The sequence below is a fragment of the Lontra canadensis genome, unplaced genomic scaffold (genome assembly GCF_010015895.1).
Source record: "Lontra canadensis isolate GAN:19392208 unplaced genomic scaffold, GSC_riverotter_1.0 scaffold2, whole genome shotgun sequence".
Taxonomy (NCBI): Eukaryota; Metazoa; Chordata; class Mammalia; order Carnivora; family Mustelidae; genus Lontra; species Lontra canadensis.
Window position 1 is genome coordinate 39,120,315 of NW_022630996.1, and position 144,179 is coordinate 39,264,493.

A 144,179-nucleotide genomic window follows, 5' to 3' on the forward strand; every position below is an offset into this window, starting at 1 on the left:
AAGGCCCAAAGGCAACCCCACTTCTAACCTGTATTGCCATCATTAGCTTTACCTAAAGTTACAAAAATAAACAAAAACCAACTCAGGGAAGGTTGGGGTCCCAGTGATGACTACTATGGCTGACCATAAGAAATGTATTTCCAACCCTCCTTCTGAATGGATAAAAGATTTTGGAAATAAGGACAGGGGCATGAACTAAATCACACAGGTCATGTAGAACAAGGGCCTCATTTTGTAGCTAATGACACTCCGGGAGGCGAAGTGACAGCCCAACTTCCTGCTACAGAGTAACTCTGCTTCCAAACACAAAAACATCCCGAATATGAGGGATGCTGCCGGGGCATCCCAGCGAGCTGGGAACAGCTCTCGGGGGCCTCTCCAGGTAGAACTTTCCAGGGAGCAGCGTACACTCGGTCCCCACGCGGCTCCAGCTCCCGCTGCAGGCACACCCACGCGGCTGGCACGCCACGCTCAGAAGGCATTGTTCCTGCGAGGCTGTGCCTGCCTGCCCACAGGGCAGGGCTTGTCCCTCACACCCGCTGTCCAAATGCCCGCTCCCGCAACCCTGCTCCACTCCGCCTCCGGGGCCTGGGGGGAGGGGCAGTCTCTGCCACCTTCTCTGACTCCTTCAGGGGACTTTAAAGCCCACGTGGGGCCAATTCTAAAGCTCTGGAGCACAGCCAGCTTAGTGATCTTGGGGGCCTGGAGATGAGCACTGGGAGGGTAGTCCTGAGACCTTCTTTCAGGTCCCAGCTAGGTCGCCACGCATGAGCTGTGTGACCTTGGGCAAGTCACTTCACACCTCCGGGACAGGCTTCTGTATCCCCAAAGCCATCTCCAGTCCTGCCATGAGTCTGCCCCCTCCTCACCGAGACCCCAGCCTTTTGTTCGGGGGTGGGGCAGGCGGGGAAGAGAGAAAGGGAGAGCTCGGTGAAGCCCAGGCCAGGCACGCCAGGGGCCGCTCACTGGACAGTCGGGTCAAGAGAAGTCACCAGGCAACCCCACGGTGACCTCGTTCCCTCCGCCGTCCCGTTACCGCCGGGCTCGGAGGGCGCTACGCGGCGGGCGGCGGACGGCGGGGGGCGGGGATTCCCGGGCACACGCGCGCGCGCGCGGCAACACTATCCGCGCCGCGGTCCACTCCGTCCCGGGACCCGCTCGAGCGGCCGCTGCCCCAGCACGTCACCCCCTCCTCCCCAGCCCGGTACGGACCCGGACGCGGTCGCGCACCGCTACCTGCAGCTAGGTAGGACTCAGGCTCCGGACGACGTCCCCGCCGCCGCCTCCAGGCTCGGGGCTCCGTCCCGCAGCCCGAGTGCTCCAGGCGCCGCCGCCGCCACGGCCACGCTGCGCTCGGTGCTGCTGCGCTCCGTGCCACTGCGCTCGGTGCGCCCAGCTCCCTTGCTGCCGCCGGCTGTGGGGCTGCCGGGACGCGGAGGCGGGGCCCTCGCCCCACCTGCTCCTCGGGCTCCTGCCCCTGTCGCCGCCGCCCAGCGCGCAAGGACGCGGCCGGGCGGGCGGGGCGGCTCTGGAGCCCGGGGGCGGGTCCCAGCGGCAGGGGCGCGCCTCTCCCGGTGCGCGTCCCGAGTCCCAGCCGCGGAGAGAGGGGGCCTGAGGCCCCGCCACGCGGGGGACACGCCACTGCTCCACCAGTTCACTCCAAGACATCTGGAACCCTTCTTATGCTCCAGGAGGCATCATAAGCTGTGGTGACAAAAGAGAGAACAAAAATCACCTTTTGCCCTCTCAGAGTTCACGGTCTAGAAAGGGAAACTAATGGGCAAGTACAGTCCAGAACAAAGAGGGTGTGGTCGTGGAGGTGGCGCTGATCCAAGTTTGGGGGAGGTCAGGGAAAGCTTCTTCAGGAGGTGATGCCCAAGAGACATCACCTAACTGAAAAATGAGCATGAATTAGCCAGGTGAAGGAGGGCCTGGGGAGGTAGACTGTCCCAGGAGGAGCCTAAAGGGAAAGGAAGTGGACTGTGTTTGAAAACTGAAATGTGTGAGGCGGAAGAACTTGGTGTGGCCAATACACGCCCGTCATACTTCATGTTCAGGCCCCCTGGAACATGCAGAAAGTTTGTGTCTAAGCCTGGGTGTATCCCTTTAGGTGCAGTACTCCTTTGGTGAGGAACTCCTACCTCCCAATGTCCTGGACCTTCCTACTGGTGGAGGAGCAAAGAGGATACTCACAGACTCTTCCTCTCAGCCCTGCAGTGTTTGAACATCTGTTAGAAGCCAGCCCTCTGCAGGGTCTTTGAGGTATGCTGGTGAGGGAGGCAGGGTCTCTAACACTAAGGGAACTACTGGGCTGGAGCAGAGGAGAGACCTGTGCGCAGGGTTGTGCCAAGGCCATGTATGAAGTGCATGGGAACACAGGGAAAGAAGCAGTTAATACCAGCAGGAAGGATCTCACACATGGGTTGCAACCCATCTTCAGGTTCAGATTGTGTAGGAGCTGCTGTCAAAGTATGTTCCCACGCAGCCCTTAGCTGGTTTCTTAATTACCCATGTTCATAGCAAGGATAAATAATTCACTCCGGATGTCTTTCACTCCTGGGTTGTCAAGAACATGGATTTCCGTTGGATTTAGGTGAATAAGGGCATATGTGTAGTCAGTGGAAAACAGTGACGTACTTGCTTCCTGCCTATTTGTGCTGTGTTCCTCCTGCCTTTCTTCCTTTTGAAGCCATAAAATGATCATGGATATGAAATGTGAAAAACTTTGCTCAACCTAAAATTCAAAAACAATTTTGTTCAGGTGAACACTACTTAAAAAAATCCCTGAAACATAACCAGACAAGACACTCTCCTCTGAATCCCTAATGCTTATTCTCATTAAACACATAACAACTAGAATTCTAATCTTTCAAAAAAGGAAGAAAAGATAAATTACCAGAGAAGACATTTCCATAAGGCCAGAGAGCTCCCATCAGGGCTTCAGCTGAGCGGCCCAAGCAGGAGCTAGTTGAATGGATAGGCTGCTGGCTCTGTCATTCCATTTTCCATGTTCTTCATGGCTGAACACAAATGGGATGTCTAGGGATGCTGTAACCAGGTGACAACAAAGGGACAGTGAACATGAAGCCACAAGACCAATATGACTAGGATGACTGAGTGAAAAAGAGCCTGGCATTGTTGGGCATTCAAAGCAATGCCAGCAACAGCCCCTCACTGAACATCTTGCCATGTGAGAAAAATAGTCCCCATTTGTTTAAGCCACTAGGCTGGGTTTTCTGTTCCTTGCAGCCAAACGGACTCCTAATGGTTATAGTGACCTGGTGACAGGCAAATGTCTCTTCTCCTCCCACAGCTCGCAAATGCCTGAAAAAGCTCACCTTTCATACCCTCTACTTGTAAACGTGTATTTCCAGCTGCTATGACTTCCTGAGCTCGTCAGGAGAAAGGCGTTAGAGAAATTGTAAATGTTTTATACATGTATCCACATCAATTCTTCAAGTGTTTATGAGCAGCTATTAGATGGTGATAATGTATTGGTTCTTGGGGTGCAAAGATGAATTCACAGCTTTGCCTCCAGGGAGCAAACAGCTTAGAGGAGGACATGAGCTTGCAAATAGAGTTTTACAGTTCCTTACAAGAGAGGAGATTGCCTTGAACAGAGAGGTAATACAGGAGAAGAAATGATGAGCTCTGTGTGGTGTGGGGAAGGAGGGAGACAGCAGTACCTGGGCTGGGCTTCCATGGAGGGACTGGAGTTTTCCCTGTCAGAAATTGGGGAAGGGAGGCCACTTCAGAGAGAGAATGTCTGACAGAGCTTGGCAGTTCAGGAGCCTCAAATTCCACATGTCTGAGACCACACTCAGGGTCTTCCTCCCAAACCTATCCTGTTCTCCGTGTTGCCCATCTGCCCACATGTCCACCTGGCCCACCCAGCAACTTCCTCAGCTGCCTTTCCCTCGTTACTCCTTCCCAAGATGGATTTCGTCTCTTGGGTCTGGCTGGTATTTCCCGTGGGCACTGGTTCCTCCTCTCCCCAGTGCTCCCATAAGCAGCTTCCCAGCTGATCACTGTGCAACACTCTGTTTCTCTCTTCCAGACCTTTTCCATGGTGTGGCCAGAGAGATCGTATTGAAACCCAAAGCTGATCTTATTAACCCCCATGATCTGTAGTTTAGTGACTTCCCTTTGCTCAGATCATAACAACAAAGATCCTGAGCTTTTTCGGAAAGCCCTCACTGTCTCCAGCATGACTTACTCAGGCCTCTCCCCCGACCTCTTTTCTCCAGGCATCCAGGCCTGCTTTCAGATCCTTGAGCAGGGAACATTCTTTCTTGTCACAGGCCCTATACACATGCTATTTATTCTTTGTAGAGAACATCACCTAAATGAACTCCTCTTCATTTTTCAGATCTCAACTAAACTTCTCCGAAGTCTTGACTAGGTCAACTTCTCCTATTATAAGCTCTCATAATCCTGTGTAACTTTCTTTTGCAGCATTTATTACAGTTTTAACGATGCCATTAAACAGCCACACCATCCCAAAAGGCGACAAGGAGATAGTTCACTCTCTTGGGTGCAGTTAAATTCCTTCCTACTGCCTCCACAAACTCTGCTGCTCCAGAGGGTGCTGCAGACACAAAAAGGCTGAGATATACCATCCTCATCTGTGGAGTGAGAAGAAAGGAAGGTCAAGGTGTATGGAGAATATAGGGCTTTACTGAGCAGGCAGAGAAAGAGGAGCCAGCCCACAAAGGAGATGGGGGGAGAAGGGAGAGGGCCAGGAAGGAGCCCAGAGCAAGAGGCCACAGAAACCAGGCAGAGAGAAGACATGGTCAGAAGTACATACTGCATGGAAGTCACATTCAAGGGCCAAAACATGTGACAAGGGGGGGGGGTCATGAGTTACCCTCGTAAATACAAGTTCAGTGCACTGGTCCTAGAGGGAGGCCTGATTTAGTGGGCTGAAATACAGAAAAAACTGGGGGAGTGTAGACCACACTTCCAGTTTTTTTCAGAAATCTTGAGCAAGAAGAGGAAGAGAGAGATGAGATCATACCTACAAGAGGAGAAAGAGTCAGGGAGGGTAGAGACCCTACCATGTTGTAGGTTAAAAGAACCAGTAGAGAAAAGAGTCTTGAGATTTAGGAAAGAGAGGGAATTGGAAATGGAGCCAGGAATTCTCTGAAATACTTTCTCAGACCTAATCTTTGAGAAACTGAGAAGGGATTTGCTGAACAATATTTCACAAAGTTTTCAAAACTATTGATCCCTCTAAGTAAATATATAAAATAACATAAAAAGTCTTCATCTCAGAGAGATGGATGTGGATTCAAGGTTGCATCAACTATCTGTATGATGTTCACTAGCTTGTCAGATACCCCAAATATTAATTCTTATTAATTAATTAAATCTTACTAATTAATACTGCAAAATGAGTATAATAATTTCTGCCATGCTTCAGAGTCATTATCAGAATACCAAGAGATGAAGTCTATGAAATTCATAAAATTGAAAGCAATTTGTTTCACTACTAAGGACCACAGGAATGGAAAGAACTTTGCCTGTTTACCTTTACCACATCTGAAATTAATCTGTACTTATTGGAAACACCAACAAGAAGAAATTATTATTTAAAATGAACGATGTTACTGATAACTCTTCTTAGTTTTACAAACTCGCCCATGGTATTTCAGAGTAGTTCCCTCTATCCCAGCTTACATCCCTGTACACTGTGGGTGAAGGGGGCAGTCACTGTGTAGGAGGGGCGTGATGGAGTCCCTGTGAGTCCCCTCCTTACTTCCATCTGGGTCTGTCACACTGCTAAGAAGATTAGTTTTTCTTTACCTCTTGTTTCTTGACTCTTCCATAGCCAGGATGGTCCATTATCTACAAGGCAAACTCCACTTCCAGCTTCTTTGTTGAAATTGTCATTCAGGTTCTAGTGGTTACAGTGTACCAAGGGCTTTCCCCAGTGTTATCACTATGCTCATCCAAAGAAGCTGAGGGTGTGGTCGCCATATTTGAGATGTTGACACGGAAACGCAGTAGGTAATGGGATTGTGAGAGTCTCTGGGTTGGTAAGGAGTAGAACTGTGAAAGGAAGTGAATCCTGCGCCACAGGACTCTTGTGTCATTGCCCAGCCCAGTGCCTGGTGTAGAGCAGATTCGGTGAACGCATGACTATAGCAATGACTCATCACCATCTCTGCGTGGTTGTGCCAGTGCAACCTCCATCCTGATAAGAGCTATCCTGTCATACTAGAAGCCCTGTAAAGTGGAATTTATCCTCCTTCTGGATCACTGGTTTCTGTTAATGGCACTATCACTCACCAGTTCTCTCAAGCCAAAACCCTGGTTCATCCTAACCTTCTCCTTGACTTCCACCACCACCCCCTGATCCATCACAAAACCCTGTCCATGCTGCCTCCCAGACACCTTCTTTGGTGCAGGCCTGGTCTACTGCCATCATCTCCAAACTGGTGTCTCTGGCTCCAGTGTTCTTCCCATTCCTCCCAACTGTTCTCTACCCTGTATCCATAGTGATTTTTCTAAAGGGAAATTTAATCACCTAATTCGCCTGCTCAAAATCCCTCAATTGCTCTTGTTTGATCTCAAGAGAAGGCCTACATAACTTAGTGTTGCCTGCAAAGCCTCCAAGATTTGTCCCTGCCATATGATCTTCCACTTCTCGTCTTCCCTTGTATATTACGCTGTGCCCTGGCTATCCCAAAGGACTTGGGACCCCTTGGATTCACCATATGTGTTCCTGACTCTGCCTTCACCAAGCCATTTCTTTGTCTTGGAATACCTTTTCCCACTTTGCTACATGGAGAACTCTTCGTTCTTCAATATCAGTGCTCAGTTACTTTAGAAAAGCTTTCTGAACCTTCAGTGTAGGGGCCCCACTTCTGAATATCTAGCACTTTCTTTCTCCATCTGCACTCCAGCACTGAGATCATGGTGTCATAGAGTTTGGTTACATCTTTAAGGGCAGAAATAGTCTCCAATACCACCAGCACCTAACACATTAAGCGTCATATAATATGTCAGTACTCAATAAATTTGTCATTGATTAATTAGTTTTCAAAAAATATCTAGCCTTCTTTTTCTCATATGTCCAGGGAATTTTCTGCACCAGAAAGATAAGAGCTTAGAGGTGATAAGTCAGCTGAAGTGGATGCTTTATTTCTGTCCTGATGAGAAAGGACTCTGTCTGGCCCTCATGGTGTGACAGTATGGAGCAGGTTGGAACAGAGTGAAAGGATAAGAAAAACAGTTTCAGAGCAATTCCTGAGTCAGAGCTCAACTCTGTAGCTTTGTTATTTTGTTGGAAATGGTGCAAACTTCTGAACAACAGCCGCACATTTCAAATGTTCAAGCAAAAAAGTAGTCCAAGATGAAATAAACATGCTATAATTTTCCTGCCATTTTGGGCTGACTGCATTCATATTGTCTAAATAGAGACACCCTGTTCTCAAGGATGATTAAGAATCAACTGTTCTCCAAAGTCCTGGAATTCTGCATGTTCAGATGGTAACAAGAGGCTGACATGTGACATAGTATTAAACTGTCACTTAATGGCAACAAAGGAGAGGGACCGCTTCTCTAACTGAAAAGTCAGTCACCCAGTTGACACAGCCAGGCCTTGGCAGGTCAGTTCTCCAAAAAAGAAACCTTAGTCTTCCTCCTTCTGCATCTATAAGGTAACAAGTTCAGATATCGGATTAGCTGTGTTTCCCTGTCATTAAAAAGACTGATATTCCTGTTTTTTTTTCCCGGTGCTGGTAAATTTGATCTGAGATAACATAAGGCCGAAGGAAGATATAATGTCACGCAGAAAGAGAGAATAGCTCACTTTTCTAAGGGCCTTCCTTGCCTATCAGCTCTCTACTGCTTAGTAAGAATAAAACTCTACATTCTGAAAATTTTTGAAAAGAGATGCTTCTTCAAATCCAAGTTCATCTTAATCAGCCTGAAATATTTATCCTTCTTGGCTATTCAAGCAAATAGTCAGGAACCCCTTGGTGAAGGTGGAGGAAGGCACTTTGCTGGAGAAGTCTGCCAAAGAACAGAACCCCAGCAGGGAAGCCAGATTATGATATCCAAGGCCATGTGGTCCAGCCCAGAAAAAGTCCATAGGAACTTCAGGGTGTAACTACCAGTACTTCTCCACACATCCAACCAGGTGACATTATAATATAGAAGATGCAAGCAGGTGGGAAATATGCTAGAAGTTCCTTTTGCCTTAAACAGAAAAAAAACAATTCCTATTCAAGTTTCATTTTATTTTTAATGATAAAGTAATGTATGCTCTTGGTTTCATATGTTGAAAATTTAGAAAACATAGGCAATCACAATCGCAAATAACCCATAATCTATAACACAGATAAGAGAGGTAATATTTGTATGTATTTCTCTGAAACACACATACCCATTCATATAATATAGCATACGTACACACAAATGTTCTGCTTTTTTCACTTAGTATTACCTCATGGGTGAATTTCCTTGTCATTACATACACGGTCCAGTGCAGGGACCCAGGCATCTGAAGCTTGGTTGAGGTTCACTTCTCATTTGATGGGTCAGCCTGGAAGTGACATGACTCGTGTGGGCAGCTGGGTTTCAAAATCCAGTGTTTATCTGGAGTGAGATTAAGGGCTAGCTGCCATTAATGTATGAAAGTCTGCATCTGTAAAATAAAAAGACACATCCCGAGGAGTGAAATCACAAGGGAGCCAAGAGAGAAAAGGCACAGAATTCAGGTATGGCAGAATCAAACCATCCTTTCTCCTGCTTGTGGGCAGCTCAGAATCAAGAAGAGAGGCTTGACATGACTTTCATTTTGCTCACCCCATCAAACACACTTTAAAGGCCCATTAATAGTCTTCCAGTTTTTTATCTCCAAGGAGAGAAAAACCTCCCGGGACCCTTCAACCAACTTTTCTTTCCAAGAGAATGAAAGGGAACATCCCGGTCCTTGGGCGGTGTAAACACAGCACACACACATTCTTTTGTCCTGATCAGCTCAAGAAAATGCTTTAGCTGGAGTTCTCAGTGAAAAATTTGCACAGTGAGTTTTCAAATAATACTCATCTTTGCAGAGATGTTATGTTAGCTGTCTCCTTTCTCCATTCAGTTTGACACATTCTTTCCCTCCACAGTTTATCTCATTAACATTTCTTGGCTTTTTTTTTTTTTTTAAATCAATAAACAGTTAAGCTAAGGACGTAGGAATTTAACAGTTTGGTATTTGAGAAACCATTCCTGAGAATCTTTTGTTCTAAAGCCTTCAAATTGAATCAATGAAACATGGACAGAAATGCTGTGTGTGTGTGTGTGTGTGTGTGTGTGTGTGTGTGCAGTGTTGACCTTCCTGAACAACATGGCACTTTGATTTTTAGAATCCTTAGGATCAGTTGATAGAGGTATTGAGTTCCTAGTAAATATAAATAAATTCAGATTAATCTATTTGTTATTTCATTTAATATTTTATTTCTCAATAATTCCAATGAAGGATACCACTGAAGTAGTTTGGATAATTTAGCAAAAGGACAATGACTTCGTTAGTTGTTTTCATATTTTGAAAACTTATTTTATTAAATCAAAGTGATAAAGCAGATAAGTTTAAAAATAGTGCTGCAAAGCTTATGAAAAAGAATTTCCTTACTCCAATTTCCTTCTTCTACAGAAGCAACTACTCCCAACTCTTTTAGATTTTTCTTTTTTTAATCTGTGTCCATATTTTAGTAATACGCATTATGCGTTCTTAATCAATCTGTTTTAGACATGACCATCTCACTTCTGTAACGGTGGATAAGGATTTAGCTTTTTATAATTGCTTCTTTTTTTGGATTTGTTTTTAGTTTTCTTCGAATCTATTGCTAAGTTTTCTTACACCTCCCATAGGTTCTCAGTAAAAATTTCAGATAATCTATCCATTCCACTCTCTTCCTCCAAACTGGGCTGGCTGTGCCTCCCACCTGCTAACCAGCTGCCCTCCTGGGAATTTCCCGGTGCTTGGAATCCACATTTTTTTCCTCGCTCAGCTTCTTGTCTGGCACACGCTTTAGTGGTTGAGACTTTCCACACTCGATTGTTAGTTGTGGCAGGTATGGAACTCTAGGATGAACACTGTGTTCCTGAAAATGATGGCATTTCTCCACGGTCTTCCAGCTCCAGTGGTATGGTTGACAAGTCCATTGCAGTTGCTAGCCCCAATCCTTTGATGTTGAATTTACCTTAGATCTTCTCTTTATCCAGTAATCTGAAATCTTATGATGGGCCTTGGTGGGGTCTTTTATCACTCATTATGCTTGGTAATTGCTAGTTCATCAATATGGAGAGATCTCTTTGTACTAGTCTTGAGTAATTCCTCCTTAAAAAAAAAAAAGAGATTTGTTTATTTATTTGAGAGAGAAACAGAGGAGGGGGAGAGGAACAGAGAGAGGGAGAGAGATAATCCTCAAGCAGATTCCCCACTGAGCATGAGCCTGATGCATGGCTCCATCCCAGGACCCTGAGATCACGAGGTGAGCTGAAACCAAGAGTTGGGTGCTTAACCGACTGTGCCACCCAGGCACCCCTGAATAATTTCCTCCTGTCCATTTTCTCTATTTATTCTTGATAGATTTCCTATTAATCAGAAGCTGGACCCTGTACTAAGGACTGCCAGTTGCCTACCTAAATATTTGTATCCTCTCTTTCCTTAGTAGGACAACACTTACTGGTTGGCTGTGGTAAAGTACCTAGATAAAAGAACACATTTCCTAGATTCCTTTATAGCTAGATGAGACCAAGTTAATAAATTCTGGCCAATGATATACCAGTGAAAAGCGTCAGTATAGAATTTATTGGAACACTGCTTTTGGAGCTGACTTAGACGAGAAGAGTACCCTTTGTCCCTCCTGGCTTCCTCTTTCCTGATGTTGGAATGCAGATTTTATGACCAGAGCTCCAGCAGCTGTCTTGGATCATGATGTGTATTTGAGGATAGAAGCCAGATGCTGAAAGTGGCAGAGTCAGAAGATAGGAGTCTCTCTGGAGCCGTCATACCACCCGAAGAGAGAATAAATCTTTGCACATTTAAACCACTAACATTTTACGTTTTCTGTTAAATGTAGCCAAACCTAATCTTATCTGATACAGACCTTCTGGATTGATATTCTGATTTTAATATTGTTTCTCTCTCTCTCTCTCTTTTTGGTTAAACTTTCTTGGAGTCTTACTTGAAAATTTTTTTTTAATTTGGCTTTCCTTTTTTTTTAAATTTTCAATTTCTAATTTTCTTTCCTTTTCTGTGATCTTATTTCATGGATGCAACATCTTCTGTTATCTCTGCTTTTGGGAGAAGGTTTCTTCTGCTTTTGGGACTGTTTCTGCTGTCTTCAAATCCTTTTGCTGCTTGCTTGAATCTCTCTTTTTCATGGTAGAAGCTTTCCTCAAATACCAGGTGACCGTTAGTTGTCAAATCCTGTTTTAGAAGTTCACCTCTAATTAGTAGCTCCATGTTCATGGATGAGGCTTGCTGACCCATGGCTTCCCTTGCAGGAGGTCAGGAAGAAGGAAACCCATCCACTGGATGATCTCCAGCCTTTGAAGCTAGGTCTATGTGTATTGAATTCTTCCAAAGAAAGATCTTCTAACCTCCTGTGCGAGGATTATAAACCTGGCTGTGGAAATTCTGGGGTCTGAGTAGGGGAAGGGAATGTTGCTCTTCAGTATGCAGATTTACATATTATCCTACAGTTTTCAGTCCCTTACCATCTCCCCTATCCTCCACGGGGTCTGTTGTCTTAGGGCTGAAATGTCTCTGGTTGGCTTTCTTAGTTATTAAAAAAATTGAATCTTGTTACCGCCCTCCTCTCCTGATTTGCCTCTGGAAGTTAGTGAACAATGACTTAACATTAAATACCCAGAGTGTACCTGGTAGGTAAAATGCAGACAGCTTTTTTCTCCTCTTCCAGTACAAAGCCAGAAAATAAGAAGAAAGGGATGGAGACTCACAGAAAAAGGCACTTGTGCCATCCCTCCATCTGCCATTGGTACATGCTAGATGGGTTGAAGGCAGGTTGCCTTTTTTTCTTCTTCTGAATAACTATTGTCTCAACAATTCCTCTGCTCACCTGCTGGCTTTATTTATTTATATTTTATTTATTTATTTGACAGAGAGAGAGAGAGAGATCACAAGTAGGGAGAGAGGCAGGCAGAGAGAAAGGGGGAAGCAGGCTTCCTGCTGAGCAGAGAGCCTGATGTGGGGCTCGATCCCAGGACCCTGAGATCATGACCTGAGCTGACCCAGGACCCTGAGATCATGACCTGAGCTGAAGGCAAAGGCTTAACCCACTGAGCCACCCAGACACCCCTATTTATTTATTTACTGATTTGGTGAGTTGACAGTGAAGGATGGGGAAAACTAACTTCTTGTTCCACATTCCATGTGATGAATGCTGTTGACTTTTGCAGTTGCAACTAGACTGCACTGTATCTGCTGATAAAGGGGGTCATGATACAGTGATTTTCAAGCTCATGGAAACGTGAATTAGGGCAAAATGATAATAAGAATGAAAACAGTAATAAGAATAGTTAATTTAGTGCTGGACACTATCTCCATTATAGCAGTACTGTGAAGTACACATTTTTATCACCTCCATTTGTCAAGCGAGAAGAAGGAGGAATAATGGGGTTGAGTAACCTGTCCCAGGTTATACCGTGGACAGTGGAGGATCTGGAATTTATAAATAGATGTGTTTGGCTTCACACTTAACTGTAGTGCAAATATGCTGTAATGTGTTTTCTTTTTCATTCATTTTTTTCTTTATTTTTTTAGTGTCAGACATTAAATATGTGGTATATATTTTTCTTGATTATTTTCCTTATGCATTTGCTAATCCTTACATATTTTGAAATTGGGATACAATTTTTATCCTAACTTTGTTTTAAAATAAATTAGCCGTAGTTTGTAATGACTACCCAGAAATTTATTCATTGATTAAATAGTGATAGTTCACCACCTCTGTGCAGGGGAATGTACTGTCTCCAGGTGGGATAAACCTTCCAGGACCCTTCCTCTCCTTGTCTTTAAGTGTTTAATAGTTTATAGACATGCAGTGAGAGGATTCCTCCTGTTAAAGAGTAAAACTAACCATCATGCTATTGGTTTGAGCTTTTAAAAAGTCTTAAAAATACTAAAGAATCTTAAGACAAGTTTAAGACCGTATCTGGCTGATCCTCTGTAATGGATCAGCACATGTAGAATTCAATGTCAAAGCCTAAAATTTGGTCCCTGCCTTAATTTGAAGTACCTCCATGAACCTAGCTTTCCCCATTTAGACAATAAGGGTAATAATAAAAGCTAGCTCATGTATAGTTATGGTAAAGAAGTGAGAGATTATCCATGAAATATAGGGATAAAAAGGTCTTTGTGTTAATTAGGTTATTGAATTAGTGGCATGTGAAAATTCTAAGCAGGTGAGAAGGCAAAAGCTAATTCGCTGACCAAACCAATAGTCCCACTTTGCCCTTTCTAAAGTGCAAAAGGATGGAAACTTCTAGGCTTCTATCTTAATAGTACACTGGTGGTTGTTTGGGGGGATGTCGATTTGCAAATAATAATTCACACACAGTATGAGCTCAGCTGCTTTAGGAAGTTGAGATCAATGAGTCTGGGAGGTTTGTCTACTCCTCATCCCCTCCCCTTCCAGGAGGAAGGGTTTGAAGTTCACCAGCAGGCGAGGGACAGAGGAGAAATAAGGCATGCAACCCAGTAAATAGTTAGGATTACCCTATATCCCTTTTCTTAGGGAAATAGGGCATGGGAAGAGAAGGGAAAAGATGGACAGAGCAGCTGCCTCAGGGCTGTCCAGTGGGTTGGATTGTCATGACCCCAGCACAAATTGATCAGACACATTATTGAAATTGTCCACAAACTTCACCAGGTTGAAAAATCAGTGAATGCAAAAACCCTTGGATAATGTCAGGTTTGATATAACTCAAAAGGCAAAATGTTTGTGGGGGGCGGTGTTGCAAAACAAAACACTGTTCGAGCTCAGAATGTCCATTTATTGCATTCTGCTGGAGGAGTCAGATTTTTTTCTCATGGAAATTATCCGGGAGAAAAACAGAGAAAGACAGAGGTAGCAGATGAAAATCTGGATTGTGTCCTCATGGGGATTCAAGAAAGAAAACGTTCCCTGAGACTAAGCTTCAAATGTTACCCAATTTGTGTCTTCCATCCCTCAGACTGGAGCACCTGCTGTACTGTGTGGCTATAAAGTGTGTCCCGGTGTCCTTGGTCTGACCTACAAGATCACAAGAACCTGCCTGCACCCTCTTGCATGAAGATGACCGAGTCTGACCTTCCTCTTTCTTCCTGGGAGTCTTATTCTCCTCCTTCTGAGGACCTTGGCAAAGGCTCCTGCTCTGCCATCCATCTTTATTTTGCTAATATCACTGCTTGGCTGCCCTCAGAAGATGGAGTCATGGTTTATTTTCAGTTTGCGTAATGACAGGATTCACCATTTTCCACCACACAGGTTTCTGGGAGCTTTTAAAGAAATCATTATAGGTTAAATAACCAGAGGCAGAGGCCTTAATGCATTCTTGTTGGCAGCTGCCCTTTTTCTAGTCCAGAAACCAAGCAGCTCCCTCTCTCCTTCACGCCAAGTACATTTCAGTATATTTTCTGTGTGGTCCAATAATGTCAGACTTTTAAAAAGCCCTGAGAAAGGAGAGGGGGGAAAGAATCAATCTTTGCACTAAAATTGAGAACTTTTCAGATTTAATAAAGTTAGACAGAAGGTGACATCTCATTAGTCCATGAAAAATCTCTTTCCTTTCTCTTCAAGGGGGGATTGCCCAGGGAAAGAACCCTAAAAAAGCTTAGTGGCCTGGCCTAGGGAAGCCCCACCCCTAAAAAGCAGGTCCCACTCCTCTAGATCAGCACAATAGCTTCAGAAAGGGTCTTGAAAGCTCCCCGAGGGACCCTCTTGCTGGGTGAACTCAGGGGAAAAACACATGGGTCTTGGAACCACAAGCTCTGAGTTCATGGCCTGGCAGCCACCTACCCAATACTATAGGATCTTGGACAAGTAGCTTGACCTTTGGGAAAGTCTTCTTATCTGGAGTTCAGGGTTACCACAGTGGTTAACACCTATATTATAAGACTGGGTACCAAGCATGATGGCATTTACAAGGACACGTGTGCGTAGCAGCTACCTAATTAATGACCACAGTTATTGCTATGATTGTTGACATATTATTTAACTGCCCACTCAGCAAATCCATCTGGTTGTTTCTTAAGTTTCTCAAATGTGACTTGTCCAAAATAGAACTCACAAGTCCCACCCCTTCCACAGTATTCTCCCCCAAATGGTCCACCTTAGCCTTCTCTACTCCCAGCAAAGGGTAACCGCCTTCCCACAAGGGGCCTGGAATTATCTTTGACCCCTCTTTCCTTTATCCCCTACCATGAATCCAAATCAATCCCTGCTCTACCTTCAAATGTTACCCTAATTGCCATAACTTTTCCTATCTCCACTGCTACTCCCAGGGTCTGAACCACCATCATCTCCCACCTAGATGCCTGTAGCATCCTCCCAACTGGCCTTTCTGCCTCCATGCTTGGCCTTTCTACAGTCCATTCTCCAGGGAGCTGCAAAGCAGTCTTTTTTTAAAAAAGGTAGAACAGATCAGTTCACACACCTGTGTAAAACCCTCCAGTGCCCTCCATCTTCTTCCAAGGCCCACAGACCCCTACACACTCTGGCCTTCCTGTCTCTCCAACTTCATCTCCTAAATCCTGGTTCATTATGCCCAAATCACAGTCACACATCAGGTTTATTTGCATCTCAGGGCCTTTGCACATGCTGTTTCCACATGCTATCTGAAACACCCCCCGCCCATCTTTGCATAGTCACCTGACTCTTATTATTGAGGACTCTGCTCAAATATTATATCGTCAAAGAAGCTCTTCTGATGTATTTGAAATTACTAGGGTCATTCTCCATTCACTCTTTATCTGTACCTCTTTAAAAATATTTTCATGGTGTTTATCATGGAGATGATAAAAAAAGATATGGATAAAATAAATTTATCTATGTTTAAAAAAACATATATATATATATGTTCTACTACGGAAGTTCATCACCTAGAATAGTGCCTCAAATATTTGTTGAATGAATGAATGAAAGCATTATTGATGGTAGGGTGTTTTAATTCCATCATTTATCTCCTTCTTCTGTGGCCTTATGCACATGTACGTTGGTTTACTGTGACACATTCTTATTTCCTGCCCACTGTTTTTCCTTTTGGTCTCATGGCTACCAACTGAATAACCAACTGGCAATGTGTTAAGAGCAGGGGTTGGAGGTGTGGGGAGATGAAATTCCTAAAATAAGATGTGGTTCTTCTAATGGGGGTTTTTCTTGTCTTACCATTTTGTAGCATTAATGGTGAACATTTGAGACTCTCAGGCTGTAGGGAAGATGTCTGGGCTGTGAACTCCTAAATCCTACCTTCTATCTACAAGGAGTAGGTGGGGAAGGAGAGCTAGTTCTACTCCTGTTTAATAAACTAGACTCCTCCATTCCCCCAAAGAATTCCTTGAAACAATTGACAGTGACACACAATTGTGTGATTTTTTTCCTCAAGTGGAAAGCCTATGGCTTTGCCTACTTTTACTGGCACACATTCCTCTACCTGACTTTTGAACACAAAGCCAAAAGAGTGTTCCCCCTCTCTCTCTGCCTGCCTCTTTGCCTACTTGTGATCTCTCTCTCTCTGTGTCAAATAAATAAATAAAACCTTAAAAAAATAATTATTAAAAAAAAAAAGAGTGGCAGGATAGTAAACCTCTTGTAGACCAGCACTTTGTAGAGCACTGTTTTAACGGCATTAACAAAAAAGATAATAACAAATCTGAACAAACAACCAGATGCTCCTACTTCCAACTATCCAAGGGCTCATACTTCAGCTAAAACAATACAAGTTTCCATCTGCCTGACCCAATGGTTGGCAGCCTGTGTGATGGGGTGACGAGAGCCTGGACACTGGAGTTAGGTCTGGCTTTCATCCTGGATCTGTCTTTTCATAAACCTCTTTGAACTCAGTCCTCTCATCTGTAGACAGAGATGCTAAGAGCAACTTTATAGGAGCTAATGAGCTAGCTTATTTAAATAAACCCAATCCCTGATGTACGGAAGCCGCTCAAAAAGTATTACTTCCTTTTTACCTCACTGTGATAAAGGAGAGCGTTTGCTAGGAGAGCTTTTGTCTTCAAGTAACAGAAGACCAATTAGGGAGACTTAAAACTTAGAGGTTTATTTTTCTCACATAACAGGAAGTCAGAGGTGGGCAGTTGCTTGCTATTAATTCAACAGCTTAATGTCATTAAGGCCGATGTCTCTGCATTTCTCTTGGCCTTTTCTTTTTGCTCATAATGTGACTACTGCACTTCTACTATCACATTTGTGTTCCAGGAAGGAAGAAGGAAGTAGAAGGAAAAGAAAGGTAGAAGGCAAAGGGCCATGGGCCCTTTTACCAGGAAGGCAGCCATTTTTAAAAAAACTGTACCACCCAGAGGTCTGCTTACATCTCATTGGCTGAACTGTGGCAGATGGCCATCTCTAGACCAATCACAGGCTAGGGAGAATGAGATTATCATGGCTAATGTCGATCTATTGCTGAGTATTTTCTGGAGCAGAATCAGGGTTCTGCATTCAGAAAAGGAGTGGGGTGGTGATAGTGGAAAACAACTACTGAGTAGGCAGTAAGTGGTTATCTGCCACACAGAAGGAGAACCCATCCATATAATTCCAATGAGAACAAAACAAGAAACTTCCATCTTGTACTGCAAGTTCCAATTACTGATGGAGATCAGCAGCATTTATGACACTGAAAAAAATTACTGAGAACCTCAGGGATAAATTTCCTAGGAATGGTCTTGCATGCAAATCTATCCTTCCTTTGACCACTTGAATTAAACACATGAAAGCGTTTAGTGGCCCAAATATCAGGCTCCATCCAGAAAAAGGATTCCCATGAACTTTAGTGCACTATGCAGTAGATTTAAAGAAAACTGTGATTAGCCTGGATTTAAACATTCACCCTAAAACTGCATCATTAACTTCAAGCATAGAAATGTTCACAGGTTGTGAAAGAAGCCTGTGATCCAGTATTCCCCAATTGTTCTTGGAAAATGATGCCATTGGCTAAATGGGAAAATGCATGGGACTGTGAACAGTGTTAAGTTGAAAAGGCTATAGAGGGAGGACTGGATGTCAGAAGGGGGAGCAGGAATGAGGCACCAGGAACATTAACAGAGTTACTGAGCAATGGTGAGAAGAAGGATCAAGGATAATTTACTCAATAAGATGATAAACACAAGCATTCATACTTAATGAGGAATAATTATAGTAAAAGAATACATTTAGGTCTACAGTAAGCCTGAATGTCTTTTGACAAAACCTTGTCAGCATGAGAAAGGGCTATATAGGCAAGCATTTTGCAGCAATAGGAAGTGAATCTATGAAACTGCTGCTAATTTCTTTGTTTATCCCCCTGAAGTAATAAAACACTGTTGGAACTGGGGGTGGGGTGTGGGGGAGGTGGTGGTGAGAGAGGAACCACATCAACAGTCCCAGACCTAGAGATCCAAGCCCAAGGGTAAGAGAGAAAGAAACATGTAACAAGGAGAGGAGAACTACGGAAAGGCCAGCTAGAGTCCTCAAGAGCACCAACCAGGAGATAAGGGCGGCCTCAAGTGTAAGAGAGATCTGCTCTTCATCTCCCCAGGTCACACTTTCCTTATTTTTATCCCTACCACCAGGTGTCTTCCATCTCAGGAGTCCCCATCTTCATAGGGGTCACCCTTAAAGATGTTTGAAGCAATATACATTCCCACCAGGAGGATATGGGCATTCTAGTTGCTCCACTTCCTCTCCCACACTCAGTCTTTTATTCTAGCCATTCTGTAGCTGAGGAGCAGTGTATTGCTGCCATTTTAACTTCCATTTCCCTGCTGACTAACGATGTTGAACACCTCTTCACACATACACTGGACATTTGGGAATCTTCCTTTATGAAGTTCATGTTCCAGATTTTTGATCACTTAAACTTTTGGTCTTGCCTTTTAAAACTTAATTCGTAGTAGTCTTTGATCGTTGTGGGAGGAGAGTTCTTTGTCAGATACATGTACTGCAAATATCTTCTCTCACTTCACAGTTAGCCTCTTATCTCTCTCTCTGTCTTTGAAAAATTTTATTTATTCATTTGACAAAGAGAGAGCACAAGAAGGGGGATTGGCAGAGGCAGAGGGAGAAGCAGACTCTCCACTGAGCAGGGAGCCTGATGTGGGACTCAGTCCCAGGACCCTGGGATCATGAGCTGAGTCAAAGTCAGACACTTAACCAACTGAGCCACTCAGGAGCCCTTGCCTCTTATCTCTTAATGGGGTCTTTTGAGACAGAAAGGTCTTACTTCTAAAGAAAAATATTTCTATAATTTTTTCTTTTATGATTAGTTCTCTTTATGCTCTGTTCAAGAAATCTTTGCATTTGTTGAAGGTCATGAGGATGGTCTCTGATTTCTTCTAGAAGCTTCATTGGTTTTGCTTTCATTTTAAGTCTGTGGTTGGCCTCAAATTTTCTCATTTAATCATCACAAGCTCTCTTTCTAGTAATACCTGGCACATGATTTAGAGCACACTGAAATCCTTTAATTCCAAGAATTACAGTGCCTTTTTCAAGCTGAGATAGGAAGGGAGTCTATGTCTATTTATGTCATCTGGGCAGGGCTTCAGAAGTGCTCTAGACAGGTTTCAAGGCTCACACTAATGCACAGACAGCATCCTTCCTGCATTTCCACCCACAGTGTGAGGTCAGAACATGTTCACAAAAGTACCAGAAGCAGATGGGAATGGAGATAAACAGCTAGTCATTATGCATCTCGAAGCCTTGACCTTTTGATTTTAAGTATTTTAAAAACACTTTAGTGTAGAAATACAATTGTCCTGAGTTGCATTTTTTACCAAGGGCTTCAAATTGTGCTCATAAGCAAACTTCTCAGGCTCCTTGGGCTTCTTCATCTCCTTGATGCCCCAGAGGACAGTCTTACTATGGGGGTGTTTTCCTTAGGATGTGGTAGAAGGTGTGCTTTCCTGTCAGGGGAGGCAGACAACCCTTCTTGACAACTGGTCAGCATCCATGGTGACCAGGGATGAGACCTCTCTTACTTGGACACAGACACATGGATCTCTCTTATTCTGAGAAAGAACCATTCCTTTTAGAAGCCCCTTCTGCATTCCAAGGTAGAGTGGTACCTTTCTCCAACATTTATTGCATGTCTGCTTCCTGGAAGTCACCTTCACATGCTTCACTCCGTTAGGTCCTTGCTACAAGCCCGTGAGATAAGTAGTAGTACTTCAGAGAGGTTAAGTAATGTGCCCAAATTCGCAGTCCTAAAGATAGCAGAGCTGGCATGTTCTGAATGTTCTTTGTACTCCTTTGCACTAAACGATGCTACCCCTGGTTTCTGTTCAATTTCGCCAGCACTAGTCTTTCTTAATATGCTTCTCTTAGATGATGTCTTAGCTCAGGCTGCCGTAACAGAATGGCTTAAACAACAATTTCTTCTCACAGTCTTGTGTCTGGAAGTCCCATGATCAGGTTGCCCACATAGTTGGGTTCAGTATGTCTCCTCTTTTGGGTTGAAGACACTGACTTTTCTTTGTATCTTCAAATGGGTTGGGGAAAGAGAGCTCCCTTCATCCCCTTAGAAGGCCACCAACCCCATCAAGGACCCCACCGCCATGACCTCATCCAAACCTAACTACCTCCCAAAGGCCCCACCTCCAAAAACCACCACACTGAAGCTGAATTAATTTTGGGAGGACACATAACATATGGGTAGTTTTGAATCTAGGGTCCCCTTTTCAGGCCTTTGTGAAACCTTGGAATTTTAAGGAGATGGTGTTTCTTATACCATTATATGCACAAAAGCCCTCCCTTTAATCAGGTTCCAATTATCAGAAGTTCCCACAGAATAAAAAAAAGTCACAGTGTTGGAGGATCATAAAGCGGGAGCCCCTGAGGTGGCCTTGCTGGTCGTCAGGCGTGGGCAGCCCAGCTTAGTGGTGGGAGCACGTGGTGCCCTCCTTAGCTCCTCAGGCTTTGTGAACGTGACAGCCATCCTGTTTTTTGCTGTTTGTGAACTCCAAGAGGCTTCCCAGTGCTCTGTAATATCCCTAAAATGAAACAGTATGTTTTCTTTTCTCTTGTGATTATAGGGAAGAAGAATAATGTTCATAATAAATAATCAAGGCCCCTTGTAAATCATATATACAGTACAGAATGTTCTTCCAAGCTTTTTTTCCCCCTAATTCTCTTCCCACGTTTCTCCTCTTTGTGTTGTGCTCACATCCCACGGCAGTAAGCAGCCTTCAGGCTGGTTACAGATTGTTGTAGACGTTATTATCATAATCGCAGAATCTCTGGGTGGCAAGAAGCACATGCTCTGTTTGTTTAGTGAGAAGTCTCCAATAACGAGAGCTATAGTGAGGTTTACTCAGCTGAAGCTGTTATGGGTCAGAGAGAAAAGAAATACAAAGTGGAAAGGGAGAGGGGACAAGTGAGGAGAGAGGGAGGTCAGAGAGAGGGGGAATAAGCGGCGGGTGGAGAAGGATGAGGCAGCAGCTGGGATTGTAGATTGTTTTTGCAAATGCAAGGCTTTTCATAGGTCTATCAGGTAGTTCTAGGAGGGGACAGATCTGCCTTGGAGGCAGCCCCATACATGGCAGAGAGGAAAACAGAGCTGGTGTCTGTGATACCGAGTCAGGTGTTATGTTGAGTTTGCTTAGGTTAGCAGCATTGGCTGGGAAGCTTGTGAAGAATGCAGAATCACAGGCTCCACCCAAAACTACTGAAACAAAGTCTTTATGTTAACAAGATCCCTGCAGTGATCCATAAGTACATTTAAGGTTGAGAAACATTAACCCAGGGGACACTTAGGCAGGTGGCAGAGTGGCTGATAACGTGGGTTACAGTGAGACACCAAGAGTCATTCCTGGACGAAGCCAGTGACCAAAATGATTGGATGACAGGTAAACAAGGGCAGTGCAGCAGAGTGATTAGGAAGAGTTCAAATCCCAGCCCTGCCACTTACCATCTGGGTGACCTTGGACAGTGACTTTAACTCTGTTAACAAACCATAGACTCCAAATGGAGTCACTTATGCTAAGCCCCATGTCAGCAACTCAAGACTTAATACATAACCTAATTGCAATTTCAGCCCCTCCCAGGGATATGACCTTTAGCCAGTCAGTGGAGAATTACCTGATCAGCACTAGTGAGGTAATCTACATGATAAATCTCTACCCTTTCCACAAAAGGAAGGTGACCTTACCTGAAATGTTCCTTTCTTCTGTTTATGACTTCCCTGTCCCAGCTCCTTCCTACGTTTAAACCTTCCTTTTTGTACAGCTGTTCAGATCTTCCTTCTATTTGCTAGATGTGTGGCTGCTGGATTCATGAATTGATTCAAGAAAGCCAGTCAGATTTTATACTTACTTAGTTGAATTTTGTTTTTGAACAACTCTTTGGGCTGCAGGATCTTCATCTCTAAAACAGTGACAACAATTGCCTCTCTATCAGAGGGTGGTTATAAGGAAAATTGAGTTTACATATATGAAGTCTTAGAACTTTTCCTGGATGGATAGTTACAATAGTTGTTGTTATCATTATTATTATTATCCAGTTATGTACCTAGCTTCAGCAAGTACACTGAGAGTGAAGAAATTAGAAGCAGGAAATGCAGTTTCAAATTTCAGAGAGTCAGATCAAGCTGGGAAGAGAGCAGAGGCAGTCGTCTCTGGAACTTTCCCCAGTACAAAAACAGCTGATTTCATCCCTGGGTAAGCTGCTCTCCTGTTTACTAAGGGCACTAATAATAACCAGTCCTTGCATCTGTTCCACATATCACCTCCCTACCTCCCCCTTTCCTGCTCACAGAATGCTATCCATGCATATCTCCTCTTCTCCTCCTTCTTGGCTATTGGCACAGGCTCAGGTTGAGTGTGCCCTGAATAGGAGGGCAGTAGGATAAACAGGAAAACATATGATCCAAATCCAGGGGTCAAGGGAATTCCTGGTTCTGTCCTTAGACTGCAGGCATATCTGTCAAACCACCACTCACTTGCATTACTCACCTGCATTGACCATCTTTGTATTAAGAAGAGAATAACATCTGTTGTGAGCATTGGCACTCCCTGACATTGGCCTGCGTGCAGATAATCACCTGGATTCTGCTTCCTGCAGCTCTCAGTCTTGAGTTTACAAGTATGTAAAAGGATTGACAACTTTTCCAAAGTCATTGGCTCTGGGAAGTTGAATTGGCTTTGTTAGCTTGAGAATGAGGCAAGTATCTCAAAAAATTTACCTCCTTTCCTCCATTATTCTAACTATAATGGGTTAACAAGGACCTCTATTACAGTGTCAATACCAAAGTAAATGTTAAAATTTATAAATAATTTCTTCTTTATTATGAATTACTATAACTAGATAAGTTCTCATCCACTATCAATAACATTAAGGGAGGAGCAATATTCTTGGATGGAGTGGATGGGAGGAAGAACTTAGGATGGTTTTGTAGAATAGGGAACTCTCTACATGGGGAAGGTTGGGAGAGTAGCCAGGAAATCAAGAGCTTTCAGAAAAGGGAAGAATATTAGGAAGAAGGCAGGAGAAGTTGGAATACAGGTCACAAAATGAAATGGGATGACACCAGTGAAAATCTTGATGACTTTGGAACTGGCCAATTGTTGGTGGAAACAACCACCTGAAGGTACAGTTGGTCCTTGAACAATACAGAGGTTGGGGCATTGACCCCAACTTGTGCAGTTGAAAATTTATGTATAACTTCTGACTTCACCATAACTTAACTACTGTGGATCAGAAGCCTAACCAGTAACATAAACAGTTGATTAACACATATTTTGCATGTTATATGTATTATTCTGTACTTTTACAATAAAGTCAGCTATAGAAGAGAGAATATTATTAAGAAAATCCTAAGGAAGAGAAAGTATGTTTAGAGTACTGTACTGTATTTATTTTTTAAAATCCATGTATAAGTGGACCCATGCACTTCAAACCTGTGTTGTTCAATGGTCAGCTGTAATTGCAAATCATCTCCTGGGCTGCTTGGGCATTTATGGTATGAAGTGCTGATGTTTTGCTTGCAGAATAAACTCAAGGTATTTCACTAGATACCCACAGTCCTCCCCAGTTGAGAGGAACTCAACTTCATGTTCATCACCCACCACTGCCCTGTATGAGATCTCCCTTAAATTAAGTACGTTCTGCCTCCACGTGGTGAACAAGCTTCTTTCCCGGCCTGAAGTGCCTCCTCCCTTCCTCTTTGCACAGTCACACCTGCCCATGCTTTAAGGATTAGCAAAAGCTCTGTCTCCCATGAGGCCATTCCTTTCACATGGCTCACAGAGAACTCTCTTCCAATAGTCTTGCTTACTGTTGAAACTCCCCCCCAATTTGGTGGCATTTATTGCTTTGTATTAATCACCTTTTACTTAAGAAAATAGGGTGATTTTTTTTCCCATTAATATGTGCTCTGTTAATTGTAAAAAATTTGGAAGATATTAAAAAGCCAGAAAACAGAAATCATATAGAAACTGTTAAATTCTGGTATTCTTCCTCCCACCCATTTTTCTCTTTATACATTTTCTTTCACTTAGTTAATATTGTGGACATATATAAATTGTTCTGATTTTTGTAAAAGTAATGTCCACCTTCAATGAAAACAAAAAATGCTCACTCAAAAAATACAGAAAAGTAGAAAAAAAGAAAATTCAGATCTCCTGGATTCCCAATATATAGAAATTATCTCTCCTTATATTTTTATATATTTCTTTATAATCTTTTTCCTATATACTTTTACATGGCTAAGAGCATGTTGTCAAGATCATATTTATGTATTTTAAATTCCAGTTGATGCAGGAATTTTGGCAGATCCTGATGCTCTGAAGAGAGATCTAGTGAGTAGTATCTATCCCTGGAAAGTTTATTAGATTTCCTAACTAAAAAAAAAAAAAAAAAGAATTCTCAGAATCATTTAAAATAAGATTTAAGGATCCAAAGTGGCATTATTAAAATTGCTCAGCCATAAAAATGTCCATTATGTTGTTCCATGTAAGTCTAGTTTTATAAAGCGGAGGTGGCAGTGGGGAGACTTCTTGTTAAGTATTTCTTCTGGCATAGTGTTCCAACTGAGTTAAAAACTTAGCCATTGTTAGCAAGTTCTGGAAGAACAACAGCAGTTATTGTTTCCAATAGTCATCAAACAAGTCAAGAGAGTCCATCTGATTGGTTGGGTGTAGATTATGGCTCAAGAAGCATTACACTGGGGAAGGAAGAGAGGAATACAGTGACTAGTTAATTAAAAGAACACAGAGGAAACTTTATCCTGATACTGCAGGATCCACTTGGAAATACATAATTCAACTATATTCCTGAGGTTGGCATGAAAACTGAATAAGGAGAGATATTTTTATCCTTTCGAACTGCAATTTTCCCATTGTTGTTATGCTAATCTTTATTATCTCTGATTCAGTCCAGGTTTATCTTTAAATAATTATTTCCAAAAATGGTATAGAAGAGGTAGATCTTATAAGTAGTTGAACAGCTATTCATTCATTCATTTACTTATTCATTCATTCAAAATATTTGTTTAGGTCACCACATGGAAGCACTCTGCTATGCATTGGTGCTATATAAGCACGCAATTTCTGGGGCAAAGATATGGGCCAGTAACCTGCAACAAAATGCTGTGTTCTGAAAGACATACAGGGTCCTATAGAATTACATGGGGTACCGTCTAACCTGACTTATAGGCTCAAGCAAGCTTCTTCAAAGAGGGAATATCTAAGTAGAGACCAGAAGTTGAAGAGAAACTAGCCAGAAATCCTGTGCAAAGATGGGAGAGAGCACAGTGTGTTTGGACACTCAAAAAGAACAAGGGCAGAATGCAGAGTGAGCAGCAAAGAGGCAAGAGAAGTATCTAGGAAGGAAGGCAGGTGCTAGATCCTGCAGGGTTGATAGGCCAAGAAAAAGTGTTTAGATACTCCTTAAAGAATATTAGGGAGTCCTTGAAAGTTTCTGGGTGAGAAAAGAGCCTGGTGGCATTGATAGATGGATGAAGGAAAGGCAAGAGTAAGGAGGGAGACAGTCTAACCGGCAGTGCTAGTATCTAGGTGGGAATTGATTGTCACCTGAACTAAGGAGGAGGAACTGGGGATAAAGGAAAAGAAATGGGTTCATTGGAATGTAGAAGTGACACAGCTTGGTATTTGAATATGGGGCATGAGTAAGGGGAAGGAAGCAAAAAAGCTTTTCTGATGTTTGGTCTGGAAATAGTTATATGGTAATGCCATTCATGAAAGAGAAACACAGAGAAGGGTTGGGTTTTGAGGGGAAATGATAAGTTCCATTGACCAATGTTGACTTCAAAATGCTTCTGAAAAAGACTTTGTGTTGCTTGGCTATAAAATTTGACAGTTACCAAGCTTTTTCTTCACAAAATTTAATAAACATCATACCATTAGCTTCATGAATTAAAAATTGCAAATAAATTAAAGTTACCCTTCTTTAAAAAAAAAAAGTAAACCTTCTTTCCATTACTTATTTACTTATTTTTAGGATTTTTTCCCCCCTACCTGGGAACTTGTAGGACTTTAAGTCATGAGAATATGTCAAGGCAGTCAGGACCCACTATGAGCTGCTACGTGGGAACTTGAGATGAATGTGGCATAATAGCATATACATTAGACCAGCTCACAGCTGGTGAGTGAACTTCACGAAGCTGGGTGCAGGGACCAATGCAGGTGTGAAGAGCCCTCTGGGCATGTTAGAACTTTTGAGTCTCTATACCTAATCACTTTCCTCCTTTTTTCATACCCATCTTGACTCTGTTGGGTGGCCTGACAGTTGGGGATGCCTGGTTTGGGAACAGCTTCATGGATGTGAATTTGAGTGCTTTCTCCCCCTGTGAAGTCATCTCAAGGTTATTGCCACAAGGCAGACAATTCTGACAGTTTGTATTGAGTTTTCTGTACATGTCATGCTCTTCCTCTGTGATGTGGACATGGCTATGACATAAGCATATGTAGCAGATCCCTTCTTTGTAGGTCTCTGAAGGTAGCCTGATAGCAAAATGATGCCTCCCTGTTCCCATAGAGTTTTTCTTGAGGAAAAGTTCAGATGGTCTGGATCAACTGAGAGTAGATTTGGAAGTGAACATGTGTGACTCAGGAAGATGGTGGGACTGGAGGGTGAATTGTTTTTCTTCCATTCCATTCCAGATCTGGGTAGGAAATGGAGAACAGCCTTCCATGGGTGTCTCAGGCAATAGCTTATTGTGTAGGCCTATCTCTATATCATCCCTAAGTTAGACTGGATAGGAAGGATTTTATCAATATTCTACTCCCTTAGACAATGGTACAGGAGTCGATTCCACCTAACAGTTGTACAACTAGTTACCCTGGCCTTAGACAATCTTGTTCTTATCCCTAGGGTAGATGATGTTAATGTCAGATGGATCCAGGTGGTCCACCTTGAACCAGACTCAGGTTGGCACAGTATGATGTCAAGACTGGTTTCTCTTTCTCTGTGAGGTGGGTGAGCCCATTCCTGCTTTTTCCTTGAACCTAATACTGCTTGTTCCCTACGAATTAGATATGACATGTTGCAAGGCCCCAAGCCCCAATGGCAACAGCAACATCCTCAGCCTCTGATATCAGTGTCAAGAACTCTCTGGGGAGGATAAGAACATTTTTAACCATTTTGCCCAGGCTTGCCTTCCAATTACATGGTACAGCATCTTCCAGTCACCCTAGAAAGATATTGCCAATAATATAGGCATTGTTTGTTCTAGATTATTTGTTTTAGAAGCCTGTCTAGTAAATCTGTAGTACTAGAGGCAGTAAAGGAAATTTAAAGACAGACCTTAGGGCTGGAAAAGGCTCAATTCTTTACCCCATTCTTCTGAGAATTTTTTTACTATAATCAGACAATAAAATATTTCCTAGAGAAATCTTATTTCTCGTATTTACTTTCTATGTAAAGTTTGATTTTAACAATGCATCACTATAATTTCCATAACAATGCTCTACTTTTCAGTCTCTGAAAATATTCACAGATTTAATTTTCCTAACTATGCAACTCCACAACTTAGCCAAATCTTGTTCCAGAAGCCCACAGACTGTGTATAATCAGATGTGAAAGAATTTTATGACATGTCCGTTTAATGCACTGTGACTCAGTTGAACATAATCATAGGATTATATTCCATTTAGGTGGCTCATTTAAACTTTGTCAACTTTTGGAAAACTAGTTTAACTTCTGTCCCTCAGTCAGGAGCAGCTCTATGCAAAGTTATATTTCAATGTTGGTTGTTCCTGAGCTGTTAGAAAAATAGACACTTTATGGTCTAAAAATAAATATAATAAGTTTCCTTATTCAAAAATGGCAGAACAGATTTTATACAACTGTTCCACCGAAACACAGCATGTCACTGGGTTTGGAAATTTTCAACATCTAGAATAATAACATGGAAACTTCTGGGCTTGAAATCAAGGGCTAGAGTGGATATTACTTCCCTTCTTTCCCTGTGAAGAGAGAGACAACACTGGCCTTGTGTGCTGGCAGAGAGAGGAGCAAACATACAGTGTTTCTGCTTCCACATAGGACCCAAAACAAAAAGCAAAAAAGCCCTCAGGAATGCAAGAATGATTAGTTGGTAAAGTTTTCCTTGGCCACTCCCCAAGCTTATCAAGAAGGGCTTCTTTCCACCACCAGACAGGCTCTCACTTGCTATCACTCTTTGGGTTATTAGACCTGTGTTTCCTGAAGAGTGTTCCAGGAATTACTAGCTCTAAAGGATAAGTATTATTTGGACAATGGGTTTCAGGGGAAAAAAAATAAAATCCAGGAATACTGATTTAAACAAGTCTTCATTGGTTTATTTACTTGAGGACTCTGAATATGTTGGTTGACATGCAAGGTGAGTCCCCAAGAGGCAGCTTGAGAATGCAGTTTAGGACTCCATTTTCTAATAACATAGGGAACCAGACATCCTAAAAACCTTTTCTTCACAAAACACCTAGAACTTCCAGGCAAAATATATAAGTAAATTGCACAGCTGTGCAAAATTAGGGAAATTCTCAGGGACAAAAATACAAAGGAAAATCCAGGCCAGTAAGCAAGTGTTAAAGCCACAGGTAAACTGGAAGCATTTTCCAATCTTGGAAACCCAGCACTCTGAGTTTTAACAGCTGCAGAAGAGACCCAAGTTAGAACCAAGACACTTCCATTAAGCTTGGATCATCATATGTTTACTCTGCTAGATGAAAGGAAAACTAGAAAATATCCATTCAAGAAAAAGGAGATGACAAGGGTTACTTCTATCTTGGGCTATGTTATTTATGTGGGAAAAGTCTCACATTATAGTTCAGAATAACAGACTCTCTTTATCATCTGAGAAATCATAAGGTAAAAAAATTAACCTATTATAGTTTCAGATTATGATGCTCTAGTGCTCCTTGAACAGGAAAACAAATCTCCTTTCTGGAGGCACTCATTCTCCACCCAAGCCCTTTGGTATTTCCATAGATGACGTCCACAGGACATGAGTTCAAAATCCACAATTACAGAACATGTAAAGAAATAAACTATACGAGTTTGTAGAAACAATTAACATCATAATTTTATCTCCAAGGATTTCAGATATTAGAATGATTGGATATGAAAGTATTTAAATTATTTAAATAAAGGAAAGGGTGAATAAAAACACAAAGAATAAGATGTGTTTATGAAGGAACAGGTAGATTTGAAAAAGAAAAGAAATAAAAGCATCATTATTGAAATTAAAATTCAATGTTCAGATTAAGTAGAAGATAAGATATTGTTAAAAACAGAATTTGTAAACCAGAAGGTAAATCTGAAGAAATTATTCAGATAATAGCATAGTGAGATAAATATGGAGAGTTTAAAAGAAACAGAAATTGGGGTACCTGGGTGGCTCAGTGGGTTAAATTCTCTGCCTTCAGCTCAGATCATGATCCCGGGGTCCTGGGATCGAGCCCTGCATCGGGTTCTCTGCTCAGCAGGGAGCCTGCTTCCCCCTCACCCCCACCCACCCACTGCTCTCTGACTACCTCTCTGTCTACTTGTGATCTCTGTCTGTCAAATAAATAAATAAAATCTAAAAAAAAAATTAAAAAATGAAAGAAACAGAAATTGTGCAGATGTTACTATGTCTACTAGGAGTTCCAGAAGGAAAGAATAGGGAGAGAAGAGATAATATGTACATAGATAATGGCAGGAAATAGTATGGAATTTATAGAAGACATAAATTATTAGGTTTAGGAATCATAATGAATCCAAAGCATAATTAGTAAAAATAAATTCATATCTAAACCTATTGTAATAGGATAAACAATAAAATTTGTTTATCTTGTCAGTGATAAAAGACAGATTACATACAGAGGAATGTCTGTCACTGATGGCACGACAGCAGATTTCTTAGTCACAACACCACAGCTGGAAAACAGTGGAATGTTGAGTAGAATCCTGGGAGAAAGTAACCATCCAGAATTGAGGACTGTCCTCAATCAGACTATCTTCCAAGATAGAGGTAAAAGGAAGACATTTCCAAACACACAAACAGTGAGAATTTGCCACCAAAAGATTTCACTAAAGGGAACCTTAAGTTATTTTTCACAAAAAGGGTGTCGTGATCCCAGAGGAAAGGTCTCAGATTTAAGAAGGAATGGTGAGCAAGGAAATTGGTTTAAAAGGGGATAAATCTAAATAAACTTTTGTGTATATAGTTAATATTTGAAATATGCATTTATTTCATAGATAATAGTATATGTGTTGTACTCTACGTAATATTACATATAATATACCTAATAATATTATTATATAGATAATAAAAAGAACCAAAATATTAGAAAAGAATTATCTCTAAACTGGGATGGAGATGATTGGAGTTGAAGGGAATGCAGAGTTTCCCCAATGTATCTGAGCACAGATCTGCAATTTGCAAGCATCTTGTGGGTTTTTATTGCCAGGAAATGTTGTGTTTGGCTTGGCATCTATGGCTCAATAGAAGCAATCCTCTTCACATCTTGGGTCCTGTTGGGCTAGACAGGGCTGCTGTGAGGAAACCTAGCAGCACGTATGTTTACAGTGGGTAGATGTAGGGGAGCCAGATAAAACACAGGTCACCCGGTTAAGTTTGAATTCCAAATAAACAACAAGTAAAAAATAATCACCATTTATCTGAAATTCAAATTTAACTGGGTATCCTGTCTTTCCATTCGCTGAAAACAGCCACTGTCAGCCGAAGAAGAGATTGGGCAAGCAGGTGGGCTAAGCAGTGATGGAGGTGAGGACATAGTCCTCAGGGTACCTGTACTTCTAAGTCACGAAAGAACCAAGGCAAAAGAAGCTGGTCACATTAGCAGGCTCTCAGCTGGTCTTCACAGATTAAGCAGATTCTGCTGTGAACTATCATCTCCGATCACCTTTGGTGGTTTTCACGTTCTGCTGCCAAGGAAGGGGGGATGAAAAGGGTTGAAGAAGTGAGCAAATCCCCAGTCCATTCCCAGAGAGCCTCGTTATATGACCTGGGCAGAGGGCTTTCTCTGAAGCAGATCCAAATGTTATAAATGGGAATAGGCCATTCATTATAACCTTCCAGAATCTCTTTCCATGAACAAGAACTTTGAAACCATGGTGTGTTGATAATGGTGAGCGCCGATTAGTACTCACTGTGGACCAGGTTCTGAACAAAGCGCTTTGTACATATTAACTCTTAATATTTATGGTGCTCCCATGTGGTGGGTGCTGTTTTATTATTATGCCTGATTGACAGATATGGATGCTGAGATTAGAGGTTAGCATCTTCCCTAAGTTGCACCAAGTAAGTGACAGAGTCAGAATTTCACCCCTGGCAATATGGCTCCAGAGCTATGTTCTTAACTACCAGCTGTCCTGCTATCAGTATATGACTGACTGCTCAGAAACCATCTGATCTAAAACACTGGACAAGATGTTGGTAAGGGTGGCATATGCAGGAGCTAAACTTGAAGGTCCTGTCTGGCTACATCTCCTCCTTGCTGTGTTTCTGCATATCTAGTGGTAGGAAGGTCATATTGGTATTATCTCTCTGATTTCCAAGCCCATGTTTCTCAGAAAGTAGATTGTAAGAACGCATCATATATTTACAACACCCTTTTAATTTACTAAGTACTTGTTGCTAACATTAAGGAAGTAGCGGAGTCAGGATAGAGCTTTACCTGGAGTCTAGATGTCCTGCATCGACTATCTCGTAGAATGTTATGGGTGCAAAACACCTTGCCAATGGCACAGAACTAGGGTGAGTATCTACTGGTTCTGCCTGCCGGGTGTCTGCCCCCCATGCCATCTGTAACAGCTTCCTGGTTTGGCTTTGGGAAACTTTCCTATTAGAAATGGTGTTTTTGGAACTGTCTGTCAAGGTGCTAAGCTTTCGTCATAGGAACCCAAATAGGACCTCTTACAGTGGATTTGAATCTTGAGAGAAGGATCGTAGGATCTCAGAATGGTAGATGCTTACATGTCTAAGGTGGTTTCCTGAAGAGTTTCTGGGTCCTTGATCCTTACAGGTACCCTGGTTTTGTCTTTTCTGAGGCCATTGCTTTTCCTTGGGTTCTGTGACCCACTCCACGTGTTTTCAAATAGTTATTTTCTTAACCACATTGGTTTCTATTGCTTGTAAATAAACAACTAGAACAGGTACAAGTGCTATATAAATGTAGATGATGATGATGATGATGATGATACATTGATGTGAGCCACTTCATTTTTTTCCTAGTTGTCTTACACATTACAGAATATGCTAAGAACTTCTCCCAGAGCCAAGACTTGGGTGAGTCAAGGTTAATACCCTGGAGGCAGTCTTGAAGGAGGCACTCACTCTCAGGTTCAGGCAAATGCAGGACAGCCACCCAGGGAAAGTTTTTCCCTTAAGGCCCAAGGGAAGCACTTACTTCTGCATTAAAGCAGACCAGCCATATAATGCGGGCACTGTAAATGAGTGTCAAACACTTCGGAAAGCTTCCATGAGCTGTCCTCGCCTCCAGTTTGTACAGATTATTCCTTGGAGAGGGAAGAACAAACACTATACCACATAGATTTCTAATATGAGACTCCTAGGAATTTCTTTTTAAAGCTTAATATATCCATTAAGAATGTCCGTCAGGAGACTGGTTCTTAACTCTGGCTGCGCATTGGAATCATCCAGAGAAACCTTATAAAACGTCCAATGATTGGTCCTACCATCCAGAAAATTTAGTTCATTTCGCTTAGGGAGTGTCCAGTGAATCAGTTTCCAGGTGATTCTAACATGCGGTCGGAACCACAGCTCTAACTGTATTATATCATAAGGATCTACTGGAAGTGTTGACCTAGTCCCTTAAAAGAAGCCCTGGAGCCATAGGGATGAGGGCAGTTGAAGAGTTTATTTCCACACACAGAATTAAACATCTGGTTCTCTTACTTGCTGTATGACCTGGGCAAATTAATTCATTTTCCTATCTGTAAAATAAGTTTAATGTTGGTACTGAACCTGATGGTATTGGTGTGGGGAATGAGTGAGGTACCATATGTAAGGCAGTGAGCACAGTGCCCTCCGTGTCATAAGTGCTCAAAAATGTTAGCCATCCATTTCATCATGGTCACCCCTATGGTTAAGTGAGCTTGGACCACTCCCCAAAAAGACGCCGAGATTCTCGTGTATTTCTGGTCACTTGGGAAGTAAAGAGTGCCCCTTCAGACAGGTGCCTTGGAGATGTGCAGGGTTACATGGCTGCAGACAACATTTGCCTCATTTCCTGGAGCACACCATGGCTTCTCCTGGGCTAGCCATCCAGAAGCCAACCTGCTTCTTGACCTGAGTCCAGAGACCAGCCACCCAGTTCTACATAATGGGACAGGAAGTGGGGGCAAGTGGGGATATTCTTGGTCCAGTCTAGCTCCCTCTGGGCTGTGGGGCCAGCTTTCCTTCTCTGATTTTGTGTTCTTAATTTAGATCTTGAAGCTTGGGCCTTGAAACCCTGGAGGATATCAATGCGAACTCACCCCTCTAATCCCTGTCTGAAATTATGCACAGGGGAAAGGGGAAGAGGGAGTCACAAAAATTCATGGGGTGCCAGGCTTACACAGGCTTATCACTGGAATGCGTGGAATAGTCATTGCGGTTGTAAAAGCTGAGACACTTCTGCATGTACACTATTGAGTACATACTATATCCCAGGCATTGCATGTTTTGTCCCCTTTGATCTCATTTCCTTAACAACACCCTACGAATTGAAAACTATTATTATTTCCATTTCGAATATGAAAGTCTCAGGACCTCATCCAAGTCCACTCAGTTAATAAGCAGGAGAGCTGGGATGGGAACAAAGGAAGCTTCATTCTGGATCTCGTGCTATTAACCATGGGGCTCTGTCAGCTTCTAGCCCTAACGCACGTGCTGCGTCATTCCTCCTTAGGGAATGCGGTGCCTACTGGCATGCTTGATATGTGTGGTCAGGACGGGAAGAGGGAAAACCAGACCTGAATGATTCACTGCTATTGGCCCATGAGGAAAGCACCATGCTTTGTGCTCAGTGATGGGAGCTGGAGAGAGAGCAAGGAAAGATAGAGACGGAGTGTACCAAGTTTAACATGGTCCCTGTTTAAAGAAAATTACCTCATTTGAAAACATTTAGCTAGATCATTGTTCTTATATGCATCCAAAAACAAACAAAAAAACAAACAAACAAACCCACTCAACAAACACTGCAGAGAGGTCCCACTGCTGGCTCAGCATCAGGGGTGCTGGATTCTAATCTGAAACTGGACTCTTGGGGTTGAACTTCAACCTCCTTGCCAGTGCTGAGCAACTTGGGGGAAGTTGCAGAACCTCTCTGTGCCTCAGCTGCCTCCCAGATAAAAGCAAAAGGGATATATTAGTAGTACTTCCTTCAGGTTGATGTGAAGATTTCATGAGTGAATATATGCAAATACCTCAGAAGAGTGACTAGCTTACTGGAAGGGTGCGACAGTTATAAGTTGTGATCGGTTTATGTTTTTGCCGCTGAGGCTACATGGTAAGAGTGCCTGACCTCCAGAAGTTCAGTCTAGCGCTGGAGGAAAATGAGTAACTATAATGGGTGTAGTGTGTGAGAGGGTTGACAGGGTGGGGAGCACACCTAACCCATTCTGGGTGTGTGCATGCTGGAGGCAGTCAGCCTAGGTTTTCCAGAAGCATGGATATCTGGGCTGCAAGTCTTGCAGGACAGGAAGTTGGAGGGGAGGTGCAGTGATCTAGGCAGGAGCTGAGAGAAAGCATTTCACATCTGTAGGGTGGCCAGATTTAGCAACTAAAAATACAGAATGCCCCATTTAATTTGAATTTCAGATAAACAGCCAGGAGCCCTTTAGAATAAGTGTGTGCTGTGTAATATTTTTAGCATAAGTATGTCCCAAATATGGTATAACAAGAAGAAACATTCGTTGTTCATCTAAAATTCAAATTTAGCTGGGCAGTCTGTATTTTACCAGTTAATTGTGTCCACCCACATGTAGGGAGATGAAGGTGTTTCCAAGTAGCTGGCTCTGGGGGAGGGAAGAAAAAGTGGGTAAGGGTGGGAGGCAAGCAGGAGCCAGATCGCGGGAGGTCTTGTAGCCAGAGCACAGGAATACAAGAGCACCAGGCCCTGGGGTCCCAGACACACCAGGTTCAGCCACTCACTGATGACAAAATCCAAAGGCAGAGAAATGAGAGGTGGTGAAACGAAGAAGGAATAATTTCAGTGAGGCTGACATGCTCAGATAGGGGACTAGCGTCTTAAAGACTGTCTCCAAAGTGCTGAAAACATTTCCAGGTCTGTATAAGGAAAATTATTTTATATAAGGAAATATATTTTTATGTAAGGAAAATATTTCCAGGTTTATACAAGGAAAAGTTTCTTGGGTACATGCAGGTGGGCGTAGACGTCGGCAGAGCATTGTCTTGGAGTCAGTCCGGCCGAGTCTTGCTGGCTCAGGGCAGTCCTTATTGCTTGAGGGGGTAGTTTCCATTCCCCTCAAGAGATGCTTTGCCTGAAGGGTCTTTCGCCCAAGTTAAGAGATAAGCAGGGAAAGAAGAACTTAATCAGTTACAAAGTAGGGACTGAAGTCAAATTGGGGGTGATCAAAGTCCTCTCTCAATCTTGGGCCGTGTGAGGGGTTTGGATTTTACCTTGAAATGGATGAGGAGCCTGGGAGAGCATACACAGCCGGTATGTGAGATCACAAGCCCGTGGTGCTGAACACGTCATCAAGCACAGGGAGAGGAGTATTCGTATCAAGGGATGTGTAACAAACTACGCCCCAACTTAGCGTCCTAAAACAATACAACATTTACTATGTCACATTTCCTCTGGGTTAGGAATTCGGAAGTGGCTTAGGTGGCTTTGGCCCAGGGCTTCTGATGAGGCTATAGTCCAATGGCCACCAGGGTTGCACCACCCGAAGGCTTTCTTAGGGCTGGAGGATTTGCTTTCCAAGGTGGCTCACTCCCATGGCTAAGCCACTGCTGGCTGTTGGCAGGAGAGCTCAGTGTGTTGAAACAAGGACCCTCCATGGGACTACATGAGCCTGTCAGCATGGCAGCTGGCTCAGTGATCCAAGACACATCGAGGTGGAAGCCATGTGTCTTTTGTGACCTTAATTGTGCAAGTTACACACCACCATTCCCACAATATCCTAGAGGGCACACAGATCAGCCTGCTGGAGGCCAGAGGGCACTAAGGATATACAAGTAAAGCAGGCAGGGATTACTGGGGCCACCCTGGAGACCAGCTACAAGTGGGTAGCGTAGACGGTGAGGCCTATGGCTTTGCAGATGGAGGACAACGATGGAAGCATGTAATCGTGAAGAAGGGCTTGGAGGAGCAGGGCGATGGGAGGGGAGGGGAGAGAAAGGAAGGAAGGAGTATTGGAGCTCACAGCAGAGCATAACCAAAGCCATCACAGGAGAAACTAAATATGCCTCCTTTCTCTGCTGGACATGCTCCAAAAATGGCTTCTGGTTCTCCAGGGAGAACCCTAAGAAAAAGTACATAAACTGGAGGATGAGAGGGCAGTACCCCGAAGTCCAGGTTTCCTGTGCTGAAGACTGAGTTCCCAGTGTGAAACAGGAAGTTAACATGCTTAAGGAGAAAAAAGTGGTTATTACTTAAGGGAACATAATCACATATGGTTTTAGTACTAATAGATGGGGAGAAACCATAAAAGTAATCTATCTATTTATCTGTATTTGTGTATGTTACATTTATGGCTCTTTCTAAACATGTATATACATAATTTAAATAAATATATTTATTTATATATTAAATATATTTACAAATATGTATTTCTATAAACACATAAACAGCTATTATAGATACACTTATAAATAAAATTATGTGTATGTTTAGGAGGAGCCATAAACTTACTAACATACAGATATTTTAACAGTTTTCCTTTAGGAAGAAATTTCTGATAGAAACTAATCTGTAGGAAGAGCGCCCTCTGCTGCCACTTGCACAAAATAGATTTTCAGTCTGTCAATACCAAGAAAAACATGTTAAAAAGACTCCTAGGTTATCTGGCTGCTGTCTATAACAAAAAATAAAATCACAGTAAAAACATAAAAATATAGTGAAATAAATAACACATTTGTTTCTTCAAATATCTTTAAGATTTTTTTCTGTGTTTTAGAAAGCCATGCTACTACGTCTTTCAATTTGACTTTATTTTTTCAGTGGTTAACTGTAATGCAAATATAATTGGGAAACAGAGACTTGGGATAATGTTGCAATGTGCAATTAGGAGCATTTCTTCCAAACTCAACTAAATAAAGTAAATCCCTCTTTAGATGCACAAATCCGTAGGTCAGGGTCATGATTACCCCATCAAGAACTCCTCCCAGTGGCAGGAGGAAATGGCTTAATTTGTTCCAGAGCACCCAGGAAAAGTAAAGGTGCTGACCTTTACAACCAATTCTGCTGGCTATTTCTGGGGACAGTAGTCAGGGGGTGGGGTGGGGAGAGCGACCACTCTATGCCCTACAACCCTATGCCATCAGTGACTCAAGAAAATCAAGGAGACATTCGCTTGACATTCTGTATTAAGCTGTACATGAAATGGATTGGTCCCAGAACCTGACTGCCCACCCGTACCTGACCCATCTCAGCAAACTAAATATAGACATGAGTGGCAACATTCCCCTGGGTGTCAGCCTGGAAACATCTATCCCTTCCATGCATGCAACCCTGCTTGTATCTCTGTAGTTTGCAGATTCCCTGGCTCGGTTTTGTGGCTTCCAGATCCGTCTCTGAGCTCTCCCACTTTTCTGATTTATCACTGTTGGCTCACTGCTTAATTTAGGACTTTGAAGGGATTTCTTGATTTTGAAATATTCACAGCTTCACAGAGGAGACACTCTCTTGGCCAGCTTCACCCCAGCCTCCTAGCTAAGAAAAGGGGATTAGACATCACCAAATGCTTGGGAAAGTTTTTATCTCCTCTCAACCCCTTGTCATCTCTAAATTGAGAACAATAAAAGAATTCACATTTTCAAGTTTTTGTGAGAATGATAGCTGGTAGAGCACCTGGAATAAATATAAATTGTTATGTAATAAAATAATTATTATGAGTTGTGATTGAAAATTTTCAAGCAGAAAAAAACATTAGTAGATGGGCATCTGGTGGCTATGACCAGGGAGGAAGTTTAAAAATCAAGGAAAGACATTTTGTCCATGGTAAACTAATTTTGCAAATACATAAAAATAAGTCTGGAGTGGGGAAGTTATAGTTTATAGCTTACTTTTCTTCTTCCTTTATTTTTAAAAATTTCTCTAGTGAAAATATAATACTTTTATAAAGGAAAAATATGAAATTTTAATGTTAAAAAATCCACTGTCATTTCCCTTTTCATGAACTTCACTTACACAATTAACACATAATTTTATTTTCAATCTAAAATTTAAACGTTGGTGATAAGACTATAATTTGTCATGGACACAGACACAAACACTCTGCTGCCACACCAAATTCAGTCACTTCCCAGAGGTAACCACAGCTGTGAGTTTTGTGTGTGCCCTTCTAGATATCTCCCTATCCATTTACATGTGACTGGCTCATTGCTTAAGAACAATTTCTGAAATGATCCAACATCCTTTATTTTTCCTCCTATTGTCCTTTTAGAATCTGTTCAGGGGGAGTAATCATTTCTTGCTGCTGGATGGAAAACAGGGCCATTCTCAAGATGCTTCTGACCAGTCAGGTCATAGACACTTCTATATTCATGGTATTGTAAAAAAAAAAAAGGTCACTTTGGAAATTTTAAATATCCAGTGTAAAGTATACAACAAACACCTGTCAAAGAAAGGAAAATTTGAAGTTAAATAGGAGTAGAACTCTAGAGAAGTGATTTTCAGTATTGGCTGCATAGTGGGATCATCTGAGAAGTTTTTAAAAATCCCAGAGTCTTTGATGTAATTGACCTGGCACTCCCTTGGGCTTCAGGATTTTTAAAATCTCCTCCCATGGACTACTTTTGAGAACCACTGCTCTAGATCCAACTTCCAATTTACCAAAAATACAGGAGACAGAAGAACATGGTAAACAACACCATGGGGATGTGAGCAGCAATAACCAGACCACAGGAAATCCAGAGGACAAAGACCCAGTTTCTTTACAAAGTATTGTAAAGAAAAAAGAAGGCAGGGAGGAGAGAGAAACCTATAGGTTAAAAGTGACTTAGAAGAAATAACAACTCATTGCTATGTATAGATCTTTTTGGCTACTCAGGTGAATAAAGAAAGCATATGAAATTTTAATACAACAAATGGAGAAAGTTGAACATTTAGTAAATAATGGATATTATGGGATTTTTTTTTTAATTTTGAGAATATGATAATGATATTTTGGTTATAGAATAAGATAAAAATGTTTTATTTTTAAAAAAGAGTTTTTATTTTCCAGGGATACATGTTAAAATATCTCTGGGTGAAATGCTACAACGTCTGGGATTTACTTTAGAATAATCTGGGGAAGGGAGATCTGGGTAAGGTGTATATTAAAAAAATATACTGGCCATGAGTTGATAATTGTTGAATTTGGGCAATGGGTACATAGGGAATTCATTATTCTATTCTCTCTGCTTTTTGTATGCTTGAAAGTTTCCAGGATAGGAAGTTGTTTTTTTTTTTTAAATGTGTGGTCCAAGATATCAATCAACATTTTAATTCTCCTTCAAAGATAGGGCCTCTTTTTCCCACTAGAGCTTGTAGTTAGGTAGTGACTGTCTGCTTTGGGGGAATGATGTATCCTGCATCCTGCTCCTTGCTGCCCACCTCCCCCCATCCCCCTTTAGCTGTTGCCTCCCAAGGTCAAGGCAGAAGAGAGGAAGTGAGAATGGGTTGGGGGGTGGTTAGACAGTTTTCACATACTGGGGCGTCTTGGACTCTTTCCCTGGTTGATCTAAAACAGATTATTCATGGCTTGGTCAATTTCCTTGTGTTGTAGTTTAAATTCTGACCCGCCCCCCCCAATATATTGAAGTACTAACTCTCAGTCTGGGGATGCTCCTCTTCTGCTGCAGATGTGTTGTATCCCCTGGGCTGCCTGCTCCAACTGGGGTTCCCAAGAGACTATCTAACTGGGGACGTCAGTCCTCCGTGGTTGCCCTGGCCCAAAGAAGCCTTCTCCTATCCTCTACCTCTCATGTGCTGGAAAAGGTGGTCTTTCTCAGCGCAGTGGTGCTCTCTGGCTCTCACACAAAGCACTAAACCAGCCATTGTCCACCCTTTAGATTTTCTGGGGGAAGAGTCAGGCCCCATCCATTCTGTCCCCTCCTCAACAAAGTTTTCCCTTGGAGCCCCTCTTGTTAGACCTGAATGGAAGTAACAGGAATTCTCCCCTCCCCTAGAAATCTTTCCTGAAGACATCTCAAGATGTCTTTCCCATCACTCTCACCTTTTTTTAATACCCTTCATCTGTCTGAGGGGGTCATCTGCACCCAGAAATTGGTGCAGACCATTTCTTGTTCATATGGATTTGTCTCTTGGTCATTCCAGCAGCTAAATTATGCACCCAGAACAATTTCTACAGTATGTCCTCAAGATCCTTCATTGACAATACAGATCGTCCTATCTTTTTTTAAAATGTTTTGTTTAATTTTCCTAGGAAGGCTTTTCCATAGTTTGGTCAGTCATTATTCTGGTGATGAATATTATTTTACTTCTAAGTATCGCACTGCTATACACGATCTGAAATCAAATCCTCATGCATATGCCATTGTGCACATGCGCAGGTATTTCTCTGGACTAGAAAATTATAGGTGGGATTACTGAGTCATGAGCTACATGCTTGAAAATGTTTAAATGGTCATGTAGAAAGCTGTGTAATGTGGTAGCTTCACCTCCCTTCCTTCCCTCTAGCGGTGTTTTAGGGAACTCGTTTACCCTCTTTCACCAAAGTATTCTTCTTCCTCCCAGTGTAACACATCAGTGGTTGTGGATTTGTATGAATACCCATCAACCAACAGGCTTAATGAGTTCCTTCACCTGACTACACAGTCAACTGACACTCAGCAGTCCATCCCTCCTCATTTACCCCATCTTCCAGTAGAGTGGAAATTGGAAAGCTTTTAAAACAAATTACATTTTGGGGCATCTGGATGGCTTAGTTGGTTAAGCATCCTATTCTTGATTTCAGCTCAGGTCATGAGCTCAGGGTGGTGAGGTCAAACCCTGCGTCAAGCTCTGTGCTCAGCAGAGAGTCTGCTTGAGGATTCACCCTCTGTCTTCCTCTGCCCCTCCCCCTGCTCTCTCTCTCAAATAAATAAGTAAATCTTAAAAAAAAAAAAACCTGCATTTTTATACTTCCCTATGAGTAAGGTTCCGGGTGCAAGTCAGGTCTTGAGATGCATTCATTAGAAATTTAAAGATGGAAAAGATGGAAATGAGGTTGAGGCACCTTCTTGTTGCTTTTGGGGCTGTTGGTGATGTCCCATGTGGTTCTAGAATGTAGTGTTTTCTTCCTTCCGGAAGTGGTCCAGTCCAATCTCCAGATTTGTGGATGGTGAGAGTACCAGTGACTTCTGGATACGAGCTACTTGATTCTGGATCTCAGCCACAATGACAGTTTCTTGGACTCAAAAGTTCCAGCAGCAGCCTCTTGATTTTCCACCTTCCTGGTTGGGACAGACGTGAAAGCTTCCCTGGATGGTCAGTTCCACATGGTTCTGGGCATCGTTCTTGGAGAACTAGCCTACAGCACAGTCTTCCAGTCCTTCCACCAATTTCCAAAGCACCTGATTCCTTGTATTAAATCACGTTCTGCGTAAAATCCTTAGGGTGGTCTCTACTTCTTGCAGTTGGGTTCTTGCTGAAACGTGCTTGCTACACGACATCTGAGTTTACTTCTCAGTTATAAGCAATGGTCCTGGTAACCACGTCGACGGCCTCACCTTCCTTGTTGGTAGGCCAGGTCGTGAAACTCTGGGTATTCAGTACAATGGAATCCCCAAAAAAGTATTTAGCTGAGCCTAAGCTCGTGGACTAACAAGTGAAAGACACATTATCATGTCATGCCTAAAAGAGCCTCAGACATCAGTTCTGTGTCCTGTGTTCAGCTCTTGGCTCTGCCCCTTACCAGCCAAATGACCTTCATTAAATCCCTTACACCTTTTGGGACTAAGTGTTCTGGATTCTAAAATGAAGGTTTGCAGACAGCTTTTAAGGCCATTTTAGCTCAAAGACTCTATGGTCCTATGAAAACATTACATAAACCTAAATAAATGTGGAGTGGTTATCTGTTGAATAACATCAGAGCCCATTAAGTATTAAAAGTCTTGCCAATCACACATTTACTTCCCTTGCACCTTGTTCTGTTTGTCAGTCTTTGGCACTAAGCTTTCTTTCTTCTGTGTGCTTTCTTTTGTTTCATCTTCCATTAATAATAAATTGACATAAAATGGCAGTTCCAGAGAATCAGAGGTGTTGCTATGGAAACAGCCTTGATTCATTGAAGTAAACATTGAGCTGTTGATGCTATTCTCTGAGGTGCTAGTGAAAAGGAACACAAATTAATGTTAGAGTAAGAATGACATTTTGTCTTTAGAGACAGTAGGCCACACTCTGAAGTCTTCATCTGAAGGTGTGTATAGCAAAGACTCAGATTTACCTCAGGTCTAAGGATACTTCCTGACTCAGCGGCTGACATGACGGAGGCAGACTGGCAGCGGGTGCTGGTCTTGTCCCCCCACATCCCACTTAACAAAGGAATCTCGGAACTCAGTGTGAATAGTATAAAATAAAAATACCTCTACTTCAGACTCATTGGTTGTGACTCAGACTTCTCTTTTGGGGTATGGTGGGGTAAATGAAATTTTATTTTTTCCCCTCAAACTATTTCATTTACTTTCAGAACGAAGATCTTTTATTGTTGACCTTCTCTTTCTCCCTTCCTTCCTACCTCCCCCTCCCTCCTTCCTTCCCCACTTCCTTCCTTCCTCCCTCTCTCCTTACTTCCCTCCCTTCCTCCTTCCCCCTTCCTTCCTCCATCCTTCCTTCTTTCATTCCTCCCTCCCTCCCTCCCTTTTTCTCTTTCTTTTCTTTCCTTTCCTTTTCTCTTCTTTCCTTTTTCTATCTCCTTCCTTTTTTCTTTCCTTCCCTTTTCTCTCATTTTATTGAGGTTTAATGTACATATAATAAGATTTACTCACTTTATGAATACTATTTGATAAGTTTTTATCACTGTATACAGTCATTCAAATTCCACCCAAACCGGAACAGTTCCATCATTTTGAAAAGTTCCCTCTTGTCCCTCTGCAGTGTTCCCTCCACTCTGATCCCTGGCTCCAGACAACCATGAACTTTCTTTCTCTCCCCATAGTTTTACCTTTAGTAGAATTTCACCTAAATAGAATCGTACAGTATGTCGTCTTTCATGTTTGGCTTCTTTCACCTAAAATAGTATTTGTGATAGTCATCTATGTGCTTGTATATATCAGTCCATTCCTTTTCTTTGGTGTATAATATTCTATAATATGTTTATTAATAGGTCCCCCAATAATAGGTCCGTGATCAAAGGAGCGAGACTGATACAAAGTGAAGGTCAAGCAAAGCTTTATTTCGCGCCAAGCATCAAGAATCAAACCGACTGGTCAGGGCTGTCTCTTAAAAAGAGACGACCACTCCCAGCCTCACAGACTAACTTTTATAGAGCAAAGGCCGTGTGGTTGAGCCTGGCCACACACAGGTGGCCAATGAGATTGTAAAACACAGAGAAAGCTGCACAGTCATGCTAGGTCACACACAGGAGGCCAATTGAATTTCAATTTACCCTAGTAGATATTTGAACTAGCCTATCACCTTGGTCAGAATTGGCGCCCAAAAGGCGGGGCCCACTCTCCTTGGTAGCTGGGGAGACAGTATGCGCCACCCACTGATTGGATGTCTCCACCTGGCCTGACCCGCCCTTGTATCTGGGCTTTGCTACCTGGGACTGGTTTCCCGGACTTGCTTTTAAGTTCCTCTGGGAGGGGCAGGGTCAATCTAAGTTTACTGCATAAACAACAAAATGGCTCCCTCTGGCTAAGTAGCCCCTTACATTTATACCACAGTTTGTTTATTCACTTACTAGCAGATAGAGATTTGGGCTGTTTTCAGTTTCTGGTTACTGTAAATAATGCTGTTACACACAACCTTTGTGTGGACACATGTCATTATTTCTCTTGGGTAACTACTTCACAGTACGAATGCTGGGTTGCATGGTGACTATACAGATTTTCTTTCTTTTCTTTTTTAAGATTTTTATTTATTTATTTGACAGACAGAGATCACAAGTAGGCAGAAAGGCAGGCAGAGAGAAAGGGGGGGAAGCAGGCTCCCCGCTGAGCAGAGAGCCCGACGCGGGGCTGGATCCCAGGACCCCGAGATCATGACCTGAGCCGAAGGCTGAGGCTTAACCCACTGAGCCACCCAGGTGCCCCGTGTACAGATTTTCTTAACTTTATAAGAAACTGCCGTATTGTCTTCAAAATGTGTGGTTTTTGCATTCCCACTAGCAAGGTAGGAGAGAGCGCTCCATATCCTCTACAACAGTGTGGATCCTGTCTCAATTTCTGTACTTCTGTCAGTGTGGACAAGCACAAGTTTGTGGACCACACTTTAAGCAGGACTGCTCCAAGCCTTTCACAGGAATATGTATGTCCATGACCCCAAATGCAGTTTTGAAAAAACAGAGAGGCACTGGTTATCCCTGACCAGAATAACGGGATCCATGCAAAGCTCCCCTGGGTCAAGAAAATGAAAATGATGCAAGTCTTGCCCTACAGGGTCTTATGGATTCTTTTAATGCCAACCCTGGGGTATACTTTGTTTTGAGAAACACTTTAAATTTTCTTTCTTTTCTAAGTAATGGAGAAGAAACATATCTATTTTTTAAAATAAATCCTAATCTAGCTTCAGCAGGTCTTGTGGTCTTGGCAGCAAGGCCATTAGCATCATTTCTGGCCTCTCTACCAGGGTTTTGATTGACCTTGGAGGAGCCAGACTATTATGGGTGGATGAACAGTTAGACTCTGGAACAGAGGCAGGGATACAGGTGCTAAACGGGGGTGGATGGAGTCACAGACAGGCAACTTGAGCCTGAGCAGAAAAAAAAAAAAAAAAAATCAAGTTGAACCCTAATGAGGAGCTATGGAGGATAGAACATTGCCCGAGGGAGGAGCTGAAGCAACTTTTCTAACTCAGGTTAAGTTTCTTAACATTTGGTGGGAGGAAGAAGGAAATACACCATTGGTCTGACATGCCAGGAGCCTGCTGGCTGTTTTGTTTCCTGCCCCTTTAGAAGGTAAGTTTGAGTCACCATAGAGACGTGGGGGTGGGGGAGAGTGGGGGGGTGGTCAGGTGGCACACAGTTGTATGTGTAGGTTTAAATCTGGACCCAACAGCCCCAAAGGCAGGTTGATTCGGCTGTTTATTTGTGACTGAAGAGCATATTAGAGTAAAATATTCAGAATGGATTAAACATACTTATCTCTAATGACTTACAGAGGGTGGGTTAGGCCCCAGTCGGGTTGTTTTGCTAAATAGTGCAGAAGGAATTCCACTGAAAGATTAATTCGCTAAGGAAGAGTGTGCTACTCTCAGAATAAAAGTAGCCACAAAGTATGGAGATCCTCCTGCTGAGACAAAGCTGCGCTGTTGCTCACAGGTTATTTTTGGCGACGTGTTTTGGAATGAGGTACAATTACTGAAGACACAGAAAGAATTAGAACTGCATTAAAACAGAGCACACATTTTTTTTTTTTTTTCCTCACAAAATAAAAAGTTTAGGGAAAGTTTATGGTGAAGAGTTTTTGGGTAAGAGAAGGTTGTGGGAAATGAAACATTATCATTTTGACTTGAAACTTCTCTTTTTTCCTCTTTGCTGTAATCCATTACAATTGCTGCAGGGATTAAAATGGATTTATCTTTTAAGTAAAAATGCCAGATTAAAAAAAAATTAAGTTTACGGATAGTGAGGCAAAAGTGCTGTAAGATGCTTTACATATTTTATATATGTTACAAATTTATGCCATCATCCATGGGTTGCTAAGTCTGAAGTCTTCCTTAAAGGGTTGATTCCAGTGAAATGAATAATTTAAGTAGGGAAATCATTACTAGATCTTGGGTTAAGAAGGCTGAGAGCCGGCAAGATCCCCGATTTATCACCACCTCTCTCTCAGTGTGCACACTTTCTAAAACGATTTGTGAAGTCAGTTGTAAATTACAACTGCCTCGGGGATTAAACCCATCGGTCAGTGCTCTGACTCGCTCCAGAGAAGTTTCGTTAACTGTTTAAGAGGCTCCTGATCAGGATGCTTAAGGAAGTTTTCACGCATCCCACGGCTCCAGAGATAATGGGGACTTCACGGGTGAGAGCTGGCAATGACCTCCTCAGCACCGAGACAGCTCTGTGAGGCAGTGAAGACCCTCTGACACCAGATCAACCCCCCTCTCTCTCTACGTGTACTGCAGGACTACAATTTCAGCAATGCACCTGGAAGAGGAGGAGTGGGAGCTGTGGTTCACTGCAGTTGGGGGCGGGGGAGGGGAGTAGGGGGTTGGAAAACAGGTGAGAAACCGGGGAAGGCGAGTGAAGTGGTAGTCACGGGAGAATTTAATTCCTGTGTACTACTTTTAGCAAGCAACAAACTACAAACTGCCTCAAATTATTCTGGAAGAACGAAACTTCTAACTTGTTCAACAATTAAGTAGCAGATCTTAGTGGATGTCATATTTAGTATCTCAATAGTTGGTTAGCCATTTGGGAAAAGGAATAACTTAGATCCTCATATCATACCTCAAAATAAATTCCAGATGAACTGAAGAATTAGATGTAAATGATTAAGCAATAAAGTAAAGAATTCAGTAACAGATCAGCTGAGTTTGGAATGGGGAAGGACTTTTCAGCTACAAAAAAAATGAATGGAAAAATATTTAAAAAGTAAAATTTGTAATAGATTTGACCACATAAAATACATATTACTCTCTATGCATATCTGACAACAAAATAAAAATATAAAATTGAGTGAATATTTACAAAATTATTTTAGAGGTGAGCTCATTGTTCTCATGAAGAACCTCTCCCCCTAAATTAAATTAAAATGAACAAAGGACATGAAAAGGTAATTCATATATTTAACATTTTATGAAAATAGCAAGTAATATACTAATGTGCCCAGTCTTCCTAGGAACTAACCAAATCTAAATGAAAACAAGATTGTTTCTTTTTAATTATTAAATGGCAAAGAGTTGTTAAAAAGACAAGACAAACCTAACTTGATAAAGACTCTCTAATCATTGGTTAGAGCAATTTGGGGTATTTTTCAAATTTTACTTTGCTTCAGTAAATTTTCCTCTGTATACTAATGAACTAGTCGGAGAATAAGGATTTATATATCAATGTATTTTTATTCATTAATTTATCAAAAGTTTGAAATGGGGGTTTGAAAAGCCCCCATGCCCCTTCACGTAGAGAAATCTTACCTAAATTATAGTATAGCCAGAAAAATACTATCGTTTAGCTATTTATTTCTTAACATAATTATTGATTTATAATTTTCCAAAATGTAGTAGTTGAAGCTATAATTAGCAACAGGAGGACTATTCATAGAGAACAATGAGCTTTTTGAGGTGTGACAAATACTTTATTGCAAAATGAAAAGTTTATTTTTTCTGATTATAAAAATAAAATAAAAAATTAAAATAATTTTTTAAAAATTAAAATTTATTTATTAATTTTTAAAAAAGATTTTATTTATTTATTTGACTGACAGAGATCACAAGTAGGCAGAGAGGCAGGCAGAAGAGAGAGGGGGAAGCAGGCTCCCCGCTGAGCAGAGAGCCCGATGCGGGGCTCGATCCCAGGACCCCGAGATCATGATCTGAGCTGAAGGCAGAGGCTTTAACCCACTGAGCCACCAAGAGCCACTGGATTTATTTTTTTTATCATTCAAGATATTTATAGACATCTTTCCAAGTCAAAATTATACAATTCAATCATCTTTTGTAATGATTGCACAGTATTCTATTACATATTTGTCCCATAATGTAGTTAACTATTTTTCCATTGATGGATATATTATATATTTATTTATTTAGTTTCTTTCGTTCTCCTTTCTTTTTCTTTTATTAATATATAATGTATTATTTGCCCCAGGGTACATATCTGTGAATCATCGGGTTTACACATTTCACAGTACTCACCATAGCACATACCCTTCCCGATGTCAATCACCCACCCACCCTATCCCTCCCCCCACCCCCAGCAACCCTCAGTTTGGTTCCTGAGATTAAGAGTCTCTTATGGTTTGTCTCCCTTCCTGGTCCCATCTTGTTTCATTTTTTCCCTCCCTTCCCCCAACAACCCTCCACCCTGCCTCTCAAATTCCTCATTAGAGAGATCATATGATAATTGTCTTTCTGTGATTGACTTATTTCACTCAGCATAATACCTTCTAGTTCCATCCACATCATTGCAAATTTCAAGATTTCGGGGTTTTTGATGGCTGCGCAGTATAGATAGATAGATAGATAGATAGATAGATAGATAGATATACCACATCTTTATCCATTCATCTGTTGATGGACATCTAGATTCTTTCCATAATTTGGCTATTGTGGACATTGCTGCTATAAACATTTGGACGCATGTGCCATTTTGGTTCACTACATTTGTATCTTTAGGGTAAATATCCAGTAGTGCAATCGCTGGGTCATAGGGTAGCTCCATTTTCAACTTTTGAGGAACCTCCATACTGTTTTCCAGAGTGGAGTCACCAGCTTGTATTTCCACCAACAGTGTAGGAGGGTTCCCCTTTTTCCACACCCTTGCCAACATCTGCTGTTTCCTGACTGATTAATTTTAGCCATTCTGACTGGTGTGAGGTGGTATCTCACTGTGGTTTCAATTTGTATTTCCCTGATGCCGAGTGATGTTGAGCATTTTTTGTGTATCTGTTGGCCATTTGGATGTCTTCTTTGCAGAAATATCTGTTCATGTCCTCTACCCATTTCTTTTTTTTTTTTTTAAAGATTTTATTTATTTATTTAACACACACAGAGAGAGAGATCACAAGTAGGCAGAGAGGCAGGCAGAGAGAGAGAGGGGAAGCAGGCTTCCTGCTGAGCAGAGCCCCATGTGGGGCTCTATCCCAGGACCCTGAGATTATGACCAGAGCCTAAGGCAGAGGCTTAACACACTGAGCCACCCAGGTGTCCCCCTCTGCCCATTTCTTGATTGGATTATTTCTTCTTTGGGTATTGAGTTTGATAGTTCTTTATAAATTTTGGATACTAGCTATTTATCTGATATGCCATTTGCAAATATCGTCTCCCATTCTGTCGGTTGTCTTTTGGTTTTGTTCAATGTTTCCTTTGCTGTGCAAAAGCTTTTGATCTTGATGAAGTCCCAGTAGTTCATTTTTGCCCTTGCTTTCCTTGCCTTTGGTGATGTTTCTAGAAAGAAGTTGCTGTGGCTGAGGTCAAAGAGGTTGCTGCCAGTGTTCTTCTCCAGGATTTTGATGGATTCTTGTCTCACATTGAGGTCTTTCAGCCATGTAGAGTCTATTTTTGTGTGTGGTGTAAGGAAATGGTCCCATTTCATTCTTCTGCATGTGACTGTCCAATTTTCCCAGCACCATTTGTTGAATAGACTGTCTTTTTTCCATTGGACATTCTTTCCTGTTTTGTTGAAGATTAGTTGACCATGGAGTTGAGCATCCATTTCTGGGCTCTCTATTTTATTCCATTGATTTCTGTGTCTGTTTTTGTGCCAGTACCATACTGTCTTGATGATTACAGCTTTGTAGTAGAGCTTGAAGTCTGGAATTGTGAAGCCACCAGGTTTGGTTTTCTTTTTCAACATTCCTCTGGCTATTCAGGGTCTTTTCTGATTCCATATAAATTTTAGGACTATTTGTTCCATTTCTTTGAGAAAGTTGATGGTATTTTGATAGAGACTGCATTACACCTGTAGATTGCTCTAGGTAGCATAAGACATTTTCGCAATATTTGTTCTTCCAATCCATGAGCATGGAACATTTTTCCATTCTTTTGTGCCTTCCTCAGTTTCTTTCATGAATATAGTTTTCTGAGTACGGATTCTTTGCTTCTTTGGTTAGATTTATTCCTAGGTATCTTATGGTTTTGGATGCAATTGTAAATGGGATCAACTCCTTCATTTCTCTTTCTTCTGCCTTGTTGTTGGTGTATAGAAATGCAACTGATTTCTGTGGATTGATTTTCTATCCTCACATCTTACTGAATTCCTGTATGAGTTCTAGCAGTTTTGGAGTGGAGTCTTTTAGGTTTTCCACATAAAGTGTCATATCATCTGCAAAGAGTGAGTGAGTGACTTCTTTGCCGATTTGAATGGCTTTTATTTCTTTTTGTTGTCTGATTGCTGAGGCTAGGACTTCTAGTACTATGCTGAATAGCAGGGGGTGGTAATGGACATCCCTGCCGTGTTCCTGACTTTAGCAGAAAAGCTCTCAGTTTTTCCCCATTGAGAATGATATTCGCTGTGGGTTTTTCATTGATGGCTCTGATGACATTGAGGTATGTACCATCTATGCATACACTGTGAAGAGTTTTGATCAAGAAAGGACGTTGTACTTTGTCAAATGCTTTCTCAGCATCTATTGAGAGTATCATATGGTTCTTGTTCTTTCTTTTATTAATGTATTGTATCACATTGATTAATTTTCGGATATTGGACCAAACTTGCAGCCCAGGAATAAATCTCACTTGGTTGTAGTGAATAATTCTTTTAATGTACTGTTGGATCCTCTTGGCTAGTATTGTGGTGAGAATTTTTGCATCCATGTTCATCAGGGATATTGGTCTGTAATTCTTTTCGATGGGGTCTTTGTCTGGTTTTGGGATCAAGGTAATGCTGGCCTCATAAAATAAGACTGGAAGTTTTTCTTCCATTTCTTTTTTTTTTTTTTGAAACATTTTCAAGAGAATAGGTATTTTTTTAAAGATTTTATTTATTTATTTGACAGAGATCACAAGTAGATGGAGAGGCAGGCAGAGAGAGAGAGAGAGAGAGAGAGAGAGAAGCAGGCTCACTGCTGAGCAGAGAGCCCGATGCGGGACTCGATCCGAGGACCCTGAGATCATGACCTGAGCCGAAGGCAGTGGCTCAACCCACTGAGCCACCCAGGCGCCCAAGAGAATAGGTATTAATTCTTCTTTAAATGTTTGGTAGAATTCCCCTGGGAAGCCATCTGGCCCTGGGCTCTTGTTTGTTGGAAGATTTTTGATGACTGCTTCAATCTCCTTACTGGTTATGGGCCTATTCAGGTTTTCTATTTATTCCTGGTTCAGTTTTGGTAGTTTATATGTCTCTAGGAACGCATCCATTTCTTCCAGGTTGTCAAATGTGCTGGCATGTAGTTGCTCATAAATGTTCTTATAAGTGTTTGTATTTCTTTGGTGTTGGTTGTGATCTCTCCTTTTTCATTCATGATTTTATTAATTTAGGTCCTTTCTCTTCTCTTTTTGATAAGTCTGTCCAGGGGTTTCTCAATCTTATTAATTCTTTCAAAGAACAAGCTCCTAGTTTCATTGATCTGTCCTAATGTTCTTTTGGTTTCTATTTCATTGATTTCTGCTCTGATCTTTATGATTTCTCTTCTCCTGCTGGGTTTAGGCTTTACTTGCTGTTCTTTCTCTAGCTCCTTTAGATGTAGGGTTAGGTTGTGTATTTGAGATCTTTCTTGTTTCTTGAGAAAGGCTTTTATTACTATGTACTTTCCTCTCATGACCACCTTTGATGTGTCCCACAGATTTTGAACATTTGTGTTTTCATTTTCATGTGTTTCCATGAATTTTTTAAATTCTTTAATTTCCTGGTCGACTCATTCATTCCTTAGTAGTATGCTCTTTAGTCTCCAAGTATTTGAGTTCTTTCCAACATTCCTCTTGTGGTTGAGTTCTAGTTTCAAAGCATTGTGGCCTGAAAATATGCAGGAAATGATCCCGATCTCTTGGTACCAGCTGAGACCTGATTTGTGACCCAGGATGTGATCTATTCTGGAGAATGTTCTATATGCACTAGAGAAGAATGTGTATTCTGTTTCTTTAGGATGGAATGTTCTGAATATCTGTGATGTGCAACTGATCCAGTGTGTCATTTAAAGCCTTTCTTTCCTTGTTTATCTTTTGCTTAGATAATCTGTCCATTTCATTGAGGGGGCTGTTGAAGTCCCCTACTATTATTGTCTTATTGTCAATGGGTTTCTTTGACTTTTGTTATTAATTGGTTTATATAGTTTTGTGCTCCTATGTTAGGAGCATAGATATTTAAAATTATTAGATCTTCTTGTTGGACAGAGTCCTTAAGTATGATATAGTCTCCTTCCTCATCTCTTATTATAGTCTTCGGCTTAAAATTTTATTTATCTGTTATAAGAATTGCCACCCCAGCTTTCTTTGGATGTCCATTAGCATGGTAAATTGTTTTCTACCCCTTCGCTTTAAATCTGGAGGTGTCTTTGGGTCTAAAATGAGTTTCTCATAGAGAGCTTATTGATGGGTCTTGTTGTTTTATCCATTCTGCTACCCTGTGTCTTAACTGGGGCATTTAGCCCATTTACATTTAGGATAATTTTTGAAAGATATGAATTCAGTGCCACTGTATTGCCTATAACATGACTGTTACTGTATGTTGTCTCTCTTCCTTTTTGGTCTGATACTTTTAGGCTCTCTCTTTGCTTAGAGAACCCCTTTCAATATTTCCTTTAGGGCTGGTTTGGTGTTTACAAATTCTTTTAATTTTTGTTTGTCCTGGAAGGTTTTTTTTTTTGGGTTTTTTTTTTTTTTTTTTTTTTTATCTCTCCTTCTATTTTCAATGACAGCCTAGCTGGATATAGTGTTCTTGGCTACATATTTTTCTCATAGTGCTCCAAATATATTATCCCAGTCCTTTCAGGTCTGCCAGGTCTCTGAGGATAGGTCTGCTGCCAGCCTAATATTTCTACCATTGTAGGTTACAGACCTCTTTTCCTGAGCTACTTTCAGGATTTTCTATTTGTCACTGAGACTTGTAAGTTTTACTACTAGATGACGGGGTGTGGACCTATTTTTATTGATTTTGAGGGGTCTCCTCAGTGCCTCCTGGATTTTGATGATTGTTTCTTTCCCCGAATTAGGGAAATTCTCTGCTATAATTTGCTCCAATATACCTTCTGCCCCTCTTTCTCTTTATACTTCTTCTGGGATCCCAATTATTCGAATATTGTTTCATCTTATGGTATCACTTATCTCTCGAATTCTTCCCTCGTGGTCCAGTAGTTTATCTCTCTTTTTCTCAGCTTCTTTTATTCTTCATCGTTTGGTCTTCTATATCACTAATTCTGTCTTCTGCCTCATTTATCCTAGCAGTAAGAGCCTCCATTTTTTATTGGACCTCATTAATAGCTTTTTAAATTTCACCTTGGTTAGATTTTCATTCCTTTATTTCTCTAGAAAGGGATTCACTCATATCTTCTATGCTTTTTTCAAGCTCAGCTATCATTTTTATAATTGTCATTCTGAACTCTAGTTCTGACATCTTACTAATGTCTGCATTGATTAGGTCCCTAGCTATCGGTACTCTCTCTTGTTCTTTTTTTGAAGTGTATTTTTCTACCTTATCATTTTATCAGATAAGACTAGATGAATGAGAGAATACAATACTAAAAGAATAGCAATGACCCCAGAAAAATACACACTAACCCAGTTGGAAGAGACCTGAAATTGGGGGTGGGGGTGTGAAGAAAGGAGGAAAAAAATTATATATATATGGCTGATGAATAGAACAGAGCCACATAATTGATTTTGGGTGTACTTTGGTCTGTTAGAAGAAACTGCCTCCCAAAATTTTAATGAAAAAAAAAAAACTCATATATATACAAAAATAAGGGTAAACACGATGAAGGGATGGAATATGACTGTAAAGATGAAAATTTAAAAGCATTATAAAAAAGGAATTGATAAGAAGTTGGTTGAAAAAAGGAAACAAACAAAGAAAAGGTGGGAGAAGAATGTGATCAGGCTGGAGACTAGAACAAAGCCATGCGCTAGATTTAGGGTATATTTTGATCCAGTAGAAGACACTGTATCCCAAAATCTTAAATAGAGAAACCTATATGTATACAAAAAATAATGTTATATACAATGAAGGGATAGAATATGAGTATAACAATGAAAATTTAAAAAGATTTTTTAAAAGATATTGATAAGATAGTTTAACAATGTTAAAATAGGAAAGAGGAAAAATTTTAAAAAATAAGAAAAAATGAAATTAAAAAAATTTAACTTTGAAAGACTAAAGAATCATGGGAAAAAAGCCATGAATTCTGTGTGTTGCCTTCCCCTAGCTCTGAAGTTCTGCAGTTCTCACTGATAAGTGAACTTGGTCTTGGCTTGATGTTCTTGCTGATCTTCTGGGGGAGGGGTCTGTTGCCGTGATTCTCAAATATCTTTGCTGGGGGCGGAACTGCACCACCTTTGCTAGGGGCCAGGCTAAGTAATCTGCTCGGGTTCACTCTCAGGAGGTTTTGTTCCCTGAACGCTTTCCATAGAGCTCTGGAGGATGGGAAACGAAGATGGCGGCCTCCCAATCTCCAGCAGGTTGGAGCCGAGAGCTCAGGGCCCCACTCCTCAGTGCACCCTCAGAGAAAAGCAGTCAGTCCCTTCCATCTCCCTGGTCTCCCGCCGCACTCTGTGCTCACCCAGCCTGTGAGCATGCATTTCTATCTCTGGTGTATGGCCCTGTGTGGAGTGTCCAAACCCAGAAGATTCCTGCAATGCACTCCCACGCCTCTCCTCATGAAGGACAAAGGTGAGTCTCCCCAGATCTGCCACTTGTGGGGCCCCTGTTCAAAGAGCCGTGGCCTGACTGTGCCTCAGATCATGGTTTAAGATTATTCTGAGCTGAGAGCCCACTTCTCGGCTCCGCCTTTGTAGCCAGCTTCCCTGCTCTGATACCTGGGGGCTCTGCCACACTCAGACACCCCCAATCTTTTTGTGACCCCGCAGGTCCTGAGACCACACTGTCTCCACAAGGGCTCCACCCCCTGCTTAGCCTCTGGAGTGATGTCCCTCAGTGGAGCTGACTTCTAAAAGTTCTGATTTTGTGTGCCGCTGCTCCACCACTTGTCGGGAGCCAGCCTCTCCTGCCGTGGTCTGTCTTCCCATATGTCAGCTCAGATTCACTTCTCCACACATCCTGCCTTCCAGAGTGTGATCGCTTTTCTGTTTCTAGAATTGCTGCTCTACTTCTCTTCAATCTCCTGTTGAGTTTCTAGGTGTTCAGAATAGTTTAATAACTATCTAGCTGAACTCCTGGGACCCAACGATACCCAGGTCTCCTACTCCTCTGCCATCTTGCTCCTCCCCCTTTTCCACTGATGGATACATATATTTTAAAGATTTATTTGTTTGAGAGAGAGAGAAAGAGAGCAAGCATGCACATGAAGGGGGACAAGCAGAGGGAAAGGGAGAAAATCTCGGACTTCCCACTGAGCGAGGGCTCCATGCAGGGCTCCATCTTGTGACCCTGAGATCATGACCTGAGCCAAAATCAAAAGTTGACATGCAACTGACTGAGCCACCGAGGTCCCCTTTTGAGGGATATTTTTATCAACTAGACAAAGCCAGACGAACGCAGCTGTGAGTTTGTTTTTAGGGGAGATCCTCTGTCCTCCTGGGTGTCTGTTTTCTTACAGTACAAAGACGAGGACACTTTGCATATAGGTAATAAGTTCTCGGAACACAGGCACAAAGCCCTCTGGGTGACACCCAACTCGGCTGGGAGATGTCTGACATCACCAACCATAAGCTTTCAGCAACCTTGAAGAAACAGGTTTCAAGCTGCTAGAGGAAAGGAAGCCCTTGTTACTTCTAGAAGCTGAATTGCCTGGTCCCAGTGAACCCACTCTGGGCAACCTGAGCTCAGGGTCACTGACCAGAGAATCCTGCTTGTCCCTCTCCATACGGACATTGTTCTGAAGATTCTGAGGAATGTACCACCTCTAATAAAGATGTATTTCTGGAAAAATTTAAAACCACTGAAGGGTCACTCCTGGGGCTGGAGAGCTGAACTTGCCTTTTTTCTTTCTTTCTGGTCTGGAGTTCAGTTGCAAGGAGCTCCATCAGGCTTGACTCAGCCTAATTTGCAAATTACTTCCTGCAAAATTCCACATTGCATGTTGGAAGCTTACCTTTAACTCTTACTTTCCCATTGCATTTCTGCTATTCAATCCCAGCTCTTCCCAGCTCCTGCCTAGGATGCCTAACTAGGGAGTGTGGGGCATAAGGCAGAAATGCACAAAGGAAAGCACATGGACATTAAAAAAATTTCTTTTGTATGGCATCCACACAAAATTCCACATCCTTCAAATAATAAATTTGTAAGATATTTTTCAGTAATTGCTGTTGTTATAAAGCATTTAAGTGACAGTTGGATTATCTAAAACTAACCTCAAATATAACTTCTAAGTTCACTCTGCTTACAAAATATGATGGCGTGCCTGGGTGGCTCAGTCAGTTAAGTGTCTGCCTTCAGCTTGGGTCATGATCTCAGGGTCCTGGGATTGAGCCCCACATCGGGATCCTTGTTCAGTGGGGAGCCTGCTTCTCCCTCTGCCTGTCACTCCTCCCTTCATGCTCTCTCTCTCTCTCTCTCCAATAAATAAATGAAATCTTTGAAAAAAGAAAATATAATGGCTTCCCAAGGCCTACAATGTAAAGGACTGATCTCTTATCGGGCATGGTAAAGAGACTATAATCTGACCCAACTACCTCTCTCTCCTCTTTCTCCACCACCCCTTATTGCATTTCCCTCACATGGTTCATATTTATCACTTTGTGATTCAGCTGAAGTTTCTGCCTTTGTCTTGAGTAAGGGCTTGTCCACCCTGACCACCCATGAACATCACATGGAGAACACTGAAAAAAATTTTACTTATTTATATTTCAAATTTTTAAATTTTTAAGTGATCTTAGATTTATGGAAGAGTTATGGAGATAGGACATGAAGTTCTTATATGCCCTTCACTAGCTCCCCCTAGTGTTAACATCTGATGTTACTACAGTACATTTATCAAAACTAAAAAGTCAACATAGACTCATTAGTAACTCAATACAGACTTCATTTGGATTTCACTTGTTTTCTACTAATGGCCTTTGTCTGTTCAAAGATCCAAACTAGGAAATCACATCGTGTTTATGCAACATGTCTCCCTGGTCTCCTCCAATCTGCAAAAACTTCTGTCTTTGTTTTTTTTGGAGCCTGACACTTGGAAAGAGCACTAGCCAGGTATTTTGTAGAAAGATCCTCTGGCTTGTTTGATATTTTCTCATCATTCAACTGGGGTTGTGAACTTAGGGAAGACTAACACAGAGGTTGTGTGCCCTTCTTGTTGCTTCATATCAGGGGATATGTGATAGCAATATGACTTATTTCTGGTGATGTTAACTTTGATCGCTCAGTCAAGGTGGTGCCGCCAACTTTCTCCACTGCACAGTTACTGTTTTTCTCTCTGTGTACATATTAGTCAAAGAGTCACTAAGTCCAGCCTCCATTCACAGGAAGGGAATTAAGCCTCAGTCCATAGAGGGAAAAATACATGAAAAATGTGAACATAAATTAAAACCACCACAATAAGAAATATTTTGAGGGATTATTTTGAGGACATGCAAATATCCAGTTTTCCCCACTGATTTCAACATCCATCTGTGGGTCTTACCCCCAGCAATTGTTATTCTGGTGTTCTCCAGGTGATTTTCTGTATCTCTCATTTCTTTTGTATTTATTAACTGGACTTCTTTATACAAGGAAGATTTTCCCCTTCTCCCTGCTTATTTAATTATTCACTGGTATTTATCCATGCATTTGGTCATAAACTAATACTATCTTTATTTTATTGCTCAAATTATTCCAGCTGTGGGCACTGGGGGCTCCTTCAGGCTGGTCCCTTTGTTCTTTGGACATGCTCCCCTCACCCTCCACACCCACTTTTTTTTTTTTTAATACAACACTTTCTTATTCTGGTGCTACAAATATGCTCCAGGTTTATCTTGTATTTTCCCCACTTCAGGATTTAGAATTCATCATTTCTCTGGGGAGCCCTGTTTCCTTTTATTGGAGAATGGCGTTTAGAACCTAAGGTCCTTTGTTAGATGTGTTCATTATTACTGGGGTGTCTCTAGGCCCTCTCAGTGGACAGACCTAGAAAATGGATGCATAATAACCCAAGTATACACACATACCTATATTTCTGTGTGTTTCTATCTAAATATAGGAAAATAAACACAAATTTATACTAATATCTTCAACTCTAATGCAGCACCACAAGCTTCATTTTACCCTTCCCTAGGGAATGTTTTTTTTTTTTTTCATTTTCTTAAACATTTTTATTGACACATAAAGTGGATATGAAAAGTGTACAAATCTTACAAATCTCAATGAATTTTCAAAAAGTGAACACACTAATGTAACCGTGGGGAACATTTTTAAATGTCCTTGTCTGGGCCCCAACCCAAGCCAATTAAATCAGAAACCCTAGAGATCCTGCCACCAATGTTTTTTATTTAAAACTCTCCAGGTAATTTTAATGTTCAAAGAGGGTTGGGAACTATTGACCTACAGTGGTCTTTCTCAGTGTATCCTTTTGATTAGGGTCTATTCAATGACCTAGTGCCTCTATTCAGCCTTCCCTCATCCCCAAGCCATTATCTCCTTCCCCCAACCCCTGCTTATGTCATTGCTTAGTTCTAGTATGTGGTCTTAGACCTTCCCTTATTGACTGTACTTACCTGTCTTATTCAACAGTCAGTGAGCCCCCCAATAGCAGGGCAGTCTCATTATCTGCTCCCCATCATAATTATCAGACCAAGAGAAAAAATATTGGTGTCACCAGCCCTATGGCAGCCCATGCACAGTTCAACTTCACTCCTGGACCTTTCTCAGAGACCAAACGGAGTTAGGGAGAAGGGCTGGATTATCTAGTGATTCTGCTGGGGAGGGACTGGAATGGGAAGAAGCTCAAAATCAAGGATATGATTATAAGAGTAAATCACACCCTCTGAATTATCTGCCCAGTCCTGTATGACTTGGGAAGCTCGGTTTACAGAAGTAAGAAGTATGCACAGGTGTGAAAATCGAGAAGAGCATAGAGAAATATGAAGAATCATTATATTAAGGAGAAAGAGCTCAATGTATATTCTTGTAGTGGTAAGGTTATACAACTCTTTTGATGAGAAATACTATTTTGATTTTTTTTTGGGTAGAAGTTTCAACATCTAATCCCAGTGAAAGAAATGGGTAATGAAACTATCAGAAGTGGATCAACAACATCCCATTGTATCTCTAGGAGTCAAGGAAGGAGGGACTAGTGGGCAGACAAAGGAATAACTTTATGAGTGATTGATGTATTCAAGTTATTAGTTTAAAAGGGATCAGTTATCAAAGGAAACATAATTAAATAGAAAATGAGGATAATGAAAGAGTCCACCATGAGTACGGTTCAAGGTCTTGCCTATTTAGGAAATTGAGTGGTGTTACCCCAACTGCTTCTGAGGCCATGGTTGCCAGAACCAAATCAGAATCGAAATGGGGAAGGAAGTGCGTCCATTGTACATTTCTAAAAACAGAACAACGTATTACGGATGACACTTGAGGTAGTTTGTTATTGGTGATACTGGCAGCAGAGTTTTAATCGAAATTGACACAGACACTTCCCTCACAACCCAGGCTTTCTGCACAGGAGTTACTAGATAAATATTTATGGATTGACTGGCAAGGAATTTCTCTCAAGATTAGGGAAACTTGTAATGGTAGTTGAGTGGGGTGGGAGGTTGTCTTGAGGATTCCTCCCATGTACTTTCTCCTCTTTCAGTCTTGTTCTCTTTACTTGATTCCTAGTGCCTGCATTGCCCCAGTGGAAAACCATTTGACTTCATAAGCAAAGGGAGTTTTTGAAAATTTAAAGAGATCTTATAGAAGAAAGGCAACATTTAACCTGAAGGAAGGAACAGTCAGCAGGAGGTCATCAAGCATGGGTAGAAGGTTAGCAGGAGATGTTTCTTGGTGAGGGGTCGTTCCTGTAATCATGCCATGTTATATATGCCCACCACCACCATTGCCAACTTAGTTCTTGAAGTGGAGTCCAAGAAAAGTTCAAAGTGGCATCCACTGACTTGGGGAGACATTCATGAGCAATTGAGACACACATACATTGCAGGAAGTCTCACTTGAATTGTTGATAGAAATCTCCCACTGGAAATGCATGATTTCTTCAGAATTTGTGTTTGTAACTAAACCTTGGTGCTTATAAGCCATCCCCTGGATATATACAGAGTAATTGATATTTGAAAGAATAATATTAAAAAAGACGAAAAGCAAGGGCCTTTTTAGGAATCTCCTATTTTTGTGCGTGTTTAATGAGTATTCTTTTGTGGGAATTTAGTAGCACACTGAGGTTAGGGGCTGTATGGGATTTATCTCAGATTTCCTCATCTTTCACACGGTACCTGGTACAGAACAAACTGTTGTTGAATGAATTTTTAATATTTAGGATCCTAGAAGCAGGTTTTAAGTGAGTATTGAGTTAGATATCCTTTTTTTCACATATCGGGGAACTGAGACCCAGAGATAGTAACTCGCTTGTTTGAAACTATTGGAAAATCAATGACAGCAGTAAGAACTAAATGCATAATTTCTACTCGTGGTCATTCACTCATAGGAAGTGATTAGGCTGATTTTCCTTTCCAACAGGCTTGGGTCACATCCCGGGCCAACTTTTCTATTACGCACAGTGCCCACAACTCACAACACTTTTAGGGGCCCACAAAAAAGTTTTAATCTCCTTCAGGAACTAAAGAAAATCTATGAACTAAAATTTAAAATTTGAATTTAATTTAATATTTAAATTTTTAAATACAATTTAAATAAAAGAAATTTTAAATTTCTTTTAAAATCTGAAGAAAAAAGTTACATTGACATGGTAATAAAATATCATCTTTAACAACTTTTTTTTTAAAAAAATATTTTATTCATTTGTCAGAGAGAGAGAGCACAAGCAGGGGAATGGCAGGCAGAGGGAGAAATGGACTCCTCACTGAGCAGAGAGCCCGATATGGGACTTCATCTCGAACTGAGATGACATCATGAACTGAGCCGAAGGCAGATGCCTAACTGACTGAGCCACCCAGGCATCCCATCTTTAACAACATTTTAATGGAAGAGGGGCCCCACGAGAGTCATAACATGGCCCTGATCGCAGCTCCCTCCTACCACAAAAGTGAGGAGACACACTGGTGTATCACTTTCCAGGACAACAGAAACCACCATTGGTGTAAGACGAGAGCACTACTATCAAGATAAAGACTCTTTCTACCATCTTGTAATGTTTGCCTGAAAAACCAAAAGAGTGGAATTGCCCTTCTCAGAGTGAGACAAGAGCTACAGTCCAAGGGTTTGAATTTAGACATGTTAAAAGTTTGAGATACATACTAGACATCCAAAGAGGAGTACTGAGTACACAGCTGGATAAATGGGTCTGGAGTTTGGGGGAGGTCTCAAGTGGGAGATGCATGTTTAGTAAGTCAAGATGTAGAAGATATTCGAGGCTGCAGGAAGGGCTGAGAGGCCCTAGGAAGTGAGTACAGTTTCAGAATAGAAGAGGCTCGGAGACTGATCCTAAGGTCCACTAGTGTTTCGAGGGACCAGCCAAGAAGATGGAAATAACACACCTCAATTCATAGCGCTCTCAATTCATAGGTCTTAAGGGAGAAATGAACACATGGAAAGTACTTAGAAAAAGCACCTAGGAAGTGCTTAATAAATGAGAGCCTTATTTATTTATTTATTTATCAACCAGATCACTTAAAGATATGAGTGAGACATAAAAGTAGTATTTAATTACTTGATTCATTAATTATACAAATATATATAAGTGACCACTGTGTGCTAATCATTGATCTGGGTGCTGGGGAAATGGCAGTGACAAAATGGACAAAATTCTTTGTTGTCTAGTGAGATGAGGGCAGGAGGGACAATCAAAAAAATAAATAAGTTAAATATATAGTCTGTCAGATGGAGATGAGACCCACAACTGAAAATAAAGTGCCAGGGGCAGGGATAAGGTGGAACCATCTTAAATATTATGTTCTGGGAGGCATAACTGATATAGTGACATTTGAAGGTGAGGGAGAAGAGCAAATGGGGAAACAGAATTTCTGGCAGAGGGAACAGCAAGTGCAAAGGCCCTGTGGTGGAATCCTGCTTGGTGTGCCCAAGGAGCCAGACTGACTTGAACAGCATGAGTGCACGGGAGGAACCATAGGCTAGGAGGTCAGTGTGGAAGTACTGCAGATCATGTGGGGCCTTATAATTCATTTTCATGACTTCAACTTTGGTTTCCAGTGGAAAAGGAGTCAGTGGAGGCTGCATTGACCTCCATCCTCTTCCATTTTATAAGAGTTTTTGCCAGATGTCAAACTGTCCCATGAGCATACTCTGAAAGCAGAACACTAGTTATATTCAACGTCTCTAAAAGCAAGAGAGTAGGATTTGGAATGACTTGGCCTTAGGAATTTGAAAATGCATTCATTTCCCCTATTCCACGAGCATTTATTGGTCACAGGATGTAAATGTGTATCACAACACTGATACACATTAACAACACCAAGACTAAATGTTTAGTATTTACATAAGAGTTACAGTTCCGTGTCCTGGTTTAATGTTAATTTAAAGAAGTCCAGCCCACACAGGAATTCCAGTGGCCTCATTTTACAGATGAGGAAATGTTAGGCGCCTTCCCCAAGGTCAGATCCTGCAGAAAGTGGTGTTAGTATTTTCTTTGCTACCAAGGGGTCTACAGAGCATGGGATACCTGTTGTTTTCACTTTGTCCCTCCATCAGCACCAGATACAGTGCTGGGTAAAATAATACTGTTCAACTACAAAAGTGCAGGCAGATTCTCATGATGTTCTTCTGTTAAAAAAAAAAAAATGGTGAATAGGCCAGACTCTCCTTCTTCCCTTTGCCTGTATCAAATGCAGGAATGGTCTCTGTAGAAATTCAATGCCATTGTCCCTGGCACAGGGACCCATTCAGCTGCGTGGGTTGGTGCAACTCAAGGAGCATCCCAGGCCATATGCAGCATCACGGAGAAGCTGGTCAGCCTGGGACAGGGGATTTAATTCACTGGCTTCATTTGTTATATTTTGAAAATGAGAAGATTCGAATAAATGATCTCAGATCTCTTTCAGTTTGGGAACCTCATGATTCTGATGGGATAGTGGCTGGAGATTTTGTGCACACAGGAGACACAGATGAAGGAAAATGTGCCTCCTCAATTTTTGCTTCATTTTCTAGGTGGCTAAAGCTGGTACTAGAAATGCAAGTAACCAGTGTCTCCTGACCCTTCCAAAAATCTCTTTTTCTCTTTCTAATTAACCTCTCTCCTTTTTAATGTCCTGTTTTCTCTGATTCGCAGTCAACTTGGGGTTTCTATAAGCTTCTAAAAGGCTGGCGTCAAACTTTCTTTTAAATTGTTGGGGGGAGGGCATGGGAAGCAAAAAGAAGAAGAAAAGTTCTTGTTTCCACGCACAGCTGCACGGAGCAGCACCTGTCCCCGATCTGGACAAAGCAAATTGAAAAGGGGAAAGGAGTTCTCACCGCCTGGGAGAAAGCAGAAACGGCAAAGCACAGAGGCTTCCCTTTGGCCAGCCTCACCATTGTGTTTCCCCCTCTTTGCGGTCCTCCCAAGGGCTGGACACCCGACACTCACACGGAGGTTCTCATGACATTGACAGTGTTGTGGGAAGCCACGTCCACTCCCCGGGGGATTTTCCACTGCGTTCCCATAGACTGTCCATCCTGCATGCAGACAGAGCAAGGGAACAGCGGGTGCCAGGGGACATGCCTGCTCCTAGAGGCCCCCAGTGGCCAGGCCTGGCCAGCCAGACTGTGAAACTAGAGACAGCCCAGCCTTGCACACAGAGACTTTAAGCCCCTGGCCTCATTACTATGCAACTAGGGCGCCGCCCTGCCCTCTCCTCAGGAGACTGTCTCTTGGTCAAGTGAGGCTGGAAGAACGGATGTCATGGGCCTTGGCTCTCTTCTTGCTTTCCTTTCCCCTTTGTCTTTCTCAGCTCTCTCTCTCTCCCCTGTCTTTCCCATCCTCTTCTCTTTCATACTTTCCTCTCCTCTCCTCTTTCCCTCCTTCCTAACTACTCAGGTGGGAGACACCTCTCCATTCCCCTCTCCATTCCACCATGTCTCCCACCTGTTTCTATTCTTTTCTTCCTCTTCTCTCTCTCTCTCGATGCCACTTCTGCATGTGGAGGCAAAAGTTGCTCAAGGACTTCCCCACCAGCTGGTGACATACCAGGTGTTCAGGTAGACGCACCTGTCTCTGTGTGTCCTCAACGTAAACAAGTAGCGGTTGTTGCCTAGAGGATGAGGGGAAGTGCAAGGCATTTTCTTTCTGTTCATTCTCACAAACACTGTTTTTCAGACTTCATGAGTTGGTTGGATTGTTGTCTTTGGATTCCCTCTCTCGCTTTCTGATACTTTAGCGAGAAATTGGGAGTGCTTTGTTTCAAATATCATAATTAATCTGAAATGAGCCATTGCAGGATCATTAATAAATCAGGACTGAATTTCACAGGACCCACTAACCTCCGTTTCATTATATGCCAAAAGTCCTCTCAGAGACTCTTCTCATCACTCGGGTAGGAGTCCTGGAAAACTTGGAGCCCCAAAGAAGTTCATCTACAAGGGCTTTTCACACAACCAACAGTGAATCTCCATTCCAAACAAACAAACAACAAACAAAAAACAAAACAAACCATGGTGCTCTGCTCTCTTGAGGATAACAAGAGAAGTCTTCCCCCCAAAAGTGGGAGAAGGGACAGTAATAAATATATACCGAGAACCTAGCAGGGCTGGTGTGTGTGATGCTGGTTGAGATAAAGAAGGCCCTTGAGCAACCATGATGGCATCTTTCAACTTTGTGTCAAAGGTGACACAAAAGAGTGTTGCTTTGCAACTCAGGCCAGTCCCCTGGACCAGTGAATGTCAGGGTTAGTTCAACGACCACTGTGACCTTGGATTCCACCAACACATCCGGAGGAGGGTCTTCTGAGGCTACTTTCAGTTCTGTTTCTGTGGATTTCCATGAGAGGATTCTGCTGTTTTAATGCAATAAACTTCAATGATATTACATCAAAAACAGCTCCCAATTTGATTTTCGTCAGTTATTTTGTGGGAAATGTGGACATTTAACGGAACTTAGTAGTCTCAAAGAACACGATGCTGGAGGTGGTGCATTCTTTTTATTGTTGATGAAAAAATGAACTCAACACAATTGTGGGAACTGAAGTGTAAACACACTTCCCATCTGAAAACTGAAGAATTAGGGGAGGCATAGTCTTTATAGTAACAGAAGTGGATCTTATAAATTCTATCAGTCTTGACTATGGAAACAGAAAAGCCACCTATCTAAAATGTGTGTTACTGTTCAACTTTATGAAATTTTCCTCTTCCAAACTACAGATATACTAAATCTAAAACTCTAACCTATACTCTAAACTAAGAAAAACCAATAAAACAACCTTACCCCCCACAACTAAACTAGAAAGTCCACTCAAAATCATGATAAAGTCAGTGTCACTGCTACTAAATTCTGATGTCCGAATCCTGTAAACCACATCTATGTGGATTTGTGGTTTCCTTGGGGTGTGTTATGGAAAGGGTATTGGCTTTGGTGTGGGACAGGTGAAGATTAGGGTCCCAGCCCCAGTTGGTGCTTAATCCCTTAAAGCCTCATTCAGAGAGATTATACCACCTCCAACACAAAGTTGTGAAGATTAAACAAGACAATGACAAACATTATCTTGCCCAGCACGGTGTGGGCTGCACAGCGAGTGAGCATTATCTTAATCTTCTCGACCCCCTTCTACCCTTGATACTGGGGAGAAACTTGGGCAGTAGATCGATCATACTCCAGCAAACCAGCAGGTGGCACTCATTTAGAGAATCCCGCAGCAACCACTTAAAAGTCCCTGGGAATTCACCAGTGTCACATTTCCTCAATGTTTACCTGAGACTGGGAGAAGGAAAGGGGGAAGTGAGTTAATATTTGATTAAAAAGGGGAGGGCTTTATTTTTGTCTCTTATGTTGAAGCCAAGAGATCCGTCCTTTCCTCTGTAAACCAAGAAGCTTTAAGGGCTGTGTCCATGCAGCAGGTGAATGTTCCTGGCTGCCCAGTTTCTGAATGCCAGAGATACATAAAACCTGGACAGAGACTGGCACCACACCCATTTACCTTCTGCCTGTCAAAGGTGTCTTCTCCCTGACTTGCAAAAGTAGGATAAGGGGGAACATAGCTCAGGGCACTGAGAGGTTTGGAATATGGGCGAAGGTATCCATCACTGAGGTTTTCCACTCTGACACTCAGGGAGAAGCTGTTCATGGGACAGTAGCACTTTTTAGGCTCCGGTTAATTCTTCAAGACAGGGAACTGTTTGTCACGGGGAGGAGTCAGGTACACATTAAATACTGACCTGTTCAGATGTGGGGGGATGGGTGGAGTAGGTGTCCTGCGCTGAGCAAGAGGGTCTCCCAGATGACCCTTAGAGTCCTTTCTGATGTCGCCTTGTTTCTCAAAACCAAGAAAAACAGGACTAGCTGTGGCCAGCTGCCTAGCCTTCCTTACCCACATCCCACCCACTTTGTCTGAATCTGGGGCTACAGGAAGGCATAGGGAAGGAGGCAGCAACCATTTAAGGCAAGATGTAAACATTCCTGCTTCTGACGTCCACATTGGCAAATTTCATGTCCTCTGTGTTGGAGTGGGAGAGGGAAGGAGGGCTTGGCATTTACTGCTTGGTCCACAGAGGGGGAAAAACTAAAGGGGAGCCAAACTGGCAACTTGCCACTTAGAGAATGTGAATGTAACTAAATATTTGCAATTGACTCATGCTAAGAGCATGAAGTACCTATTCTCCTGAGGTTGGGGAGAACCGTGCCTCACTGTTCCAGTGCATGAATAATCAAAGTGCTTCTTTCCTTCCCTGTTATCCTCACCATTATCCTGATGTTATTATTTTAGTGCATGCTAATTTTTGTGAAAGACTGCTTAGTTGTCAATAACACATTTTCTAGAGTATTTGTTAAGGAGCTTGAAGGCAAACTGTCCGGGTTTGAGTATTAGCCCAGTGGCCTGGGTAACAGATTTTGATACTCTCGCCAAACCTCAGTTCCTCCATCTGTTGGATGGAGCCAAGTTATTTTCATGCCTCACAGAGCACCTGTAAGAAGTAGATGAGATAAAAGACTCAGTCCGGGGTCTGACACAGACCTATTAGTGTTACATTATTATAACGTAGGAAACTTCTTTTGCATTTCTGCAATATTTCACGAGGAGTCTTGGAGAACAAAGACAAGGCCATGAACATGTGAATTAATTTGTATGCTCTCTTGTAGAGGTCAAATGACTGTTGGTTTTGAAAGGCAATTTACAAGGCAGAGACAAGAAATTGTATAGTGAGACACAAACTGGCTTAAGAATTGCTGTGGTGCTGTGGGTGGCTCAGTGGGTTAAGCTTCTGCCTTTGGCTCAGGTCATGATCTCAGGGTCCTGGGATCCAGCCCCACATTGGGCTCTCTGCTCAGCAGGGAGTCTGCTTCCCCCCCTACCCTGCCTGCCTCTCTGCCTGTGATCTCTCTCTGTCAAATTAAAAAAAAAAAAAAGAAAGAATTGCTGTGGTGCTGAGTTAGTTGGACGCTAAAGGACACCCAAGAAGAGAAGAAAGAGCTGCTATCATAGCAAGAGTAAGCAGCAAAACCCAGGCATGTAAATCTGCTTTGCAACCACCATATGCTTGTCTACCACAATATCTGAGTCAGTTGGAACTGATAACAAACAGCAAACTTACTCAGATTACCAGCCTAATAATCTTTAGAGAAAAATGAACAAATTTTAAGTCCATTTTTGCATTAGTTCCAACAATAAAATGCAGTCTTATGTTAGCAGTTTTCAAACTATGTTTGTGCATTGACTTGGAAAGTGAGTTCTTGGTTTTCATCTTCTGGTCCAACCAAAGATAACTTTCAGAAAATACTTGCTGGTGGCCAACCTCCAAATGGTTTTCTGTTATTCAGACTTACTAATAAAGATATTTCCCATGTTGTCTAGATAAGTAGGACCCATTTTACTTTTAATGTGCAGAAATTTTTTCACTGTTAAAATGTTTCACTGGACTCCCATGTCACATGTATGGTTTTTGGCTTCCCAGTGACTCTGTTTCCTTGCACACAAGCATTTCTTCCCCAGTTTTGGCCTGTGTGCTTAGAGGGGGTGATGACACTTAGCAAAGGCAGGCTCAAATCCCATTCCTCTGGTCGAAATGATTGGCCAAATCAGCTCTTCATAGCATGGAGGCTGTAGGGGGCCTTTGTGGGACATCATGGCAAAGATTCCTACTGCCTTCCATGGGACTAGGTGTTGAGAGATGAGAACCTAAAGCTCTGAATCCCCTCTCAGAACCTTACAAAGGAGCCACTGTGTAGAAGTTGAGGCAAGACACAAAGAAAGCCTGGTTCCTGCTGGCATGATTTGCGCCATCTCTGTCCCTAGACTTTTCACTTAAGTGGAACAATAACTTTTTCCTGTGTTAATCCAGTTGGAGTTAGAGTTCCTACTGCTCACCACCAAGAAATCAATGCTTACCACATGGCATTATTGTGTAGATGAATGGGATAATCCAGGGGGAATCATTTAGTAGAACAGTGTCTGGCATTGGGACACACAGTGTGTCTATCTGTTTCCACCAGCAGCGGCAGCCCCAAGGGTCACTAACATGGTGTACTGGGAAGCTCAAGGAATGTGTCATGAATATCCTGGTGGTTTAGAGAGGGCAGAGAAACATGGAGAAGAGGGAGAGAAAGAAATGAGAATTTCAGGTAGCGGGAGTAAAGATAGGAATGTATAATACATATTTGATGCACACCAAAAAGACCAGCCAAATGGGATGGGCACTCATGGTGGGGAAAATGGAGATCAGTCATCCTGGCCGGGGTCTGGATGATGTCAGGTCTTAAGCTAAAAAGCTTGGGCTTTGTCCTGTAAGATATAGAGAGGTAGTAACCACCTGACTTGACTTGACAAATCAGCATGAATCTGACAAATCCCTACCTGTAGTCAAAGATGGGGCATGGAGGCCATTTCCAACCAAGAGAGCAAAGGACTCTGCCAAAGCAGGGCCAAGGGGTGGAAAGGAGGGCAGCAGAGGGCGTGGGTATTCGGCATCATGTACTCAGCTCTTCTGTCCTTGACCTCTTCCTTGCAGGGGATGAAATACCAGCCTCCGAGCACCAGATGCCTATTAGTCTTTGTCGATGAGCAAGAAGAATAGAGAGTCCATGGCGTTCACTTTGTTTGGCCTGCTGGGTGATTATCAGTTTTCTGTTTCTGCTCCCTCACCACACCCTCTGAGTCACCCTGTGTGCTATAGGCGTGTGTTCCTTTACTGAGTTTTATAAGACATTTCTTTTTCTCCTGCACATGTCTCATTTTAAATAGTGGACTCAATTTATATGGCTTTCGTTGACTTCTTCTGAGACTGGAAAGTAGTCCTGGTAGAACATTTTTCCCTAAATGCAAAGAAGAATGAGCCAATGAGCTGTTAACATGACACACAGATTTTATGGAAATGTCAAAGGTAGAGCAAAGGGTTACTTTTCACAACTGTTCACATGGGACCGTGGGATAAGCCCCCGTGAGAGCCAGGGGGCCTGAATTCTAGTCCTTGTTGTTTCACTAACAATCCTGTGGCCTTGGACCTGAGGCCTTTCTGTCCCTGAGTTTTCTCACCCATAAAATGAGATGGTTTTACCCCAGGGATCTCCCAGCCGTATAATGCTCAGCATCTGTGTTGAGGGCCAACAGATGGGTGCAGTTCTGTAATAGGATAAGGGAGAGCAAAAGGCTTTGCTCTGTGTATAATCCAAGCCGTTGTCGCCTGGTTCCTTCTCTTGGTCTGTTGCAAAGTAGTATGAACAGGACAAACTACCTTACTCTTAGGAAGGGTGACATGTCACTCTCTTATTGGACCTGTAGACAAAATGGAGCCCCCATTACAAACTTTTGCCATAACTAAGTAGGAGTATAGTTTAAGGAGCCTTGTTAGTACCCTGGAAGGGAGCCATGAGGTGTCATGGTTAGAACAGCTCAAATTTCCACTCCACACCCACTGGGCAGGCTGGCCAACCCTGGGAAGACCCTTAACTTGCTTGAGCCTTTGTTTCTTTATGTGTAACTGTAGATAATAATACAAACTAATATAAACCTGTTGGATATATCTTGAGGATTAAGTGATAGAATGTGTTTAACACATGCCATGGACCTAGCAAGGGCTCAGTAATTGGTAGCTATGAGAATAGTGGTAAAAACTCCTCAGTTTGCACATTATTTTTTGCAGCCTTAGTTCCTCAACTGTGGAACTGGATCAAAATGCTTACAGCTCCCATAACCTCCACTCAAAATAACTAATTAGGAACTTAACTGATCCATGCTACATACTGTACTGGGCCCTTGGTGTTTAGCTGGGCCTGACATTTTCTGTAATACCTAACTTGGCTTGTACAAAAGAAGTTTATGCCAACTCCTCTTTTTCTCATACAGTTTCTTTTCTTCATATATTCTGTTCCCACACTTCATATCATAGGCTATTTCAATTATCACCAAAATTTATCTCTCTCACTTAATGGCAGTTTCTTTTTCCATGAAGAAAAACAACTAAGAAGGTCATTTCAGCCAGAAATGCTGGGTGTGCATTAGTGAGTAGCAGACATTAAAGTCACAGGGATGGGAGCGCTGGACAATCACCCAGTGCATTCAGTAGCCGTGTTAGTGCTCCCACACACCAGCCTAGCAGCAGACAATTCCCATTTGTGCCTCAGTCAAATGATAGTTTTCTATGTGTCATGTGCCATTGGGGTAGCTGAAGAAAGACTGGAACTACCAATATTTAGTCTGTGACTGCTAGGTCCATGGATGCCAATGCACGTGGAAGCTGCTGGGGGTAGGGGTTGGGGTTGGGGTACAGGACAGATAAAAGAAAGTCAGATGAGGGGATGATCAGTTGACTTTCAAAACAAAGGAAGAGAGCTGTGGATTTAAAATCCCTAGAAATCCTTGACACTACCTTGCTCCATTACTCATTAAAACTTAGGAAATGACCATCCTGAAATATCTACTTAAGTTCTCTCATTTGTCCCATCCTTCAACTAAAGAAATTTGGAACCCAGACCAAAAAAAAAAAAAAAAAAAAAAAAAAACGAATGGAAGAACTTAGAAAATGAGCCCAAACCAAGCATACTAGTCTCACTATTGCCAGAATGGCAGAAATACACACTAACTACAAGGCTCTTAGAGCTCTGCTCTTTGGGAAAGTAAACAAGCAAGCTTAAAATGAAGCAGGAAGTTTCTTTGGGTAGTGTCCCATCTCTTTGCCTTCCAACTCAAGGAAAACAATCTTAACCAAGGAGAAACTCAGGCAGCCATCTCTCTATTGCACAATTATTAGGTGGTGAACAACAACAAGAGTCAAGATAAGGCCAGATAGCCAGAAAGGCAAAAGTGCCGGGAAAGAAAAATACATAGGATGTGTGAGAAATTTGGCAGGGGCTATGAACATCAACCAGCATCCACAATATTGCCTTCTCTATACTGTTAATGTTGTTTTAGAAATTTTTCTTTCTTCTGTGTCATTTTATATTGAGTCTCTTAGAAGTAGTCACAGTGATTGCATTTTAAAACTCAAACTAATAGTTTTTGTCAGGGAGCCTGGGTGGCTGAGCCCCTTAAGCATCTGACTCTTGATTTTGGCTCAGGTCATGATCTCAGGGTCATGAGACTAAGCCCTGCATGGGGTTCTGTGCTGGGTGTGGAGTCTGCTTAAGATTCTCTCTCTCACTTTGTCACCTGCACTCTCTCTCTCTCTTAAAAAAAAAAAAATTAAACTGGGGCACCTGGGTGGCTCTGCCTTTGCCTCTGTCTTTGGCTCAGGTCATGATCTCAGGGTCTTAGGATTGAGCCCTGAATCGGGCTCTCTGCTTGGTGGGAAGCCTGCTTCCCCGCCCCCAGCCCCCCGCCTGCCTCTCTGTTTACTTGTGATCTCTCTCTGTCAAATAAAGAAATAAAATCTTAAAAAAAATTTTCAAACTAGCAGTTTTTGTTATTTCATATAGAAATCTAATTCATTTGTATTTGTTGTTGCAATTATCCAGGTTTCTTTTATTTCTATCATACTGTTTTATGCTTTTCTTTAATACTTCTTTGTTCTTTATGGTCATTTTACTATACAAACTATATCTTATTTTTATCTACTCTAGCATCTTTGAATTTTAGCAATAATAGCAGTGTTACTTAATTTATATCTCTTGAATTACTAACTTCCTTACTGAAATGGAGCTTTTTGACACTGACTCTCTCAAGACATGCTATTTCTTTACCATTTTATCTCATCTTATCTTCTTCTCCATTATGTTTTATTTGTTCATATATACTGGTAATTCGAACCTAAGATGTTGTTATTAAACTATCTCTTAATTATATATCTTCTTTATGAAGAATTGATTTAGGCTTTTGCATTTGTAACCAATTTGTACAATGACTGTGTGGATTCAGTCATATATTTCATGGGTTTCAAAGGTCACCACTAACTTCTTTTTTTTTTTTTTTTAAGATTTTATTTATTTATTTGACAGACAGAGATCACAAGTAGGTAGAGAGGCAGGCAGAGAGAGAGGGGGAGGAAGCAGGCCCCCCGCTGAGCAGAGAGCCTGATGCGGGGCTCGATCCCAGGACCCCGGGATCATGACCTGAGCCGAAGGCAGAGGCTTTAACCCACTGAGCCACCCAGGCGCCCCCCCCCCTTTTTTTTTTTTTTAAGATTTTATTTATTTATTTGACAGAGAGAAACCACAGGTAGGCAGAGAGGCAGGCAGAGAAGGGGAAGCAAGCTCCCCGCTGAGCAGAGAGTCTGAGGCAGGGCTCAATTCCAGGACCCTGGGATCATGACCTGAGCCAAAGGCAGAGACCCAACCCACCGAGCCACCCAGACGCCCCAACCACTAACCTCTTGATATTAAGAGTTTCTGTTCTTGAGTTCTCAATTGGTGATTTCTCAGAGCATCATTTTTTAAGGAATTATTTCAGTTGAGATCTTTTCTGAATTCTTGCATAGCTATTGTTTTCCAGATCAATGACAACTTGTCTAGATACATAAATTTTTTTTAACTCAGAACCTCAAAGTTCTACGAATGCATGCACACATATCAGTGTAGAATGAAAAAACTGAAAGTGTCTCGTATTCCTGTAGTCTGGAAATAAGCATTGCTAATTGGTTGCTGTAATTTCCTCCAAATAATTTTCTTGCATATATTAGCATTATTACTAATGCAATACTTTTTTCTTTTTACAAAAATGGGTTTATAGAAGCATCTCATTTAATTCACCTAAATGATAATAATTTGAAATACCATCTTTTCTCTCTTGAATATTATTCAAAATACATATTCCCTTAGTATACTGTTACAGTTTACTGCCATATTTTTTCTATTTTCTCGATAGTACTGTTCCCACCCTAATGAAAGCCAGCAGAGCAGATTCAATTGCACATTTTTGGCCAATGAGGGGCTTATGTTCCCTATTGCAACCGCCCTTAGCCAATGAGAGTTCCACGGGTCTCTTACAGGTTGTTAGGAAACCCATGTTATTTGTGCTCCTGTGGCTTCTCTTTCTGCTATTTGTTTTGAATTCTGGAAGAAACTTTAATCTACTCTTGGCTAGCAAAGAGTTTACTGATGCTTACCACTTATAGTAAATGCTGAAACATTTGCTGGTATCTGTGGTTCTGCATCTGGCCCAAAGACACCAAAGAGGAGAATCAGGCTTCTTAGAAGTTAAAATGAAAGTGTTGAGCCTCCATGGGTACTGTTAATGACAATGGTTTAGGAAACAGAGGATAAAGATTGATAGGCAATTGGTGACTGTGGGAACGCTTTGACACTAGGAAGGTCATCATAAGGTCATCACAAACAACACCTTAACCTGGAAGAATGGGCCTCCATTTGCATAAACTGTAGCTGGAATCGTGCAACTATTTCAAGGACTTTAAGGAGCAGGGAGAAGCAGTTGCCAGTGTTGAATGTAAGAATGTCACCCCCTGTGCACAGGGTTGCAATGACCTGCATAACCGGCTTTCAGTGGGAGCTTCCATTTCCAGAAACTAATCAGTCCCCCACGCTAAACACAGAAAGTGTATGGAGTACAAAGTATTTTGCAGTATCATTTTAGTTTTAACTTTATAAAGCATCAATACCTCCTGGACATCTTCCATGTTGGCATGTATATAATCTTAGAATCTACTGCATTTTTTCCAAAGACTCCGTAATATTTCTTTGTATTAACTTACTACAATTTATTGAATTAATCCTCTATTAATGGACATCTGGGTTGCTTCCAATTTCTATGTTACAAACAATACTGCAATGGTCATAATGCCCTAGAAGATGTTATTTTTGAGAATATTTATTTCTCTGTGTCCTCCTCAACATGAGGGGTTATCAAGTATTTTAAATGTTTTTCAATTTATAAGGAAAAATAATATCTTATTGTGTTTAATTTGTGGTTCTTTAATATTAATAAGTTGAGATATCTTTTCATGTTTGTAGGACATTTGCACTTCAAATTCTTTGAGCTCCTGGTTCATGGCATTTGCCTATTTTTCTTTTGGGTGTTTATAACACTAAAATCTCAGAAATAACTATATTGTCTATTACGTTTAGTAAATTTCTTTTTTTTTCTTTCTTTTCTTTTTTTTTAGATTTTTATTTATTTATTTGAGAGAGAGAGAGAGCCAATAGAGAGAACAAGCAGGGGGAACAGAAGAGGGAGAGGGATTCCAGGACCCCAGCATCACGACCTGAGCCAAAGGCAGACGCTTAACCAACTGAGCCACCCAGGTGAACCTGCTGAGTAAATTTCATACCAAAATATTATGTAGTAATTACAAATTATATTTTTAAAGGATTTTTAATGATGGAAACATTCATTATATGGTAAGTGAAAATAAAACAGAATATAAAATTGTATATATCATATATATTTTTTTTAATGCATAGACAAAAGCCTGAGGGGGTGGAAATTGCACATATGTATTAATGTGATTTGAGGAGGTAAAATTACAGGTAATGTTAAAACTTCCTTGGTAAAGTTTAATATTTTCCAGAATTACTATAAAGCACAGTTTTTTATGTAATCAGAATGAGCAAAAATGTTGTAGTTTTGCGATTATAACTGACCTCTAACAGTTGTCCTATTCTGTGCCTCAAGGGCACTGGTGGTCAGCCCCTGTGTTAACACAAGGGCTCCTTAAGTCAGGATGGAAGAGTCTGCAAGACCACGAGGTGAGGAGAAAATAGGCAGCTGGCTGTCCCCGTAGAGTCCAATGGTTTCATGCTGCTCTGGGGCCCTAAGAGTCCTTTGATGGCCACTGGCCAACACAAACAAAAGCAAGTCTTCTGATTTGGGTTATAGTTTATTGGTATTTGTGCGTGACCAACACATATTCCCGAAGATTTCATTTTTAGGTAAGTTATGTAAAACAGGTAACCTTCTACATAAATTATTAAAGATTATTACAATTTGATAGTTACCAAGAAAAGGGGATTATGTCAAGTTTCCACACATTTTCCAGCCTTTCAAATCCAAGTACGGTGCCTCAGCCCTCACTCATCTTAGACATTCTTCGCTGGAGCTTCTGCTTGTCGCCCATCCCTTCTTGTTTGGCTCAGTGGCTCCTGATTTCCCACTGTTTACCCCTGGCGTCCTTGCCATCACCTGCGAGCTGAAGACTTCTCTCACCAGTCCCTTCCTAAATGCCCAGGGATCTCGAAGCAACGCAGCTAGCCTAACAGAATTGACTGAAGATTGGAGGTTGGCATGGGGCCTTTGCATGCAGGAAAGGAAAAAGGCAGAAAGCAGTGGGGTCTCAGCATATGACCATCACAGATACTGCCTCTCTCCCGGCCCATGTGGGCCTTTTTGCAAATCCCTGACATCTGCTTCCTACAAACCAGAGCCTCTTCTCCCATCTTTGCCTCTCACTGAGTCCCCACTCCTTGGTCCCCCATGCTACTTCTTACCCAGTGGAGGAAACCCCAGGAACCCACAGCACAACAAATGTACCTCCCTGTCCAAGGAAGGTAGCTTTTTTCCATAGAGAAATTTTAGCTTTATTCTCTCCAAAACAATCCCACCCAGGTGAAGTGTAAGCCTAAAGTCGACTAAAGCGTTTTCCCATTAAAAAAGAAAAATTACTTCCAAGGAAAAATTCTGCAGTTACTACCTTAAAGTAAGGAGCATCAACAGCAAAGAGTCTTTAAAACAGTAAGGCTCTCCTGCTCCCTCTCTAGAGCCCATGGTGTCCTCTCATTAAGTCCTTTATTAAAGTTGCTGACACAGTGGCTGTTTACCAAGCAGAATGGAAACATTTTAGTATTTTTGTAACCAACAAGGTTTCAGTATTTTAATAGCTGAGGGCTTACCTGCTACTTGTCAGCCGTGAACAGAGAGATCCAGAATTCTAGAATCCCTGAGTTGGGAGATACAGGCAGTCTCTAAAAAAATCTTCTGAATGATGCCTCTGGACAAGGAGCTCCTCAGAAGCAAAGACTGCCGTGCCTCCCGCAGTGACTGGCACCCCGCAGATGCTCTGTGACTGATGACCGGTTCAACGAGAGGATGAGCCAACACTCACTGCTGCTTCATTGACAGATTGGCGTCCCCTGGTCTTTTCTGGTCAAGTGTTAGGGAGCCCATTTTCACGGAAAGCAGCTGGTGATTCTGTGGATCTCTCCTATCTTTGTGCAGGAAAATGTGACTTTTAGGAATTTTACTCTTTAGTTTTCTGATAACTGTTCAGAGCAAATGTCTGGATCTCTCTTTATATTCTATCACACATATTGTGTTAGATATGTCGTATATGTGTTAACGTGGGTCTCTTATATACATTTTTGTTCTGATTTCTATCTTTTTTCAGGTAACTGTCTTTTCCTATCACAATGCCTTAGCCTCAAAATTTTCTACTATTCTTTATGCTATAGTCATAGCAGAAAAGAATCACTAGCTGGGATGGGGGGGCAGAAGGTACAGACCGACAAGAGTGCAGCGCAGACAGGAGGGGCACAGAAGCCTCAGAAGAACTGAGCTCTCCTTCCCTTGGCCTTCAGCTAAGACCAGTCCTCTCTTGTGGAATCATTTACATGGACCTTGAACACCAGAGCTCTGCAGAGGGTGGGGCGACCATGCATGCTCTGGGGACGGGGGACAGCTGGGACAGCCTGGAGTGATTGGTGCCCAAGCCTGTTGGAGAAAGTAGTTCTGCCACAGGCTCAAGTTTATCATGACAAGGTTCTCTAGGGACGCATACCAGCTGTGCTGTACTTCAAATTAGTGGAATCTAGCATGACCGGCGAGATGTTTATTTTGTGAAACTGCCTCTGCATCTCTTTTGGGGCTGAATTTGCTATATTCTCCATGTTTAGTATGACAATGATTACTGTTGCTGTTAACGATAATGAGAACAAACTGCAAAGTCTTTCACCAAAATGATGTCTACTTCTCATGGCACTACCACGATGTGGACACTACTATTTTCATCTTACAGATGCTGATCACGCAGAAAATAGGAGAGCCAGGCAACGAATAGATATAAAATATATACCCCTTCCTCTCTACATGGATTCGTGCCAAGTAACACAAGAGGTCTGCTTGCTCTTGACCAGGGCAAAGCTGTAGGCTCACACTCTTCCCTCCTCCCAAAAGATAGGGGAGGTTTCCAAGTTTCCAATTTCCTTCTGTTTTCAACAAAATAGGAACCTTAGTATTATCTCGTTCAAGCATAACAAAGAGAAGTAGGGCGGTGGTGGAAAGGCTCAAGAAAAGGTCCAGTTCTAATGCTGCCGAAATAAGAAGGATCGGAAAATTAGGGCTGCCCTCCACACCCCCCACCCCGAACACGGGGCTACCTACATATTCAGCCTGCTGTGTAGGAATCACGTGGTCTGGTTACGTTATGGAAACGACTTTGTGGTTGCAAACAGTCACAACTGCCAACCACACTGGGCTGAGCTTACTTGACCATCAGAGAAATGCCCACGTGAATACATACAGACACACACGTCGTTTTTGTGTCCAGTCGGTCCTCATTATTCACAGAACCTGTATTTGTGAATCCACCTGTTTGCCCAGATTTATTTGTGTCCCCCCCACCGGCCCCCGGCCATCTTCGGGGCACTTTGGCAGTCATTCACAGGTAGGCATAGAGCAGTGAAAAATTGGAGTCCCTGATACATATGCACTTTCTTCCCCGCTGAGCTGAACAGGACCACATGCTGACTCCTTGTTTCAGCTCTCATCCGGTCAACCAGTGTCCTTTTCATGGTCTATTTAGTGCCTCCTTATGTGTTTTTTGTTGATGATTTTGCTGTTTCTAATGACCGCCAAGTATCTGAAGTGTTGTCTAGTGTGCCCAAGCGTATATGGGACGATGACGTGCCCTCCAGAGAAAATCCACATGTCAGGCAAGCTTCATTCAGGTGTGAGTTAATAGTGCTGTTGGTCCTGAGTTCAATATTAATGAAGCAAGAATATATAGTAAATAAAGGGTGTTTACACAGAATCACAGGAAAACAAGGTTATGCCCTGATTAGTTCAAGAAAGTATGCCCAGAGGCACATAGAAACTTGCCTCCGTATTTCACTAAGGAGGAAGGGGTTAGTATATGCCAGTCCAGCGTTCATGGTGACTCTATAGACCATAACTACTGTGACTACCAAGAACCAACTGTATGCTTATGTACATGGTATGTATGTGCATGCGTGTGCGTGTGTGTGTGTGAGTGTGTGTGTGTTTGTGCAGTGCCTTATCCAAATTCACTGAGACCCTGAAAACTTAACTCTGTAGTTTCATGAGAAATGACACTTGGAGAAAACTGTTACTATACAGTAAAGTACATTTTTCTTCATTAGGGCTTACTGGTCCTATAATCGATCTTTTGTTTTGCTAGCACTTATTTTGATCAGCAATGATTCGATTGCGCCAGCATGATGATGTTGCTTAGCTACTGCGAAGAGCGAGTGCACATGGGCTGTAATGGTTTGCGAGTGTTACTGCAAAAGCACTTACTTGGAATACGGACTGCATTCCAAACAACGTTTTTACTCCAGAAATCTGTCCAAGAGTTTGTTATCTAGTTGATAAATGGACTTTTGGACATAGTATTCTGTCCAAATCTCTTTGGCTGTGTCAACATCGACAGTATCCTTAACCAAAAACAACTGACTGAGTGAGATCCTGTCAAAAACAAACCTGAATCCTCCCAGATCCACTCCCCTCCTGCTGCCATGTGGGAGTGAAGGTCAGTTTCATTTATTTTCCTGCCCCAGTGGCTTCCAGGAGCTTCCCAGCATCTCCCTGTTTTCCAGTTTCAATGCATCTTGAATTTAGAAAAGAAATCAAGTAAAAACAAATGTTACAAACCAAGACAACGTGCTGTTTCCTATTTGATCATCTCTCTAATTAAATCACAAAAGCAGCCCTGTGGTGGAAAGAGCCCTGGACTGGGAAACAGGGTATCATTGCCACTGATACTGTTAATTACCTATGTTGATTAGGAAAGTGACTCAATTAGGCCTGGATCTCCTTATCTGCAAAAGTGGAGATTGTAAAATCTCCCTTTTAGGTGAACAATGCTTCTATCTGGATCCTTCACTATAATGTTGGGATTTTCCAGATCATCTTGACTTTAGAAAGATTTCTATGTGCTTTAGACCCTGAAAAAATGCATAAACAAGCATAACACATCATATTCAATCTGATAACTGTCTCATTCACTCTTAGTTGGCTAAAGATGTTAGTTGTCCTCCTCGTCATCCTCAGAGATCCTAAGTATTGTTAATTTGTTAAATCATGCACTCAGTTAATATTATTGAGGCCCTACACTGCTGTAGGCACATAGAAAACAAGATATGGTCCCCATTCTTAAGCTAAACCAAGATACATGGGTGCCCAGAGTTTGAGGACTCTGTGCTTTTAAGGGGGTTAATGATTCAAGACCCTATCAAATTATATTCTTTTAAAATATGCCCAACATTTTAAGCAATGAGAGAAATGTTTTTCTATTTAATTCAAATGTATAGAATTATGTATAGTTTACCATATGAGAAGTTGTCTGTGGCAATCTGAGTTAATTAGGTTCACATTTTTTAGTTATTCTAGAGATATTTTAGGGAGTAGAAAAACAACTCCCCCTCCGCCCAAGCCACTCACCCCTGCAATTCTGTCTGGAGATTCCAGACTTTTCTTTTTCTTTTTGGTAATCAATTATCAAATAGATTAGAAAATGTTTATTAAGTTTAAAATTTTAAGTTTAAAACATTTATTAGAATATTTACTAGGTAAACTTACTATGAAGCTATCGTTTCTTTTGTTTTGGGTATCTGAATATTTACTTTATTGTTTTTTGTTATTTTTATAAGCTTTTCAACACTCTTTGTGAAATGAGATAAGGTAGAAATAAATGATTAGCTTAATGAACATTGGTGGCATTTCTATGTACTAATTTAGCTAATGTTGTCTAGTCTGTTTATATTTTACCCTGACTAAAGTTGTTTCTTTTTTGGAGAGGCAAAATCTTCCAAATACATAACTGCTAAATAAAGAATTGCACATTTCTTTTTATTAGATTTTATAGTATCCCTATATAAATCAGTGTCTGGCAAAGTAAATTGTATTTTCCCACCAGTTTAGATTGTAAAGTCAAACCATTTTTATTTGTTTATAAGTTTGCCTTCAATTTTATTTCAAATCTTCCATCTTTCCCCTTCATTTTTTCAGCCCTTAGAAACACTGATACAAACACTTATTTCTGAGTTGAAGAATATTGTTGGCAAATCTTTTTGTAGAGTATTTTGGTAATAAAAAACAATTTCTGTTCATAAGCCATCTGCTTTGTATATTTTCTTACCTTACAGTTTATTACATTGGGACATATCTACAAATATACATCTTTGATAAGTAATGTTTCCTGGGAATATTGAAATACAGAGGTTCAGATTTTACCATAGAAATACTTTAATCGCTAAGAATGCCAGGTGTGAGAGAATAAGACCACATGTCTATCTAATCTTGCTTCATGGAATCAAATTAATAATCAACATGTTATTTTTTTCTTGTGAAAGAAACTAAATGAGTTTTGTATAGAAATGCCTTTTTAAAAAAGATTTTATTTATTTATTTGACAGACAGAGATCACAAGGAGGTGGAGAGTTAGGCCTAGAGAGAGAGAGGAGGAAGCAGGCTCCCTGCCAAGCAGAGAGCCTGATGCAGGGCTCAATCCCAGGACCCTGGGATCGTGACCTGAGCCGAAGGCAGAGCTTTAACCCACTGAGCCACCCAGGCACCCTAGAAATGGCTTTTTGATGTGTTGTTCTCATTTGATTTTGCTAATTAGGAAAAAAAAAAAAACCACCCACTATGACATTCACTGTAAATCCCAAATCAACAATTCCTTCTAAAATTTATCCAGAAGGAAACTTTATAGTCTTAAGTTTTTATCCCCTATAGAAACAAAATTATTTGTCTTCAGTATATTTCTAGAATTAGTCTAACAAAACAATTTTGCTGAACAGTTTAGCTGATTTTTTTTCTGCTTCAGAGAGTCATTATTTTAAATGGAGTCCCTTAGTATGTGTGATCTTATATTATCTTAAAACTCAATCATAATTAACTTGCCTCTCCCAACTTTATAGGAGGGACGATACTTATAATAAGACCTTTGCCATTCAATGTATTTCAAAGAAGAGAATTAGGGAAGATAAGGATGCCTGTTACCAGCTGTTTATAACTAAGAATGTTTCTGTTCTTGGGATAGTTAGGGTGTGGTTGAAGTTTAAATGATTTGTCCACAGAAAGAATTTTTTAAACACATAAAGTAATCTCTGACCTTTACTAGATTGAGTCAACAAGTACAAGAGAACTCCCAGGAAGTTTTTTGCTCTTCCTCAAGAACATCAGTGAATTTGGGGAGAAAATGCCATGTATACATGTGGATGTTTTTACTCGTTATTTAATGATAAGATACCAAAGAGATGTGATTGTATTTTGCCTTGAGTTCTATTATAACAGATGTGCTCCGAAACGTTAAGTTTTGGTGAAAAAAATGAGGGAGAATATTAAGTAGTCAAAACGATGATTTGCGACCGTCAACTGTACATCATGCTTAGCGTTTTATGAAAACCATGAGTTTATTCAATCATTATAGTGATGATGATGAGAATAGCTAACATTTGTCAAGCAGCCCTTATGTGCTTGGGCATTGCTGGGCTCCTGAGGTACAACAGTGCACGTATGAGGCACGGTCCATGGACTTACAGAGGTGAAGGTGTAGACAGATCAACAGTTAGGGTATGAGGTGGTGATGGGGAAGGACAGGCTGTCATGGAAGCACAGATTTTGTGAGGGGCCTAAGGAGAAGCTGGGGGTCACACAAGACTCTCTGGATGAACTGATATCGGAAAGTATGAGTTAGCCACAAAAAGAAGGTCAAGAATAGTCCCAGAAGAAAACGTGAAGCATGAAGAAGTATCCAAAGTGTAGGATACACATGATATTTTCAAAGGACTGAGAACTTTTCAATATGGAGAAACTGAGAACACAAGCATGGAGATAATGAAACACGAGCTTGGAAAGGAAGTTTGGGCTGCTCGTCAAAGCCATGCTTGAGGACAGGAAACAAATGTGGGATCAGAGAGGATAGTGTCATGATCCGACAAATATGTTAGATGGATTATGCTGTTATTGTGTGGATAAATGATGGGAGGGGGCAAGACCATTGACAACAAAGCAAATTAGTCAACTTGTAGTCATGCAGGAGAAAAGGTGATGACAGCCTGACACCAGGGGAGGGACATGGGAGTGGATGAAATGTGATTTGATTGGCAAGGCATTTAGGGTGCAGATGTGGTCGGCCTCGGTGTTAGTGTGAGGGAGGTCGAGGAAGAAAGGTATTGCCAAGTATCAGTCATTGATTTCTGGGGGCGCAAGACTGGCATTTAATGAAGTTGGGAACAGAGGAGGACAAGCTGATTTTGGGGCAAGGGAAAATAGAGCATTTAGTTCTGATGTGTGGAGTTTTAGCTGGCCATTGGATATTCAAGTGAATCCAGAACTTACGTATGAGGAAAGGAAACTTAAGGAGGTTAATAAGTCGTTCAAGGTTGCATAGACAGGATTTTAGCCGGGGATGATCTGGCTCCAGATTCCCTGTCTTAATCACTATAGAACTCTTCTCCAGAGATGTGGGCCTTGACAATCTGTGCTCTCTTTGCTCCTTATTTGAATCTATAGAATGGTGTCAGGATACTGCGTTCTAATTCAGCTCTGCCATTAACTGCTTGACCTTGGGCAAATCTTTAACCTTTCGGAGTCACTGTCTCTAAAAGGAAGTAGTTGAGATCAGGTCAGTATTTTTCAAAGGGGTTTTGCGAGTAAGAGTGGAAGGAGGTCAGGAAAAGAGAGGCATGAACATGTTTCCCTAGAAAAGGCTTATTACCTGGAAGGATTTCTCAAACCACAAACTCTTACCTGAGTTCTTCTCCCTCCCCCTTCTGATATTCTCCCTAGCAAGGGCATTCTTTACAGTTGAGGCTCACAGTGTTGTCTTGGGTTGTATTCTTTAGATATGCTTAGAGAAAAAAACATTGATAACCCAGATGATCTCACATTCCTTCATACACTCAAAGACACTTCAAAATTCTGTCGTTACAAATCACCTTCCTTAAATTATATAAGAGAGTAGTGTTTTTGCTTGTTTTCTTGCTATGTTTTCCTTCATTCAACGTGTACTTGCTGAATACTTACTGTGGGCCAGATCATGTTCTAGGCACTTGAGATACAGCAGTGAATAGGACAAAGTCCTATCCCTAGTGCACTCACATTCTGGTGGGAGAGACAGATAATAAACTAAAGATGAACAAAATATCAGATGGTGATAAATGCTATGCAGAGAACTTTAGTAGGAGGGCTGCTGGTGATGCTCTCACAACAGTGTAAATGTGCTTAATGCTACTGAACTGTACAGTAAAAATGTTTAAAATGGTAAACTTAATGTTATGCATATTTACTGTAATTTAAAAAATAACTTTTAAAAATGTAAGGCAAGGTATAATGAAATGGTGTCTTTAAAATGCTAAAAGGAAAAAACTCAAAAAATAAACCAAGCAACCCATAACTAGACATTAGAATTCTATGTCCAGTGAAAATATTTTTTTAAAATAATGGTGTAGAGGAGAAAAACTTTCCCTTCTTTCCATCTAGGTTTTGTGGCTGGTCTGATAAACTGACATGAGACAGATTAACAGGAGAAAAACAAATTTAATTACATATATATGAGAGCTCAAAGACATGGGACTCAAGAACAAGCCAGGCAATTGAGGCTTATACATCACGCTGAGCTAAGGAATGGGTTGGGGCCTAGGGCTTCAAAGGGGAGGAGGGTAATTCCTAGGAGGAAAAGAAGAGCAGTTGTCTAGTAATCAGATGTTTGCTCTCCTATACAGCTAGGTCATTCAGATTAAAATCTACCCCCAGCTGCCTTTTTGGGCAGCTTAAATTGCGAAATAGGGATATTGTCAAATAAATAAAATTTGTTCCTTTCTCTTTTTTCCCTTTTTCTAGATCTCCACTTAAAATTTTTATTAGAGTGGGGCTGAAGGGAATGCTACCAGATGAAAACCCAGGCCTACAAAAAAATAATAAAAAGCATTGAAAATAGTAAATATATGTATAAATATAAAATAGCATATTATAAGCCAATTCTTAAGTTCTTTATGATGGATAAAAAGGTATCTACTAAGAATTTAAAGCTAAATTATGCATAATTATACATTATAAATTATACATTATAAATTATGCATAATGAAAACTGAACACCTTTGTTGTAAGATCAGAACTAGTTCAAGACTGACACAAGATTCTCAGCAGTCCTACTTAGCAGCATAGTAGAGTCCTAGTCAGTGTAATATATCAGTGCAATAATGCAAGGAAAAGAAATAAAACCTACATATACTGGAAAAGAAGTAAGAAAACTATTACTGCTTGCAGGCAACATGGTTTTCTACATAGAAAACTCAAGGAATGTATATTAAAATAAATAACTCCTATAACTAATAAATGAGTTGAAAAAAGGCATAGGCTACAAGGTCAATATTTTAAAAATCAATCATATTTTAATATTATACACTCTAGCAACAAACAATTGGAAGTCAAAATTTTTAAAAAACATATCACTTATAATGGCTACAAAAAATGAAATAGGTAGAAATATAATAAAATATTTGTATAATCTGTGTGTTAAATACTATAAAACACTGATGAAAGAAATCAGAGAGGAATAAAGAAGAGATATTTTGTGTTTGTTTATGGGAAGACAAAGTATTAAAAGGTTAATTCTCCCCAAATTGATATATGGATTTATCACAACCACAATAAAAAATCCCAGCAGGACTCTTTTTAGTTATTGACCATATAACTATTTATATGAAGAGTTTTACATGTAAAACTTTGTATGAAAATTCAAAGAAACTAGAATAGACAAAATGATTTTGTGAAAGAAAAACAAGATTGGAAGGCTCATGCTGCCTGATTTTAAAACTTACTATATTTTTGCTCTGTGAAAGACACTGTTAAGACAAGCTACAGATTGGGAGAAAATATCTGTAAATCATATATCTGACAAAGAAATCATAGCCACAATATATAAATTGCTTTCAAATTTCAATAATAAGAAAGCAAACCCTGAATAGATAGGCAAATGATTTGAACAGACACTTCACCAAAGAAGATATATGGAGAGTAAATAAGCACATTAAAAAGGCTCATCATTGCTAGTCATTAGGGAAACCCAAATAAAAATGCAGTGAGATACCCTTACATACCTTTTAAATGTTTTTATTTATTTTTCATTTCTTTCATATGCTTATTCTTTTTTATAATTATTTTTTTTCTTACCCTAGCACATACCCTCTCAGTTTGTTTCCCGAGATTAAGAGTCTCTTATGGTTTGTCTCCTTCTCTGGTTTTATCTTGTTTCATTTCCTCCTCCCTTCCCCCTATGATCCTGTCTTGTTTCTCAAATTCCTCATATCAGTGAGATCATATGATAATTGTCTTTCTCTGATTGACGTATTTCACTTAGTATAATACCTTCTAGTTCCATCCACGTCATTGCAAATGGCAAGATTTCGGGATTTTTTTTGATGGCTTCATAGTATTCCATTGTATATGTATATATCACATCTTCTTTATCCATTCATCTGTTGATGGGCATCTAGGTTCTTTCCATAGTTTGGCTATTGTGGACATTGCTGCTATAAACATTTGGGTGCACACGCCCCTTCGGATCACTACATTTGTATCTTTAGGGTAAATACCCAGTAGTGCACTTGCTGGATTATAAGGTGGCTCTGTTTTCAACTTTTTGAGGAACCTCCATACTGTTTTCCAGAGTGGCTGCACCAGCTCGCATTCCCATCTTCAGTGTAAGAGGGTTCCCCTTTCTCCACATCCTTGCCAACATCTGTCGTTTCCTGACTGATTAATTTTAGCCATTCTGACTGGTATGAGGTGGTATCTCACTGTGGTTTCAATTTGTATTTCCCTGATGCCAAGTGAGGTTGAGCACTTTTTCATGTGTCTATTGGTAATTTGGATGTCTTCTTTGCAGAAATGTCTGTTCATGTCCTCTGCCCGTTTCTTGATTGGATTATTTGTTCTTTGGGTGTTGAGTTTGATAAGTACTTTATAGATTTTGGATACTAGTCCTTTATCTGATATGTCATTTTCAATATCTTCTCCCATTCTGTCAGTTGTCTTTGGTTTTGTTCAGTGTTTCCTTTGCTGTGCAAAAGCTTTTGATCTTGAAGTCCCAATAGTTCATTTTTGCCCTTGCTTCCCTTGCCTTTGGCAATGTTTCTAGGAAGAAGTTGCTGTGGCTGAGGTCAAAGAGGTTGCTGCCAGTGTTCTCCTCCAGGATTTTGATGGATTCCTGTCTCATATTGAGGTCTTTCATCCATTTGGAGCCTATTTTTGTGTGTGGTATAAGGAAATGGTCCAGTTTCATTCTTCTGCATATGGCTGCCCAATTTTCCCAACACCGTTTGTTAAATAGACTGTCTTTTTTCCATTGGACATTCTTTCCTGCTTTGTCAAAGATTAGTTGACTATAGAGTTGAGCGTCTATTTCTGGGCTCTCTATTGTGTTCCATTGATTTATGTGTCTGTTTTTGTGCCAGTACCATACTGTCTTGATGATTACAGCTTTGTAGTAGAGCTTGAAGTCTGGAATTGTGAAGCCACCAGGTTTGGTTTTCTTTTTCAACATTCTTCTGGCTATTCAGGGTCTTTTCTGATTCCATATAAATTTTAGGACTATTTGTTCCATTTCTTTGAAAAAGTTGATGGTATTTTGATAGAGATTGCATTAAACCTGTAGATTGGTCTAGGTAGCATAGACATTTTCACAGTATTTGTTCTTCCAATCAATGACCATGGAATGTTTTTCCATTTCTTTGTGTCTTCCTCAATTTCTTTCATGAATACTCTTTAGTTTTCTGAGTACAGATTCTTTGCCTCTTTGGTTAGGTTTATTCCTCGGTATCTTATGGTTTTGGGTGCAATTGTAAATGGGATCGACTACTTAATCTCTCTTCTGTCTTCCCATTGATGTATAGAAATGCAACTGATTTCTGTGCATCAATTTTCTATCCTGACACTTTACTGAATTCCTGTATGAGTTGTAGCAGTTTTGGAGTGGAATCTTTTGGGTTTTCCACATAAGGTATCATATCATCTGCAAAGAGTGAAAGTTTGACTTCTTTGTTGATTTGGATGCATTTTATTTCTTTTTGTTGTCTGATTTTTGAGGCTATGACTTCTAGTACTATATTGAATAGCAGTGGTGATAGTGGACAGCCCTGCCATGTTCCTGACCTTAGGGGAAAAGCTCTCAGTTTTTCTCCATTGAGAATGATATTTGCTGTGTGTTTTTCATAGATGGCTTTAATGATATTGAGGAATGTACTCTCTATCTGTACACTGTGAAGAGTTTTGATTAAGAAAGGATGCTGTACTTTGTCAAATGCTTTTTCTGTATCTGTTGAGAGGATCATATGGTTCTTGTTCTTTCTTTTATTAATGTATTGTATCACATTGATTTGTGGATGTTGAACCAACCTTGCAGCCCAGGAATAAATCCCACTTGGTCCTGGTGAATAGTCCTTTTAATGTACTGTTGGATCCTCTTGGCTAGTATTTTGTGAGAATTTTTGCATCCATGTTCATCAAAGATACTGGTCTGTAATTCTTTTTTGGTGGGGTCTTTGTCTGGTTTTGGGATCAAGATAATGCTGGCCTCATAAAATGCATTTGGAAGTTTTACTTCCATTTCTCTTTTTTGGAAGAGTTTCAGGAGAATAGGTATTAATTCTTCTTTAAATGTTTGATAGAATCCCCCCTGGGAAGCCATCTGGACCTGGGCTCTTGTTTGCTGGGAGATTTTTGATGACTGCTTCAATCTCCTTACTGGTTATGGGTCTATTCCGTTTTCTACTTCTTCCTGGTTCAGTTTTGGTAGTTTATATGTCTCTAGGAATGCATCCATTTCTACCAGATTGTCAAATGTGCTGGCATATAGTTGCTCATAATATGTTCTTGTAAGTGTTTGTATTTCTTTGGTGTTAGTTGTGATTTCTCCTCTTTCATTCACCATTTAATTAATTTGGTGTTGGTTGTGATTTTTCCTCTTTCATTCATGATTAATTAATTAATTAATTGATTAATTTCATTCATGATTTTACCTCCTTTCTCTTTTTTTTTTTTGACAAGTCTGGCCAGGGGTTTATCAATCTTATTAATTCTTTCAAAGAACTAGCTCCTAGTTTCATTGATCTCTTCTACTATTCTTTTGCTTTCTATTTCATTGATTTCTGCTCTGATCATTATTATTTCTCTTCTCCTGCTGGGTTTAAGCTTTCTTTACTGTTCTTTCTCCAGTTCCTTCCGAGGTAGGGTTAGGTTGTGTATTTGAGACCTTTCTTGTTTCTTGAGAAAGGCTTATATTGCTATACACTTTCCTCTCAAGAGTGCCTTTGCTGTATGCCAAAGATTTTGAACATTTGTGTCTTCATTTTCATTTGTTTCCATGAATTTTTTAAATTCTTTAATTTCCTGGTTGACCCATTCATTCTTTAATAGGATGCTCCTTAGCTTCCATGTATTTGAGTTCTTTCCAACTTTCCTCTTGTGGTTGAGTTCTACTTTCAAAGTGTTATGGTCTCAAAATACGCAGGGAATGATCCCAATCTTTTGGTACCAGCCGAGACCTGATTTCTGACCCAGAATGTGATCTGTCCTGGAGAATGTTCCATGTGCACTAGGGAAGAATATGTATTCTGTTGCTTTGGGATGGAATGTTCTGAATATATCTGTGATGTCCATCTGGTCCAGTGTGTCATTTAAGCCCTTTATTTCCTTGTTGGTCTTTTGCTTAGATGAACTGTCCATTTCATTGAGAGGGTGTTGAAGTCCCCTACTATTACTGTATTATTGTCGATGTGTTTCTTTGATTTTGTTATTAATTGGTTTATCTAGTTGGCTGCTCCCATGTTAAGGGCATAGATATTTAAAATTGTTGTATCTTCTTGTTGGACAGACCCTTTAAGTATGTTATAGTGTCCTTCCTCATCTCTTATTATAGTCTTTGGCTTAAAATCCAATTCATCTGATATAAGGATTACCACCTCAGCTTTCTTTTGATGTCCATTAGCATGATAAATTGTTTTTCACACCCTCACTTTAAATCTGGAGGTGTCTTTGGGTCTAAAATGAGTTTCTTATAGACAGTATATCGATGGGTCTTTTATTTTTTTTAAGATTTTATTTATTTATTTGACAGACAGAGATCCCAGGTATGCAGAGAGGTAGGCAGAGAGAGAGGAGGAAGTAGGATCCCCGCTGAGCAGAGAGCTCGATGTGCGACTCGATCCCAGGACCCTGAGATCATTACCTGAGCTGAAGGCAGAGGCTTAACCCACTGAGCCACCCAGGTGCCCAGTCTTTTTTTTTTTTTTTTTTTTAATCCATTTTGCTACCCTGTGTCTTAACTGGGGCTTTTAGTCCATTTACATTAAGGGTAATTTTTGAAAGATATGAATTCAGTGCCATTGTATTGCCTGTAACATGACTGTTACTGTATGTTTTCTCTGTTCCTTTCTGGTCTATGTTACTTTTAAGCTCTCTCTTTGCTTAGAAGACCCCTAGAGGGGGTCTTCTAAGCCTGTAGGGCTGGTTTGGTGTTCACAAATTCTTTTAGTTTTTATTGTCTTGGAAGCTTTTAATCTCTCCTTCTATTTTCAATGATAGCCTAGCTGAATATAGTATTCTTGGCTGCATATTTTTTTCATTTAGTGCTCTGAATATATCATCCCAGTCCTTTCTGGCTTGTCAAGTCTCTGTGGATAGGTCTGCTGCCAGTCTAATATTTCTACCATATTGTGTTACAGACCTCTTGTCCTGAGCTGCTTTCAGGATTTTCTCTTTCTCACTGAGACTTGTAAATTTTACTACTAGATGATGGGGTGTGGACCTATTTTTATTGATTTTGAGGGGGATTCTCTGTGCCTCCTGGATTTTGGTGCTTGTTCCCTTCCCCAAATAGGGAAATTCTCTGCTATTATTTGTTCCAATATACCGTCTGTTCCCTCTCTCTTTCTTCTGCTCTGGGATCCCAATTATTCTAATATTGTTTTGTCTTATGGTATCACTTATCTCTCAAATTATCCCCTTGTGGTCCAGTAGTTGATTATCTCTCTTTTGCTCAGGTTCTTTATTCTCTGTCATTTGGTCTTCTATATCATTAATTCTCTCTTCTGCTTCATTTATCCTAGCAGTAAGAGTCTCCATTTTTTACTGGACCTTATTAATAGCTTTTTAAATTTCAACTTGGTTAGATTTTTGTTCTTTTATTTCTCCAGAAAGGGATTCTCTAGTATCTTTTATGCTTTTTTCAAGTCCAGCTATCATCTTTATAATTGTCATTCTGAACTCTAGATCTGACATCTTACTAATGTTTGTAATGATTAGGCCCCAGCAGTCGGTACTGCCTCTTGTTCTTTTTTTGAGGTGAGTTTTTCTGCCATGTCATTTTGTTCAGTGAAGAATAGATGAACGAGAGAACAAAATGCTAAAGGGTAACAAAAACCCCAGAAAAATATACACTAACCAAATCAGAAGAGACCCAAAACTGGAGGGAGAGGAAAGGAAAAAAGAAATATGATTGCGCTGGTGAGTAGGACAGAGCCACACACTTGATTTTGGGTGTACTTTGGTGTGTTAGAAGAAATTGCCTCCCAAAATTTGAAATAAATTAAAAATATATATATATATATATATTTCCATCCCTCATATATATATTTATATAGATATATATTTCCATCCATATATATATATATATACATATATATATATATGTATGTATATATATATGAAGTATTTACCCATGGGTAAACACAATGGAGGGATGGAAGATGACTGCAACCATGAAAATTAAAAAAGATTTTAAAAAAGGAATTGATTAAGATAAGCAGTTGATTGAAAAAAGAAAAAAAAAAAAAGAAGAGAATGTGATCAGGCTGGAGACTAGAATAATGCCATACACTAGATTTAGCATATTTTTTGGTCTGTTAGAAGAAAATGTATCCCAAAATTTTAAAGAAAGAAAAACATATGTATACCAAAAATAAGGTTAAATATAATGTGGGTGTAGAATATGACGGTAAAAATGAAAACTAATAAAGATATTTAAAAAGGTATTGATAAGGTAAAATAGTTAAAATATGAAAGAGGGAACATTACAAAAAATAGAAAAAAACACAAAAACTTAAAAAAATCAACTTTGAAAGACTAAAGAATCATGGGGAAAAAAGCCATGCATTCCGGTGTGCTGTGTCCCCCTAGCACTGGTTTTTTGCTGTTCTCATTGATTGGTAAGCTTGGTCTTGGCTAGATGTTCTTGCTGATCTTCTGGGGGAGGGGTCTGTTGCAGTGATCCTCAAATATCTTTGCCCTGGACAGAACTGCACTGCCTTTGCCAGGGGTCGGGCTAAGTAATCTGCTCGGGTTCGCTCTCTGGAGCTTTTGTTCCCTGAACGCTTTTCCATGGAGCTCTGGAGGACGGGAATAAAAATGGCTGCCTCCCAATCTCCGCCCAGAGATGCTGAGAGCTCAGGGCCCCACTGTTCAGTGTGCCCTCAGAGAAAAGCAGTCAATCCTCCCGTCTCCCTGTTCTCCAGCCGCACTCCAAGCTCACCCAGCCTGTGACTGAGCATTTCTGTCTCTGGTGCACGGCCCCATTTAGAGTCTCCAATCCCAGCAGATTCCTGCTGCTCTGCTCTTCTGGCAGATGAAGGTGGGTCTCCCCAGATCTGCCACTTGTGGGGTCCCTGCTTAACTAGCAGTGGTCCGACTATGCCTCAGATCACGGTTTAAGGTAACTCCAAGCTGAGAGTTCACTCCTCAGCTCTATGTCTGCCCCTGGCTTCCCTGCTAGGATACCTGGGGGCTCTGCCACCCTCAGACACTCCTGGTCTTTCTGTGACCCCAAGGGACCCGAGACCACACTGTCTCAGCAAGGGCTCCACCCCTACTCAGCCTCTGGAGCGATGTCCCTCAGTGGAGCCGACTTCTTAAAGTTCTGATTTTGTGCTCGGCTGCTCTACTGCTTGCCAGGAGCCGGCCCCTCCCCCCCCGCAGTCTATCTTCCCGTCACTTTGGATTCACTTCTCCGCACGTCCTACCTTCCAGAAAGTGGTTGCTTTTCTGTTGCTAGAATTGCTGCTCTACTTCTCTTCAATCTTCTGTTGAGTTTGTAGGTTTCAGAATGGTTGGATAACTATCTAGCTGAACTCCTAGGACAGGATGAAATTTAGGTCTCCTAGTCCTCTGCCATCTTGTTCCTCCCTCAAATCTTAAAATGTTTAATTAAAAAAAAAAAAACTAATGATACCAAGTCCTGGTGAGGCTGTAGAACTCTCATACATTACTGATAGGAATGAAAATGGTATAGCTACTCTGGAAAACAACTTGTTAATTCTTTGTAAAGTCAAACATACACTTACATATAATGTAGTAATTCTACTCCTATGTATTTACCTTAGAGACATGAAAACTTATGCTCAGTATTCAAATTCAAAATTGTATTCAAATAATTGTGGCAGTGTGATTCATAATGACACAAAACAACCTAAATATCCTACTTTGGGTAAATGAATAAACAAACAGTTGTACATCCATTAAATGAAACACTACCGAGGAATAAAAAGGAAAGAACTACTGATACTTTCAACAACATGTATGCATTATGCCAATCAACTATATTATGCTGAGTGAAAGAAGCAAGGCTCAAAAAGTGTTGTATGAAATTCTGAAAGGAACAACAGGATAAGGATAGAAACAAGATTTAAGGGTGAGGGGAAGGTTTTGATTACAAAGTTTCCACAGGGGGGAATTTTTTGGAGTGAAGGAACTGTATCCTGACTGTAATGGTTGTTATAGCATGCTATAATTTGTTAAAACTTACAGAACTGTACAGCAAAAGAGGGGGATTTTTACCTCATGTAAATTTAAAAATGATTTTTAAAAATAATGGGAAAAGAAAAAAAATGGAATTGATTCTGAAAATGCTTTTAAAGTTTTTTTTATGTAAAAAATCCTAAATAAAATTCCTAAATAAAAACCCAGAGAAATTTTTAAAAACGGGGTGAGGAATTTGTGGACAATGAGGTCTTTTAGGGGAACACTACTTCCAATGACCACTAGAGGCAGCACAGAGACAACTAAAACCTCTCAGGCGATCCAGACTATAAACAGCAAAAATAATCACAATCTCCATCCAGCCTTTGGAAAACCTGGAACTGCACAATTTGCAATTCTGGGTTCCTTCCTTTGTTTCTCTCACTTCTGTTAGGGGGAAGGTAGGTTGGGCAGGACAGCATGCCACACAACCATTTGGAGCGGTTGCTTGAATCCTGGGGCATGGAGGGCCATGCATGGTCTCAGGAACCCCTGAATGCCAGCATGGAGCGCTATGGTCACCGTGGGCTGGTGGAGAGGGCACTTTCTGGGGGAGCATGTGCCTCTGCTCAAACTTCTAACCCTCTCATTGGTGCCCACAGATTGCAACCAGAACGTGAGATGAGACAGAAAATCTAAGCAGCACAAACGTGAACTTGCTCAGTGTGGCAGAATGCCTGAGGGAGCCGGGAGATACTGAGAGAGGGAAGGAGAGACTAGAGAAAGGATGAGGAGAAAGGTGAGTGTCTGAGCAGAGGCCAAGTCAGCCTCACCTCATTTTCCCCTTTTGCTTCAGTTTTTCTCCTTCTCTTTCCTCTCTTCCTCTCTCTTCTCACTCTCCACTGCCAGCCCTACATGTTCCCTCCTCTCTTGGACTTTTCTGTGTCCTTCAGTCCTCTCTCTTCCTGTCTCACAGCCTGCTGAGTAACACATACGTCCCGAATGTGGCAAGAGCAGACCAAAGAAGAGAAGGGTCCATTTCCTGTGGTTACCATAATAAATTATCACAAGTTGGTGGCTCATAGCAGCACAGATTTATTCTGCCATAGTTGGGGAGGCCAAAAGGCTGAACTCAAATTGTTGGCAGGGCTGCACTTCCTCTGGAGGCTCTAGGAGAGAACTCTTTCTGCCCCTTCTGGCTTCTGGGGGCTCCAGGTGTTCCTTGAGTTGTGGCTGCATCTGACCTCTGCCTCCCTCTTCTTGTGGCCCTCTCCTCCTTTTCCAGTGTGCTCCTCCTCTGTGTCTCAAGGACACTATAGGATTTAGGGCCCACCCGGATAATCTAGGATGATCTCCTCTTAGGATTCTTAACTTATGAATCTGCAAGGACCCGTTTTCCAAATAAGGTGTTACTCATAGATCCTGACAGTTAGGACATACCTTCTGCAGGGACCACCATTCAGCCCATGATGGCTGAGATCCCAGCCATCCCACCCTCCAGACAACATTCAGTTCTTCCGGTCTTCCTCATTCAGTAAGGCAAACACTTACTGGTGATGAATGATTACTTAGCCTTACACTAGAGTAGAACAAATGAGAAGTAAATGCAATTCATGGGTCCTGTACTTAGGGAATTGATAGTCTAATTGGAGATTTGCAATAAATCCTATAAAAAAAAATCCTACAAAAAACCAACATAACTCAAGACTGTTAGAGAATACAATCATTCAATAATGTCATGTAAAAATGTAATTAAAAGGAAACTGGTTAGAGATCCCGGACTAGAGTATCTCGTGATTAAAGAACAATTAAAGCAATACCATGATAGAAAAAAATGGACAAAGGAACAGAGAGTTCACATAACAGTATACAAATTAAATATTCCAAAAGATACTAAGCCTACTCATAATAAGAGAAATGCAAATGAAATTACTTTGATATATATGTCATTTTTTACCTATTACATAGGTAAAACCCAAAAGTTAGATAATGTTCTCTTGGTGAGCGTATGGAGAAAGGGTCAGTTCATTCTTTGCTGGTGAAGTGTAAATTGATACCACCTTTATAGTTGCAGTTGGATGACATCTATAAAACTTGTCCATAAAAATACTGCGGAATGCATATTCTTTGACCCAGCATGCCTACTTCCAGGATTTTATTTCACAGAAAAATTTATACAGGTACAAAATGATTTATGTTCAAATTATCCTATGTTGCATTGTCATAAAAAGCACAATATTAGAAATAACCCAGAGATTTTGCAATTAGAAATCTGGGGAATATGGCTGTCAATGAAGGGACAGAGCTCAGTCCTAAAGAAGTCCTCATTGGGGGGGTGGGTCCCACAAGTCAAGTCCCCTCTTCAAGGCCCTTGTCCATCATTCCTCTCAAATAGCAAGCAGCTTCCATCCCAGTGAGTGTTTCTTTGCAGCACCGCTGTCTTCCTGACCTCAGTTTCTACAGTAGTCTCCAGCATTTTATGGAAAGGGTTGCAAAACCCTGTGAGGTCCATGGCAAAGGAGAAGATGGAAGCACATGCCCCCTTCTACCCAGCGGCGGTTCTGGGCAGGCTGACATAAATATGCAGGGCCTGGATTCATCACAGCCCCTAAAGCTACTCCCTTGGGATAAGACAAAACAAAACAACAAAAACCTGATAAATGTTCAACTTGTACCCTTCAGAGGAAATACAGGTGTCTCTATATGCACACACACATACACACCCATGCACACACAGTACACATACATTCACGTACATACTTATTCACTCTAAAGGTCAGCCCATGAAAAATCAATTTGTTAGGAAAAGCCCACATCAAAAGATCTGTGTTTCCAGACTGAGTCCCTCTTTCCTGGAGTAGAAAAAACAAAGTATTTGAATCCAGAAGACTACTCTCGACTCTCTACAACTTATTACCCATAAAACCTCGTGTGATAACTTTCTTTGCGATTCCAGTTCTCTTCAAAAAACTGGGGACAGATGTGATACCTGCCAAATCAGTAAGCTTTTGCTGCCTTATGAAACAGGCCCAAATTTAGTAGCTTACAACACTGACAACTAATTTGTGCACAGTTCTACAGGTCACCACTTTGGACTAGGATCAGCTGGGAGGTTCTGGTATATTCTAGCTACCTCCTGCATTTGCAGTCAGTGACCAGGTTGCCGGTGGTTGTGCTGGTCTCAGCTTATTTCTGGTTCGTGTTGTGTGTCTCCTTCAATTAGCTATGCCAGACTTGTTTCAAGTAGGTGGCAAGTCCCTAGAGAGAGTCAAGCTCATGAGGCCCCTTGAGGCCTACGCTTGGACTGAATTGTGTTCCCCTAAATTCATATGTTGAATCCCTAAATCCCCAGTACAGCTACATTTGGAGATAGGAACTATAATGAAGCAATAAAGGTTAAATGAGGTCATGAAAGGATGCCTGGTGACTCAGTTGGCTAAGCATCTGCTTTTGGCTCAGGTTATGATCCTGGGGTCCTGGGATCGAGTCCTCTGTCAGACTACCTCCTCACTGGGGAGTCTTCTTCTCCCTCTACCTACTGTTCTCTCTCTCTTTCTCTCTCTCACTCTCTGATAAATTTTAAAAATCTTTAAAAAAAATAAATAAGGTCATGAAGGAAGGACCTTAATCTGATTGGACTGTGCTCCTTCCAAGAAGAAACAAAGACACCAGAGGTCTTCCTCTCTTCACAGGACCACAGAGGAGAGGACATATGGGGACACAGTGTGAAGGCACCTATCCACAAGCCAGGAAGTGAGATCGCATCAGAAACCAACCTGATGGCACCTTGACCTTGGACTTCAGTTCTACAGAAGTGTGAGAAAATAAATTTCTGTTGTTTGAGCCGCCCAGTTGACGGTATTTTGTTATGACAGCCTGAGCAGACCAGTACACTTGGAGTTGGTGGAATATCACTTCTACCATATTCTGTTGGCCAGAGTAAGACACTAGAGATGAGGCCAAAGGCAAAGGTTAGGAGACGGACTCCATATCCTGATGGGAGGCACTGCAAAATCACATGTCAAAGGGGCCTGGGTATAAGAATAATACTCTAACCCTTCTGCCACACACCATTTTTGTATGGATCACATGAATTTGTGGATACAAAAGCGCTTCCTCAGTGACAAAGTCCTATGTAAATGCGAACTCTCCTCAGCGTCTGGTCCTGCTTGACAGCAGTTGCGACTGTTTCTTAACTCCGAGGCGACCAGGTGATGTAGGTGTGTGTGGGTAGTACATCTCTCCTGGGGAAGTCATTGCCTAATGAAGGAGTCCTGCAATTCTTATAACTAACCAGAGGAAGTAGCCATGGTTTGGGAAAGCAAGACAGCATTTTCATAGCTTGAAAAGCCTGAAAGTAAGCATTTGGATGAGTATCCCAATCAATGAGCTCAGGAACACGAAGTTTGATGGCTGGATGAATAATAGAAAGGAAAGATGCAAATCGGATTGGCTTCAGCGAATTTAACCAGGCTCATCATCTCCCTGAGAGGCAAGGGCCAAAGAAGGCTGCTGAGTCAGGGAGGCGGGTGCACGTGCAGACAGGCGCGTGGTGTAGCGTCAGACTCTCTCCCTAGCGACGGTTGCTCCTGAGAGACTGCATCTGAGTTCACGAGCCCTCTTACACGATAGACTGATTGGCGAAGGAAGAGCACATCATCCGCTCCCTGCTCATCCTCTGTCCTTGCACACAACTTCAAGCAGCAACCCATTGACAGCTGTGATAAAGTGAGCTAATTCTGTTGAGATCAAAGATTTGGCTGATGGGTGTTTCTGCTCCACCTGAGAACAAGTTGAACCATATAGCACAACCCGTCTCAGGATTCCTTTGGTGAGAGTAGACATGGTGCTTTGGTTCTGGGCTGGAGGCATACCGGCTCCCAGGAAGTGAATCTGTGTATCCCGAGAGGTGAAAGGGGTTGAGATCTCCTCGAAGACTCCCCCCTCCAGCCCCCATCAAGCGCTGCTGCAGACTCTGACCTCTCCAGAGCTCTGCACCCTCGAGGAGTTAAGAGCCAGAACGTCATACTTTGCTGGTGGCATCTCCTGTGTATTGTCTCAAGGAGGCAGAGATATTATTCTGGAAGCAAAGGGCTCAGTTGTTCAGGATTGTGAGCATGCTTAACCCTTTCAGGTCACTCGCAATTCCTGAGATATAATTAATTCGTCAAAATAGCCTGGATGGTTCTTGCCTGATCCAACACCAGTCTCCGAGACTATCATTGTTTGTATTACACGGTATTGCACTGAGACTATAAACGAGTACAGATTAAGACCCTATTTTCTCCTTCATCTGCAGTTTAGTTCATTGCCTGTTACCTAATAGGCACATCAAATAAATAAAAGAATGAATGAATTCAATAAATATTTGTGGAAGTAAGTAATTATTGAAAGGACACAACCAGGGCTTAAATTTATGACATATGTGAAGCACTAAAAACATCTGTGTCTTATTCATGTTTTGTCCCAAGACCTATATAGGATTTGCATGTAGTATGTACTCAGTAAATCATGTGGATTTGTGCTGAAATTATAGATCCCTTCAATTAAATATTACATTGCAGAAATAAGACAGCTAAGTGCCCCCGCAATCGGGTAAAATTCTACCTTTTCTTCCTGAAAAACCATAGCTCTGTGCCCCTAGAGACTGGAAAGAACTGTCTTCCTCCCTCCAGATACTCCCTGGTGCCTGTAATCTTAGCTATGCCAGGATCAGGGGCGACCGCACCCATGTTCTTACCACGATCAACTGGGGGATGTCAGGCACTTCCTTCCAGACCTCTTATGGCTTTTGGGACCCTCATTAGACTGCATGTCCTGCTCTGTGGCTGTTTCTGTCTCCGTCCCGCTGCCCCCCCCCGCACCCCCCGCCGCCTCAGTCTCTCCATCTAATTCCTGAGAATTGGCCTCAGTGTAAAAGAAACTCAGAATACATTCAAGGGTGAAGATATGAACAACTGCCTTCAATTAAAACACACCCTTCTGCCAACTCAGACGGAGACAGATTTCCTGCCAGGGACAGTGGACCGAGGTGCAGAGGATGGTTGAAACCATCCAGGGAGCTGCCAGTGAGCTACCTGAGGCCTGCCCTAAATTCCCAGCATCATCTTCTCTGCAAAAGTTGTCCCAGGTGATGTCCCCCCCTGCATTTACATAGCTGGGGACAGGTTGAGTAAACCCTGTGGATGATGGGAATGAAGCTACTTCCTTATCTTTCTCCTAGATCAGAAGTACAGGAAGAATGGTCACTACCCAGCCTTTAAAGATATTGTTGTTCACAAAGTGGTGTCCCGGAGGCACCCTAAACCATGCCTAGGCATTCCTGAAACCCACCATTGCATCTAACAACCAAGCTAATTGTCTCTTCATTTTCTGACTTGACCTCCCTCATTAGGAGATCTGGCAACCCTATAAATGCATTCACTAAATAGTCCTAGGTTTAGGGTACCTCCTTGACTATAAAGATGGTGACACAGAATCCCCATCTGAGGTCCTAGACCTGTGGTTCTCTTTATCCCCATCTCCTAGACCCTCCCCCATGTCCTTCTGTCCTTGAGTTTTTGGAACAAGGACATAAGCACAATTTTCTAGAATGCAGATTTCTTGGGATTCCCCTGGGGAATGGAGCCTCCACATTCCAGTTTCTCAAGAAGACCACAGCAGTAATATCTCCAGGCCATCTCAAGCTATCATTCAGCAGGAAGAATAGAACAGGTGATATTACCGAGGCCTTCCTCTGGGCTGTGCAGCTTATCTGTTGGAGATGCTTTTTGTGGACTTAGTTCACGTGAAAACACCACGCAGTGGAATTGTCCCTTCCACATCCTACAAGGAAAGCAGCAGGGAGGGGAGATAACCCCACTGGAGTTCTGTTTCATGTGGCTGCTCAAGTCGTAGCTGTGGCTTCAAGGAGCACTGGAAGTCTGCAAAGAAAGAGCCGATCTAAGGGGGTTCATCAAGCTTGTGGGTCCTTGAATAACCTGATTCCCAGAAGGGTTTCCAGGCAGCCGGGAGAACGGGAGTGAGGACTGGATGATAGAAGAGAGAATGTTGCTCAGTGAACTGGAAAGGGCCTGCTTCGGCGGGATGGGGGCACAGAGAGCACAGGGGAAGGAGGGGCAGAGGCTGGACCTTGGAGGGCAGGGGCTTTAAGGCACTTTTAATTTTAGGGCACTTTTAATCAGATTTTATCCTGATCGTATTGTCTCATCAGAGAGCACTAAACAGAGGAAGGAGATGCTTGGTATAGCTTTCCATTTGGAAATATTTTGAAATCGTTTTAAAAAGCCTTCAACTTAAAAAAAAATGTTCATCCTGTGGTGGGTTGGGGAACAGATCGCAGGGGGGCAGGAGTGGAGAGAGATGTCAGATGAGTAGGCTGTGGGTTGGGCCAGGCACAAGAAATGGGGAGGTGGGAGGGTGTGGCTTTCGCTCTGTGGCAGGAGAGATGAAGAGAGATGTTCCAATTTGAAAATGTTTCTTAGAAATACAGAATAGACTGATGAACTGGGTGAAGGGAGGGACCCAAGAATGACCCAGTTTTCTGGCTTGAGCGACTGGGAGGAGGAGATTGTGGATGGGCTGAGTGGCAAGTGCTCACAGGAGACTTGCTGGCAGGAGGGGTGTGTCAACAGGGCTCAGTGCTCTACAGAGGCTTCTTAGGGCTCTGTCTCCAGAGGGACCAAGTAATGGTCATACCTTTAAGCTGAAGCTCACCTCTCCTTCCCCATCATCCCTCACCCAGCCGGGGGAAAAGCATTAAACATAAAGCTTCATCTCAGGGTTTTAAACACACCTACAAACTCGTACACATAATGTATGCTTTAAAAATAACTGGAAGGGGACACCTGGGTGGCTCAGTCTGTTGAGCCGATGCCTTCAGCTCCGGTCATGATCCCAGAGTCCTGGGATCAAGTCCCACATGGGGCTTCTTGCTCAGCGGGGAGCCTGCTTCTCTCTCTCTCTCTCTGCCTGCCACTCTGCTCACCTGTGCTCGCTCTCTCTCTCTCTCTCTCTCTGACAAAGAAATAAATAGAATCTTAGCAAAAAATAAAAAGATAACCGGAAGAAAATATACTCAAGAGGTGCTTACTCTGGGTAGTGGGGTTATGAGAAGTTTTAATTTAATATTTTCCAAAGGATTGGGGATGAATTTGTCTTAATAGCATGATAAGAAAAAAAAAATCAGCAGATTGAAAACAGTCACTTTGAATACCGCAACAATAAGACTGGGGTTGCATTGGCTCACAGATGTTCCCAGGAGCTGTGTTTTGGGGGAAGGAGTTCCCTGACAGTTACCCAGAGGGAGACTCTCAAATCTTGCAGGTAGATTGAGGCTTTGCCCAGCAGGTGGTGGGCAAAGAATATGCCAAGCAGAGGGAACAGGACAAACTATTAAATATTTCATTCTAACATTAGCAATGAGCCTCGATGTTCCTGTGGAGCAGAATCCCCCCAGCTACTGGCCAGATGATGACATGGTTTATAAGGTGGGAGCCTTATCGTAGTTTATGATTCTCCTCCCTGGCTCCCGCCTGACCATCAGCACTGAACAAGTGGTACCTTTGTGTTTTATAGTAAACAATGAGCATTATATGAACTAGTTTTACAACCAGCTGCCCAAAATAGCAGAATACTCACAGAGTTTTAAAGCTGGGATATGGCCTCCATCCCATCATTTTACAGAATAATAAACTGACATCAGATTGTCAAAGACTCAAGAACAAGTCAGAGAGACAACTATGATGGAGTGTCTTAGAAAATTGTGTGGGAACTTCTTGCTGCCAATCTTTAGGGTATGAATCAGCAGTTACATTTGTTGACTGAAACTGGAAAAAAATTAACGATCCAGGGTATTGTAACTCAAGGAAAATCCCTTCAAAAAAGGCATGAGGAGGTCCAAGCTGGGCTCTATATTCCCTACTCAACGGACAGGTCAGTCGGTGGCTCCTCTCATGGACAGAGACCTTCGTTTCTTCAACATGACTCTCTCTAGTTTTAGGGCCAGAAATATCTTTCTCACGGACAACAGTCTTGTTACACCTCTCAGAGAAATCCACTTCTTCATGGATCTTTTTTTATTGCATGAGGTTTTCTGACAACTCTGACATGATAATGATGGGTCCATGATTTTGTTGTCGGTTGTGCAGTTCGATTTGGAAGTAGGGTTGGATTCCTTGGTTAGAATATGTAGAAGGATCTCTTATGTCCTCTGTCTTATTTATCATGGTCTATAACTGTTTCCATTTCTGTACACATGGTCAGCTGTCCTCTGCTAGGGAAGGCTTGTGTCGTTTCCTTACATCCTGTCTCCTTAGTGACAATCTTCTCTTGTTGTGAATGCTATTCTTCCCATATTCCAAATCTGCAGGACCATGTCTTGACAAGGTGGCTCTCTATGTGCAGTGCCTGCAGGATGCTGGGGAAGGCCCCTGTGCCTCCTGACACCCCCTCTTCTAGGACTCTGAGCCTAGCAGCAATGCGTGAGCAATGGCTGGGAGGCAAAGAGAATATGGGGTGGGGGACTACAGAGAAGAGAGAAGAAGAATGATGCCTAATGAATGGCCCAGCTTATTAATGACAGAGTTTGCCTGGGGCAGTATCCCTGTTTCTAGTCTCAGGTACATGTATGTTGACACTCAAACGGTATAAAATATCTCTTGTCCCCCTTTCTACTTACCATGGAGATAAACTTGAGCTTATTCCAAGAAAGGATCTCCTACATTTCTGTATAATTATAATAAAATCCTCCATGAATCAAATAGACTTTTAAAAAAGATCAGTTTCCTTTACCGTATCTATCAGGGCAGCATTTTTCGTGTTAGTTTCTGATCTGATCTGACTTAGCTAGGGAAAAATAATATTCTCTCTCTCTTTTCCTCACAAAAAGGGTCCTGTGGTCACTGGATATTACCTCCCACTCTTTTACCTATTCCTTTCTGATTCACTTTTTATTTGAAATTCTTTCTGCTCATTTTTATTGTTTGTTTATTTGAAGGGACCAACAGTTTCCTCTGAGCATCTTGGGAAAATTACTTTTTTGTTGTTTTTTAAAGATTTTATATATTTATTTGACAGACAGAGATCACAAGTGGGCAGAGCAGCAGAGAGAGAGAGAGAGAAGGAAGCAGGCTCCCCGCTGAGCAGAGAGCCTGATGTGGGGCTTGATGCCAGGACCAGGATCATGACCTGAGCTGAAGGCAGAGGCTTTAACCCACTGAACCATCCAGCACCCTGGAAAATTATTTTTTTTTTAAGATTTTATTTATTTGTTTGTCAGAGAGAAAGAGAGAAAACACAGGCAGGAGGAGTGGTAGGCAGAGGGAGAAGCAGGCTTCCTGAGCCTAACTCAGGACTCGATTCCAGGACCCTAGGATCATGACCCAAGTAGAAGGCAGACCCTTAACTAACTGAGCCATCCAGCTGTCCCTCAGGACTATTTCTGACAATGCTTTAGTCAGTGCTACTGTTTGTTAGGCTTATAGTTCCTTTCTAAGGATGTGGCAAAATCAGCCTTGCTGAGTTCACATTGTGTTTCGAAGCACAAGAAGCACCTCCCAGTGTTATACTGAAGCAGAATGTCCTAACTACAGATATAAAATAGAGTCTCTGCTCTTGAAATGCAAATCGCAATGGGGATGAACAATGTGAACAATGGACATATGACCTTGAAGAGACATTCAGGTGATCTGTGATACGAGTCACTGTTCAGCAAGGAGAGTCACAGAAGTGAAAACTACCCTGTGTATAGAATTATCATGGTTATGAAAGCATTTAGCAAACACACAACTAGATTTTTGTCCCTTTTTTCCCCGTATCGTTTGGAAGCATGGTATTAAAATTTCTTTAATGGTGTCCAAACTTTTGGGTGAAATTTCATTTGTAAGAGGGTTTAAAGAAACCAAAGTCTCTAATTAACTCCAAATTTAAGTCAACACTTTCCCTTAATTTACTATAAATTACTTGAGGTTTAAAAAATTTAAAACTGTATACATGGTATGAGAATGTAATGAATCATCTGTAAAGCATATAAATCCCAGCAAGACACTTTGTCAAATTATCTCATCTTAACCATGATCTTTTCATCCCACCAATTCTACTCGGTTTCTGATTTCACTGAGTTGGGATTAAATCAGTGCATTCCTCCCACTGCATAATTAGCACTGCTTTAAAACTCTGTAATTACAAACCTCAACTGCAGATTGTGTATTGCACTCGCTGCCATACCTGCCATTAGCATGGTTTTCAGTTCTTCCAGAACAGTGAGGTAGAGATGTCATGTGAGTAAGTTCCACTGATATATATGTCTGCTGTGGGTTATCTGCAGCAATTATAGACTTGGATGCGATCCCAACACAAGATACAGAACCTGGGAAAATGCCCATGTTTTGTGAATCAAAAAGAATTTTTAAGAAAAAAAATGTTTTTTGAAACAATAAAACCATGAATGAAAGAGTTAGTGTAAAATTTTAAAATTACACAATTGCAGGCTTGATCTTATAAATGGGTACAGTCCTAACCTATTGGTCCTCCTGGGAGGGGAAAAGTATTCTGGATGGTTATCTTCCCTAATTTTGATTACTTTCTACGAAGTGGAATCAAAATGCCTTATGAAGGTGTTCTAAAGCCTTAGTTGACGGCTTCTGCTTGCTTTAGTCCCGGCGATGTGCCAGCCTACAGTCCCCTCCTTACCATGAACTTCTCCAGCACATGGTCCTCTCCCTCTTCTTCCCTCTTCTTCATCAGAGTCTGGAGATGGGAGACCCACTTAAAGCTAAATATAAAGTCTTCCTCATCCAGGAAGCTCACACTGATGAGACTCTGGTCTCACATTCCCAGTTCTAAATACACAACAGAAAAACGTCTTTTCATGATGAAAAAACAAACTCATATATTTTATCTCTTAATGAAAGGTATTCATAATCCTCATATGAACAATTTCCTTTGGGCTACCCTGATTGGGGCTTCTCAATGTATTATATAGAAAGGGGCAGGCTTTTGTTTTTCTCAAATTGTGTGTACACACACACACACACACACACACACACTCTGACCACTACTATTTCCTTGCTATGTATTTCTGGATGGTTATAAGTGAACTGAATTGTGGGAATGATCCCAGCGGCCCTTAACAACTACAATAACTCTCTTGTAATTTGCTGAAAGCAAGTAGTATTCATTTACTCCTTTCCTTGAAGTTCATAACAAAAGCAAACAGGTAGATTTTTGTTCAGAATCTTCAGATTAGTACATCTAAAGGCTTTGAAACCAGATAAATGCATAAGTCAGACTAAAGAAATAAGCTCTTGAAGCAAAGGGGTGGGAAAAGAAGCCAGCTTTGCGCAAACTGAGAGTTCAATCTGGCTGTTTGAGTAAGAATTTTCAGACAATTGTTAGTGAGGCTAATGAGGGGTACTAAAATGAATTATTACTAGCATTGTGAGTTACTTTACCGTATGAAGAGGTACTGAAGTAACAAAGAGAATTTAGGTGTAATTATTTAGTACTGCTCCCTCCCTTCTTCAAATTTCTTTAGTACATAGAGGTATTGGGGCCAACTGGTTCCAGCCTGGGTGTTACTAGTTCTCAGAAGTGTTCTCCTCCCTGTAGCTTTCTGAGAGTAGCTATTATGCTGTGTGGCAAATGATTAACTCTGTCACTTTGAATTTTGTATGCCTGCTTTTAAGTATGATGGACTTCAGTCTTGCAATGGAAAAAATACAAAAGTCACCTTAAGTTTTACAGTGTAACCATTTTAATAGTCCACACTAAAATAGGCAGTACAGTTTTGTAGTTCCACATTAAAAGCAATCTTGTCTTACTTAAAATGCTTCTACCTAAGGTTTCCTGCCCTCTTTCGTGTAAGGTCTGAGTCTACCTTACACGATCTAAGTACATCTAAGAAGTACATCTAAAGTGCATTTCTCTGGCGTTAATTTGCTTTCCAATAGCAAGTCCTGAATCAGAGTGGGGCTTCCTGGCTTCCTCCTTTGAGGGGCTGTGCAGTCCCAGTTGGGCTACGAACTCAGAGAAGTACCCTTCTCACTCCCCAGGTGGCCCAAGGGGTGGAGGTCACTGGAGAACTTTTGGGAAAAAATAATTATGCCAACTTCCTCTGTGGCAGGTATCTTCTCTTACCATAGATAAATACTCAATGCCTCCTTGAGTCATGAAATATTGACAACTCGGTCGATTTCCAGGAAGAAGAAAATCGGGGAGGCCTTGTTTGAAATACTCTGAAGTTGGCAGGATGAGACACCAGGTACTGGGGTGAGCCAGAACTCTGGGGTTTAGAACTGGGGGTAGGGAGGAGTGGTGGGAAGAGATACAGTCCCGGAAGCGCTCCGACTACTGCGTGTCCTCCTGCGGGTCACCCGGGAAGCCCTCCTCGTCCGGGGACCTGACTCCTTCGGGGAGCAGAGTAGCGCGCACTTTCCTCTTCTCTTTAAAGCGGCCCGAGCGCGAGATCTTCAAATTGCGGCGGCTGCTGCCCGATTTCTCCCCGCACAGCTTGTCTGGCTTGTGGGGGTCGCCGGACCCCCCGAGGAGATTGCGGTGCTGATTCTCCCGGGAGCTGCTAGTCCAGTCCGGGCTGGGCGGTGCGGGCGGCGCTGGCTCCCCGGGCGCAGCTTGCGTGGGAGGCTGCGCCCCTACTGCGGCTTCCTTGCTTTTCGTCCTGCTGTTGGTCAGCGATTTCCACCAGGGCCCCGAGCTGCCCGCGCCGCCGCTGTCGGCCATGGCCACCCGGCCGAGGGGCCCCGGGGTGCGGTGGGTGGGGAAGGGCCTGCTCTCCGGGTAGGGCTGGCGGTCTCCCGGGTGGGAGCCTAGGCGGCTGCCTGTGCAGGGGGAAGCAAACAGAACTCGGTTACGGGGTTTGTCTAAGTCACGTGCCCCCAGCCGCACTTCCTCCGCGCGCCCCGCCCCGCAGGCGACCTGCGGGACTCGGAGATTCCGCAGCGGAGCACCCGGAGCTGCGCCACCCTCCCAGTGTCCAGCCGCACCCTCGAGGGTGAAGGCGGACGGGTGGCCTCCAGGGCGCCACCGTCTGGTCTCCAGACGGCTTGGCACGCCCCCGCCTCCTTCCTGGTCTGGCCTCCCGGGCGGGTGCGGTGGTCCGCGCTCCCGGGGCGCCCCAGGGGAGGTTCCCGGGCCTCTGAATGAACCCGGCTCGAGAGGGAAACTGGCTTTGTCCTGTCACCTTGACTGACTGTAGAGGGATGCCCAGAGGTGACCCACTTGGCCCAGAGGGGCCTCCTCTTGGTTGAGCACCTGGGAGGAGGGCGCCCGGGAGCGAGCGCATCTCCGCTGTAGGGGAGCACTGAACATCAGACCCCCGTCAACAGTCCCGAAATTTCCCTCAGAGGCTTTTTTCCCCATAGACTTCTGTCACAGGATCTTTTTCAATGTGGTTTTTCAGGGGGAACTGACATGCCAATAAGAGCGAGGGGGCAAGCTCACGGTGTTGTGTTTCTCCTAAATTCTTTTTTTGACAGAACTCCTGCCTTGTCGCTTTCAGAGAAGCATGTCTAGACTTCACTTCCCTTGAAAACCGCCATCCCACGCTTCCTTTTATTCCCCAGAGACCAATCTTACGTCTCTTGGAAGCCACCCCCAGCGGATGGTTGAGATGAGGCCAAGCGGCAAGCGTCCTCGTCTCTTAGTTCTTTATTAAAATATGCGCCGAGCCTATTTGGACCAGGCAACCCCACTTTTGAGATTTTTAGTTACACATTAAAAATTGCTGTGGGGGGTGAGGGGGTGGGGGTGGGGTGTGTGTGTTTGTGTGTGTTTTCCTCCCGCAATTCCTCCCTCCAGAGAAAAACCTGCTGCGCGCAACCAAGAACTCCAAACAGTTGTGCTTCTCCCCAGCTTTAAACACAGCGCACTGCGGCGCGAAAAGGCTGCTTATTGTTACTGAAGGTGCTCGCATGGGCAGCGAGAGTCCTGCGAGCACTTCTGTGCTGGGTCTCCAGGCATTAACTCCACGAATGCGCGGGATTCGCTGGTGCCGCGGAGCATTTCCAGGTTTCTCCAGGGCTCCTTCCCATCCCACGCGCTTGGCGCTCCCGGGATTTGCCCGCGCGCCGGGGAGCGAAACTTTAGCGGAGTTTGTTGTTGGAGGCTGGGCTCCCGGAACCGCTGGGAAAGTTCCAGCGCCTACGCGAGGCGGCGCGGCAGCCTCCGAGGCAGAGACCTGGGCCCCGGCTCCTCCCCAGGGCGCCCCGAGGACACACTCGGGGTGCGACTTGAAAACAATAGAAGATAAAACCGCCTAAAGTTCTTCCAGTAAAAAGGCACCCACTCCTTCCTCGCCCCCCCTCCCCGGCACGGTTTGCACTTGGGTTTGCAAACATCCTGCTCCCGCTATTGTACAGATCGGAGAAGCACCCCCAAGTTATTCATTGGTGGTGGTGGTGGGGTGTCCTGATGGCTGTCTTCGGTCTTCCACTCTACATTCTCTTTTCCACGACCAACTGTGTGCGCGGAAACGCTTTGCACTAGTTACGCAAGGAAAAGACTGCAAATTACAGAAATGTACGCGGAGAGTTGCGGCTCGCAATTTTTCCCCAGGAGCTGAGGGGAGCACCCCAGGTTGACACCCCGGAATGGGCTCTGTCTTGGCGGACGCAGAATCACCCTAATCGCTCACCTGTTCGGGCTTCCCAGGATCCCACGACTCCAAGTCGCCCTCACCTCCAAGAGAACGGAGGGAGTACTCTTGGGACAACTTGGAAACCCGGCGCAGGGTCCCTCCCGCGCAGTCTTGGGGAGGTCGGGCTTCTTTCTGTAAGGTGTGTCAGCCGAAATCTCTGCAGTCCAGCTAAGCCGATTGGTGCTGCTGCTGGTGGTCTTCCAGGGCGCCTCCGACTTCGGCCCGCCGCAGCGGTGGCGGCAGTTCTGGGCCCGCGGCGCGTTCGGCTCCAGCCGGAGGGCGCGCGGCGAGCAGGTGCCAGGCTCACTGCCCCAGGTGAATGCCCACGCAGGCTCTCCGGGTTAGCACGTCTGTCATTCTCCCGCGCGTCCCTCTTCCCTGCTAGCGCTGCCGGGCAGCCGCGGGGAGATCGGCTGCTCGCTCTGGTGCATTGAACCTGCTTACACGTCGGTCCTCTGCACGGGAAAAGACCTCTACCTGCCCACCTGCTGGTTATTCGCCAAGTGATTCGAGAAACCAGAACTCCGGGGTCAGAGGGGAAAAAGAAAGGAAAAAAAAAAAAAAAAAACCCAACAACAAACAACCGAGGAGGCGGCCACAGCTGCCACAGGTGCAGGTAGGAACTTGGCGTTCCCGCCCTCCAGGAGACGAGATTGGATCGGGTCGCGTAGTGACGCCGGCCTGGGGTGTCTGATTGGAGAAACGCCACGCGGCGCCGCTCGCGGGCCGGACTCCTTCTCAAAGAAGAAACGCTAGAGGAGATCGTAGACCAAGAGACCGCGGGTGTACGTAGGTGGGTTCCGCTGCGTAAAAGTAAATGTCGCCCCAGCTGTCCCCCTGCCCCTGCCCTGAGTTCTTTTCCCCCCCTTCCTCTCCGGGCCCTAGCCATGGCCACTCAGCTCCCAGGATTCCGGTTTGTAATTCCCAGGAGCTGTTTCATACCCAGGCAAAATGTTGCCGAGTTGCAGGCACTCTTGGTTGAAAGCCGTAATGTTAATAAGTTCTCGGTGGGGGGCGCCTGGGTGGCTCAGTGGGTTAAAGCCTCTGCCTTCGGCCGGGGTCGTGATCCCGGGGTCCTGGGATCGAGCCCCGAGTCGGGCTCTCTGCCCCGCTTCCTCCCCCTCTCTCTCTGCCTGCCTCTCTGACTACTTGTGATTTCTCTCTCTCTGTCAAATAAATAAAATCTTAAAAAAAAAAATAAGTTCTCGGTGTTAACAAGCTGTTCACAAGGCGCTGTTTCCAGCGTTTTCTGGGAGTTGACTCGTTTGGTTCTCACAGGAGCCCTAGGACGCAGGTGCTGTTATTTTTCCTCACTTGACAGGCGAGGAGACCCTAGAGCGGAAAGCAAAACGGTTGTTGAGAGTTGCACGGCTGGTAGCAGAGCCGGCTTTGAACCCAGGAGGTCTGATCCAGCTCCCATGGTGTTCATTAGCGCGGGAGATGGCACCCTGTCAATCTTAAGCTCTTAAAACGACCAAGTGAGGATGTGAATTTCTTTCCCTCAGGTCTGGAAGTCCAGTGGACAGACACTCCTCCTGGGGAGTACAGATCCAGCCCTGAGCCGCTAGAGGAAGTGAGCCAGTGGATTTCTGCAAGGGTTCAGGAGGCTTTTTGCTCCTGGGAACATCTGTGTACTTTTTATTGGTTGGGCAAAAAGACATTGGCATAGGTCCTTTCCACTAATGAAAGCAGAGGTACTACCTGCTCTATCTTCCAGGATGTTCTCCCCCGCCCTTTTTTAAAAAAAGATTTTATTTATTTATTTGACAGAGAGATCACAAGTAGGCAGAGAGGCAGGCAGGGAGAGAGAGGAGAAAGCAGGCTCCCCACTGAGCGGAGAGCCTGATGTGGGGCTCCATCTCAGGACCCTGGGATCACGACCTGAGCGAAGGCAGAGGCTTTAACCCACTGAGCCACCCAGGCGCCCCTGTTCTTCCTTTTCAAAGCCCTATTTTGATGTTCCTTCAGGTCCCGAGTAACTCCTCTAAAGGAGTGCGTATAGAGCAACTGACATCTGAGCATATTTGTTCTGAGGACTTTTTGAAGCGTAAAAATAGGGAAAGGCGTGATGACTACCTCAACTTACAACGTAGAATTAGCGGAAATAATTTTTATAGAGTATTTCAATGCCCGAACTAGGATAAAATAGGAATACTTTATATCATTAATTCTTAATTTAACATTCTTGGATTTTTAAGTGATAGGCACAGCAGTGTATATTTGAAAGTGAGGCAACTTCACACATTTATTGTGATTAGTTTTAGAGAGTAAACTTTCAGAGCATGAGGACTGGAACAGATGCAGGCCACCCCCTGGGAGGGAAGGACAGGACAATCCATTCTAGTGCCATCCCATCACAGATGAAGCCACTAGATCAAGGAGGAAGGCTTGAAAAGGAAATACTTCCACAGCTTCCCTTGTAATTAGGCATACCCATAGATCCAGTTCTGGGGCCATATGGAAGACTTCTGGAATTGTTTCTTCCCTGGATAAAGGACAGAGCCTTCTGAGAGAAGACCATCTTTTGCTATACCCTTGATTCTTATATTTAAGCATAGCATGAGGGTGTGATGTCTGGTATTTCAGCAGCCATTTTGCAACAGTGAGGCCATAGGTATGGGAATAAAAACCAGCATGCTAAGGAGGATGGCATGGGAGTATGGGAAGTGTCTGGGTCTTGATGATATTGAGAAGCCCCTGAAAGAACCTTGGAACCATCTACCTCCAGACAACTAGTTGGGTGAGGTAATATACATTCCTATGATTTAGGCACAGATTTAAATAGTTTCCTGTTACTAGCAGCCAAAAAGTGTTCTCCTTGATACCGTCTATTAGAGAAAAAAAAATTATGTTGTTCAAAGGGAAAAAAGAGAATATTGTCACATTTTTTTTTTTCTGACCAACCTGGATAGTTCTTTATGGAAGGAGGATTTAGTGAAATGTTTAAATGATGGGAATATTTAGAGACAGAGAATGCATCTGTAAAATAAGTCACTTTGAAAAGTTGATTTATCTATCCAGTGACTAGTGGGTGACTTTTAATTTTATAGAATTTAAATATGCTTAAATTGGCCAATGCTTTTCTTAATATTTTATCTTGTCATTTTTTATTTTTCAAAATGTGTTGATGGCTGGAGTAAGGACATTTCCTTCCTTCCTCTTTCTAATTAAATTGCTTCTTTCTCAGGTGCACCTTTAAGTGCAGTAAATGATAATATTCAAAGGTGAAAGAGAATGAATTTCTAGAGGGCAATATTTGCATACTAGAAATTAAAATAAGAACTTTCAAGGTTAAACCTGGCCTTTGTAATCATAGCAAACCTGGCATTGCCTTGGAGTCTGGGAAATTGATTATTTTCCCTTAAAGCATTTATAGTGGGACCTGAGTAATGGAAAACCCACAATGAGAAAATTTAAGAAATACAGCTGATCAAAATGCAGAAAATAAAGGTCATTTACATTCATTTCACCCAGAGCTAACCATGGCTAAGGTCTATTCTTTTTGCCCCTATATTTGCATTTACTCTTTTAATCTTTTCCCTTTCCTCCCTTCCTTCATTCCTTTATTTTTTCGAGGATTTATTTATTTGAGAGAGAGAGAGCGAGAGAGGATCGGGGGAGGGGCAGAAGAGGAGGGAGAGAGAATCTCAAGCAGACTTCCTGCTGAGTGCAAAACCTGTCTGCCTCTGTGGGGCTCCATCTCACCACCCTGAAATCATGACCTGAGGCGAAATCAAGCATTGGACGCTTAGCAGACTGAGACACCCAGATGGCCCCTCTTCATTCCTTTCTTTTATGGATGCTTCCATTCTTTGAAAATTAGATGCTCTTCTTTCTCCAGCTCCTTTAGGTGTAAGATTAGCTTGTGTTTTTGAGACTTTATCTAATTTTTTGAGAAAGGCTTGTATTACTATGTAATTCTCTCTTAGGACCACCTTTGCTGTATCCCAAAGGTTTTGAACAGTTGTGTTTTCATTTTTTGTTTGTTTCCATAAATATTTTTAATTCTTTAATTTCTTGGTTGACCCATTAATTCTTTGGTAGGATTCTCTTTAGCCTCCAAGTGTTTGCTTTCTTTCCAACTTTCCTCTTGTGATTGAGTTCAAGTTTCAAAGCATTGTGGTCTGAAAATATGCAGGGAATAATCCAAGTCTTTTGGTACCAGTTGAGACCTGATTTGTGACCCAGTATGTGATCTGTTCTGGAGAATGTGCCATGTGCTTGAGGGAAGAATGTGTATTCTGTGCTTTAGGATGGAATGCTCTCTGTATATCTGTTAGGTCCATCTGGTCCAGTGTGTCATTCAAAGACCTTGTTTCCTTGTTGATCTTCTGCTTAGATGATTGGTCCATTGCTGTGAGTGGGGTGTTGAAATCCCCTAGTATTATTACCAATGTATTTCTTTAGTTTTGTTATTAATTGGTTGCTTCCAAGTTAGGAGCATAAATATTTGTAATTGTTAGATCTTCTTGTTGGATAGACCCTTTAAGTATGATTCAGTATCCCTCTTCATCCCTTACTACAGTCTTTAGTTTAAAATCTAATTTGTCTGATGTGAGGATTGCTACCCCAGCTGTAGTGATCTGAAGGCACATGTGCACCACAATGTTTATAGCAGCAATGCACACAATAGCCAAACTGTGGAAAGAGCCCAGATAGCCATCAACAGATGAATGGATAAAGGAGATGTGATATATATATGTATATATATATCACAATGGAATATTACTCAGCCATCAGAAAGGATGAATGCTTATCATTTACATCAACATGGGTGGAGCTGGAGGGTATGATGCAGAATGAAATAAAGACAATTATATGGTTTCACTCATACGTGGAATATAAGAAACAGTGGAGAGGATCATAGGGGAGGGAGGGAAAACTGAATGGGAAGAATCAGAGGGAGACAAACCTTGAGAGACTATAGGAAACAAGTTGAGGGTTGCTGGAGGGGAGGTGGGTAGGGGGATGGGGTAATTGGTGATGGGCATTAAGGAAGGCACGTGATGTGATGAGCACTGGGTGTTATATGCAACTCATAAATTATTGAACACTACACCTGAAACTAATGATGTACTATATGTTGGCTAATTGAATTTAAGTGAAAAAAATAAAGTCTTCTGAGTATCTAAAAAAATGTTTTAAAAAAGAAAAGAAAATTAGATGCTCATCTCCCATGGCCTGTTCCTTTCTAGTTACCAATGTCCTGGTAGTTTGATATTCCCTTTCTGTGTTTTCACATCGGCGTTTGTGGATTTAGTTTATAAACTTCAGAGAGTGGGCATTACATCTGCCTGAAGCTGGGATCCACTTGTTAAAGCCTTCTTTCCTGTACCCTGTCAGGTTAACATGAAGGCGTGTATAGAAGAACACAGATTGTGAGTCAAAATCACTTTGGTTTTATACTTGACCCAAACAAGGCTAATTGGTACCTGGCCCCTCTCTGAAATTCAAGCAACGCCAGCTGACTCTTCCTAACTTCCCACTCTTCCTCCTACTTCACAATCTTGTTTCTCTGTACTCTTGGATATTATTGTATGCTTCTCATTTTCCTTAAAAAACTGTTTGTATGGAGAGTGAAGGCCTAAAGCAAACAAAACTTACTCTAGAAAGGATTTTCCAGATTTTAGGGGCACTAGTGGACAGGACCATTTTACACTAAGTTCATGGTTTGAGGAGTTTGGGGCAACGAAAGCAAGAGACCTATGTATGCACTTACCCTTGGTCACACCCTCTGGGGACAAATCCACCCATTATTCCCCAACCCTCTAACAGATCTTTTCTGTTCTAAAGCAACTTAATTATCCATGCAGACCTGTGGAGGATAGGAAACATGGGTATAGCTTACTTCTAAGTTGTTTAAACGCTGAGGTTGTGGCCCTTCGGGTAAAAAACAGGAGGATCGCTCTTCTTTGGGTGAGCCCTATGCTTCTGATTCCGTCCCTCTTTTTCCATGAGGCTATCAAAATCTGAAGCTGATTTGGTGCCCAATTGTTTTCAGCAGGGGAGTTCATCCAAATAACAGCCTGCCCCGGACAGGAATGGGTGTGTTTGAAATATATTGTAAATTGTTTGCTTGGTGTTTGTCCCCCACGATTAGATACGATTTTCTTATTTATTTATTGTCTGACTCCCTCACTAGAGAATGAATTCCGTTTTATTTAATGACCATTTACATAATGATCAGAGCACTTCCTGTGTATGAGGTATAGTTCTGTTTTATAAATATTAACTCATTTAATCCTAAAAGCTCATGTGAAATAGGCACCATTATTATTCGTTATTATTCTAGAAAAGGTAATTGAGACACTAAGAACTTCCGTTACTTGCTCGGGGTCACCCGGCTGGTAAGTATCAGAGCCAGCATTTGACCTTGGAGAAACTGGCTTGAGAGTCCAGGGACCTCACTAATTCCTGGGCTGTGTGTTTCTCCTTGAACGCTAAGACATGTCATTAATCAATCTTCAGGATGTGACATGCTGCCTTGCCATAACCGTTCTTAGTAGTGTTGAATGAGTGACCATCAAATGCATTAATATAAATGCTTCATAGGTTATGCTATGACTGACTTATAAAAATAAATGTCATGACGATGGCAATGTAATAAAATTTCAGTCTGTTATTGCATACCATTATAGCCTGATTTTAATTCTGAGATGTGAGTAGTGTAAGTGGACCAAATTATCTGATAGATTTTTGCTGTTCTGGTTACAAAATTGGAAAAATACTATCACGTTGCAATGCTTTGAAGGAGATGCGTGAGGTGGTGGGACAGGGATGGGGCAGAATAATGTAATGTCAGAGGATGGCTACTGAGATTTTATTAAATCTTGTATTTAGGGAAGAAATGAATGATCTGGAGGACATGACATCATGACACAAGCAAGACTCCCCAGCACATCCTGATTCAGGAAACAAAGGTAATTCAACTTTATTGTTTGTTAGAAAATCATCAGTGTAAATAGAAATCATGTGTTACCGTCCAAGGTAATGTTCTCCGGCTAGTCACCTGGTTCCAGGTCATGGCTGGGGTAAACTGCTATCGGCTGTTGTTAATTTCTCTTTTCAAGGGGTTGATTGGGTTATGCTCCGTTTGCCAGGTTATATTTTTTCTTTTGTGGTCTGTGTGTCAGCTCAGTGCGTCATATGCCTACCGGTCGAAGGTGGGTATCTGATGGAAGGGTAACATGAGGCCAGAAGGGAATCTTTTGGCTTCCCCATCTGCATCGAGGCCAGTGTCAAACTTACACTGTTAGAAATCTGTAAGAAATGCCTGCTTTTATCAGTGTCAGGCTGTCAGGGGAGGTCACCGAAGTTTTGGGACTCGACTCTGCTCAGTGCTAACACAGGTAAATCTCACACTCTACATTCATAGTGAATGTTTAGATTTACCCATTTGATGTAATTTCGTTTACATGGGGAGAGAAATTGCTTGAACTGCAGCCCTGAACCTTTTATAACAATGGTAAGTTTAAAATTCTGATGGTGGACTTTTCACTTTACTGTGCACTTATTCAAAAATGCATAGTATTCTTTTCGGTTTTTTTTAATGGCAGAAGAACCCTGAGAGATAGCTACTCTAAGCCCAACAGTTTATTGTAGAAAGCTGAAGCAATTTGCTCAAGGTCATGAGACTTTAAGGGGGGGGCATTTTGATCTGGTTTTAGTTACTCTTCCCCTAATACAGCTTTCTGCTCATATGGCTGTTTGAATCTCCTATTGCCTTTTAATTAATCATTAGATCAGTAAACATTTGTTGGTTTCAGACTATTACATCAAAAGAGATCGTCATACTTTAAAAAAATTCTGATGAGGTCCGTGTCTTCTGTTTCCCACTTGGAACAATACTAAATCATATGTGGCTGTTTAAATATTAAAGCCCTATGGAATCAGAGCACTCAAATCTCAAATTAACGCTGGGAATTGTAATTACATACATTTCTTGTGAAAAGACTTGATGGTCGGTTTGAGTTACTAGCTGTGTGGCTTTGGGAAAATTACTTAATATCTTTAGACTCTGGTTTCCTTAAATGTAAAGTGGGGATAATACTATCTACTTCTCTGGGTAGTTGCCAAGATTAAAGTAGATAATACATTTATTAAAGTCCCTAGCACAGTGCCTAACACATAATAGGCACTCAGCAAATGTTAGTTTCTCCTTGACTAATTTCTTTCATTGGCTATGTGGGAAAATTATGTGAACAAACTGTATAACTCAATCACTTCCAAGGGCTTTTTGAAAATAATGAGAGTCTTAAGAGAGCACTGTTGTCGTTGTTGGTTGGGGTCAAATTCCACCCCCCCAAGAATATGATGTTAAAATTTACTGGAGACTATTTAATACACAACTATTTGCAATGAATCTAACTTTTTTCAGGAACACACTTAATGATGAAATCAAATCAGGCAGAAGTTTTCTGCATGTGTTTCAAGAATGCTCTTTATCCTGTCTGTACTGAAATTGCGTTACCTGCAGTTAAAGGAGGAAGTGTGCTCAGTTAAGCTTGGAAGCAGTGTTACCAGAAAAGGATTAACAAATCATAAGACAAAATCCTTAGAAGGAAGGTCACTAGCAGACTGTGGCTAGGACAAAAGCCAAGGAATAAGTTTCACATGTGCTGCTCCATTAGTTCCTGGAATCTTGATGTACAATCTGCATCAGTGAATCGTGCCCGGAGGAGGGAAAGAATGAGAGCATCGTGTTCTCTGCTGTGTTAGACAACATGGCACTACTTCTCGCTTTCAAAAATTAGCTTTTATTTTATTTTATTTTTTTTAAAGATTTCATTTATTTGACAGAGAGATAGTGAAAGAGAGAGAGAGGGAGCCCGATAGCAAGAGAGTGAGCCCACAAGCAGGGGGAGTGGCAGGCAGAGGGAGAAGCAGGCTCCCTGCTGAGCGGGGAGCCAGACCCCAGCCTCAAGCCCAGGACCCTGGGATCCTGACCTGAGCTGAAGGCTGTTACTTAACCGACTGAGCCACCCAGGGACCCCTAGCTTTTATGTTATTAAAGTAATATATGCACAGGTAGGTTAAAAGCCCAATGTTATTAAAGGCTTATAGCCAATTACTAGAGCTTCTTATCTTGTCCCTTCCTGTGGTCCCTTCTGCGACCACTTTCCACAACTTTGGCTTTTCATTCCTGGCATTAACATATCTCTGCATGTCTAAGTAATATGCGTATTGTGCTCTCTTTTGACTTAGCAATATTAGACGTTCTCTATTAATTTCCTATGATGGTATTTGAGGACTTGGTTCTCTTATACTGTGCCTTCTGCTTCCCTCTCCCATTTTCCCACCAGAGTCATTTTACAGCCTTTGTTCAGCTGACCGTTCCATGTTTATACTATTGTGCCTGTATAAATATTGTTCAGACTGAGCATTATAGGGTACAGATCACTGCATCTGCTTTCTTTTGTCTTTCCCTGAAGCTAATAAGGGCCCTCTCCCCCCCCTTTCATTTGGTCCTCTTTCTAGTGCTTTCTTACGCCTTCCAATGGCTTCTTAATCTGCTTTTCTACAAGTCCAGTCAAATCAATATATATTTGTTCCCTTTTGGTTTTCTCCCAAATACGGCTCCTGGACACCTCCTTCTCCTTCCAGATGGGCTGATCTCTTTCTCTCTCTCTGGCCGGCTGCACAGCCTTCTCCTAGGAATGTCTTGAGTTGGATTTCCCATTTCCTGGATTTTGAGTCGCTTTCTTTCTGGCTGGACTCCCTGGTTTGGTGACGGTCAGCTGGCGCTGCCGCAGGAGGCATGGTGGCGGCAGTGCTTAGTATGCCTAGCTCTTCTGTCACGTGGTTCCAGTCTGGCCTCTTCGTCCTCTGTGCCTTGCACACAGCTATTCTCCTGGGACCTCCTTTTACCCTTATTCTAGAGAGTTCCTTTGTGCAAAGACACAGAGTGAAACTTGCCTTACCCCCTGTGCTATAATTAATTCAAAATGGATCATGGATTTTAAAAAAGATTTTATTTATGTATTCAACACAGAGAGAGAGAGAGCACAAGTAGGCAGAGTGGCAGGCAGAGGGAGAGGGAGAAGCAGGGTCTCTGCTGGGCAGGGATCCCAACATGGGACTCCATCCCAGGATCCTGGAATCATGACCCGAGCAGAAGGCAGCCGCCAAACTACCTGAGCCACTCTGGCATCCCTGGATCATGGATTTTAAATGTAAATGTAAATGTAAAGCTATACAACTTTTAGAATAAAATATCGAACCTCTTTGCAGCGTAGGACAAGGGGAAGGATTCTTAGACACAGACACAGCTAACGTACGATCCATAAAATAAAAAAATCACTAAATTGGATTTCAAAACTAAAAAAAAAAAAAACCCTTTTGTTCTGAAAAGCCTCTGTTAAGAGGAACCGAAGACAAACTATAGACGGGGAGAAAATATTTGCAAACCACATATCTGACAAAGGCATTACACTTACAATATGTAAAGGGCTCTCGAAATTCAATAGTAAAAAATCAATTACAAAATGGGCAACGGGGTGTCTGGGTGCTCAGCTGGTTTAGCATCTGACTCTTCATTTTGGCTCAGGTTATGATCTCAGAGTTGTGAGACTGAGCCCATGTTGGGCTCTGTGCTAGGCGTGGAGCCTGTATAAGAGTCTCTCTCTCCCTCTCCTGCTCCCCAACCCCACATGCACTCTATCTCTAAAATAAATAAAATGGGCAAGGGACATGAATGGATGTTTCACTAAACTGGAGATACAGGTGACAGATGAGCACTTGAAAAGATGCACAGTGTCACTAACCATTAGTGAAATGCAAATTAGAACCACAATGAGATATTAATAGGCACTTATCAGAATGGCTAAAATAGAAAATTTTGGCAGCACCAAATGCTGGTGAGAATGTAGAGAAATGGAATCACTTTTTTTTTTTTGCATGTTCTTAGCAGCTTTATGGGGAATAGCCAAAAAACTGGAAACAAAGCAAATGTCCATCAATTGGGAAATGTGTAAACAACCTGTATTCTCTCCAGCTACAGACTACTGCTTAACAAGAGAAGGAAGTGAACTCTTATTTAAAAAAAAAAAAAAAGATTTAATTAATTTATTTTTCAGAAAGAGACAGAACAAGCAGGGGGAGCAGCAGGCAGGGGAAGAAGCAGGCTCCCTGCTCACCAGGGAGCCCGATGTGGGACTCGACCCCAGAACCCTGAGCAGATGCTTAACTGATTGAGCCACCCAGGTGCCCTGAAATGAGCTCTTGGTACATGCTACAACTTGGATAAATCTCAGAGTAATGATGCTGAGTAAAAGAAGCCAGATCAAAAAAGTATACATACTGTATGATTTCATTTATATAAAACTCTAGGAAATGCAACTTAATATATGGGACAGAGGGGGAGGTGGACAGGGAGGGAGATGAGAGAGAGATTGAAAAAGGCCACAAGAAAACTTTTGGAGGTGATTGAATGTAAAATGGTGCAGCTGCTCTGGAAAAGTTTGGTGGTTCCTTAAAAAACTCAACATGGAAACATAAGCCAGCAGTGGCTCTCCTGGGCATTTGTCTTAGAGAAGTGAAGACATGCATTCACACACACACACCTGTAAGTGAATGTGGATACAGCTTCATTCATGGTAGCCCCAAACTGGAAACAATCCAGATGCCTTTCATTTGGGTGAGTGATAAAACTGTGGGGACCACCCCAACACACAAAGGCTATGGGAACTCCATCCCACAGAGTACGTCTCAGCAATAAAAATGGGACAAGCTCTAGGGGCGCCTGGGTGGCTCGGTTGTTGGGCGTCTGCCTTTGACTCAGGTCATAATCCCAGGGGTCTGGGATCCAGCCCCACATCGGGCTCCCTGCTTGGCAGGAAGCCTGCTTCTTCCTCTCCCACTCCCTCTGTTTGTGTTCCCTCTCTTGCTGTTTCTCTTTCTGTCAAATAAATAAATCTTTTTAAAAAATTGGACAAACTCTAGTTTTACACAACCATTTGATGACTCTCCAGAAAATGATGCAGAGTGAAGAGAGCCAATGCCAAAATGTTACATACTGTTTGATTCCCTTTATATAATGTTCTCAGAATGACAACATTATGTATCTGGAGAACAGTTATTTGTAGGGGACAGGGATGGGGAATGGGCTGGGGTGGGCATGGCTACCAAGAGACAGCAGGAAGAAGTTAGATTGTGTCTTGATTTTGGTGGTTGTTACCCAAATCTGTATACACATGGGATAAAACAGCATCCAGCTATACTCACACACATAGATATGTGAATGTGGACTTAGACACTTGTGGGAACTGAGTAGGGTCTGTAGTCTTGTCAACAGGTCATTTTCCTGGTTTTGGTGATGCACTACAGTTATATAAGATGTCACCACTGGGGAAGCAGAATGGATGGTACTTCTGACTCTTCACTTGCTTCTTAACTTTTAATTATTTCAAAATAAAAAGTTTAAAACACTCAGCATCTAGTGGAGTAAAAAGCAGCACTGTCTGGTGATGCCCCAGGGCTCCTTCTCTCTTGCATCCTATGCCAGGACCCAGCTTCTCATGGGACCAGGATCCTCCAGGAGGTCCAAGTGCTTGGCAAGCTGGAACCTGAATCTAACATTTTCATTCCTCTCATGCAAGGCCATTCTCACCTTTTCCCTATAAAAATGTGTCCAGTAGCCCAATCCCAGTGGTGTGTTCTTCTAGACCTCTACTCAACATGCCTCTCGACTGGGTACTCGGAGAAGGGGACTCTGTTCCTGCTGATTCTTCACAGCCCAAGTTCCAGCCTAGTCCAGGGATGCATGTTGGTGTGTGTCCTTGCTCTTTGATCCACAGACCTGAAGGTGGAAAGGGAGGGAGCCAGGTGGATGAATAGGGTAGAAGGAAGGGCCACTGCCAAGACTCTCCAAGGCAGGAGTGTGCCTAGCATGTCTGAGTCTGAAATCAGTGAATATAGGCATTAATAGCAGGAGAGGTGATCGGAGCCCTGAGAGGAAGCCAGAAAAGTCATGTCTATAAGCCTCATGTACCACTGTGAAGACTGGTTTTTATTATGAATGATGTGGCAAACCATTGGAGGATTCTAGGCAATGTGGGGGCCAGCTCTCACTTATATTTTCACAGGATCCCTCTGCTTGCTGTGTTGGGTTAGACTGCTGGGAGCTAGGGGCAGGCAAGTATAGAAGAAGCTGAGTTAGGAGGTGGGTTTGGTCATGTAAAGCCAATAGTCTTCACCAAATTTCTCTTGGTAGTGGGTAGGGAAAATGGAGTCAAGGTTGACAGTGTCCGCTTACTTCTTCACATTGCATGAGCTAGGAGACTTTTTAAAAACAATTATGGGGTCATCTTCTATATTTTCTTTTCTTTTATTAACATATAATGTATTATTTGCTTCAGGGCACAGGTCTGTGAATCATCAGTCTTACACAATTCACAGCACTCACCATAGCACATATCCTCCCCAATGTCCATAAGCAGGCCATCCTATCCCTACCCTCAACCCCCGCAGCAAACCTCAGTTTCCTGAGATTAAGAGTCTCTTATGGTTTGTTTCCTTCCCCGGTCCCATCTTATTTCATTTTTTCCCTCCCTCTCCCCCACGACCCCCGGCCCCCCATCCTGCCTCTCAAATTCCTCATATCAGAGAGATCATATGATAATTGTCCTTCTCTGATTGAATTATTTCACTTAGCATAATACCCTCTAGTTCCATCCACATCGTTGCAAATGGCAAGATTCCCATTGTATATATATACCACTTCTTCTTTATCCATTCATCTGTTGATGGACATCTAGGTTCTTTCCATAGTTTGGCTATTGTGGACATTGCTGCTATAAACATTTGGGTGCACGTGCCCTTTTGGATCACTACATCTGTATCTTTAGGGTAAATACCCAGTAGTGCAATTGCTGGGTTGTAGGGTAGCTCTATTTTCAACTTTTTGAGGACCCTCCAGCTGTTTTCCAGAGTGGCCGCACCAGCTTGCATTCCCACCAACAGTGTGGGAGGGTAGGAGGGTTCCCCTTTCTCCACATCCTTGCCAACATCTGTCATTTCCTGACTGATTAATTTTAGCCATTCTGACTGGTGTGAGGTGATATCTCACTGTGGTTTCGATTTGTATTTCCCTGATGCCAAGTGATGTTGAACACTTTTTCATGTGTCTATTGGCCATCTGGATGTCTTCTTTGCAGAAATGTCTGTTCATGTCTTCTGTCCATTTCTTGATTGGATTATTTGTTCTTAGGGTGTTGAGTTTGATAAGTTCTTTATAGATTTTGGATATTAGCCATTTATCTGATATGTCATTTGCAAATATCTTCTCCCAATTTGTTGGTTGTCTTTTGGTTTTGTTCAGTGTTTCCTTTGCTTCAAAAGCTTTTGATCTTGATGAAGTCCCAAAAGTTCATTTTTGCCCTTGCTTTCCTTGCCTTTGGCGATGTTTCTAGGAAGAAGTTGCTGCAGCTCAGGTTGAAGAGGTTGCTGCCTGTGTTCTCCTCCAGGATTTTGATGGATTTCTTTCTCACACTGAGGTCTTTCATCCATGTATAGTCTATTTTTGTGTGTGGTGTAAGGAAATGGTCCCATTTCATTCTTCTGCATGTGACTGTCCAATTTTCCCAACACCATTTGTTGAACAGACTGTCTTCTTTCCATTGAATATTCTTTCCTGCTTTGTCGAAGATTAGTTGATCATAGAGTTGAGCGTCCATTTCTGGGCTCTCTATTGTGTTCCATTAATCTCTGTGCCTGTTTTTGTGCCAGTACCATACTGTCTTGATGATTACAGCTTTGTAGTAGAGGTTGAAGTCTGGAATTGTGATGTCACCAGCTTTGGTTTTCTTTTTCAACACTCCTCTGGCTATTTGGGGTCTTTTCTGATTCCATATAAATTTTAGGATTATTTGTTCCATTTCTTTGAAAAAAGTTGATGGATTTTGATAGGGATTGCATTAAATGTCTAGATTGGTCTAGGTAGCATAGACAGTTTCACAATATTTGTTCTTCCAATCCATGAGCACGGAACATTTTTCCATTTCTTTGTGTCTTCCTCAATTTCTTTCATGAGTACTCTGTAATTTTCTGAGTACAGATTCTTTGCCTCTTTGGTTAGGTTTATTCCTCAGTATCTTATGGTTTTGGATGCAATTGTAAATGGGATCGACTCCTTCATTTATCTTTCCTCTGCTTTGTAGTTGGTATATAGAATTACAACTGATTTCTGTCCATTGGTTTTCTATCCTGATATTTTACTGAATTCCTGTATTAATTCTAGCAGTTTTGGAGTGGAGTCTTTTAGGTTTTCCGCATAAGGTATCATATCATCTGCAAAGAGTGAGAGTTTGACTTCTTCTTTGCCAATTCATATGCCTTTTATTTCTTTTTGTTGTCTGATTGCTGAGGCTAGGACTTCTAGTACTATGTTGAATAGCGGTGGTGATATTGGACAGCCCTGCCATGTTCCTGACCTTAGGGGAAAAGCTCTCAGTTTTTCCCCATTGAGAATGATGTTCACTATGGGTTTTCATAGATGACTTTCATGACATGTACCCTCTATGCATACACTGTGAAGAGTTTTGATCAAGAAAGGATGTTGTACTTTGTCAAATGCTTTTTCACCATCTATTGAGAGTATCACATGGTTGTTGTTCTTTCTTTTATTAATGTATTGTATCCCATTGATTGATTTGTAGATGTTGAACCAACCATGCAGCCCAGGAATAAATCCCACTTGGTCGTAGTGAATAATTCTTTTAATGTACTGTTGGATCCTCTTGGCTTGTATTTTGGTGAGAATTTTTGCATCCATGTCCATCAAAGATATTGGTCTGTAATTTTCCCTTTTGATAGGGTTTTTGTCTGATTTTGGGATCAAGGTAATGCTGGCCTCGTAAAATGCATTTGGAAGTTTTCCTTCCATTTCTCTTGTTTGGAACAGGTTCTGGAGAATAGGTGTTAATTCTTCTTTAAATGTTTGATAGAACTCGCCTGGGAAGCCATCTGGCCCTGGGCTCTTGTTTGTTGGGAGATTTTTTGGAGACTGCTTCAGTCTCCTTACTGATTATGGGTCTGTTCAGGTTTTCTATTTATTCCTGTTTCAGTTTTGGTAGCTTATATGTTTCTAGGAATGCATCCATTTCTGCCAGATTGTCAAATGTGCTGGTGTATAGTTGCTCATAATATGTTCTTATAATTGTTTGTATTTCTTTGGTGTTGGTTGTGATCTCTCCTCTTTCATTCATGATTTTATTAATTTGGGTCATTTCTTTTTTCTTTTTGATTTAAGTCTGGCCAGGGGTTTATCAGTCTTATTATTTCTTTCAAAGAACCAGCTCCAAGTTTTTTTGATTTGTTCTACTGTTCTTTTGGTTTCTATTTCATTGATTTCTGCTCTGATCTTTATGGTTTCTCCTGCTGGGTTTAGGCTTTCTTTGCTGTTCTTTCTCTAACTCCTTTAGGTGTAGGGTTAGATTGTGTACTTGAGTCCTTTCTTGTTTCTTGAGAAAGGCTTGTATTGCTATATACTTTCCTCTCAAGACTGCCTTTGCTCTGTCCCAAAGATTTTCAACAGTTGTGTTTTCATTTTTGTTTCCATGAATTTAAAAAAAAAAAAAAATTCTTCTTTAATTTCCTGGTTGACCCATTCATTCTTTAATAGGATGCTCTTTAGCTTCCATGTATTTGAGTCCTTTCCAATGTTTCCAAATGCTTTCAAAGCATTGTGGTCTAAAAATATGTGGGGAATGATCCCAGTCTTTTGGCACCAGCTGAGACCTGATTTTTGACCCAGGATGTGGTCTATTCTGGAGAATGTTCTATGTGTAGTAGGGAAGAATGTGTATTCTGTTGCTTTGGGATGGGATGTTCTGAATATATCTGTGATGTCCATCTGGTCCAGTGTCATTTAAAGCCTTTATTTCCTTGTTGATCTTTTGCTTAGATGATCTGTTAATCTCAGTGAGGGGGCTGTTGAAGTCCCCACTATTATTGTATTATCATCAATGTGTTTCTTTGATTTTGTTATTAATTGGTTTATATAGTTGTGTGTTCCCATGTTAGGGGCATAGATACTTAAAATCGTTAGATTTTCTTGTTAGACCCTTTAAGTATGATATAGTGTCCTTCCTCATCTCTTATTATAGTCTTTGGCTTAAAATCTAATTTATCTGATATAAGGATTGCCACCCCAGCTTTCTTTGGATGTCCATTAGTGTGATAAATTGTTTTCCACCCATCACTTTAAATCTGGAGGTGTCTTTGGGTCTAAAATGAGTTTCTTGCAGACAAAAAGATTTTGTTTATTTGTTTTTTTTTTAAATCCACTCTGATACCCTGTGTCATAAGTGAGGCATTTAGCCCATTTCATTAAGGGTAGTTATTGAAAGATATGAATTTAGTGCCATTGTGTTGCCTGTAACATGACTGTTACTGTGTATTGTCTCTTTTCCTTTCTGGTCTGTGTTACTCTTAGTCTCTCTCTTTGCTTAGAGAACCACTTTCAATATTTCTTGTAGGGCTGGTTTGGTGTTTGCAAGTTCTTTTAGTTTTTGTTTGTCCTGGAAGCTTTTTATCTCTTCTACTGTTTTCAGTGACAGCCTAGCTGGATATAGTATTCTTGGCTGCATGTATTTCTCATTTCGTGCTCTGAATATATCATCCCAGTCCTTTCTGGCCTTCCACATCTCTGTGGATAGGTCTGTTGCCAATCTAATATTTCTACCATTGTAGGTTACAGACCTCTTGTCCTGAGCCGCTTTCAGGATTTTCTCTTTGTCTCTAGACTTGTAGTTTTACTATTAGGTGGCAGGGTATTGACCTATTTTTATTGATTTTGAAGGAGGCTCTCTGTGCCTCTTGGATTTTGATGCTTGTTCCCTTCCCCAAATTAGGGAAATTCTCTGCTATAATTTGTTCCAATATACCTCTGCCCCCCACCTTCTTTCTTCTCCTAGGATCCCAGTTATTCTATTATTGTTTCATCTTATCATATCACTTATCCCTTTAATTCTCCCCTCGCGATCCAGTAGTTATTTATCTCTCTTTTTCTCAGCTTCTTTATTCTCCATTATTTGGTCTTCTATATCACTAATTCTGTCTTCTGCCTCATTTATCTTAGCACTAAGAACCTCCATTTTTTATTGGACCTCATTAATAGCTTTTTTGATTTCAACTTGGTTAGATTTTCATTCTTTTATTTCTCCATAAAGGGATTTTATTTCTCCACAAAGGGATTCTCTAGTATCTTCTATGCTTTTTTCAAGTCCAGCTATCATCTTTATAATTGTCATTCTGAACTCTAGTTCTGACATCTTACTAATGTTTGTAATGATTAGGTCCCCAGCAGTTGGTACTGCCTCTTGTTCTTTTTTTTTTTTGAGGTGAGTTTTTCTGCCTTGTCGTCTTGTCCAGAGACAATAGATGAATGAGAGAACAAAATGCTAAAAGGATAACAATAACCCCAGAAAAATATACACTAACCAAATCAGAAGAGACCCAAAACCAAGGGGAAAAGAAAGTAAAAAAGAAATATGATTAGGCTAGTGAATAGAACAGAGCCACACACTTGATTTTGGGTGTATTTTGGTCTGTTAGAAGAAACTGCATCCCAAAATTTAAAAAAAAAAATCTATCTATCTATCTATGGGTAAACACAATAAAGGGATCCAATATAACTATAAAGATGAAAATTTAAAAAGATTTTTAAAAAGGTATTGACAAGATAAGCAGTTGGTTGAAAAAAGAAAAAAAAAAAAGGAGAGAATGTGATCAGGGTGGAGACTAGAAGAAAGCCATATGCTAGATTTAGGGTATATTTTGGTCTGTTAGAAGAAACTGTATCCCAAACTTTTAAAGAAAGAAAAACTTATATGTATACAAATAATAAGGTTAAATAAAATGAAGGGATAGAATATGACTATAAAAATGAAAACTAAAAAAGATTTTTAAAAAAGTATTGTGCCTGGGTGCCTGGGTGGCTCAATGGGTTAAGCCTCTGCCTTTAGCTCAGGTCATGATCTCAGAGTCCTGGGATCGAGCCCCACATCAGGCTCTCTGCTCAGTGGGGAGCCTGCTTCCTCTTCTCTCTGCCTGCTTCCCTGCCTACTTGTGATCTCTGTCAAATAAATAAAATAAAATCTTAAAAAAATATTGGTAAGATAAAATAGTTAAAATAGGTTAAAATAGGAAAGAGGAAACATACAAAAAAATAGGGAAAAAATACGAAAACTTTAAAAATTTAACTTTGAAAGACTAAGGAATCATGGGAAAAAAGCCATGCATTCTGTGTGCTGTGTTCCCCTAGCACAGGTGTTTTGCAGTTCTCATTCATTAGTGAACTTGGTCTTGGCTGGCTGTTCTTGCTGATCTTCTGGGGGAGGGGCCTGTTGCAGTGATTCTCAAGTGTCTTTGCCCAAGGGCAAATGTCTTTGCACCACCCTTATCAGGGGCCAGGCTAAGTAATCTGCTTGGTTTGCTCTCTGGAGCTTTTGTTCCCTGAACGCTTTCCATACAGCTTTGGAGGATGGGAATGAAAATGGGGCCTCCCAATCTCCAATCCCAGAGGAGCTGAGAGCCCAGGGCCCTACTCCTCAGTGCGCCCTCAGAGAAAAGCAGTCAGTCCTCCTATCTCCCTGGTCTTTGGCCATGCTCTTTGCGGTTGACTGAGCATTTCTATCTTTGGCACGGGGCCCCATTTGAAGTCTCCAAACCCAGCAGATTCCTGCAGTGCTCTCCCATGCAGCTCCTCCGAAAGGAGGAAGGAGGGGTCTCCCGGGTTTTGCTACTTATGGGGTCCTTCCTTGAAGAGCAGTGGCCCGACTGTGCCTCAGATCACAGTTTAATGTAATCTTGAGCTGAGCGCCCCCTCCTTGGCCCTATCTCTGCATCAGCTTACCTGCTCTGATACCTGGGGGCTCTGCCACACTTAGGCACCCCTGGTCTTTTTGTGACCCCAAGGGACCTGAGACCACACTGTCCCAGCGGGGAGTCCCCCCCCCCCCCCCCCCACTTAGCCTTGGAGCGACATCCCTCCTTGGAGCAGACTTCTAAAAGTTCTGATTTTGTGCTCTGCTGCTCTACCGCTTGCTGGCGGCGGGCTCCTTCCCCCCATCTATCTTCCTGTATATCGCCTCAGATTCACTTCTCTGCATGTCCTACCTTCTGGAAAGTGGTCGCTTTTCTGTTCCTAGAATTGCTGCTCTGCTTCTGTTTGATCTCCTGTTGTGTTTGTAGGTATTCAGAATTTTTTGATAACTATCTACCTGAACTCTTGGGACCTAATGATCTTTAGGTCTCCTACTCCTCTGACATATACTACTCTCCTCCTCCCCTATATTTTCTTTCATTACTCAATATTGAGAATTTTTCCATGTCAGCATACTGGGAGCTGTTTCCAAGTTAATAACTTTAGAAACATATTCTTCTTTTTTGTTGTTGTTTTTTTAAGATTTTATTTATTTGAGAGAGTGAGAGAGAGCATAAGAGGGGAGAAGGTCAGAGGAAGAAGCAGACTCTCCATGGAGCTGGGAGCCTGACGCAGGACTCGATCCAGGGACTCTGGGATCATGACCTGAGCCGAAGGCAGTTGCTTAACCAGCTGAGCCACCCAGGCACTCAGAAACATATTCTTCTTAATGATTGAGCAGTATCCATTAGGTAGCCATCCCATGAGTGATTTAACAAATCCACTATTGATAGGCATTATATTATTTTTCAATTTTTTTCTGAAATGGTGAATTCTGGTAAAAATTGAGTGATCTGATAACCTTTGGTGGTAGATAATAATCTATCAGGTGAATCTGCACTTCTTTTTTTACAGCTAGATAGTCTATTTTAAATTGCCTAAATATTTATTTTCAAAATCTACTTTTTCTGATCATCAGAGTAATATGTCTTTATTTAAGAAGATATATGTTACAGGATTTTGAATGAGACTTTTCTTTTTGTTACCAAGTTTTAACCAAGGCCCCAAGACTGAGAACAATAGATGATAGCCCAAAGGTTCAGAGAATGCTAAGAGTAAGAAAATATTTTGTGACCCTTAGTTTAGCACCCACCTTGTAAGGGTGATATCTAAGGGGATATAGTGGAGTGAGCAAGAAAGTTTTTCAAATTGGAATTCAATTATTTAACTTATAGTGTATTATAGTGTTTCAGAGGTAGAGGTCAGTGGTTCATCAGTCTTGTATAATACCCAGTGTTCATTATATCATGTGCCCTCCTTAATGTCTATCACCCAGTTACCCCATCCCCCACCCCCTCTGCTCCAGCAACTCTCAGTTTGTTTCCTATGATTAAAAGTCCATTGTGGTTTGTTTGCCTCTCTGATTCTGTCTTGTTTTATTTTTCCCTCCCTTCCCCTATGCTCCTCTGTTTTGTCTCTTAAATTCCACATATGAGTAAAATCATATGGTAATTGTCTTTCCCTGATTAACTTATTTCACTTAGCATATAACCCTCTAGTTCCATCCACATCATTGCAAATGGCAAGATTTTTTTTTTTGATGGCTGAGTAAAATTCAGATATGTGTATATATATATATATATATATATATATATATATATATATATATAATCATTTCTTTATCTATTCATCTGTTGATGGACATCTGGGCTCTTTCTATAGTTTGGCTATGGTGGACGTTGTTGCCATAAACATTCTGGTGCACGTGTCCCTTTGGATCACTACATTTGTGTCTTTGGTGTAAATACCCCATAGTGCAATTGCTGGGTCATAGGGTAGCTCTACTTTCCACTTTTTCCAGAGTGGCTACGCCAGCTTGCATTCCCACCTGCAGTGTAAGAGGGTGCCCCTTTCTCCACATCCTCGCCAACATTTGTCATTTTCTGAATTGTTAATTTTGCCATTCTGACTGGTGTGCGGTGGTATCTCATTGGGGTTTTGATTTGTATTTCCCAGAGAAGCAAGAAGCTTAATAGGATTTCTTTTTAGAAGAGAATTTTTGAGCACTATGGGACTGTTCTTTGATGAAGGAAAGCCTAAGCTTGGGGGAGTTTCACAGAATCCCTCTGACAGCTTAATGTATGTCCCCTAGAGTTTGGGGATTTCAAATGACCTGATTGATGCTATAGGTAAAAGGAGAGTACTATGGTGAGGGGAATGATCTGCTTTCTACCAAATGATGTGGAAGGGGTACATTCATTACTATGGGCCAAGTGGGACCCCAGGAAGGCTTAGACATACAAGGGACCTGACCCAGGCTCAGTGAGCCAAGCATAGACAGATGTTGGGAGGTCAAGAGGTCCTTTGGAAGCCAGTGCTGTGCAGAGAGTTCAATGAATCCTGTAGGAGGAAGCAGTACCGTGTGAGGGAACCACTAGGAGATTTCCATCGGAACAGCCAGATAGGAGGAACTTGGGACCCCAGTGAGTATGGAGCTACCTTATTAGCCCTATAGCTTCCACCTGGAATTTTAAATGGCAGAGAAATAAACTTCTGTCTTGTAATCCATTGTAATTTGGGTTCTCTGCTACTTGCAACTGAAACTAAAACTACCTACCTTACCAATCCTATTCAAATGCTTTTAGAGAAAAAGAGAAGAATGCTATGTCACTTTCCTTATGAGACAAAGAATTGAATAAAGACTGTTCAAGCAAAGACAATTATAGACTAATTTCAATTTTACATGTAAACTTGATGTAAAATTCTGAAAGATAAAAGTGAGCTAATGCACAGTTCTTTAAAGCACCATATTAAATGTATATGATTATATAAAATTTTCCTACAATTATGTAGGTAACTTCTGTGCAAGACAGTATGGAGGACCCTTGATAAGCTAAAAATATAAAGTATCATGTCATCTGTGAAGAGAGAGTTTGGCTTCTTCATTGCCAATTTGAATACCTTTTGTTTCTCTTTGTTGTCTGATTGCTGTTGCTAGGACTTCTAATACTATGTTGAACAAGAGTGGTGAGAGTGGGCATCCTTGTCGTGTTCCTGATCTCAAGGGGAAGGCTATCAGCTTTTTCCCGTTGAGGATGCTATTTGCTGTGGGTTTTTCATAGATAGATTTTATTAAGTTGAGGAATGTTCCCTTTATCCCTATACTTTGAAGCGTTTATCGGGAACAATTGATGTATCTTGTCAAGTGCTTTTTCTGCATCATTTGAGAGGACCAGGTGGTTCTACTCTCTTCCCTTAATGATTTGTTCTATCACATTGACTGATTTGCAAATGTTGAACCACCCTTGCATCCCGGGGATAAATCCCACCTGGTCATGGTGGATAATCTTTTTTTTTTTAATTTTATTTTTTATAAACATATATTTTTTCCCCCAGGGATACAAGTCTGTGAATCGCCAGGTTTACACACTTCACAGCACTCACCATAGCACATAACCTCCCCAATGTCCATAATAACCCCACCCCCCTCTCCCAACCCCCCTCCCCCCAGCAACCCTCAGTTTGTTTTGTGAGATTAAGAGTCACTTATGGTTTATCTCCCTCCCAATCCCATCTTGGATAATCTTTTTAATGTAATTTTGGATCCTATTAGCTAGGATCTTGTTGAGAATCTTGGCATCCATATTTATCAGAGATATTGGTCTGAAATTCTCCTTTTTGGTGGGGTCTTTGCTTGGTTTGGAAATCAGGGTAATTCTGGCTTCATAAAAAGAATCTGGAAGTTTTCCTTCTGCTTCAATTTTTTGAAACAGCTTCAGGATAATAGGTGTTATTTCTTCTTTGAAAGTTTTGGTAGAATTACCCAGGGAATCCATCAGGTCCTGGGCTCTTGTTTTTTTGGGAGGTTTTTGATCACTGCTTCAATATCATTACTAGAAATTGGTCTATTCAGGTTGTCAATTTCTTCCTGGTTCAGTTTTGGAAGTTTATAGTTTTCCAGGAATGCATCCATTTCATCTAGTTGCTTAACTTATTGGCATATAACTGTTGATAATTTCTGACGATTGTTTCTATTTCCTTGGTGTTAGTTGTGATCTCTCCCTTTTCATTCATAATTTTATTAATTTGGGTGTTCTCTCTCAACTTTTGGATTAGTTTGGCCAGTGGTTTATGGATTTTATTGATTCTTTCAAAAAGCCAGCTTCTAACTTCATTGATGTGTTCTATTGTATCTCTAATTTCTATCTCATTGATCTCTGCTCTAATCTTATTTCCCTTCTTGTGTGTGGAGTTGGCTTAATTTGTTGTTGATTCTCCAGTTCTTTAAGGTGTAAAGACAGCTGGTGTATTCTGGATTTTTCAGTTTTTTTGAGGGAGGCTTGGATTTCCCCGCTATATATTTCCCCTTTAGGACCGCCTTTGCTATATCCCATAGGTTTTGGAACAAAGTATCTTCATTCTCATTGGTTTCCATGAATTGTTTAAGTTCTTCTTTGATTTCCTGGTTGATCCAAGCATTCTTTTTTTTTTAAGTGTTTGTATACATTATTTTTTTCATTAATTTTTAAAATTTTTTATAAACATATAATGTATTTTTATCCCCAGGGACACTGGTCTATGAATCGCCAGGTTTACACATTTCACAGCACTCATCATAGCACATACCCTCCCCAATGTCCGTAACCCCACCACCCTCTTCCGAACCCCTTCGCCCCAGCAACCCTCAGCCTGTTTTGTGAGATTGAGTCTTTTACGGTTCGTCTCCCTCCCAATCCCATCTTCTTTCCTTTTTTCTTTTCCTACCCCCAAACCCCCACATTACATCTCCACTTCCTCATATCAGGGAAATAATATGATAGTTGTCTTTCTCTGATTGACTTATTTCACTAAGTATAATACCCTCTAGTTCTATCCATGTGGTCACAAATGGCAAGATTTCATTTCTTTTGATGGCTGCGTGGTATTCCATTGTATATATATACCACCTCTTCTTTATCCATTCATCTGTTGGTGGACATCAGGTTCTTTCCACAGTTAGGCTATTGTGGACATTGCTGCTATAAACATTCAGGGACACGTGACCCTTTGGATCACTACATTTGTATTTTTAGGGTCAAAACCCACCAGTGCAATTGCTGGGTCGTAGGGTAGCTCTATTTATTTGTCAGAGAGAGAGAACACACAAGCAGGTTGAGTGGCAGGCAGAGGCAGAGAGAGAACACACAAGCAGGCTGAGTGGCAGGCAGAGGCAGAGAGAAGCAGGCTCCTCACTGAGCAAGGAGCCCAATGTGGGACTTGATCCCAGGACCCTGGGATTACAACCTGAGCCGAAGGCAGTGGCTTAACCAACGGAGCCACCCAGGTGTCCCTGATCCAAGCATTCTTAAGCAGGGTGGTCTTTAGCTTCCAGGTGTTTGAATTCCTTCCTAACCTTTTCTCGTGGTTGAGTTCCAGTTTAGAATTACCATATGATCCAGTGATTCCATTACTATTTACTTAAAGAATACAAAAACACTAATTCAAAAAGACACATGCACCCCTATGTTTATTGCAGCATTGTTTACAATAGCCAAATTATGGAAGCAGCCCAAGTGTCCCTTGATAAATGAATGGATAAAGAAAATGTGAGATATACACACAGTGGAATATTACTCAGCCATAAAAAGGAATAAAATCTTGCCATTTGCAACATGGGTGTGCTTGGAGCATGTAATTTAAGTGAAATAAGTCTGTCAGAGAACGACATATGATTTCATACGTGGAATTTAAGAAACAAAACAAGCCAAGAAAGAAGGGAAAAACAAAAAACCAGACTCAAATATAGAGAACAAACTATTACCAGAGGGGAGGGGAGTGGGTGCGATGGGTGTGAAATAGGGGAAGGGGTTAAAGAGGACTGAGTCATGTAGAGAATTGTTGAATCACTATGTTGTACTGATTTTTTATTCTGAATTTTAAAATTCTTCTGATGCAGTGCCAATGTGGTCGATGTGAAGATTTTAGAGAGCTGAGTGATGGAGTCCTGGAAGTGTTCTTCAGGGACGTTGGCTGTGGGCAGTAGATCATACGCTGGCCAGTTTTAGCAGAAGCGATCAGTTACAGGGCACTGGGTAGCTTATTGAATCTTAGGGATTATTTTATTTGTTGACAGATAGCATTCAGGGCCAGAGTGTTGGTGATGGTCTGTGGCTAAAGTAGGGCAAGAAGCAGTGTTGGCCGGCATACCAAGGGATTTGGATGGTTGCAGAGGAGCTGAGCAAAGAATGGGGGTGAGGGGGGGATCCCAGCAGCTGAGAGAGGGGGATTTGAGATGAAGGGAGTGGTCCATTGTGCCAGCAACTGAGAAGCCTAGTACGTGGAAACCCGAAGCTGCTGGGTGGTGGGTGGGGGTCCGGGGAGGGGGTGGCACCAGCAGCAGAGCCAGGCCTACTGGTGTGAAGGTGTGTGAGGGCACCTGCACACCTGCTCCCACGCCATCTGGCCCCAGCAAAAGCCCTGTGAGGTTGGTGGGGCAGGCATTAGTTTTCATGTTTCAAAGGGAAGAAACCTGAGGTTCAGAAATGTTAAAAGCCTTGATCTGTGACCAAGCCAGGCCTTGTGGCTCTAAATCCAGTGCTCTCACAGGGTGACCACTGCATCCCACCACGGGCCACGTGTGGCCTGGCTTTAAAAACTCATCAGGCCGTGATTGGTTAAATTCCTTAACTCTAATTTGCTAGGCAGCAATAAGTGATGGCACCTGAGAGCATGAAGAACGAAGAGCATTCTCATGAGTTTCCCAAAGCTGTTGAGTTTTTAGACAATCATTTGTTTGCTTACTCCGTGCCCTAGATACTCTAGAGAGTTCTGTACGGAGATTATCTGAAGCTCACCAGCTTCATGGAATAGGGCCAATAGTAGTGCATTATGGGGACAAAGAAACAGGCTCAAGAAGTAAAATAACTTGCCCTAAGTTACACTATGGGAAGTGGTAGAGCTTGGATGTAACACCTGGGTCAGGGACCCAGCCCCTGACCTCCTCTAGTCCATCTTGCTCTGGATCCTAGCCAAAGAGAGCCAACTCTTGCTGTATAACCCACAATTAAATACTTGGTTTCCCAACTCTCCAAACTGAATTATTTTGACGATCATTCCCACTGGATAGAAGAAAGAATATGGTAAAGATGAGGTGAGCTAAGGATAACAAATTCCAGGTAAGCTTCAATAATGGGACGTTTCCCATATTGGTCAGAGCTCCAAATGGTGGACAAGAGTCAATCAAAAATGCATTTTCAGATTCTCCTGCTTCTAGAATCATCCCCTCCCTCCTTTGCACCAAAATATTACAGGACATTTGAGTATTTGTAGAAGGATTCTGCCATTAATTTTGAAAAGATTTGAGCGTCTACTGTATGCTAGGCCCAGTGCCAGTTAGGGGCTGGGATCGAGTGGTGAGCAGAGTGGACCAGATTCCTGCCCTCAGGAAGCTTCTAGCTGAGACGGTAATTTATTAGAGTCGGTTCTATGGTTACGGGGGTGAGGCCCAGGGGACATTGGTCTGTGGGGGTGTGGAAGGTCCTCTGGAGCTTATGAGAGTTCAAACAACGTCCCCAATGCTGCAAAACTGTTGCCCCCTTTTTGTTAACAAACCATGATTTGCTTCATGCATCCAAACCTTGGAGAGGGTGGGTCCCCAGTTCAGGTGAAACCATGGTTGTTTTAAACCTGGCCTTCTCCAGTTTATCTTCCATGGTATTACCTGGGGGACCTGTTAAAAACAGACTGTCAGACCCCAGCCCAGATTCAACGAGTCAGGCCTGGGAAGTGGTATTTTTAACAAGTCCCGGGTCCTGGTGCTGCTGGCCAGGGGACTCCACCTTGCAAAACACGGATCTACACTAATCAGGGTGATCTCTTCTTCCTTCCTAGTTCCTGGCTTCATCACGAGCATGGGATGCACTTCTGGCCAGTGAGTTGTAAAGGGATGTTTGTTGGGGGAAACGTTTTCTGGCTGTTGAATGGGACACCTAGGACCCACAGTTAGAGAAAGACCTGGTGCTGCTTGTCCTTGCGTCTGCCTGCTGGTAGGCATGTCTACCAGAGCTTGAGGGTTGAAATGCCACTAAGCCGAGCACAGTGCAGTAGAGGGCAGATAGCACCAGCCTTGAAGATGCCTTATATTTGGGTGCTTGTTGAGACCATTACTGTCCATACTGTTCAAGCCCTGTGCATCTGAGTTTTAGGTTATGTGTGGCAGACACTTTACTGACTGATGAACTGAGTACTTCTTATGGGTTAGTGATGTTCTCCTTATTATCAGAAGGAAGTCATCCATGCCCAAGAAGTGGTCCCTACGTGCTATTGGTAGTAGGTTGATCTTGCCACGACTATTCCTGAGGTGAGGCAAGGAGGGCAATCAGTTTGACCGATCCCAGAGTCACGAACTCATTGGCCCATAAAGACCTCATGGGTTTTAACAGTGACCCCTCAGAAAGTAACCCCCCGCTTTTCTCCCAAACATGTACACACACACACACACACACACACACACACACACACACACACAGGCATGCGTGCACCTGCTTTTTTTCTGATTTGGTCTCTGGCCCTGAATTCTTGACGTGATGAGGTCTGTTTTCATCTCACCACAGATCTTCTGTGCATGGACTTTGGGGTCTTAATGTCTTTCCTTGATGGGCTCTTTGGCCTACACCTCTGATTCTTGCAGCCCCCCGTCACCCCTGACAGGGATGTCCAGCTCCATCCCATGCCTCGTATCCTCCAACGCTGCCAATTAATGGACCAATGTGGGCTTGCCTCACCTGACAAGGGATTGGTTTTGGAAGGGTGGTCCTGTGTATGTAGAACAATTAACAATTTGTACATTGCTGTACAGCTTATACTGAGGCTTCCGTTTTCACATTTGAGATCTTGATGGATCTTTAGAAGCACTCTGATAGGGAGGGGAGAGCAGATATTCTAATGCTCATTTTCAGGTTAGGGAACTAGAACAAAACCAGGATTATACCCATTTTACAGATTAGGACATAGAAAAAAACAGATATTATGTTTGATTAACTGGAGTGACCAAAAATCTGTTCCAGTCATATTCCGTTCTCTTTATGAAGATTTTAAAGTGTACAGTTTTTTGGGAAAGTATGTCAAGGTAGTAATTTTTTGGCAGCAATGAAAAATGTGCTCCTGTAGATGATTTACCATAGATATGAGGTGCCCAAGCCTATAGAAAGAGAGCATCATTGCTTTTTCTGATGACAGGTTTTATCTTCATTCTTCACCCCCATTCACTCTTTAAGGCTCGCAAGCTGCCTTTCACCGCATCATCCCATTGAAAAGTTCCTGTTAAGTTATGGGGGACTCCTTAGTTGCCATATCCAAAAGGGACTCATCATGTCTCACCTTGCAACAGCATATGACCTGGAGTCCCCTCCATCCCTGAAGTTCTGTCTTCGCTGTGTTCATCTTACACTCCCCACTTTCTCCCTCTTCCTCTGACCTTTCCTGACCTTCCTTGCAACACTAACTTTGCCTGTTCCCCGGACTTTGTTCTTACCCAGGGACCTACTATTGGACCTTTCTACTTCACCGGTCCATATAGTCTGACCATGTCATACCTACCAGCATATCTCCCTTTCTTGAGCTCCAAAACCACCTGTCCAACCGCCTACTAGACATTTCCATGTGGGTGAACCATTAGCACCATAATGCTTCCTGCAAACCGCACCCATGATTTTCCCCTGCTGAACCTACTCCCCTCTCCACATTCTCTTATCTTCCTAAATATTCGTTTAGTTGCAAGAAACAGACAGGGAGGCATCATTTGTGACTCTACTTCCTTTCAATTCTGGCATCAAATCAGTAAGTCCTAACAACCTCTTAAATCTCTCTCATATCCATGACTCTTCTCCATCCCTCTGGGGAGCCAAGTTCATGTGGGCATTGCCTCTAACAGTTTCCCGATTCCTTCTACGGCGCCAGTCTTAAGTCTTCTGGTCTACCCTCCCTGTGTCACCAGACAGACCTTCCTGAGCTTGACTTGTGCTTGGCTTGCACGGTTCTTTATTTCCTGGCACAGTCCTGCTTCTTTAATCTCACTTCCCCTCCTCTTCCCTTATACTTCACATTCTAGTTAAACACAGCTCTGTGGTTCTCTAAGTTTCCCGTGATTCCACATGTTTATGGTTGGCACCTGCTCTGTCCTCTGCCCAGGGAAGCCAGGGAAGGTCTTGGCAGGGAGATGAACATGGAGTTGAGACTTGCAGCCTGTGCAGGAAGGTGTGTGACCAGCATGTGGGATCCAGGGCTCCCGGTCTTAGGGAATGTGTACTTCAGTGGGAGACAGACAGACCCACAGTCACAGCACTTTGGGATAAGTGCTGGGTGAGGTCCCTGAGTATGATACCATCTTTTCAACTAAACTTTGAAAAGAAAAATGACTGTGGCTCATTTGCATTCACAAAAAAAGCTAAGTCCTCCAAAGCACAAGGTTGAACGTGGTGCCTCCCATGTAACCAAGTAAATCTAAGTGGGACAAAGACATGGATTAGGACATTGTGCAACAGAGCTGAAGACAAGAGAGGCTTTCTGAATGGCACTCATGAGACTCTCTTTATTGGAATGCATCAGAACAGACCTCATTTGCTCCTTTCTCTTTCTCTTTTCTGAATGTTGGTGCTCCCCAGAACTCTGAACCAGGACTCTCACCTATTTCTCTGTTCTGTGTCCTTGAGTCCTTACATTCAACGCCATGGTTGTCCCCTCCCAGAGCCCTATCTCTAGCCATGGTCTGCCAGTGCAGTTGCTCATGAAACATTTGTGCTTAGAAGTATCACAGCGACCTCTGTTTCGCCGTGTCCAAAATGGACCTCACCATCTTCTCTCCTTTTCCCACCCCTCCTCTAGACCACCAACTCCTCTTTCTCTCTTCTTTTCAATAAATATTATGCAGTTGTCAAATTAAGCCACTGGGGAATCATCCTTGACTCTTTAATCCAATCTATAACCAAACTTTTTCAATTCTGCCTCCTCACTATGACTCAATTCTAGCTGACTTTGCCTTGCTACCCCCTGATGCAGGCTACATCACCACAGTCCTTTATGACAAGGAGACCATCTCACTGCCTCTACCCTCACTACTTGCATCTGCTCAAATGTTCTCCATGGATCCACAGCCAAGTAAGTGATATTTTAAAATTCTAAACTAGATTATGTCATCTGTCCCTTACAACCCATTAAGGCTAGTGCAACATGGTACCCTGGATGGTATCCCAGGACAGAAGAGGTTATTGGTAGAAAACCCATAAAGTCTGAATGACTTCTGGAATTTAGTTAATAGTAATGTGCCAGTATTGGTTTCTTAGTTTTGATAAATGTACCACAGTTATATAAGATGTTACCAGTTCATGTGGGCATTAGTGGAGGATGGGTGAGGAGGACACACGAACTCTTTTTAGTATCTTTGCAACTTTTCTGTAAATATAAAACCATTCCAAAATTTAGTTTATTAAAAAAAATTTAGGGGCACTTGGGTGGCTCAGTTGGTTAAGTGTCTGACTCTTGATTTTGGGCTCAGATCATGATCTCAGGGTCATGGGATTGAGCCCCTTGTTGGGATCTGCGCTCAGCGGGGAGTCTGTTTGAGATTCTTCCTGTGCCACACCCCCACCCCCGCCAGGTACTCTTTCTTTCTCTCTCCCTCAATAAGTAAATGAATCTTAAAAACTAGCGGCACTCATTTCCTTGATGCTACAGTCCAAAACCCTCAACACAAAGAGTTCCTCTCTCTAGTCCGTCTAAATTGAGTTCTTCCAGTGAGATAAGTCTCTTCCTGGCTTCCAAGTATTCACAGTGTTTGGCCCCTTAGTAAATGCCTGATAAATATTGGTTGAAAATCAATGAACATTACATTTTTAAAATCAAAAGGTTAATTATAAATTTGGGATAGATCGATCTTGGGAAATTCGTAAGCGGAGTTTGGTTTTCAGTAGGAATCAGCACACCCCAGACAACCTGTGAGCTGTTTGTGCTATGTGGCTGTCCTATGCTCTTACCTTCCTCCCTCTGCCCTTCCAGCCTGCTGTCCTCGAAATTCAGCACCAGCCCCCTCCCAGCTGTGGAGACCAGGTGCCCATTTATGTTAAGAGGAGAAAGAAAAGTCTTTTCCTCCCATCCTTAGGACTGTCTTCTCCCACCCACTCTGCTCCTGTCGGGCCTCCCACAACCCACTTGGAGACAATTTAACAGTGCGTTTCTGGAAACAATGCTGCCTCCTTTCAGGTCTTGACTACTAGTGTTATTCCAATGGTAGGAATTTCAAGCCAGGTAAGAGGAGCCATGTCAGGCTGCCAGATGGTTGGGGAGATAAGCCTGGGTGAGCAGGTAAGGGAGAAGGGATCAGGTGTTGTAATCACATTCGAGAAAAGGAGTCAGGTGACCCTCATTATGTATTATAGAACCCTGTTATAATATCCCTTATTATTACTTGAACTTGGATTTAACCTGGGACAAGCCCTTTTCTTCTCATGCTTCTGCCTTCCCTACCCCCGTTATATGTTTTCCCCTGCTAAGTTATCACTCTTAATAATAAGAAATAACTTATTAATTACTTTAGATTAACACTTCATTTAAGATGTTACAACCAGAATATTTTCCCCAGTTTTTCAGATGAGCAAACTTTCCCAAGGTCATCCCATCTAATCACTGGGGGATCTGGGATTTGAACTCAAATCTTTCTGGCTATAAAACTCTAGGTCATTGGCAGCAGAGCAGAACAAGAGGGATTTGCTCTAAACACTGCGTGTCTTAATGAAAAAAACACATAAATGCAGCAGGTCTTAGTGAAGGGGGAGCATTAGAATCCTAATTCAAGCAGTCTCTCCAGAGGGAAGCTGGAGGAGGGTTGGGCAGCAAGGTGGGGACTCCGTGGGATGTTTGTTTCCTCGTGATGTTTTGGTAATGATAGAAACTCTAGTGCCAAAACCCATCTGGGAACAATGTTTTAAATACTGTCCCCCTAGAGCCCCCTGCCACTCCCCAACACCAGTTTTCTTTGCACGCTCCAAGATATGATAGACAGAAGAATTTAATACATTTAATGCTTTTCCTTCCATTTACACTATCATAAATTACAAAGTATTATTCACTTCACAAAATAAAACCATTTTCAGATAATTTTTTGACAGTATCAAGAAGTACATAAGCTACAACCAACAAATCTGTACACTTGGGAGGGACAATAATAGCAGGGACCCAGCAGAACCATTCTGATCCCCCCGTGTGCCAACAGAGTCCATCCACATAGCCCGTGGAACTGTCCAAGACGATTGCACTGCCCTCCTCCTTTCACTTCACTCACCACACAGTGATTCTCTTCTGGTCACTCCAAAACAAGACTAGCCATTAAGTACATGGGTCATCTCAGACAATCAGAGGAAAAGACATTGTAGTTGGATTTCAGAAAAATTTTTTTTAAATTTACAGTTTTTAATGCTTTAAATATTTTACTTATGTTACCAAATATAGAGATCTTGCTGTGAAAAAGCTCATGCTAAGCTAAATTTATAATGAAGATGGAACTATTGTGATCAAATTATTCCTACAGAGCTACTTTTATCAAGGAACAAATATTTGTAAAAATCAAACTTATTCATTCTTACTTTTAAAAATAGGCTTGTTTATAAAACAAAAATGGGGAAAAAATCAGTACAACTTGCCATTAATTGGTTAGTCCCAAGGACTGGCCTGAAAAGGACATAGGGAAAGTGCTAACTTTTTACATGGCCCAGATTCAACCAGTATTCTCACGTCATTTCATGTAAAATGACCACATTCTGCATGTTCTGGGATATACACACATGATAGGGAGGAAAGACTGACTAATGCCAAAACATACTTTGGGATTTCACAAAATTCTCATGGAAAGAAAATCTGTGGATGTTTCAGACCATCCTACAACTGCTAAAAACATATACTGTATGACTACAAAGATGCCAGTGCTTAACAGCAAAACCTATCAAAAGCAGGGACACAGGTGGCCGGTGAACTTCCATTGCAAAGCACTGATAAGGACAGAGGTATGTCAAGATAATACTGCATTCACGGTAAACTTTCTCAGGGATCACAGCAAGAAGCAGGACAAGGTGCACAGGGTCATAATCAATGCACTGCATTGAGTTCTATTTGCTGAAATAAAGTAACATTCTTGCAGCTAAAATAAAAATACATTTTACAATATAAGTTTCATTTAACATTTAACATAGAATTGTCTTCTTTTTGTAAGTGGAAAATGTATAACTGTATCAAGTACCTCTATGAATTAAATTCCCTTTTATTACTGATAAGACTGAAGCTTAAAGAGCTACCTTTTTTTTTTT

The 144,179-nt window shown here is 41.9% G+C and overlaps 2 protein-coding genes and 2 long non-coding RNA genes across 4 annotated transcripts in view; 2 read left to right on the forward strand and 2 right to left on the reverse strand.

The window, feature by feature from the left end:
- The first annotated feature begins 1,146 nt into the window (after nucleotides 1–1,146).
- LOC116876337 lies at nucleotides 1,147–70,084 on the forward strand. Its single transcript, XR_004384377.1, has 3 exons — nucleotides 1,147–1,246; nucleotides 2,111–2,262; nucleotides 69,993–70,084. It is a non-coding gene; the product is annotated as an uncharacterized LOC116876337 (long non-coding RNA).
- A 5,549-nt stretch (nucleotides 70,085–75,633) lies between these two features.
- LOC116872489 lies at nucleotides 75,634–95,199 on the forward strand. Its single transcript, XR_004383648.1, has 3 exons — nucleotides 75,634–75,672; nucleotides 85,448–85,543; nucleotides 94,999–95,199. It is a non-coding gene; the product is annotated as an uncharacterized LOC116872489 (long non-coding RNA).
- Nucleotides 95,200–107,229: 12,030 nt separating this feature from the next.
- PRR15 (proline rich 15) lies at nucleotides 107,230–108,635 on the reverse strand. Its single transcript, XM_032872446.1, is given in 4 exon segments — nucleotides 107,230–108,097; nucleotides 108,099–108,171; nucleotides 108,269–108,420; nucleotides 108,423–108,635. Coding segments are annotated over 4 exon segments (852 nt in total). The 3' UTR covers nucleotides 107,230–107,683.
- A 34,760-nt stretch (nucleotides 108,636–143,395) lies between these two features.
- Nucleotides 143,396–144,179, reverse strand: part of CHN2 (chimerin 2) — a 291,065-nt gene continuing 290,281 nt past the window's right edge. The window contains exon 13 of the mRNA XM_032872434.1: nucleotides 143,396–144,179. This exon is cut by the window's right edge and continues 454 nt beyond it. The gene's annotated coding sequence lies outside the window, so the exon portion shown is untranslated.